This window comes from Poecile atricapillus, chromosome Z (genome assembly GCF_030490865.1).
Source record: "Poecile atricapillus isolate bPoeAtr1 chromosome Z, bPoeAtr1.hap1, whole genome shotgun sequence".
In the NCBI taxonomy this organism is placed as follows: domain Eukaryota; kingdom Metazoa; phylum Chordata; class Aves; order Passeriformes; family Paridae; genus Poecile; species Poecile atricapillus.
The window spans coordinates 89,124,901-89,269,079 of NC_081289.1; the positions used below are offsets into that span (position 1 = coordinate 89,124,901).

Genomic DNA, 144,179 nt, shown 5'->3' on the forward strand with positions numbered 1-144,179 from the left:
AACAAGAAAGGATGTGGTGAAAGATTATCTCATCATTCTCCCAATGCACCAGTGACCTGTATAACTCATGCCAGCCTTTAAAATGAAGCTCTGATTTCATCCTTTTTATTGGGAATTTTTATATTCCTAATTTGCTGGTGCATGTAGGAACTGCTTTCATTAAAGGTTTGGGAAAGAAAATACTTTTTTTCTTGTTTTCTTTATATGCTTATAAAGTGTTTATGCTGTCTTGGAATGTTTCTCCAAAGCATACTTGTTTCCAAAGGATAATGGCACTGGGCCCTTCCCTCAGTGAAGTGGGCAAACTAAACAACATAATTTTTTAAGGAAGAATCATCAACAAAAATAAAAATATAAACATTATGTGGAAACTACCCGATTTCATGTTCAGTCCTCCTGACTAACTGCTCCTTCTGATTTGAATTTATGCCCACCGAGACTTCAGTTCTGCAGTGCTCTGCATGTGTTCAGACACCAACCCACCAGCAAACATCACCACAGCAGAAATTGTAACATCCTTTTTCTCTATATGTGGTATTATTCACCTACATTAATCTGTCACAGCTGAAACTCTTAATTTTCAGTGTATGAATAAAAGGTTTTGTAATTGTGATAATGTATGCATGTTGAAAGCATTCAATAAAACAGATATGGAAAATAATTCACAGAAATAAATTAAGGGTTTTTTCACCTGCACAGTTCCAATACTGCTAGATGAGAATTTACATTACTGCTGTGACCCTCATTTAAGCTACAAAACATATGCAGCTACCTCTACCCCAGCTACTGGCTTCTCCTTGAGTGGCAATGACATTTGCTGTGAACAGAATCAGGCTTACTGTATAAGACAGTAAAACCTGTCCTGCTGCTTTTGTGTACCAAGGTACTGACATGAAATACCTCTAAAGCTGCTAGCTTATAGCAGAAGCCCAAATTCTGGTAGTTCAAAATAATAGTCAGGACTTGATGTCATCACAGCCTGTATGAGCCTAAAATAAAAACAACTCAAAAGAGGGCAAATATATATTGAGTTTTCTTGCAGTAAAACAAACAAACAAAAACACCTTCATACTTGGCATTTAATATTTCAGAGCCTGTTTTGTACTCAAAACCAAATCAAAGCATGCCAAAACTCACACTTGTCAAAAACAATGTGCTTTCATTTTGGAGTACTTTTAAAAAATAATAAAAGAGGAAAAGATATGACAGGCTGGGCAAGCTGACAGCAACCCTTTTTCATGGCAATTCAGTTATGAGAAAATACACCAAGACTTGCCAGTTTCAGATTCAGTCACATTCTGCCTTTGGGGATGTAAACAGTTTCCTATAGCATATTCCAGCCACAATGCAATCCAATACCTGGGAAGTCTGGAAACGGACCTGTGAACTCTTTTTAAGTTTTCCACTTTGTATAATGCACAAAATAGTTCTTGGAAGACACAAGTTCTTCCTCTCAAGAGAATGTCAAAAGCATTCATCAATGCAAAGAGCATCTGCATCCTCTTTGGCAAAAAAATCCATTTCATGCAACATGAATAATCTCTCTTAGAAGCAGAGGAACTTTCTTGTTTTTCTAATCCTTTCTGAAGTGACCCAAAATTCAAATCTGTTTGCAGCCTGAATAGTGTCAAGCTGAACTTGTCAATCATTTCAGGATGAGCTCTATCATATTTGATGGAAAAGGATGGTACTGCTCACTTAATGCCACACCATTTAGATTGTGACACTGTAACCGCTGATGAAATCTTCAAAACTTGGCCTACTAGTCATTAACATCAGCCAGGATGCTGGACGTTCATCAGCAGGATAGCAAACATTGGAAATGGGGAATGAGCAAAAGGTAGAAAAATACTTTGGTTTTTTTTCTTCTGGTTTTGCATGAACTCAGACATAGTTGAAAATGTATGGTTTTCCTTTTTAATTTTTATTATTAATTATACAAATTGTCTAAATAAAGTGTGTGTTAAAAATGTTAAAGTCCAAGTTGTCCCTCATTTCCTGAGTCCAGTGCTTCGGTAGTCTAACATAAGAACTAGAACGTTAGCTTCCCACTTCTTTCTCTCAACACAAAGGAAAATATTTAGGGTCTTGATTCTGCCTTGCCTGCCAGCCATGCCCATTTGGGAGGCTGAATCACGTCATGATTAGTGGGACAGCTGAAAGCCCTGGTGACAGACACAGAGCAGCACAGCACAGAGCTTCTGGGCAAGGGAGGAGCCAGAGCATCAGGAAGAGCTGCACTGAGGATCCTGAGCCCTCATTAAGCTGGTGGGCCCAGGAGCGCCTTTTAGCCTCCCCTCCCTTCCAATTACAGCTGTATCTGACAGAGGCAGAGAAGCCAGAACAAGTCTTGTGGTCTCCCCTACATGGTTTTGGGAGGTTAGGGATCTCAGGGCAAAGAATATCTCAATGTACCAGCAGAATTTGTTGCTGTTGTTGTACATTTCCCATTCCATCTGATACAAAGGATAATTTATGTCGTTATTCCTTAATATTGAGCACTGCACATGCAGTAGAAAAAGACAACTCTTCTGTCCTTGTACAACTTCCAAAATGCAAAAGGATCAATTCTATCCATAGGAAGCAAAGCCTCTGCCATTGACACTTGCCTGCAGCTTCTTTAGATCTGATACATTTGGATCTGACACATCTGTGGAGCCATTAGCAGTGAGTGCCTTTTATGAAACATCGCCTCTGATATTTTTATCATACTCTCCAGACATTATATCATGAGAGCACTGTCAGTGTGGTGCTCTGATACAGTTTGACATGGAGTTTTTCCATAATGTAGCTGAAATTGTCACAAGAAATAGCTTAGCATGGGTGGTATGTGAGGGCATGCAGCTTGTGTGCTGGGGGAGTTGTTTAAAGTAGTGAAAAGCATCATTTTGTAGTAAGAACCAAGGGACTTAGTCTGCATTTCTTTTATTGTTGCCAATGGCCGCTTCTTTTATCCAAAGAGATTAAAATATGCTCTTAAGTGCCTGAAAAGCCCTGGAATGTGTGGTTCACAGCAGTATTAAGAACTGATCTATAATTACAAATAGACGTGGCATTAGGAATTTATTTGGTAAGCTTCTGAAATGCTGACTGTTTCATTCCTTCTTATAGATTGAATTTAGGCTGTACAAAAGCAGGCAAAGCAGGTCATGGTTTCTCCCCCACCTCCCCTTCCCCCAGGAACTCAAACAAAGCATGTTATTTCTGGATGTAGTCTGCATCTGAATGTTTTCTTTCCTTCCGTGGCACCAAAGCATCCACAGCTCTGTCTAACCCAAGCTGAAGCTGGTCACTTGTTTCTTATATGATACTCTTAGTGACAGGGGTTGTCCACTTTATAACAATGGTCTCTGCAGATAAAGCAAGACATCAATAAGGAGTGTTTACAGAAATTAGGAATAGATTATGGACACCACCTTGCTGTACAAACCCTATTGTAGAAAGCCTTGCCGCCTTTGCAAGCATCAGAAAAGTCCAGACACTCATTGCTTTCCTGGTGCCAAGTGAAAAGACTTTGGCAGAGACTAGCTAGCAGAAAATGGACCTTTGTCTTTACAGTTCATTTGATATACTTGTTCTGTCTCTCCTGTAAGACTGAAATGTACCCATCACATATGACCAGAGGACAAGCCCTCAAAATATGGCTTAAAGAGTGAAACTGTGAATTCTATCTTATATAGATGAACTAGTGACTGATTTTGTGGCTATTGTTCTAAGCTCTTCAATTTTTTAAAATAAATCAAATTTTTGGTAGTGTATCAGATATTAAGAAGTAAAATCCATTGTTATTATCATCTTGTATGTTGACCTACTTCCTTCAGCAATGACATATTCCAAACTGGAACATCTGAAATTAAATATTATGATAGAAGAAAACTAAGCTAATAGTGCAGCCCTGTGTCAAGAAAGCATAATTTGAGAATTTCAGGTTTAAGAGTTAAATAAGAATTCTTAATGTCAGTCCTCAATAATGAAGGAGATTATTTCAGGATCCGTATTTTGGAAAGAGGCAGTAATATCTGGATCAGTTGCTTGCTCTCATGCTTTTCTTCCTTCTTTGTGGTCCTCATAATTCATGAAATTACATTAGCTGAAACTCTAACTTCTTCAAAATAATTTTGCTTTTAACATAAAAATTTATCTTTAATGAATGCTATGATAGGAAACATGGTAGTTAAACTGCATGGTATGTTTTAAATAGTGTTTACTTTAAAGTAAACGTTATGATGCTCTATGCTAAAGGTAGCAGCTGGAAACGGAAGAAATTCCTAATGCTCGCTGGAGAGAAAGCTTGGAGTGTGTCTTCCTATACAGGTGCAAGCCCCACTGCCCGTGCCCCAACAGGCAGATGGTGACAGGCCTGTTTCCATCTGGAAGTGATTTCAGTAGCGATAGTCCAGAGCTGTAATTTAGTTGGGCCTGCTGAGAGTTTTGCTGAAGGGAAAATGTGCTACATCAGGCCAAGGCATTGTAGCTTCAGCCAGCCCATAGCAGCCTCTCACACAGGCATGCTCTCAGACTCAGACTCAGAAAGTGAGTTCTAATTTTGCCATGCTTTTGCTATATTCAAAACATTGCAACAAATTCCATCACAGATTTTCCCATGTATGATTTTTAACAGGAAATTAACAAAACAAAAAAAGAGTTCAATTTGATGGTTATTTGTTATAAATAAAGGACAGTATCCAGCAGCAGCAGAAGACAAAATTCATCATCTTTTCGTCATGGATATAAAGGAGGTAGCATGACAATCTTTAGAGGGAAAAAAAAATCACATTAAATTTGCAGTTGTAAATGGGGAAGTAACAAGAGATTCAACTTACAAAGGAATCTTGTTGTCAAAGACTCCTAAAAGGCAAAATATTTTTGTTCTGATATATGGAAGAGCTTTACTCATTCCAGTTACAGGCATGAAAAAAAGAATAAATCTCCATGCCTCAGTTAAGACTTATTCCCCATGCCGAAGGGTAACACCCAAACAGCAATGTGGATATTTTTATCTCCATATTGTCCAACCTTGGTTTGAGTTCTTTTATAATGCATTTCTAATTTGGTATCTTTTCCTTTATTTTGGTGCCCATTTTGCCTGTGACTTGCTTACTTTGGCTTGTTATCTTTTCAGTCTTCTCTACTATCCTGTGCCCAGAGAGTCCCTCTTTTCTAATCTATAATCTAGTGGTTACTGCTTTCTCCATGGATTTCTCACTTTGGATCAATTTTCACGAAGAATATAGTGAAAGATACAATGAGTGCTCTTTTGGATAATGTTGCTGGATATTTATACTTTCAGAAAAGGTGAACACAAGGGACAGGTGAACTTTCCCTGGTATTTTCGTGGTGTTTTTGTTTTCCAGAGACATACCAGTTTGCTGTGATTGTTACAGCTGACCAGATAGCATGAAAATTCTGTGCTTGCAATCCCTTAAAATACACTGAGGCATATGAATGTTTCTGGAGGGAAGCTGGGGGAGCAAGTAAATACATTCCTTTTGCCGTTTCAAGTCATCTCCAGTACCAACATGTGTAATGCACCCAACCATTAGGGTCTTCAAACATTTCAGCTCATCACAGAGTACCGGTGCTTGCATTTGCTCTTCTTATGTAAAAACAAAAATCATTGCAGTAAAGATTGTTCTGATGTATTGTCCTTTATTTACCATGAAAATTCCTTGTTAAAGCAAATTAATGTATTTGCATGTTCAAACATGAGCTGTTACATCTAACTCCTGCCCTACTTTTTGGACTGTTAGTCTCCTTGACTGAAAATCTTACGTGATAAACTTTTCATGAATTAGACTTCAAGGATTATAACTGAGAAAAACACTGACTTTTAAAGGCGTTCTTTCATGCGTAAGGAGAAAGGTTTATCCAGCTTAATTCTCTCTATGAACAGCTCATAGGATTACCAAGCCACGGGTCCCTAATACTTCTGTAGCTAAGAATTGGTCAGCACTTCTCCAACACTCATCTCATTGAACAGCACCCACCTATTCTTTTATGCCTCTTAAATTTCATAAGGATATGTGTTTTAAATAATTTGCTTTGACTAAACAAGGCCCATAGGCATTTATACCTCTAGTTGTGTGGGGTTGTACACTGCTTTATGTAGATTGAAAATATGCCAAAACATCAAAAGCATGAAAAAAATAAAAACAAAACAGAGCCAACCAAAAATCCACCACAAAAACAAAACAAAAAAAACCAGTGCTGATGAACTTATCCTTTGGTTTTTTTTTAATGACACATTCATGAAATAAATAAATGTGTATTCCCATCAACTATCTGCAGTTTTTTGTCTTTCTGCATAATTTCCTCCATAAATCTAAGAAAATAAATTAACCCAGGCTTATTCCATTCAGAAATAAAGCATTGTTTTTAAGACTACCTGGACAGTAGAACCGAGAGACCTGATACTACAGGAGTTAAATGAAATCTAACCCATTGACTACCCATTTATTTTAAACAGTGGGAACAGCCTAATTTTAGAAGTATGAAACTATACCAAATGAAAGTTCTTTTCTTTCTTTCTTTTTTTTTTTTTTTTTTTTTTTAATTTTTTTGCAGGTTTTGCACTCTCTGAATCCCTCAGAAAGAGCTGAACTTTATGGGCTTGTTTCACAGTGCCTTAGGCTGCAGTGTAAGATGTAACCAAAACTATGTATTCTATCACCATCTGTTAAAACCAGGTGTGGCAGTGTTCTTTGTCTCTTCCACCACCCATCCTCTCTCCAGAGGGAAATCTTCTGTTAATGGGCCACTGAGTCTCACTGCATGACTGATAAAATTACATCATCCCATTGTCAGATGCTCCACCCAGGGGAAGGAGCCAAGCATTCCTACCTGGATATAATCTGAGACTTGGAGCCCCACAGGCAGCCTTTCTCCACTGGATTCCCAGAGGAGAGGGACCAGACTGTTCTACATCACCACTGGGCCTTCAGAGGAAACCTACACCCTTCTACAGGATCACTGCTTCACCACAACCACACCTGTCACTGCAGGAGGACTGCAACCACCGTTTAATCAAGCTGCTACCAACACCCAGACCAACAGGGTGTCAGGTTGTATACTGACTCTGTCAGTGTTTTTAGTACTACTGCATTTTATTCCAATTTTAATTATTGAGTTGTAGAGGTTTCTTTTATTTATACATACTAGTAAAAAACTGTTATTCTTATCCTCATGTATTTACCTGGGAGCTCTTTAATTTCAAAATTATAATAATTCAGAAGGAGGAGGTTTACATTTTCCATTCCAAGGGAGGTTCCTGCCTTCCTTAGCAGACACCTGTCTTTTAAACAGAGACACACGGGATATGCAAAAAGCAAGCACAGGTTAAGGGCCAAATGAGTTTATTTATGCAATATGGAAACATGACATCTTTCAAGTAAAATCCTGATCCCAAGTGGAGCCAGTGGAAATTTTGGTTTTTTCTTTTCACTAGAGCCAGAACTACATTCTGTGCAGGATCTTTCAACACTTCAACAAACCAGTTTGAATCCATACATTCTCTTAGAATATATTATATGGGAGAGAGAAGCATGCTGAAAAGGACTAAGTTAGTTAAGCCACTTCTCTTAATCACGGACTTACTGACAGTGTGCTGTGTATTCTGAAGAGCAATGTCAAAACAACAAAACAAAACAAGAATTAGCAACGTAAAATTACTAGTAGGTAGTTCTTGAGACACTGAATTGGTACTATCCATTATAGAAGCTGGAGCTGTTACTGTATGTTTTACCCATTTTAAAAAATATTATTCCATTATCCTAAAGCACAAAAATATTCCAACAAGGTAAACTAAAATTCTCCAATTGGTAGATGGCAGATGAAGAGAACTCAAAGAAGATACCCATTATTTCTGTATAACATTTTCCTTGAAATATTAAAAATATTGAGGTCTCTGTAGCCAACCATAACTTTGACCCACTTAGCTAGTGGGATAGTTTTTCAATGTATCATGATGTTCACAATATATGTAGTACCTTCTGTATTTCTGACCACTTATGTTGGAAATCTAGTTTGACTCTATATATCCAGTGCTTTCTAATGAACATGAATATCTAAGCATATGATGAATTTGTCTTGTCTTTTGTTGATGGAGTATTTTATGGAACAATTGAAGTAGGTTAGAAGTTAAATGAATTCTTCTACAGGATGCTTACCACACACTCTGTGCTTCCCTAGCACATTTAGCCTAAGCTATTCTGCAATCAGAATGAAGTAAAGACTCAGTGGAAGTGAAGTGTAAACTCTAAGTGGCTTGTCTATGTTGTCATTTCTTGCCATAGTGTTGTGATCCTGACCACGAGGGAAAATGCAGGATAAATATAGAGTGAAAGTATGGAAAGGCAGGACTCCATAAATTATACATCAAGATTAAAGGATCTAAAATGGGAGAAGGAGATACAAGATGAGTGATAAATAGATCATGTCAATTAGGGAAATTATCAGGAAATTAGGTGTGGCAAATAAATTTTTGTTTCATTTCAACAGAAATTATCTGTGTAGTTATGTTGGGTCAAATGAGGTTATTTTGCTCATTACCTTTTTCCTGATAATACTCTTTTTGAGTTTGGGGCTTTTTAAAAATTATTTATTCCATACAGGGGAATGACATAAACTAGAAAAAAAAAAAGAAGAAAAAGTAAATAATGGAAACAGAAGGGATACGTCAAGTCAAGGATATTAAATTGAAAATAGCAGCTGGCTGAGAACATTTGGCAAGGAGAAGAACAATGCCAGAGATAGGCATCTCATTGCTGGGTCAGGATTACTTCATATTCAATTGCATGAAATGTTTTACCATTTCCTTTAGGTCAATAAGGCATTGAAAAATCATCTAGCAATGCTGGGACATCTGCTGTTTCTATGCAATGTCACAGCAGACAATTGAGAACAACGTGACACTGTCAACAGTTTTGGATTTCCATGTAGAGAAACAACCAAAGAAATACGTGGAAGACTTCTTCCACCTTAGAGATGTCAGTGTGTTGCCTGCATGAATACTGCTCCCAGTTCTAAGCCGGAAAAGGACAATATTCCATGTCCTGGGGGCATCAGGCACAGCATCACCAGCTGTCCCACTCTGCTCTGAGCTGGGGCAGCCTCACCTCGAGTGCTGGGGGCAGTTTTGGGTGCCACAACACAAAAAAGACATTGAGGTGTTCGGGAGTGTCCAAAGGAGGGCTGTGAGGATGGTGAAGGGCCTTGGGGGGAAGCCGTGTGAGGAGTGGCTGAGGTCACTTGGTCTGTTCAGCCTGGAGAAGAGGAGACTGAGGGGAGACCTCAGTGCAGTGACAGCTTCCTTGGGAGGGGAAGAGGAGGGGCAGGCACTGATCTCTGCTCTGTAGTGACAGTGACAGGACACAAGGGAATGGCATGAAACTGTCAGGGGAGGTTTAGGTTGGGTATCAGGAAAAGGTTTTTCACCCAGAGGGTGACTGGGCACTGGAACAGGCTCCCCAGGGAAGTGGTCACAGCACCAGCGTGACAGAGTTCAGGAAGTGTTTGGACCATGGCACCTGGTGTGGTTTTGGGCATTATCCTGTGCAGGCCTAGCAGCTGGACTTAATGATCCTTATAGATTCTTTTCAACTCAGGATATTCTATAATTCTGTGAATACATTTTGTAATTACTCCATATGGCCTGAAATTCCTTGAAGGAATTTCTCTTGCAGTTAACACTGCTCTGACCTATTTTCTCTCTGAATCTGCTGACTGCGTTCCCAACCCTCTTATATGCTGTAATCAAATTCTCACCCACTCACACTGGACCCAGTAAAATCCTTTTCTTAAATGCTTTGTATTTTTCTAATTGTGCCTTCCTTTTCCAGCTTTCAGGAATCCTTTCACTTTCTTGTTTTAACCTCTGTTTGGAAAAAGTTTGTGAAGTGAGTTTGCAATCTTGACAGGTGTTGAGACTGCAAATTCCACAGCTTTTCTTAAATTGTATGGCTTCAAATGTAGATCCAGGATTTTGGCACACATCAATGTCAAATCATAATTATTCTTGTTTTGTCTATTTTATCCCTGAAGTTCACAAATCCTTTTTAGCTAAGTCACAGTTACCTCCACGATCTCCAGTTCTTGAACTTCCACTTACATTTTATTTTGCTGATACCATCCTTAAGTGAAACAACTAACCTCAGACCCTTAGATCAGGTTCCAAACTTTGCCTTTTCATGCTTCACTACTTAAAATAGACATCCAAAAAGCAATAGCTGGCAAAAGAACACTTTGGGATTTTGGGCTGGCCAGGAGACAGCATGTTTTGGCTAATGGAGGATAACCCATGACCCTGTGAGCCTTCAGGCTTCATAACTGCAGTGTACCATACCTGGCCCAGCATAATCTCCCAAAGAGTGAGGGGTGTGATAGCCTATTCTGTACAAATTTCGATAGTATAGACAGAACATCTGTCTGAGTAAGTTCCTGGGCTAAACTCTAATTTTTAGTGAAGATTATCTGAGATGTTCAATTTGGGCTTGTCAATCACACAAAGGGGTGTGGGGGAAGGAGGGCTGAATAGCTTGGTGATCCAAGGCCAGCTCCCAAACCATTTCAAGTGACCAAAAGGCATTTCTAAACTATACCAGCTGAAAGCAGATCTGGAGGAAACATCTGCCAGGTTTGCATATGCCAGTGCAGTCATGCCAGCTTCCAGTTCTTGGACTGGGAGGAGAAATTGTATATAAGGAAGATGCTAAGATAAGGCTTCCTTGGAAATTAGGAAATTCTGTTCTGGTAGATGATAAGTTTCAAACCCCTTGGTGATCCTCTCATGTTGTTAAGTGTAGAAGTAGGAGATGATATAATTTCACATCTTCATTTTCCAAGCTCTCAAGAGGCTGTGTATTCTGGATTTTTTTTTCATTATGCATGCACACCACAATAACAACCAGTATCTAGAACAATGGAGTTGTAACAAAGTGAAGAGGCTGGTACTTGCATGGTGGCCCATGAGCAGGGAACATGCTGTGAAGACAGATTCAAATTAATATGTTTTCTTCTGGAGAAAAAAAAAAATTGGAACCTGTTTCTTCGCCATTTCAAATAACAATAAATAATATATCAAAGGAAAAGACACAAAAGAAAGAGGAGAAGAAACAGAAACAGCTGGAGAAAAGAGAAAAATAACTCTAGTGTAGAACACAATACTAGCAGGACAAATACAAAGAGAATAGGAATACCATGCAAGATGTGTTATCATTGGCTACTATCATCCTTCTTATGACATACTGGAAGGAAGAAAAAAAAAAAAAGATCAGAGTTGGAATCTTCACGGGTGTTAGATCAACATCATTCTTCTTTGATTGGAAAAGTTATGACAATTTAGAACAGCTGTTATTTGGCCCATATTGTTTTTAGACATTTTTTCTGGTTTTATTTTTGTAAATCACAGCAATGATCACGGGACAGAGGACAGATTGACAATACGAACTGTGAATCCCATGAGACATGATTGCTGTTTTGAGTTTTCAAAGTCTTTTGAATGCTTAATACAATGCTATTTGAATAACTAAGTTTTCTTTGGCAGAAGCCCTATTTGGTATCAGAACAACTAAATGATGACTTCAGATGATAATTACCAAATTGTGTTATTGCTGGTTCATAATTGCATGTGTGAGTGTTGGGAGAGGGAGAAGTTGATTCTGTGTTAAGAATCAACTGTATTATTGGCCATGTGGGGAGAACTGGTATTCCAGGCTCACAGGGTTTCCTGAGTTCAGAGGACTTTAGTTTAAAAGGGCTTCAGTTCAGCTTGTGCTTTGAAAATACGCCCTCTTCCTCATGAAGAGGAATATGTTGTTTCTTAATTAGGTTTTGGTCTATTTTACCCACAGTCCTTATCTTCTTGTTAAGGGTATTTACAAAGAGTGCCACAGTCTAATATGCCTTTATAATTGTGATTCTTTTATGAATTATTTATTGCAGACAAATACTACTTTGTAGCAACAGAAGAATAATACAGAAAAAAAGAACATGAATTGTTTCTTCTTCAGTTCCCAATACTTTAAATAGGTATCTGTTAGATATCAAAGATAGCAAAGAGACAGGTATGACAAGTACAACAGTGGAAGAAAACAACAGTGGAATAGAACACAGGAGAACCAAAGGAAAATGCTGTCTGAAATAAGCTTGTTTGTAACTGTCTCTGTGCAAGGTAAGAAAAGGAGGTTTTCCTGTGGTTCTGCCTTCAGCTCCACTGTGGTGAGACCCCCATGGCATGCTGCATCCAGCTCTGGGGTCTCCAGCACATGGACCTGTTGGAGTGAGGCCACCAGGCTGCTCAGAGGGATGCAGCACCTCTCCCACATGGGAAGGCTGAGAGAATTGTGTTTGTTCAGCCTGAAGGAGAGAAGGCTTCAGGGTGAACTAACTGCAGCCTTCTCTCGCCTGAAGAGAGCATGAGGGGGAGGAATGTTTTCCAAGAGCATGTATTGACAGGAGATGAGGGAACTGTTTCAGATTGAAAGACAGCAGGTCTAGTTTAGGTATTAGGAATAAATTCTTTGCTGTGAGGCCAGTGAGGCACTGGAACAGGTTGCTGAAAACAGCTGTGGATGCCCTATCCCTAGAAATGCTCAAGACCATCAAGGCTGGATGGCCCTCAGCAATGTCGTCTAGTGGGAGATGTCCCTGCCCATGGCAGAAACTAGATGATCTTTGAGGTCCCTTCAGACCTGGTCCATTCTATGATTCTGTGATTGTACAGAAATCAGCCTGAAACCTGATTTCTTAACCTTAAAGCAGTCAGGTTAAGTCAGCATAAAGATTCACAAGACATATTCCCTTTTCCAGTAGGAATGTATAGTAATATGTAAATGCCTTCAATTTTAAATGTTAATTTAAACAGAAGAATTCTCCTGTGTTTTTCTTTGTTCACAGAACTACTTCCAGTCTTACAGATGGAAGCTCAGGCAGACAGGTGGTTTTAGTAAGCTCTGGTAAACATGGATTTGCCAAATAAGAAGTCACATGAATGGGAAATTTTATTCCTTATGTGAATATTAATGTTCAGAAGCATCATGTCAGCAACTGAGAAGGTGGAAACTCTCAATATCTGATCACAGCAATGATCAGATGTTACAGGTGAACTAGCTTTCTTCCAGGACAAAGCAGCACCTTTACTAAAGATGGCTGTAGCCTTGGTTTGATGCTGACACACAAAATGCCCGTACTCAACCTTCTGTGTAAACACCACATTTATTTGCTGTGATCTCTCACCATATATTGAAACTCTGTTACTATTCTTACCCAAAATAGTGCCTTTGATCATGACAGAAGTCTTCTGAGAGGTTGTTTAAGACGGCATTGCAAAGAGAGTGGTCTGTACTGGGAGCAGTGTGGCCACTGTTGGCACCTTTACTTTTATAAGAACCAAAGCAGACCACTATATACTCTCATTTGCTAACCCAGCAAATGAACCCTGTCTTCTAAGTGAACGAAGCAGGATAAAGAACTGATGTTTACTTTCCAAGGAATGATTTCAGGGCTAGTTTTAGCCATCATTGTGTCGAGTTCTTTACATATAGGTAGATATGCAGATAGATGTGCGTGTCTAATGTGCAACTGCATGTCTGCATGTGTTGCCTGAGATTCAGTAAGACAAGAAAACAGGAAGCAGCCACCTCTCTAACTGCTTAGAAACACTTTGTTTTTCTCTGTGTCCCCTGAGTTCCCTCCACAGAGAGTTATTGCAGAACTCGTGAATTCAGCTGAGAAGTAATAGGCCCCAATACACCGGTCAATCCCCAAAACCGAACCTTTTCTGCCCTAACTTTTTAATGCGAATTTGCCTTCCTTTTAGGCTTTTATTACAGTCAGCTGGTTTACAGAGTGTTTTCTCTAGAGTGTATTTTTTAATCATTATTTTAGCAATTAGTTAAAGACTGTTTGAAATGTCCTGCTTTGATCTAATTCAGGAGAGTCTTCTGCCAAGGGATTGACAGTAAGCATGGATTTAAACTTTCTCAAAATAATGTTATTAATTGGGGCATCTTCAAAACAGTCAAATCAGTGGTGGTGTACTGGTTAAAGCTATAAAGTTTTTTATTATTTCACAGTGTTGCTGTGACCGGAATTCACTTCTGGCTCTTACAATAAGTTTATGGTGGTACAGATTTTGCTTGAGGCTCAAGTGAAACATAATATTTGGTCTTAATCCAAGTTAATGTGTTCCCCAGTCAGGATTTCCTCTAATGACTCATTCATACCCCTAATGAATTGAAAAGGATATGTGTAAATTGACATTGAACCTAAACTCCAAGGCTTTTGACTTTTTATCTTATCTCTGATTTGGCACCATGCAACATCTTTATATTCTAATCACATTAAAAAAAAACAACTTTTCTTCCTTGTTTTTCTTGCCTAATAGGGGTCACATCGAGAATGTGTGTCATATATACAGGATGGGAGAAAAGTGTAATTATGTGGAGTGTAATTATGGACAGCCAACCATGTATTCCCAGTATAAAACAGTAGCCAAGTAATCCCGCAAAGCTCTAATGCCGTAAGATAATGCAAAACCCCATCAGGTTCAGCTGCTTTGTGGGATCTGCTTCTGTGCATGCTCTCATCCTCTGAAGAGTGCAAATTCACTTGCCCCTTAAACAGGAGCCTTCCCCAAGCAAGTGATCTGGCTTCAGCATGGGAGGGAGAAGGAGCTACGCCAGGACAGTTATGGAGCAGACATGTAATCCATTGCTTCAAATTCTGCCTTACCTTGTGGCAACTTGCTAATGTGGCCATATTCAAAGGTGGTCTTGGTGCATAAAGCAGAGGAATAATGGATAGAAAAAAAAAGAGGAAGATGTATTATGATCTGTAATTTGTTGTGAGGCTCACACTTGGAAGCTTTCCAATTTGCCAAAATTAATTTTCAGAATGAAAATCTGTGATGTCAAATATTCACAAATTCAAAGTTGTGGGCTTGAATTACTGTTAAAATATCAGGGAAGTTTTAAGAAATCTGTTATAAACTATCAAAAGAACTTTTGGAAGGGGGCTTGAAAACATACTGTAAATATATGGACAGATTCCTATTTACATTGGGCATAGTCAGAATCTCAAAACTCAAACAAACTGAATGAAAAGATGGACAAAGCATACATAATTTAACAGTGAAGCTAATGATATATTACAACAATGTTGTTAGGACTGTAGTAAGCAAGATTAGATCACTTTCTGAAAAACATTCTCTAGTTCAACCAGGAATTGTGGGGCTTTATGCCAGAAATCAGAGTATCTGATTATGGTAATTGTCCCTGACCTTTTGAGGCAGTGGTGCCATGTACTAGCTTTCCAACCATACATACAATGTTCAGTTCTCCTGCACAGCTGTGCCAAATGTGTGAGCAGGACCTTGGATGTCACATTGTGAAATTCTCTGTGTGATTTATCCAGCAGAATAGATTAAATAAATAAGCATTTAATAAAGCCCAGGCTTGAGTCTCCTCTCTGCCCATGATGCTGCCAACTAAATGGCCTCTTAAGATTGTAGAAAATACTTTCTGCCCAACCCCAGAAACAAAGTTATATGCACCGAAAGATGGTTTTGAACTAATTATTTGTATTTTTGTACGTCTCTCTCTTCTTATGGATGAGGAACTGATCTGCATTCTTTTCAAGGCAAACTCTTGCTTTCTGAATTCTGCTGATGTCAGACTGGTCCACTGTGGGCTAACAGATCAGGTTCAGGCATTACAAGCACTGAAAACAATGCAAAAACACAACAGAAAAACAATTGTTTTATTGCAGTCCCAGATATGTAGTCTCAGTTTTCCTTCAGATGTAGCAGCATGAATCTGAGATGGTCGACTTACTCATCAGCATGTATGGTACCATTTGTACCAATCCAAGTGAAACAGTAAGTCATTTCTTATAGCAGTCTATGCAACATTGTCATCACTTTCTCAACCTAACAGAATTGTGCCTATACCATTGTTTTCTAAATTCTTATGTGCTTCTAAGAATTAAAATGGGTTTTTTTCCAAAATGAGGAAAATATTTTATATATTTATTGCAGGGTAGACTGAAGGTGGGAAAATTTAGGAATAACACTTTTCGAAAGTTAGATGTACGGCTGACTTGATCTGTGTCGTTTACCTCCGCTCAGAATCTGAAGGTGAAGACAGGAAAAATTCACCTGGTTTGGACTCACCCTTTTGAAATTAGTACCTAAATTCTGTCATGCCCTAAAAATGGTAGATGCTCTTACTGATTCTCAAAGCTAAATGTGTTTTTAATTTTTTTTTTTTTTTTTTTTGAAGAGATGACTGCCTTGAATGACTGAGTCATCATGGTTCATCATTTGACCAAACTAAAGCTTGTTCTTTGTTGTTTCAGGAGATACCCTTACATTGTAATTGCTAGGTTTTGCTTCATATGATACAGTTGTTGATGTTCTTTGGTGGAGATACTATACATCAGCAGACCTAGATCACCATCTGGACGTTCACAGGCTGCCTGTATGTATTAGTTACATAAAGTCCCTAAGGTTACCAACTGTTAGAGTTACCTGTACAACACTGATTCTCAGCCTTAATGCTCTGGAAAAAAATGGCAATGTACTGGATGTTGCTGGGCTCATCTCTTCCAGGCTTCTGCCCTCTCCTTTCTGTTCCGGTCTACCTTTTCCTTCACAAGGCTGCTGCACATAGCCAGGAATAAGCATAGAGGCACCAGTGTTGGTCCTGTATAGGAATAGAAAATCTCCTGCAGGAAATGTCTCCACGGGCTTTGTGCCTTAAGTATAATGTGGTCACGTCTTCATAAGCAGTGTCATCAAGCATCACACTTTTAAATGTCTCAAACTCATCTCCTAGAAAAATTTCAAAAGGAACAGAAGGTTTTGTGTTGTGCTCATTAAAGTCAATGTATGTGATCACTGGCAGATGCTGTGACTGAGGCTGACAGCCATGGGCCCTTGAGGTGGGCCACAGATCACTCTGTTCTCATGTGCATCCAGCCATACTCTGCAGTTGACACAAATACTGGCTTTGGCTTCACCACGTAGGAATACTGAGGTTCAACAAAGCCACTGAATGATCCCTAGAAAAACAATGGGCAACGCACTTTTGAAACACTTTACTCCATCAGGAATAGGGTTATCAATGACAAGCTTTTCACTATTGTAGCAAATGTTTGTATCAGCATGCACAGCAAGAAGAGAGCTAACATTCTGTGATTTTAATTTAGACAAAAAATAATGATGGGGCCATATAACAGGCAGTAAAAATCCACCCTGAAGTTCTTACAAGAACTGAAGTTGTGTATCGTAATTTAAGGGATTTTTACAGTTACACAGCCTAATCAGCACTTCTTATTTAAACACTATTTTCAGCAATGATTTCAGAAGCATATACACAAGCAGGGTTATCAGTACTAACTGAGACACTATTATATATAACACATACAAAAATGCTTGCCAAGCTTTTATCTTACAAATTGTATTGGCATATGAATGGTATTTATAGACTCTAAATTAAAATAAGACTTTTTGGTTTTGTTTTTTCATCAACACTGTTTGTCAGACAGGTCATGCTCATACATGATATTGTATTCTGGAGCTGACCTGCATTCCTTTTAAACCATTTAATCACACACAGCTGACCAACATTCCTGAATAAAACCATCTAATCAAGTGCATTACAAATACCCCAAATGGTCACTATCTCAAATACATGTACAAGTATGAAACAAGTACGTACAAGTGTGAAACGTGCAGTATCCAAATATCATTTTCCTAAAAGTAAATGACATAAAAGTAGAAGACCTGTCCAAAGTACTCCTTTCTCCACGTTCAGTGTGCACATGTGGTTAAGGTTGCACCACATAGTTGGCCTTGCACATAAACATTAGAAGACATCACTGTAATTCATATTCAAGTTTGTTTTTTACATATCTCAAAAATGTAGTTTAACAAGAAAGAAATATAACAGCTTTTAACTTCTAGGCAAAAGTATTACATAAGCTAAAAATGCATCATGCTGCAGCTCCTAGATAGCTCAAGTAATGAATCATGGGGAACTGTATTTCCTTTCATGTCAAAGTTACTGGGGGCAGATGACAAGTTTATCAAGGTTGTTACTGTCTGATGACCGTGTCCCAGGGGATTTAAATTAATTAAAAGGGGTGGGAACAGGGGAGTTTAGGTACAAGACTGAAGTGTTTTCCCAATTTCCAGAGACTCTTCCAGAGCACTGCTACATGCTGACTGATGTGGGCATGCTTGCAGTACTGCTGAGTGTGCTCTGTGGGCAGTAGTTTTCCAAAATGCCAAACTAGTACAAATTCACTTATATTTCCTACATGCATCTCTCAGGCTTTTGCAGTCCTGACTCATCAGAGTAAATTAAATTTAAGAAGTTCTGTTGTTGAAAGGTGAAAGCACACAAGAGCAGTGGAAGGCGGAAAGGTAAATAAAAGGTAAACTTTAAGAGACAGGATGGAAAACGTGCCTATGAAAAGTAAGGGGGAAACGAAATAGGCTAGATCACAAAGAAGAAAACCCAGCCAAGGGTTCACTTCTCTGCTCTCCTCCTGCTGCCATCAGATGCCTGGGTGGCAGGGCGTTACTCGTGCTAACCTCTTTGGAGGACTCCTTTTTTCGGGCACCCCTGCAGTGTCTGAGGGGCAGCCGGCGGGTTTCTGCCCGGCTCGCCGAGCACCTGCAGCGGCGGGGCGCAGGAGCACCTTTAGCAGCACTGTGCCAGAAAACGCTGGTTTCTTGCCAAGGCAGGTGGGACCAGCTCGATGGGAAGGTGCACAAGGATGCCACTGCCTCTGTCCTCGTTGACCTATGAACCAGAGAAGCTTTCCAGGTTTTATAGTGGACCAAAATAAATTAAAAAAAAAATAAAATAAAAAATCCACCCCCCAACCAAACCCACCGAGTTTTATTTCAAACAGATGTGAGCGGATTGAACTCGGCACTTTCAAGGTTCGAGCTCTGCATTTCCATTATTTTTAGCGCGGCGGGGTGCCACGCGCTTCGCATTGGGCACGCCGGAGCAGTCTTCGGGCGCCGCGGGCAATCGCTCCTCACGATCGCGGGGCCCGCGGGGCGCGGAGACTCGGCGGTGGTGGTGGCGGAGGCAGGATCGGTGGCGGAGGCAGGGTCGGTGGCGGAGGCAGGGTCGGTGCCGCCGGCAGGCTCTGTGGCCGTGGCTCCGGGGGCAGCGGTGCCCCCGCCCCACAGCGGGGTCCCGCGCAGCCTCCGCGCCCCCGCCCCGCGCCGCCGGTCACGTGGCAGCGCCCCCCGCATTGTGACGCAGCAGGGCCGCCCCCTCCCCTCCCTCCTTCCCTCGCTCCCTGCTTCCCTCTCCCTCTCCTCCTCCCGCTCCTGCCGGCCGCTGCCCGGTGGCAGGGCAGGGGCGGAGGGCGGGGCGGCGGGAGCCGGGCCGCTGCCGGATCGCTGCCTGCACCGGCGGGGAGTGGCGGGGGGCGGCAGCCGAGAGGCGGCACCTGGGTCCTTTCCCCGTCTCCATCACTCCCGGCTGCCGTGGTACGGCCGCGGCCGAGCGGAGCGCAGGGGTGAGGTGAGGAGAGGGGAGCGGAGCGGGCGGGGGCTTTGTTGCCGCCGACAGCGCTGCCCCCGGGGCGGCGGGAGAGGGGGCGCGGAGCCGAGCCCGGGGTGCCCGGAGCCGAGCCCGGGGTGCCCGGAGCCGAGCCCGGGGTGCCCGGAGCCGAGCCCGGGGTGCCCGGAGCCGAGCCCGGGGTGCCCGGAGCCGAGCCCGGGGTGCCCGGCGGGGGGTGCGGGTGGTGCTGGAGGCGCTTCCCCCCGCCCAGGCGTCCCCGGGGGCGCCGGAGCGGGGCTGCCGGGCGGCGGGAGACGCGGGCTGCGGGCGGGAGCGGCGGCGGGGGGCGAGCCCTGGCCCCCGCCAGCCCGCCCCGGGGAAGTGCTTTGCGCATGAAATCAGGGCTGAACGCGGGGGGTTTCGCCGGGGCTGAGCACATCCGTGATGTCAGTCGTGCGAAGTGCCGCCGCGAAGCCCTTGTAAGCTCTGTGTAAGCCGCGGACGCTCGCAGCCGCCGCTGAGCTGCCGCTGCTCTGCTCGGAGCCGGGCGTCCGGGCAGGCACCCAGCCTCAGCACCCTCCTGTCCCGCCGGGCAAGCCGAAATCTGGAAGAAAATCAAGCAGGAGTTGCATGTTTGTAGCTGTGGGGAAGCAAATGCCAAGTTGTCTGGTAGGAACATGCTCCAAGGCTTATACTTGGGTCAATCCAAAATCGTGTTTTTGCAGCAGCGGGGATTAAACCTTTTTCATACCTCTATCAATGAGTGTTTTATGTGAGCAGATGTAATTTATATAAAGGAGAGCTCAAGGATCAGGTTTTGATGGTACTGGATACAAACCAGCCGCTCTCAGTCTTCATTGTCAGTGTTATCACCTCAGAGCACTTTCAATGGTTGGCTTAAAGCCACATCTCTTACAGAGATATTAATGAGTCACAACTGTTCCTCTAAAAGTCCCCTCACCCCCAAACCCACTAAAAAACTGCTAGTGCCTGTGTTTTCCATGGAAAATCTTACCATCTTAGCCTTGTTTTATGCCTCAGCATTCCAATAGCAAAAGGTAACTGAAAAAAGTTTTTAAAAAATTATTCTGAAGCAGATCACTTGACTGTTGGACCCTTTTCTGTTATTTGAATGGCTGAAGAAAGATACGCAGTCATAGCATTGGGAAATCAAGACAATTTTATATTTTGTGCAAATAGCACTGATCCTGCAGCCAGAAATTACATTGAATGATGTGCATTTAACCTTGTGCAGCATGCTGTAGCAGACTTTTAATGGTGTCCTGCCCTTACTGAGTTTAGGAGTTATGTGCACTGCATGTGCTTCCAGCAAGCCATAAAAAGCATGACCTGTTGCCTTACTACCACCCATAAACATGAGTTTCTTCACCCTAAAATCGTCTGCAACTAGTTCATGTATGAGCTTATGGTTGGTGGACTTTGTAAGCCACTTCTGTCTTGATACTGCTAAGCCTGAAAATGTGCCTTGTGCAATACTGGAGCCATATTTAGCAGGATTAGATTTAGCAGGTAAGCTGAAAAACTGGTTTCAAGACCAGGTTTGTGAGGGCTGCTCAAGGGCTAGTTCAAACACAGAAGTGCTTTTTGTCTGAATAAAAAAAATTAGAATTTGACCTGCTCAGTTGTCAAAGAGACACCTGCCTCATCGTTGCAGTTACAGTACAAAAATTTTAATTTTTCCTTCAAGTATTCCTTAGTTAGCACAGATAGCCCATGTGTGAAAAGGCCTGTAGTGAAAAGACTCCCTTTGTAAGGTGTGATATGCTTAATTTCTGCATGTTTTCATGTGTCAAAGATGAACTTAGGCACACTCACCATTTTGCTTAATACAGTCGTGTACACTGCCTTAAACTGGCAGTTTACTTCTTTTTCAGGTGTAGTGATTTCTAGTCCTTGTCACTGATCTCAGTGTGCTGCAGAAAGTACGTGTGTGACTTGTAGCTTGTTGAAAAAGTGAGTAAAATAGAACTACATCAGAGTACTGGCCCAGTGTAGAATTACCTCCAAAGTCAAGCAGTGAGTTAAAAAAAACCTCTGTCGTTTTTGAGCAAGCAGTCCAGTGCAGGCTACTCAAAATGCTTTTAAGTATTATTTTGGCATGAGGAGATGGGCAGTCTTTCAGGTAAGGAAGTTCTGTAGAAGATAGTGTCTTACATTAGCTAGAAGCTGCTTGTCTTAATATTTTTTTCTCTAGCGACAGCAACGTGGAAAGTAAGTATGTCATGAGTTCTTTGGGGCCAGCTTCTGAGTTTACAAAGAGCCATATGTAAAATTAGACTGCTTGGACAAGTTGACTGAAGGTACCCTTGAAGATTCAGTCCCTTCATGGAGTATTGTGAGTAAGTGATAAGTCATTTTTTTCATAATTGCAAAACCATGATCCTGAATATTACATATTTTGTAACTGTTTCTTAACTGGGCATCACCAGAGGTTGAAAAGCTATGAACAGTCCCAGTTGTCCAGTTTTCCTGGCAGCTGAAATCTGTTCCCATGTTGACTCTGTAAGTGCAAGAAGTCTTCATCCCACACACTCCTGAGGTGGAATATCACCTGCATTGGCTTTCTTTCTCACAGCTCTCTTTCTCACAGTCCACTTCTGGGATGTCTCAGTGTCTCAGACCTACACCTACTTCCACAGTAGCTCTGTCCTTGGATGCTTATCTGATTAGAAGCAGGAAGGGGAAAGCATGACAGCCCTGCCACAACTGCTATAGCTTCTGCCCTCTGAGGTGGAGACATGCAAGTAGCGCTGCCTCCACAGGTGAGAAGATAGCAACAAGAAAGGGGAGCAAGCAGCCAGAGACAGCCCTGTGAGGTGACTGATCTTTCATAGACAGCGGCACAGAAGTCCTGCTGACAGTGGTGCAGGGATGATGGTACTTGCGACACCTGACATTTGCTGTCGTGGAGCGGTGATGCTGCACCTCAGGAGCACAAAGGCCAGTAGTTCAGCAGCCTTTATGGGAAGCAGCACGTTATCTTCTTCATCTGGTGTTTAAATGTTTTAGCTGACTAGAAGAAGTGGATAGCAAAGCTTTATCTGCACCCTTGTCTGTCTCTGATTGTGTGCATGGAGCTCTAGAGGCAACCCATGAATCATGAACAAGGAGGCAGGGAACAATTCTTTTTTTTTTTTTATTTCAATTTTACTAGAATAAGCCTGCGTCCCCTTTCAGGTGGATGTCAAGAGGAGAATACTCTCATCCTTCCTTATGCAGCCGTAATAATTAAAGTTAATGCCAAGTAAAATAAAGAAAAGTTTATACTTTTCATATGCAAGTCTGTAAGTAATCTCTTTGCCAGTGCCTTACTGTGTGTTGCTAAGCAAGTACAGTGGTTTTTTACAATTGAAATGTATATGTTCCTTGTCAAAATGAAAAATATGTTAGAAAAAGTTGAGAAACATTGGATTTTGGAAGGGTAAATAGTAATTCTTTTCAACTCGTGTCCAAATAGGACTATAACTAAACTAAACTAAAGGAAATGGTGCTTAGATAATTGGCAGGAGGACTTAGAGTAGCGTTGTGTCTGCGCTCCCTCTTTTTCTGGCAGATCTGTTGTTTCTCTAAGGAGGTAGAGAAGATAGGCTTACATGAAGCAGGTGCATAGTAAACACAAGGGAACTGCTTTTTAAATGCAAATGTGGTTCTACAATAGATTGATATGCACAGTGGAACCATTGGAAACAAGAAGATAGAACATATGCATCAGATACTTTATTGATTTAAGTCCCTGAGAAAGTTTTAAACTGAGAGGGGAAAATTATTAATTAATTTTTGTAGTAGAAATATTGTCTGCTATTTACCTAAGGTGGAATGGTGATTTTGTCTTCTACAATAAAGCTCCAAGTTATTGAAAGTTCTGAAGGTCTTAGTCCTGAGTTATCAAAGGAAAGTGCAACTCAGCTATCACAGCTGGGGCAGTCCTTCATTAGATATGTTTTCCTGTATGTTAAGGAGTGTTTTCAAAAGCTTATTTTGAATATGAATATGGTTGATTTGCACTTCATAAAGAGTTACTAAGCAGTGCTTGAAAGTGTTTTTTTTCTGGTTGAAACATAGCATTAGGTTTGTGAGTTTTGCTGTAAGCATTTCCTTTTTGGTGCAATTTCCTCCTCAGTTCTTGTTTGCAGTCAAGCTGTTGGCATTATTTTTGTTTATACCAGATAAAAAGCATTGTCTTACTTATCTTTTGGACTCAATACAGTGTACTACATGACCTCTTCTTATATAAAAATCCTCCCCCTTTTCCCCCCACTTCTGTTTTATTGTTACTGAATCAATCTGGACCTTTCCATTTAAAATTAAATTCTAATCAAGAACTTAGCACTTCCCTTAAAACCCCCCCCCCCCCCCCCGGTTTTAAGCAACTTGTTTACATCTGTGACTAAAAAATCAGACTCTGCTGCATAGCTTTCTTGGAACAGGCTGCCCAGAGAGGCTGGGAAGTCTCCTTCCTGGACCAGCCTGGATATAGTCCTGTACAGCCTGCTCTGGGTGAGCTTCATCAGGGGGACTGGATTTGATGATCTCCAGAGGTCTCTTCCAACCCCAGCCATTCTGTGAATCTCTGATGTGCATCACAGGGGCATGCATGTGATTGTGATTTGGAGCTGTACTTCTCTGTGGGTTATTCATCCATGTCGTTCTTTTGCAGGATCTTGCTATACTGTCTGGCCTCTTTTTTTTTTTAGAATTAGGAAATAACCTTTAACTGCTTCTATGTGCATACCTCATGTTCTCTTTTACTAAAATTAGGATATAAATATTCTGCCTTTTGTATGCTATGCTGTCAGTTCCAGTTGAGTCACAGTAGTAAATTTATGAAGATCCCATAAGCTGATTTTGAATGGGCTCAAGATTTTAAATACTGAAATTGTTAGCCTGTTGAGGCACTTATTTGAATATTTGTAAAAGCTGGCTCCAAGATGCTTTTAAAAGCAAACAAAAAAAGGGCCAAACAAAATGAATCAAAATATATCTGGGAAATAATACTGCGCACAGAAGCAGAAGAGTGCTAGTAAGGTAAATAAGCTGTGTCATATTCCCTGACCCACATTCTACCATGCTAAGTATAAGTGTACTCATTTCTCTTGTTACATGGAAAGAGTCTTAGGGTATGTATCCAAATTATGTTAATGTCTAGGATATTACCATTTTGCAAACTCATATATAGAGCTCTGGATAAAGCACAATATTTGTGCTTGTTGCTAGGACATGGCCAAAAACTTATCTTGAGTTACAGAATGGAATCACCAGCAAAATGAGTTATACTTACATCATTAATTATTTGCTTCTCGTTAGCATTGAAACTCTGACAGGCTTAGTGCTATGACCACTTCCCTGGGTGAAGAGCCTTTTTCTAATAAGCAGTCTAAATTTCCTCTGACATAACTTCAGGCCATTTCCTTGGGTCCTGTCACTGGTTACCACAGAGCAGACATCAGTGCCTGCCCCTCCTCTTCCTCTCACAAGGAGGCTGTCACTGCAGTGACCTCAGTCTCCTCTTCTCCAGGCTGAACAGACCAGGTGACCTCAGCTGCTCTATATAGCTTCCCTTCAAGGTTGTTCACTGTCTTCATTGCTCTTCTTTGGACACTTTCTAACAGCTTTAGATTTTCCTTACATTGTGGCACCCAAAACTGCCCCCAGCAATCAAGGTGAGGCCACCCTAGAGCAGAGCAGGACAATCCCTCCCTTGCCCATCTGGTGATGCTGTGCCTGATGCACCCCAGGATGTGGGGTATTCTTCTTTAGTTAAAAAGAACGGAGAGTAGTGCTTGTGTAGGTATCAAATTGACATTTATAAGGTAGAGGAATTCTTCCATGTGCTTCATGCACCCCAAGATACAGTTGGGCCTTTTGACTGCCAGAGCATACTGTTGACTCATATACAACTTGCTCTTGATCAGAACCATCAGATCCTGTTCCATGGGACCTTTCATTCCTTCTCCAGCCTCTCAGTCTGTCCTTACAGCCAGGACAGCCCTGTCCCAGGTGCATAATATGGCTCTTGCCCTTGTTCAGCTTCATATGGTTGGTGATTGCCCAGCCTTACAATTTGTCAAGGTGTCTGCAGGGCATCTCTTCAATGGAGTCAACAGCTCCTCCCCGTTTAGTGGAATTTTCTGGAATGGTGCTGCCTAGTGACTGGAGGTTTGCCATGTTTGAGTGCTGAGATGCTCAGGTCCAGACAACTAATTGGAGCACAACTATGCATGTGCTCAGGGTTTCCACAAAGAGACAGGCAGCAGCACAGAATGTTTATCCCTGCACCCAAAACTGTATGTATTTCACTAGCTTTCTTCTTCCCATGATAAATTAGCCTGTATGTAATCCCTGCTGCTGTGATCCAATTCCTACCAGATCTCTAACTGTCAGAGTCAACATTAGCTCTTGTGTGTCTTTACACCCTCCTGGTAAGATGGCAAAGTATGCTGAATAACTGCATTCCTTCTTAACTTGTCCTCTGGTTGCGATTTAGCAAAATGCACATAAAATCTCCTCAGAGTGAATTATTCAGAATGCAGTCAGTTTAAGAGCATGTGTGGATTCCTCTGGTCACTTGCTGGACAAATGGTAGTAAGCCATCCTTGAGAAGATGTAGTGTCTGTTGTAGTTTGTAGGGAGTAGAGGCTAGAGCCAGTAGAGCAGTTGTAGTGTTGCTGCCATGCAGCAAACCACTGCTGGAGGAGAGGAGGTCCTGAATTTGAAGAATTTTATCAGCTCTGGGTTTCTGAATCACCATAAATTCTGCCCCTGTTAGCAGCACTAATAAAAGGCATTGGTGTCAATGGCTTTGAATCAGTAGGTAACTAATGTGCCTGCTTGGGTTAGGGGTTCAGAACCCAGTGTTGGTTCTGCATTGGAATGGAAAGGAATGAGTGCTATTTACATGTCACAAGGTTGCGCCCAGCTGCCTGCAGAGTGTACGCTGTTTCTTCATCAGACAATAAAGCTGGGTGAATTGCTGTCCGTGAAGGTTCAGGTTAATCTGGCCTGACTCTGTGAATCTTCACAGGAAAGGCCAACCAACACATGGTTCAGGAGTATAAAGGAAGTCCTCCAGGAGTACACAGGAAGCAGGTTGTGTAAAGGGAAGAATTAGCACAATTCTAGCTAATGGAATTTAGCAAAATGGACACTCTCCAGCATATGTTCCTCATCAGGTCCCATATGCTTTACAGTATGCTTCCTGGCTTTGCTTTTTGCAAATGCAGTTTTTAGATGAACATATCTACAGTAGCACTATTTCTGGATGTGTCTACACTGCAATCGAGTAGTGTGATTGCAGGACATGCAGACAGCTCTGTAATTTCTTTGATCTGTATGTGATGTGAAGACATGCCAGCCTAGACTTACGGGAGGGCTTTCCAAGCCTTCTGGACAGATCATTAAACTGTCCTGAAGTCTGCTTTCATCTGTCTGCACTGCTATTTTTAACTGTCCTCTCTAGATTTGCACTGTCGTGGATATGCCTACACATGCTGACATAAATTCATGACTGCATGCCCACTCCATGCCTCCTGCAGCATTGTTGGTGGATGCTCTGCATCTGGGTGCATATCCCTTATTCTTTGTACTGAGGTAGTCTGTGTTTCCTTGGAGTTTAAGTGACTCTCACTATTTAATTCCCCTCTGTAAGGAATTATTGAAAGGGCAATAAAGTGTCAGAGAGACTTCTGGCAAATTTCCACTCCCAAAATTAGTTTTATAGTCCTTATTCCAAATTTGATTGTTAAGTTCAGCCTTAAAGAACTATCATATCCAGGCCATACATTTTGCAAGTGTTAAATTTCTGATGAGAGACCATATTAAAGGAGCAATGTTAGAAAGTGAGCATTTTAAAATGTTCTGAAGCAAAACATAGAATCAAGAGCACAATTATGGGAAGAAAAAAGTGAAGTTATATGAATGAAAGGAAATATCAGCAAAACCAGTAAGGTCACTATAACAGAAAAAACACAGTCCAACTCTGTTAAAAGGATTTGAAATTATTTTTAAGAGAAGGAATGTGTATGTTTTCTCAGCATCTCAGGGGAGATCCTTGCACTGCTAAGAGTTTATTATTTTGGTTTGTGGGGTCTTTTTTTTTGTTAGTGTATGTAATAAGGGTTATTTTTGGTTCATCAGATTAATTGTTAAGTTACTCCCTATGCTTGAAAATTAAGTCAGTGAACCTTCTTATTAAGGTACAATATTGTATGAGTGAGGTATACACATTATAGGAGTGAGCAGGTATACTCGCACATCAGATTTTAGTAATTTTTTTAATGCAGAAATTGATTTTCTTTCTTCATTTAAAACCAGTCAACCAACCAACCAAAAAGAAAAAACCAAACCTGCAGAGAACAGTAGAACTAGTCTGTATCTAAGGATATAGTCTGAAACCATCTATCAAGTATCTAATTCTTTGTGCATTTTTCATGCTATTTAACAGGGACAAGGGAGAAAACATGGCTTAAAAGTTAGAACATAAAAGGATTAATTAGTGCAATTTTTTTTTCATGCCACAAAAATATTTCACATAAAAGCAGTACTGTCAAAGAGGAATACAAAATAGACTTTCAACAAAACATATGTTACTGTGACATGAGAAATGCTGTAGAGGACTAAGGTGAAGCTGAGCTTTTGGGCCTAGTGGAATGCTACAGCTTATTTGTCTGCCAAGAAAATATTTTGTTTCTAGATAAATGGTTTAACTGAAATAAGTAAAATATTCTCTCATCTGTTATCAAACAATTCTTTAAAAGAAGTGTTTCTTATTCCTGTCCTTGACACCTTTCTGAGGAAAAAGAACAGCCTTAGTTCACTGGATGCTGTACAAGAATGCAAGCTAAGCCTGGTTTTAGCCACGCTTGGTCTTGAATAAATGATCTAATTCTTTTCACCTATAAAATGAGAAGAAAATAGAGGCAAGAACTGCAGATTGACAGTAGCAATATCTTGTATTGTGGTGATCAAACAGTGCCTATTATTTTTGTTATTAAAGGGATTCATTCTTTATCTTGATCAGCTCCAGCACCTTCAAAGTGTGAGGCTCACAGAGTGGGACATCCACCACTTCTCTCTTAACCTGTTCCAATGTCTCACTAGTCCCACAGTAAAGGATTTGTTCCTAGTACCCAAACTAAAATGATTGTTTTTCAGTTTGAAACTCTTGCCCCTGGTTTTATTTGCACAAGTCATGGTATAAAATGTCTCTCCAGCTTTGTTGTAGGCCTTCTTCAGGTACCAAAGGCCACAGTGAGGTCTACTCAGGGCCTCCTCCAAGCTGAATAATCCCAGTTCTCACAGGAGATGTGTTCTATCCCTTTTATCATCCTTATGGCCTGCTTCTGGGCTTGATACAACAGGTCCATGTCCTTCCTTTGCTGGGACCCCAGAGCCGGACATTAAAGTGGGGTGTCACCAGAGCAGAGGGGCACAATCCCCTCCCTCCCCTGCTGCCCACGCTGCTTTGGATGCAGCCCAGGACAGTTTGGCTCTCTGGGCTGTGAGTGCTCATGGCTGGGTCATGTGCAGCCTCTCATCCACCACCACCACCAAGTCCTTCCTGGGGTGCTCTCAAAACCTTCATTCCCAGCCTGGACTGATATTGGGGATTGCCCTGACCCAGGTGCAGCACCTTGCACTTGATTTTGTGGAACCTCATCTTGAGCCTGTCCAGGTCCCTTTGGATGGCATCCCACCCTTCAGGAGTGTCAGCTGCACTATCAGCCTGATGTCATCAGCAGCCTTGCTGAAGAAACAGTTTATTGTGGTGGCCAAGAACTGGCACAGGTTTCTCAGAGGTGGTGGAGTCTCTCTCCATCCTTGGAGATCCTAAGAAGCCACATGGATGCAGTCCTAAGCAGCAGGCTCTAGACGAGGCATGGGCAAGACGTTGGACTAGATGTTCTCCAGAACTCCTTTCCAACCTCTGTTTTGTGATTCTGTGAAACACTGTGAAAAGAAGAAACATGTTATAATTCATACACACAAGGCTACAGGGTCTGTGATGGTAACCTTGCACACAGCTAAGCACAAGCCAAAACATGGCATGGCTATGGCCATGAAGCATGTGCTTTCATGTTTAGGTTGTCTTCATTGAGCCTGTTGGTGTCAGATATATGTGGTAAGTGAACTGCAGTGAGAGCCACCTTCCACTTCTGGCAGTGATCTGTACAGTCTGGACATGCGGACAGATGCACAGGAACACCTGTCTGCTCCCATGCTTCTTGTTCTGGCCCTTCTGGTGTGTTTTTCTGCAGCTTCCTGTAAGCCCCTTTGTTTCCAGCCTCTGGATGGGGATAATAATAATGCTTTCTCATTCTGCAGTCTGTAAGACTGTGAATGAATTGAGGCGTGCTTGTGAAACACTTCGACATTTCTGATGAGCTTCCATGAAAAAACTGCAAGGATATCTTCCACTTTCTATAGGGTTTTGGCAGTTTAAATTTTTAAATAAATTTAAAAATTAGGCTAGTTAAATGCTGCATGGGGAGCACAAGAAATGAAAATGCACACCTGATATTTCTGAGTAGTTTGGGTGTGCTCTGCATAAGACAGACCACCTTTTGCAAAGCGTTGAAGTGGGATCCTTCATTTAGTCCCTGCATCAAAATCAGTACAAGCAAAGAATGTGCATAAATTTTGTAACAGCATGGTTTTTGATGCAGTGAGGTAGTGAGGATCATTTCTTAAATATAGTTTAATTTTTCTTTTTTTTGTGTGAAGGGTTTGAGGAATCTCTGAAGACACTAAAAAATTTCAGCTTAAAATAATGGTACAGCTTCTGTAATTGGCATTTCTCCCACCTCATCCTGCACTGTATTACAGCACTAACAGCTGCACAACTGAATAGTAGTGCTGGTTGTATCTGCTGCCCATAACATTTTAAACAAACAGTGTTGTATGGCAGTGCTCTATATAGGATAGCATTGTATAACTGCAGAGGTGCAGTTGCAATCTGTTTCTCAAATGAGAAAATAATGATGGTTTCAGAAGACAGCATTCTGGTTTCAGGGGCATAGATGTCTCTCAGAAATAATTTAGCTGCTTTTCACTGCATATTTCAGTTTCCACCAAACAGTAACTGAAATAAAAGGTTCGTTTTCAACAATGCTTACATTTACAATAGTTTACACTATTTAACTTTTAAGAATTTTTGCAAACAACATCACAGGCTATGTCTACAGAATAAAGTATGACAAATTGTGATGTTTCTCTACTGTCTTCATTTTAATTTTATCAAAATTAAAATATTTGCATAGATGTTAGTTGCCTAGTGTCATTTCTAAGTCAGAGAAAAGTTAATGTTTGCAGTAGAAATTACAATATTCTCAGTATTTTCAATATTTTTTTGCTTTAAAAGTTAATACCTGTAATATATGCATATATTATTTGTCAAATTTTTTTTATTCATCAGGTAGTCTCAAATGAAAGTGGGGTGGTTTGAATGACCAGGAGCATGAGTTCTGGAGTGAGTTTTTGAGTTCAAGGTTTTTTGAGTTTGAGATTTGGTTCTTTTTGTCCGTGTGCACAGATATATGCTATGTGTGATGTACCCTGCGTGAGGTTGGCTCACGTCCTAAACTGTAGCGTGATGCCGGTTACCCGCTGCTGCCCCCTGATCCTGACTGTTAGTGAAGTTCACCTGTGTCAGTGGAAAATTTGACTTTGAAATTTGGAGTGTCAGAAAATGCTTGAGTATAGCTCTTAGATATTCTAGCCAGTTTCAGGGCACAAAGGATGGGGCAATGGAATTGACAGCCCAAAAATATAAAAAGAGAGAATAAAAAAGGGTGTAGTTGGAAGGCAGAATAGGAGAGTGGTTTGAACTTTCGTGTTCTGAAAACATTGTATATTGTGATCTTTGAAGCAGAGAGTCTACTTACATATGAGTTTTCCCTTGAATTTATAATTTAAGCTCACATGAAGCAAAAAAATCATCATGGGACTGAATGCAGGATTTTGGCAGGGAAATGTAAATAAGGCAAGTTCTAAATTTCTAACTTCAAATACAGTATTTGAATGTTGCAAACTTAAGAGCACTGTGTGGCATTAATTATTTTCCAGGATATTTCTAGAAATAATTGAGCAGGCAGGCCACTATGGGGCTACAAGGTGTTGAAATTCTACTGGACTATTATTGAATCTAGGTTGAGTAATTTTAAATGGGAAAAGCAAAGTTGCAAGGAAGCGTTTGAAGACTTCCTTTTACTCACCCATGTAATAATAATAATAATTTAAAAAACCTCAAACCCTAATATGACCTAACATTGCTTTCAACATTAAAAGTATGTTTAGCACAGATATTTTAATTTTACATTACTTGGTTTTATTGAAACAACACTTAAAATTGTTGGAGTCCATCAGGGTAAAGGGTTGAAAAGAGACTTTGCCCCAGACACTGAGAAGAAGGATCTCCAAGTTGGGGTGAGCAAAATCTCACCCACAATGCCCCCTGAAAAGGTGTATGCTAATGATACTGGAAAGTTCTATAGTTTCTCTATTATTCTTGGTTAGAATTTAGTGCAATGTTTTACATATTCCTAATCTTCACTCTTGGTTGGTACCCTTCCCTCAGACTCTGCCCCTACCTTAGTCTAAATAAGTTATTGTAACCTACTCTGGCCCTCGCCTTTCCAGCACACCACGTACCTTGTTTGCATTCTTGGTTGTTGTTGTGATTTGTTATTTTCTCCTTACTAAAGTTCTTTTGTTTCTCAAAATCACTAGATCGTACCTGCTTCTTACTTCATCTCACTGCCCAAGGAACCTTCACCCTGAAATCCTCAGGTAGCACCTGGTTGTCTAATCCAGGCCCACGCTCCTACAATAAATGAAATGTGTTCTTCAGTGAAAAGAAAATGCATCTTAGAAAGATTTATGGGGATGATATACTGATTAAATGGGTTCTGTGTGTTTTTCTATGATCAGTACCTGCAGAAGATAAGGCGACTAAGGATGCAAAATATTAAGGAGAGAAACTAAAGTCAGGATTTGTATAACAAAACTGCAGTATCAAATAATATAATTTAATTGAAATTATTGTACTGAGTAAAAACTTATGAAGGATTGCTGCCCCAGTGCTACTGCCCCTGGTGCTGCTGCAACTAATTCAGAGAAAGGAGAGAAACCTCAGTTTATGATTTGAAACGAGAATGCAGTGAGTCACATCTGCTGTATTAAAGATGTTGACACAGGATCCTCCACCTCCCCCCAATGCATGATTTGGAAAGGCTGAGCTCTGCTATGCTTGATTTCATCCTAACATAAGTGCTGGAGCTACGTTAGCAGTGGTAGTTACCATAAGCCCTGTGTTGCTCTGTCTTACTTTGGGGCCAAGTATCTGGTTCCTTGTGGATGTGGTTACTAGGGTGTATTATTTTTGGATTTTTACATAAGAGCTAGGCTACCAAAAGAAGGCATATTTTTTATTTCTGTAGTTCATGAACTCACAACAGCCCTGCAGATGTTCGATATTCATTACCTTTGCCAAAAGACCAGAGGTTGTGAGTGCTTTGACAGTACAGTACTTTTCAAATTGTACCTAGAGTAAAAAGTTGTTAAATCAAAATATTATGCATATTTTTATGTATCAACTTCTTCTTGAATTGACTGGGAACCATATCAAGCCATTAATTTCTTGAATGTTCAGCTTAATTATCCAGAAATGCACATCTCTGTAGGTCTGGCTCAAGTAAATATGAGGGCAGTGTACACACACATTTTCTTCTATGATGTTTCTTTACTTTAGTAAAGTTTTGTGCTGCTTTGAAGTGGTTCTAGGTGGGCTCTCATGGGCTTTACACTTTCAGCCACCATATAATAGTTGAATTTTCATTTTTTCCACATATTTCCATACAGAACGTGTAGTGATTGATGTCTCAAGAAGCAGCGTATGGTATTTTACAAAGCCTGATGGGGAATGTAGACATACAAAGCAAGATGTTATTAGTATTCAAATAATTAATTCCTTCTTGTTTGATGATGTTACTGAAAGTTAGTTACACAGCTGTGTTTTCTGCGTGTACATTAGTATTGTACTGGTTGTATAAAATACCTCAGGACTCGGGTCAGCTGATTTCCCAGTCCTTGTTTAGCAGTTGCCTCCTGAATTTAAGGCCGTAAGCACTGGCTTTATTGTGGAATGCACTGTATTTGTCACTAATATTCTTTGAAATAATGAAGAGAACTGCACATAATCTTGACATGAAATAACACAGCATTTTATGTCTCTCAGTATTCCAAGTGACCATGACTTGATCCATGTAAGTCTTTGGTTTGGTCTCAAATCTAGGTTTAATGGAGGATTTGCAGAAATGCTGAACAGCACTTGTACTTTTACATGATTGATGCAGTGTTCTTATATATATTTTACAGTTCTGCATTATAAATTATTTGATGTTTAAGTATAAAAAACAGATGAAAACCCCTAGCTTAAGTATTATGTATGCAGCGAAGATAGATATATACTCACAGATACTCTCTGTACTTGTGATTGTTGAGCCTCTACATATTAAAATGTATTATTCATTTCTGCCAACAGTCATGAGTCAGTGGAAAATAATGGGCGCAATCATTTGAAAAACGCACATTCACAATTTGCTTGTATTCATCTCAAAGTTCAGATTGCAGATGTGTAACCATTCATTTTACTATTCTCAGTGATGCGTGTAAGCCTCCTGAGGATTCACGTTTATGAACTTCCTGCATTGGCATTGGTAGAACAGATAGGTAACATTAAATAAAATTTATTTCTGCCATAGAATTTACTGATATAAGAGGCAGTTATTAAAAAGAATCAACACTCAACCTGATTTTGTTAGTTCAGCTGCTGAATTTCCACTAGTAAAGTAATAAATTCAATTTGCAGTGGACTTTTCCTGGTAATTGCAAACATTGTATGTACATTTTCTCCAGGGAGTCGCACTTTGGAATAGCAGTGGGTTTTTTTCCCCTGAAATTTGCAGGAAGTAGAGAAAAAATATGAATGTCTTTTAAGATTAGTTTGTAAAGAAAGCTTTTCTGGTCAGATTTCACACTTCTAAAATGACTGAAGAACAGATTTGTTAAATTCCTGATGTTCTGCTCAATCATAATTTTCCATGGAAAATTATGTCATACACAATCTCCAGATCTGTATGTGCATGTATTATTTTAACCTGGGTTTGGTGTTAGCATTAAGTTACCAGTACTCAAAACAAATATATTTGAAGATTCTTTGGCTAGTTCTGCTTAAGAAAATATTTTTAAAGCTCAGAGGAAGTACAGTGAACTAGTTACTAGCTGCACAATTTAAGCTTGAGGCTTCGTACATTCAGTGCTACAAAATATATCAATGGCAGGTTTCCCACTGTTGTGCATGTTCTGTTTTATTACTGGTTGTTCCAGATTCTGCTTTTGGTCTAATTTAATGTTATTCATGGCTTGATAGGATATGTATTTTTTTTTTCCTTTGGTTCAGTTACTTTTGTTTTGGTTTAGTCCACTCATTTGTACAATATCCTTTATGGTTTTTTCACCACTTAAAAGCAAAGGAAAATGCCCTTTCAAAGACCCTGACAGAACTGCTTTTTACATGTTGCTGAGATCTTGCAGTTTCAGAGGTTGTGTTGATTATGGGGTAGTACAATGTGATAAATTCAGTCTTGCTAGAGCCTTCATAAGAAAATATTGCACTATCAATTCATTGCTGTAATTTTGGCTGTTGAAAGTTTGGAATCCAAATTAGGAAAAAGAAAAAAGGCAAATTTTTTCTTATTAATATTTTAAAACACGTTGAGGCTCATGGCTGTGATGGGGAAGCAAGAAAAGCCCATGTTTTAATTACAGGTAGAGGGTAATATAATGTTTCCTAAGTGTATTTTAGATCTCCAACTGCAACATGGAAAATACAAGTTTCACTAGGACCAACAGAAATAAATTTTCTTTTCCCAAAAATGGAGTGGTTTAAACTAGTCAAGATGCTTGAAAAATTACAGCACTTGGAAAATATTTTTAAATATTTACAGATAACAATTTTTCTAGACATGGGCCTGCAGAATGGTAACATAATAAACTGCTTTGAGGGAGATGGCTTCCATAAAATTGAGAAAGTGAGAAAATCTCCAATGCTGATATTTACATCACTGTAATTCTGCAGAATGAAGGAAGTCATTCTCTTTCTTTTTTGGTAAACTTAATTTAGTGAACATTTAAAAAGAGGCAGTAATAATAGTTTTGCATTCCTCACTCAAACCCTGTAGCATTTGAGGTGCCCTGTCCTGGGTGATGGAAGTGGTGGTGGTTTGGAGACAGCACAGCTGCTTCTAGAACTTGTACATCATTCACTGGTGAAATGGGAAGGGTAATCAATGCTTACTTTTTTTAAGACTCAAAAGGGAGCTTTTCAAATATCTGAATTGAAAAGTTCATATATGTTACAACTTCAGTTAAGTTTGTTTTTGGAGACTGATATAGCAACTCTGGATTTCAGGTGGGTGGGTGGATATTTTACATTAAGAGCAAATCCTGCCTTCTTCTTCAGTGTAAATATGAATTTTAGGTTCTGTGGTAGATTAGGTAGAGCAAGATACTCTGTAGAATTGCTTATTATATTCAGTCCTGGTTTCTATATATACACAAGTATACAGCAGTGTATTTTCTGTCCTAGTGCGACTGCCAGCTGATTCTGAAAGATCTTACTTTAGACCTGGCTTTCCTTAAGGAAACAGCCACTCTCCTCAGCATTAAAGGATTAAGCATTCCATGCTTAAAAGGCCCTGCTAGGGCTTTAAAGAATTTGTACAAGCATTAAACTTACAGGCTGTGATCTGCTGTGATCTTGCTGGGAAGAATGTAGCTTCCTAAGTATTTTGGTGATGGGCTCTTTGGATCTATCAGTTAAGGGACAGATTAGTGTCTTTATCACTTACAGTTCTACAGATGTGCCTGATCTCTTGTGGAAGCTCTTTCATAAGCTGCTTAGTAGTTTCGTTGTGTGACTCTCCAGCACTTTATGGCTCTGCATGCGTTTCTGTAAATCCTCAAAGAGTGGTACTGCTACAAAACTCAGTTTTGCTGGTCTGCACTTGTGACAGTGCTGGATCTGTGGGTGTTTGAACAGCCAAAGAGGGTGAAATTCTTAATTAATGGTCAGAACTTTGAGAACTTGGCTCTAAGGGCTGGAAATAGTTGGATCTAGGATTTGTTAGATTGGCCTCTGACAGCTGCAGACAATACACTCTTTTCTTTGCCCAGCATGGTTCTGGCTGGAATTGTAAGACATCTTCTTCATCTCCTAAGAGCATTTGTGAGAGTAACAACTGACTTTTGCATAGCAAGACTTTATTTTTTCAAAGATGGATTTGCTAGATAACAAGCAACCTCAGATCATATTCATCAGTTACAGCTAACTGCTTAACTGACATAGCAATGCAAAGTTCCTTTTCAGACTGCATGGCTATGATAAATAAGAGTGAATCATCTGTGTAATTGAAACACCATATGAACATCGTGGACCACATAAGGTTCATAACTTTGTCAGTATTCCAAAATTCAATTTCTGGGATTGGCAATGCTTTCTTCTGTGTAGCAGGATATACAAAGCAGGAAATCCTTGTTCCTCTTTCTCACCAGATGTAATGCCCCTTTACCTTGCAACAAGTGAATGGAAAAGATTGGAGCTTGTTTAAAAGGAATAATCTCTTAAACAGTTGCAACTGGCACTGATTTGCTGTAAGTAGTATTAAAGCTGTCTTCCTTGCTGAAACTGGGAGAGATCGTAACTGGTTGCTTGTTTCAGTGTATATGTGTGTGAAGAAGAGGCAGTAAAAGAAGTACTCCTTTGTTGGAAAAAAATGGGATTAACAGTTTTACAACACTGCCTAGCCAACTGCATTTATTCCCAGTGAAGCATCTACACTTGTACCTTGATCACATACCAAGACTGATGATTTGTTTTATAGATGATGAAAATTATGTTAATAAAACTACAGATTACAGTGCTACTATCCACAAGCACACGCTTTCCTAGGACAGTATTGTTTACTGGAAAATGAAACATTCTAACATTGATTCTAAGTTGCTTGCATAGGTTTTTGAATCAAGTCTAGCCAATCAGTGTTTCTGCTTCTCAGTTGTGGACAACTAAATACTTGTCATGCTAAACCGCTGTCTGCCAAATATTGTCAGTTTTGGGGTTTTTTTTCCTCTATACCCAGTTTTTAATTTTATTCTTTTGCATCCTTCTAGAAGTAAGAATGTTGGTTGCCATAATTTTTGAGTAGAAAACCAAGAGATTGTGATATTTGGCCATACATTCTTTTAAACCCCTGTTAGTAGTTTGTGCTAAATGTAACTGTTCTTGTAGCTGTTCTTGGTAGGCCCAAGATTCATCATTAGAAAAGAGTTTCTGGGTGTAGTTCAGTGGCAATGGAGGAGTTGAGGGCATCTGGAAATGAAGATGATAGCTCAGTAGTGAAAGATCAGCTCTTCTCTTTGTGTGATAAGCAGTTTGGGCATACAGCTTACATATTTTAGATTGCAGTCCTTCTCAGAGGTCATACTAAGCTATATGTTTGTATTGTTCCACTTGTGAAGGCTAGCAGCTGGAAACCAGAATGGGGTATTAGTTAATAGTAACCAGAGATGGAAGTCACCTAGTTTTGGTGTGCTTTTGGCATGCTTTCCTTGTTGCTGTGAACAGAAATGTAGTTGGTGCGGAGCAAAAATGAGGCTACCACAGACTAAAAAGCTTTATTTCAGATCAGTTAATAGGTAAGTGTATCTCTGTTGCTTCTTATTGGTTTACTGTCAGGGCCTATCTGATAATTTTGAGCTATTAAACATCCTAGTTCACTCTGTCTAGCTGACTACATGGTTTGGTAGTTTTGCAAATGACTACAGGTTTAGAGAAGTTTGAGTAGGACATATAAAAGAAAAAAAATGTGTGTTTTAATTGGCATAGACTATGTAAAAAGAAAATAAGATTTGTTTTAACAGTTGTGATAGGCTCATCCTTATCATGTCTTGAGGGGTTTTGGGTACATTTGAAACTCTGTGGTCATTGCCCCAATTTTCTGTTAATTTAAGGCTGAAATTTTGTTCATTCAGCTTAATATGTTTTAAAAGGAGGATCTAATTAAACTGTTTCAGTAAGCTGCAAACATTTCCTGTTATCCAGCTCTGATTTTTCCTACTGTTGTCACCCATGTCCATGTATTCTGAGGTTTTTCCAGACAACAAGGCTGCTTTTTGGCCCCTTCATTTCCTTTCCATGTGCACTTGATTAACAGTGACACCCACAGAAGTAGCTAGAGTCCTTTAGGCAGATCATTTAAAACCTTGAGCTTTAAAAGAGTAACATGTAACACAGAGAAGGGAAATCTGAATAGTTTCTGGAGAGCACAGTCCTGGATGGAAAGTAACAGAAGTACAAATGAAAAGTTTTCCTGTTTATTTTAGTAATTTATAGTGTGGAGTCAAAACCAAGAGATAGATTTAAACTTTCGTGGTAGAACATTTGTGGTCTGGTTTCTAACTGTAGTAGCAAGTAATTGTGGCTAACTAACATCCAAAAAGTTAAAAATACTACTGCAATATTTTTGCATGTGGTAAAGGATAGCACAGTCGTTTAAAAATTAATCTTGCCATCTGTGATACTTCAACGTGGAGGACATTGGTTATAAGTTTCTGTATGTTCATTAAAGGTCTGACTTTCTTCTTTTCCTCTTGCATTTTCTGCAGTTATTCCTACAAATGCAGCACAAGTATGAGCATAATGCTGGTAAATCAGAATAGAGGAGTTCTAAATCCACTTTTTACAGATTTAGTAAATTACACAGGTCAGAAGTGTACCACCCTCGTTCTTATCCATGCTGTCTTTTAAACACTTAATTTCAAGTTGCACAAATGATAAAGGTCAGTTTTGCTCCAGCGAGTAGAAGACAATGAGGCATGGATGTTCATCTGTCTGGTAAAGAATTTTGGAAAAAAACAACAGTTGAAAAAGATGAGGCCGGAGACAACATACACAGTAGTCTTGGCAGACTTCTCATTGCTACTGGTTCTGGTTTTGATAAAAATAGATAATTACAGTAGGTGATACTGGATCACAGAGCTTTTTAGAAAGACTAATTACTAGTTTTCTGATTTGGAATATCAGAGAAACTATATTTAAATTAAAAAGCTCAAGATACCTCTTGAATTTTTCTCTGGTTGCATTGAGAATGTTTCCATATCTATAATGTGGTCTTATTTTCTTTAACTGAATTGTCTTGTTTAATGCAAGAGGGAAAAGCTCAGTTAAGAAGTAGTAAAGAAAAAACAGTTGAGAAAACCATTCTGTCCATTTTAGACTGTGAAGAGTGATCTACATTTTTCAAATGGTGTTTTTAAAAAATTTCATCAAGTTAGTGTTTCACGTCCAGAAATTTGTGACTTTTATATGTCCCTAATGGCTTATAGATATTTAGCCGAATGGCAATTAGTTAGGGAGCTATGTTGATCTGTTTGTGGGTTTTTTTGACATATCAGTAAATAGTAATTTTAAAAAAAGGTGATACCAATTTCAAAGCCTCTTAGCAACCATGTAAAAAATAACTACTGTATTGATTTCTCTGATAGTTGCCCTGGAAGAATGGTAGGAGCTTAGTGGTACAAACATAATGAAATGCATTTATCAATAGACTGTGTGTTGGATAGGCTGCATAGAAGCCTACAGTAAGACGCTCTTGAAAGGGGGTCTAGTTGTAAACATTCACAGCCTCTTTTATGGATGCATGGTAGTGCAGAAATCATTAAAATAGGAGAGCAAACAAATACTACAGAATACCTGTTGCAAGAGGTAGATATTTGGAAGGAAAAGCGAGGGTAATGTCCTCTTCATTAATTTTGCAAGTTCCTTAAAAGGATGTGAAGCAAAGTCTGCTGTACATATGTTGTAGATTTTATGTAAGAGACTTTGTGAGAAATATTTTCAGAGCCTGCTGGGATATAGTCAGGATTATGGCAATTTCCCATAAGAACATGTGTTTACCAGCTACAGCTTCCTTCTGAAACACTATTAAAGAATTGCTTTCATGAAGGGTTGTTTTTTTCTGTTTGAACAGGCAGAACAAACAGGATATCTTGGTCATAATGAGCAGCATAATGAAATAACAAGTACAGTCTAATTGCAGCTTGTTTGTGTCATGATTATGCAAACAATTATTTTGATAGGTATTTCTGTTTCTACATATGCTAAAGAGCCTTGAAACCAGCGTTATCTCTCTTTTGTTCTTATCTCTGCTGAATACTTCAATGTATTAAAAGGACACTAGAATGAAAAAGCATTGAAACCCTGCCAACCTGGAAAAATGCAAAATTAGTCCTCATGTCTGCTTTGGATTTAGTTCTCAGTGTTGGATATCTTAAATTACTAGCATTATGATATCCTGTGTTTGAAATATAAATTTCCTATTACTGAGTTTGACACACATTTACAAACTAGCAAAATAATAGAAAATGAATGCTTAGAGGAAGAAGTCATTGTTAGTATAAAAACCACCAATACCGGTCCATATAACTTCAGAGACCTGCTTGAAAGAATCCCATGGGTACAGCCCTGGAAATAAGAGTCAGAAAGCACTTCTTGATCACAGAATCATAGAAAGGCCTCGGTTGGGAGGGACCTTAAAGATCATGGGTTGTGGTGGGATACACCCCAGAATAATGAGGGAACTGGCAAAAGAACTTGCCAAACTGCTCTCAGTCATTTAACAGCAGTCCTGTTTTAGTGGAGAAGTTCTAGCTGACTGGAAATTAGCAAATATAGTGCCCATTTACAAGCTTGGAAGGATAATCCAGAGAACTATAGGCTTGTCAGCCTGTCAGGTGGGAGTGGGAGCTTCAGACAAAATTTATTGGAGAAGCTGTCCCATTGAGTCATGACGTGCAGAAAGAACCTCCTTGCTTTCTAAACTCCTCATAAGAAGAGCCTGGGTGCAGCTGAATCCAATCTTAGCCCCAGATTTTGTCAAGAGTTTAAATAACTTTGTCTCACAGAATTAAAGGTGGCACATCAGATGTATATATATAAAATGTATTATTTATGATGACAAATGATCAGACAAAATATTGTTATCAGAATCTCTTAACTACTCAGTGTAAAAACTAAAACTACTAGTAGTATATAGTACAAGATAGGATAGTGCACTATATCACAGGAATTATATTAAAGTTAGCAAAAAGTAACAATTACTAAATAGTGATAGATGTAACTCACCATACCAGTGCTTGTGGGCAGATGTCTTTCTCTCAGCCTCAAGGAGTATCCTTGAAGGAGAATTCCCATTCTAGAGGAGGAAACTTCATACACACTGCAAGAAGGAATATGTTAGATGAACCTAACCACTTAAGAGTGGGCTGGACTTTTATAGTATAAAGTGATTAATTGCCAGTCACATCTGCAGTTGCCTCAGTAATCAGGACGTTAATTCGGGTTTAGTGAACCAGACTGTTTTTAGCGTAATTCAACATCAAAAGCAGCACATAGCTTCCCCTCTCAATCCACTGCTGATAGCCTTGCAAATTGGATATTGTCCAGTGGGTGAACCACATTCCAGAGCAGAGCATCCTGCTAAACATCCTAGTCTTGGTCTTGGGCAAAGTTATGGAAGAGATCATCCTGAGTGCCATTGTATGGCACATGCAGGAGAACCGGGGAATCAAGCCCATCCAGCATGGAGTTATGAAACAAAGCTCCTGCTTGGCCAGCCTGATTCACTGTGGATGACAGTGACCTGTTAGAAGTTGAAGGGAAAGCTGTGGACATCATCTATCTAGACTTCAGTAAAGCATTTGTAACCATCTCGCACAATATCCTAGAAAAACTGCCTGCTCGTGGCTTGGATGGGTGTATTCTTCAGTGGATAAAAAACAGGCTGGATGACTGGGCCCAGAGAGCTGTGGTGAATGGAGCAAATCCAGTTGTTACTTGGTCTCTAGCAGTGTTCCCCAGGGCTCAGTTTTGGGGCCAGTCCTGTTTAGCATCTTTATTGATGATCTGTACGTGGGGATTGAGGGTAGCCTCAGTGAATTTGCAGTTGGCGCCAAGTTGTGTGGGCATGTTGATCTGCTGGAGGCTAGGAAGGCTCTGCAGAGCGACCTGAACAGACTTGGTCAGTGGGCTGAGGATATTGTAGAATGTTCAGCTGCAACCCCAATGCCAGACTGTGTCCTGGGATTGCAGTAATCCCCTGCAGAGCTACAAGCTTGGGCACAGGAGGCTTGAAAGCTGCTCAGCAGTGAGGGACCTTGGGTGCTGGTTAACAGCTGGCTGAATATGAGCCCAGTGTGTTCTCATCCCGTGTACTCGGCAGTGTTGAGGCCACACCTGGAGTTCAGTTCTGGGCCCCTCACTTTAAAAAGGACATGGAGCCGCTGGAGCACATCCAGTGACAGGCAACAAGGATATTGTAAAGTCTAGGGAACGTGTCTTATGAGAAACTCCTGAGAGAGATGGGTTTGTTTAGTCTGGAGAAAAGGTTAAGAGAGGGGACCTCATGGGTCTCTACAACTCTCTGGTAGGAGTTTATGGTGAGGTAGGGCTGGTGCCTTCTGCCATGCACTGCAGTGAGAGGACCAGAGGAAATGGCCTGAGACCGAGAGGAGATTTAGCTTAAATATTAGAAGTCTGTTTCCCTGCTAGCATGGTCAGGCATTGGGATAAGTTGCCCAGGGAGGTAGTGCAGTCATCATCTCTGGAGTTGTTTAAAAGGGATTGGATCAGGTGCTGGATCATGCGGTTTAGAGTTTAGGAATTACAGTTGCAGTGCTGGGTTGATGGTTGTACTTAATGATCTTAAAGGTCTCTTCCCACCTTGGTGGTTCTGTGCCGCTGGTGATGGGGAGGGACAACCTTCACTACCTCGGGTTCCTACCATCCAACAAGGTCTTGAATAGTTCAGGGATGGGGCATCCACCACTTCTTTTCACAATCTGTTCTAATGCCTCACCAGCCTCACACTGAGTAATTTCTTCATGATATCTAATCTAAGCTTACCCTCTTTCAGTTTTAATTCATTGCTCTTCTACTGTCACTAACTTATTAATAGATCCTCTCCATCATTCTTGTAGGCTTCCTTCAGGAGCTAGAAGGCCGCAATAAGGTAATCCCTCTCTTTTCCACGTTGAGATAGAGTGAAGAACAGTGAGGCTCTTCTCCATGAAGACTTCTCCTGTGCACACTGACAGAAAAAGAGGCCATTGGCACAAAGTAAAACACATGAAATTCCATGTAAACACAAGGAAATGCTTTTTGGCTGTGAGGCTGGTCAAACACTGGCCCGGGTTGCCCAGGAACATTTTGGAGTGTCCATTCTTAGAGATATTCAGGAACCAGCTGGGTGCAGTCCTGGATTGAAACTGCTCTACCTGACCTTGGGTGAGCAGAGGGGTTGAATTAAGTGAACTCAGGCAGACCCTTTCAGCCTACGGCATTCTGTGCTTTAACTTCACCCACTCTGTGCTGCTATTTTGGGTGATAATGTTGATCTATTTGCTTGTTATTTTTGAGGATATATAAAGCTATTAAAAATGTCTTTGCTTATTTTTAATTTTTTTTTCTTTAAGAAAATGAATTTTCTCTTTTTTAAAAATTGATTTTTGTTCATGGAAAGTAGTCTTTTAATTAAGTTTTTGCTGTTACAGTTTCTTCTTGCAAATGCAGTGTTTACCTCTAGTGTCCTTTTTGAAATGATAGGAGTATTTCATTTGAGAAAATAAATTACATATCATGGAGATGGTGCTGGCCTTTTTTGTGGGAAGTGGTCATTTCATACATGTGTGGTAAGAATTTCACACTTTAAGTAGATTGCCATATTTGCAACTATTTCTTATGCCTCTGGGTGAAATGTTTCTAAATTTACAAGTAGGTTATTTCAATGAAAGTTATTATTTCTCTTGTACTAGAGATTTGAGAATTGCTATTCTCTGCACTGAGCAGAAGCACTTTATTTTAGAGTCATGCTGTCACAAAAATGTTTAATGGGAAGCCTGAACGAATCCATTTTGAGAACAAATAGTAACTGAAGATAACATGACAATAAATATGTATTCACAGCGCAGTATAAAGGTAGAAGCAGAAGCTCATTACCATTTAAATACCATTTTTAAACGAGTGAAGGGAGCAGCCCTCATGCCCAAGTAGGGTCAGTGGCTGGCAGGAAGTAGTACTCCACTGCTTAGGTAAGTGTCTTAAATGTCATGAAAGCAGCAGTAGAAATAAGTAGAACTACAGGCTGTTTTCCATGCTTGACTAGTTTGAAGGCCATTAACAAAAAAATGGCTAAGAATGAATAGTACATTGTTTTATTTAATCTTCCCTCTCAGGTAGAGCCTCTTTTTTAATATGGAAAATTACTAAATAAGGAATGAGCTTATAGACATTAATGGTTAAAGTTACTCTGTGTTCCCTATGTGCAAATACAATAGCATGTCACAGGGAAGAGGAGAGGATGCTGCTGCAGTGCAGTCAACAGAAGCTGTACCTCTGTGTGTGGTACCTCAATAAAGCAATGCTTTTCTTACTGGCCTGAGTTGACAATGGTAAGTGGCGAAGCCAGACCCAATTCCACTTCTAGTGAAAAAGTTAAGGTGTTAGAAGTTGAAGTAAATTCCACCACCTGATTTTCTTAGAGTTTGTCTGGGACTACATCCAAGGCAGAAGCTGTGTGTTTCACTCCAAACACAGTGTCCAGTGCTGCTACCATCCCACTCTGGCCTCTGTTGTCAGTAGATCACTACCAACAGCAGTATTGTAGAAACAAGTTGTGATAATGGAGTAGTGTTTATTCTTGCTCTGTCTTCTAGTGATGTTTTTGCCCAGGCTTTCCCTGCTTTCGCACCGCTATGTACAGACATTATTTACAAAGGGAGGTTGTTTGACCTGGTTTTGATCTGCATGTCAGTAAGTCCTGAAGCGTAAGAAAGAGTTAACTGGTCTGAAATAACTGAAACAGTTGCCGTATAAGCAAGATTTCAATGAGATAAGCATATTAATTTTGCTTGACTGTGGGATATTTTATAGTGAGAACAAATAACCATGTCATACTTCAAAGGGAGTAAAACCATAAATTAATCAAATACAGCCAATTAAACATTCTTGAACAGATCAGTTGACCTGTTATTTTTTTGATCCTTTCATCAAAGCTAAGCAGACAGTGTATTAGCGTATTTTCTACAGTGCTTGAATCATATGCTGCGGCAGTTTTGAAATAACAGGTATTAATTCCCAACTCCTACAGTTTCTTTTTCAAGGCTAATTGAAACAAACAGCTTTATTTTTCTAGGCCACTTCAAAATGCTCAAGTGCATATTTCTGGGTGAATGCTTGGAGTCCACGTTTCTTTATGCTTGAATATTGAAGGAATATAAAACTATTGGGTGGAAAAAATGTGGTTTTTTGTAAGAAATATGAGGTGGTTTGCAGTGAGCAGATGCCTTTCCAGTTGGCTTACAGTAAAAACAACTCTTCAGTTAGTCAGATCACCCACTAGCCTGAACATTATTTTCTTCTTGTTAGGTTGCTGTGTAATTTTGAAATGAAGGAGTAGAATCACCCTCTTTTAATATAAAGTGTAATGGTTGTTCATGAGACAACTAAATGGACCAGAATTTTAAAAAATCAAGAAGGAAATGCTTCCAACTGCCAAATAGACACTCCTTGCCCTAAGGTGGGTAGCATCTTAGTGACACAGATCAATGGCAAAGCTTGTTTGTATGTTACTGCAGCTCAGATGTCATCCTTAGGGTAACACTTGCAGGAAGTTATCTGAAGCATTATTCAGTGTGCTAAAAAATCCCAAAAAACCAAGGAGCTGCATCTTAATAAGCATGCTTTATTTTCATGCTGTGTATGCTGACACACATCTTACAGACTACATGTGTCAGTCTTTGTAGAAGTTGAATATATTTGATGTTAAGATGCCTGAGGTTGTGATGAATTTTCCATTAATTTCATGGAAGTAGAAGAGTAGGTGAACCATATACTATTACCTCCTTCCACATGACTTCTTCAAAATCATAGAATCATAGGGATTTTGAAAGGCCATCTAGTCTAAATCCCTTGCAATGAGCAGGGACATCTTCAGCTAGATCAGGTTGCTCAGAGCCCAGTCCAACCTGCCCTTGAATGTTGTCAGGGATAGCTGGCATATGACGAATTGTCAGCTTGTTCCAGTGTTTTACCGCCCACATTGCAAAAGAAGTATTCCTTATGCCTAGTTTGAACTATTATGTTTTGTTCTATCACTATAGTCTCTAATAAAAATCTGTCCCTGTCCCTGTCTTTCTTGTAAGCCCCCTCTGAAATTGAAAAGCTGCAGAAATGTCTCCTTGGACCCTTCTCTTCAGATTGAACATCCCTGACTCTCTTAACCTTTCCTCTCCCTCTAAATTATTTTCATGGCCCTCCTGTAGACCCCCTCTAAAAGGTCCTTTCCTGTGCTGAGGACCCCAGAACTGGTCACACAATTTGAGCTGAAATCTCAAGAGAACAGAGTAGAGGGGCAGAATCCCCACCCTTGACCTGATGGTCACACTGCTTTTGATTTGGACATGTTTGGCTTTCTGGGCTGTTCATTGTGCATCTCTCTTAAGACTCCATGTGATTCAATAATAGAATCATAGAAGTGTAGAAAATCCCAAGTCAGTAGATAAGCACAAGGATCATCAAAGTCCAGCTCCAAGCCCTGCACAGGACACTCCCAGGAATCACAACGTGTATCTGAGAGCATTTTCCAAATACTTCTTGAGCTCTGTCAGGCTGGTGCTTTGACCATTTCCCTGGGGAGCCTGTTCCAGTGCCCAACCACTGGAAAAACCTTTTCATGATACCGAACCTAAACCTCCCCTGACAGAGTTTCATGCCATTCTCCTGAATCCTGTCACTGGTCACCACAGAAAAGAGATGAGTGTCTGCCTCTCTGCTTCCTGTCATGAGGGAACTACAGAACTGGAATGAGGTCTCCCCTCAGTCTCTTCCAGGCTGAAGAGGCCAAGCAACCTCAGCTGCACCTCCTATGGCTTCCTCTCAAGACCCTTCACCATATTGATGTTCACTCTTTGTTCACTTTCTAATAGGTCCTTATATTGTAGTGCCCAAAACTGCACACAGGCCTCAAGGTGAGGTCCCAGTGCAGAGCAGGGCAGGGCAGTCCTGCCAATGACTGTCAATATGGATGAACATGCATTCTCAGGGTCTGGGTATATAACCAGCAGAAGTTCAACTACGTTTGGCCAGGAACAAATACATTTGTTCTTATCTTAAAGCAGTCCTCTATGTACACTGGTTTCATTAGGAACAGAACTGAGCTCAATATTTAGGACTGTTCAGGGCTATAGCTGGATTGTTTCTGTGCGTCTGGAATGCAGAGATTTTCTGAAGTAAAATTTTACAAACAACATATTGTGGTCTTGGAAAATCGTGCTTTGCTGAGTTCAGTCTTCCTGTCCTATCAGTGTAGCTTGTGCACTGATAGTACTTGAGTGGTGATTATAAGCAGTGCTTTTATTTCTACTTGCCATAGAAGTATCGTACTATTATGAATTGCTGTTGTGAACTTTTAAACTCCAGAGTATTCCTGAATAAATGCAATAAGGGATTAGGTAATCCTGATTGCAGAATATATTCCTTTACTGAAATAAATCACATAATTTTTCAGCTTCACTATGACAGCTTTTTTTTTCTTCAATAAATTGTTACTTAAAATTCATCTTAACTCTTTAATATCTCGTACCACTCCTATTGAGCCTTCCTCTTACATTTTTGTGTTTAAAATCTGACTTAATAGGTAATTTCTATGACAAGTTGTTGGAAAAATGTTGCATCACACAATTAGAAAAAATACTTTGGGAGATCTAGAGGGTAACAAAAGTTGGTTGCACAGTGCAGTTCAGAGTACATTATATTAATCACAAACTCATATACGACTTAAAAATATCAACACAGTCTAGCCATGTATCATGTTGCCAATTTATTTGAATGAAAGAAGTTAAAGCAGTACACTTGCTAAGGAAATGAGCCTCAATTTGAGCTTCAGTGACGCTCTTGGTATTCCTGAAATCACATTGCTTAAAAATGTATTGATTATATCCAAGTAATTTTCACTTTAAGAGATGGTGAAGATAATAGAAATATGAGTTAGAAGCTGGGGTCTTCTAAGACTGCATATATATATAGTGTTAAATTTAAACAGTTGCTTGTACTTAGATGATCATGGTAGGTCCCTTCCAACTCAACTGTTCTTTTATATTCTAATGAAACTGTATGCTTCCTATGTCCTTGATGCTTTCTACGTCTTTGATGCTTTCTCCTTGACTTCTGCATTTGTCACCTGCAGAGGCACCATCTGTATTTAATGAATAAAGATGTTGTCTTGGGGAATCTTCTGCAAAGGTTCAAATGTGTTCTCGTCCAGGCCCCACTCATGAAACAGCTGTAGACAACTGTAGAGTGACCATGCAATCCCTTTCTGGAATAACATGTAATCTTTAGTAGGAGACAGCACACAGCCAAGTACCAGGGAACATACGAAGGGATGGGATAGCTAGAGAGGTGGTAGTGTTAGCCCAGAGTAGCTCTGCTAGGATCCAGCAACTAAGCTTTCTTGCCTTCATTCAGCAGCCGAGTTCTCACATCCCCCAGTTATGGCAATGCTCTCGGATGTACAGTCCTTCTTTCAACACATTGTGTATTAAATAGAGGTGGAAGGCCAAATAAATTTTTGATACAACTTAGGTGTTACAGTAGAATATGAGGATGGAGGAACTGAATTCAGTTTTAGGCATTTCCTAGTGCTGATGTCCCTTCCTCAACAGTAGATTTTAATTGTGTGCTTGGCTTTTCATTGCATGCTGAATAGATTTAACATAATGTAATGGTACATTGTTCTATTTGTTTGAAAGTGAAGAAATGTGGGGTTATGATCTTGGTATTTCTTAATGGTAGGGATTAAAAGTCAGATGCCTACCAGATTTCAAGCAGTAGTTGAAACACATACTGTGTGCTTAAATTAAAGATGTAAAGTCTTTCATTTCTGCCCACAGATCTTGTCATTTTGAGCTAGTATAGCTCCTGATGCTTAGGAAAGGAGCATATGTTTATTTTGTTATCTTAGACCTATAATTGAAAAATGTAACCTTATCCCCTAATTAAAAAGCAACTGTCATGGCATTCTGGCATTTAAAGCCTAAATCTTTAATATTAACTGCGCTAAAAGAAGTATTTTACATCTGATTCACTTTATATTTGATTGAAAGTTTAAGTAAATCCTCAAATATATTGTTAAAGTAGTTCTGACATGTGGAAAATGAAATCCCATGTGGCATTTAGGAGGATTTCTTTGAGTTACGACTGAAATAAAGATTTAATTGACAGCAGATCTTTTATTGTTATTTGTTCTTGGTTTTTATGGATCCATAAATAATTAAAATTATGCATTTTCAATTACTTGTTTTATTTTGGCTCAGTAAAGGACATTTTCCATGTGCTCCCTCTTGGATTTAGCCTTTCACATGCTATGCTGACACTGCTTTTGTCTGAGATACTGGATCAGTTTGCTTTTGAAGCTACTGAATTCACTACAGCCTTGTGGCAAAGGCATCACTACAAATTAGGTATGCTGTTTTGTTCCACAGTTTTGCATTGAGCGGTCAGAACAAGAACCTGAACCTGGTGTTTGCACACATTCTGCCTCCTATATCAGTCTCCTCATTCACTCAGTTAATTGCCTGACAGCAAGTGCTCACCACAGGGCCTTGTTCTGCCCTATGAGCACTAGTATGGGTTATGTGATAGAGCTGATCTGACTCTTAAAGCATTCCTGCCATTCTTACATCAAGGCTACTTCATCCTCAAAAGGCACACCAGCCCCTAGGGATTGCTGGTGGTGTGGCTGTTTGTTTGAGAGTGTATGGAGAGGAAAATCCAGTGCTTGATCTACCTTAGAAACTAAATCTGTGAACAGTTGTAAGCATTACATCTGTTGGTAATATGTGCCATCAATCCAGAGTGTTTTTTTAGTGTTTGCAGAAGTTGATGAATTTGTTCCCTGCATCTAATACTTCATTGGTACTATTATTACTAATATTAGTATTATACGGGAAGTTGCTCTTTTTGTCCCTTTTTTCCCCTCATTCATCTGATTATATTGGTTATTAGCAGCAGTATTTGAGCTCAGGTGTCTAGTTTTAGCTGAGAAGGAAAGCAGCAGAGGAAATCTGTTTTGAAAAGAAAACAGTGATTGTTGCTTGTGTTTGAAAAGTAGAAGGATGAGTTTGGTTCCAAGTACTACTATCTGTTGAAATGCAACATACACAATATGTTATTGTACCAATAATGCTAGTATTACCCCATTTCTGTGTAGTAGTTTTTAGCTTGATTTCTCCTTGTGAGCTGGTTCACAAAATTGTAACAAGCCACTTTTTTCCGTGAGTATATATGGGTGATGTTTATGTGGTTTTCTTCTCTTAGTTGTGAATTCTGAGAGCCAACCAGATTTCTTTAACCTGTATAAAACATATATGTGTGTGCATATGTCTCTCTGCAAGCCAAATTGCCAGACAGGAAATGCCCTTTTGGAGGTTAAAATTTAGTGGAATATTAAATTACTGGCTTCTGATATATGGTTAGGAACATTTATAGGTTAAATGTCAGACATTTCTGCTGACAAGCTGGAGACAGTCATCTGTATTGCTTTGATGTTGATACTGGAAACACATTATTAATCTCATGTCAGCTGTTGCTGGCAGTTGCGATTTTGGTTGCAATTATTTCTACCTTGAATTTGGCCAGTTGTGCTTATGATCCTCCTCTGAATCCTATTCAGATTGGTTTTGCTTCTGTTTGTGTGCTGGATTCAGCCATCACAAAGCTCTCAAAATAGTCACAGCTCTGAGTACCATCCTTATCACATGGTTTGGATTATGCATGGTGGAGTTCTACTGTGAAGAATCATGTCCAAAAAGTACACCTTTTGCATAAAACTCCAAATATAGTAATGAGAAATCTTATTTAATCATTATAATGGAATTGAGGTGCTGCTCAATTTTACTTTGTTAAGAAAAAAATTAAAATCTTGTAGTGAAGTGAATACTTTAGTCTCTTGCCCCTTCTTTTCATATAACTGAGCACTATTTTCAGAAAGCTTTCCATAGAGAAAATGACTGTTTTGGTTATTGACTTCCTCTTCAGCCTTTTTGTGTTTCGTAGTCTTTGAGTTTTGAAAAGACAGAAGGTAACATTTTGGGGAAGTAATGATGCAGGACTGTGGACTGACTTCATGGGTTTTATACATCACTATGTGGAATGAAGTCCTTTTGTCAGCTATGCATGGATACAGCAGATTTCTTTTGCTTCAATGGCTTCTTCCAATTTGGAGTGAAAAAATAAATTTGAAAGATTGAGATCTTTCTGTTTGAAATATTGAGATATATGGTAACCAGGAATAATAGTTACTAAATAGTTTACTAAAGCTATGGAGTTTTTTTTAACTAGAGTTTTTATAAGCTGAATAATTTTTGAAGTGACTAATTTAATTTACTTTTAAAAAATTATTTCAAAATTTTGTTTTTTAAAAAAATTATAAATTAATTTTAACTGAATAACTTCAGTTTTTGTTGAAAATTAAAACTGTGGGTCACTTTTTGATTCTTCCTTACATGACGTGTTTCAAGTAGCTGTATTTGTCTCTTCTGTTGACTTTTAAATATAGTGGTTGGGCAGCTTTAAAGCCATTTAATTCCAGTGAAAAACAGAAACTCATTGAAGCTTTGATTTGTTTTCAGAATATTTCTATGTTATATGGTCCATATATGTTTTTAAACTTATATTTTAATGCTCATTCGTACTTCATACATTTATCTCCTTATGTAGTAACACAGTCCTTTAATTTGTGTAGGACAGTGCATGCAGAATCATACAATCATACAAAAATATTCTGAGTTGGAATGGGACCACGAGGATAATAGAATCCAGCTTTCTACACAGAAAGCCTCAGGAGGCACACCATGTGTCTGAGTGCATTGTCCAGATAAACCTCCAAGTTTGTCAGGCTTGGTGCTGTGACCACTTCCCTGGACCTGCTCCAGTGCCCAGCCACTCTCTGGTAGCTGGCATATGCAGTCAGAATTTGTCAAATACATTTGGCACAGGCAGTCAGCTTTTGTCTTATGGCAAAAACTGATTATAATTTGGTTTGAGCTGATGTTCATAGTCACAGTGATAGGCTCCTGCTTCTCTGGAGAGAGGTTGCAAGTCTTGCCTACAAACTGCTTCTGCATGGTCTCCATCCTCCACATGCTCACAGGTCCTGCAAAGACCCTGTTCCAGCATGGACTGTCCATGGGATCACAGCATCCTTCGGGCTTCCAGCTGCTCTGACTTGGGATCCTCCACAGGCTCCTCCATGGGCTGCAGGGGCACAGCTGCCCTATCGTGGCCTTTCCAGCTCTGGCAACTGAACCCCCTTGTCCCAGTCCTTCACTGAACTTGGTGTCTGCAGGGGTGTTGCTTTCATATTCTCTCTCCTCTCTCCTGACTGCTGTTACTATCACAGTAACTTGTTTCCTTTTCCTAAATCTGTTATCCCAGAGGTGCTGCCACCATCACTGGGGGACTCAACTCTCATCAGCAGTGGGTCTGTTTTGGAACTGTCGGGAACTAGCTCCATCAGACACAACAGAAACTTCTAGCATCTTCTTTCAAAAGCCAACCCTGTAAATCTCCCACTACCAGAATCTTGCTTTGGCAATCACTGCACTTTTCCGCAATTAAGCTGTAATGTCTACCAAATACATAAATCTTTCAAAAATATAGTGACATTATATGTTTTTTGCTAAGGCAAATCTGCAGTGCAGAAGTTTGTAGAGTTGAACGTGTAATGCATTTTCAAAATAGCTATTTCCTTTTATTGTCAGGCTTTTGTCTGATTTTAGTGGGTCCCTCTGAGAATAAACTTAGCATTTGTGAATGTGCAAAATAAAAAGCTTCTGATGAGTTTCACAATAGAGACACTTACGGTTTTACCTTTCTGTAGTCTTGTCTTTTCCTACTGCTTCACTCAAGTCTAACAGTCACAATGAGAGAAAATTGTAGGTAGCTGAGGTTGTTCTTGCATGTCCTCCACAGTGTCACCACACAATTGCTTGGATAGTAGAAGTGAGAAAATCTTTGGGTTGAGATCCAAGACAGTTTAGTAGGAAAGGCAAAAGCTTTTTATGCATGCAAGCATAGCAAAGTAAGGGATTAATTCACCATTTCACATAGGTAGGCAGGTGTTTGGGCATCTCCAGGAGAGCATGGCCCCGTCATGCATAACACTGAGCTGGGAAGATGCAAATTCCATCACTCCTTTTCCTTTCCTCCAGCTTTCTATGCAGATCATGATGTCATCTGCTGTGGAATATCTCATTGAGTCAGTTGGGATCATCTGTCCTGGCGGTCCCAGCTCCTTTTGCACTCCCCCACAGATTGGGAGGGGTAAGGAGCAGAAATCTTTGGCTCTGTGTATGTCTTGCTCAGCAGTAATGAAAGCATCCCTGAATTATCAACTCTGTTTCCCGCACAAATCCTAATCCCAGCCCTGTATTATCTACTGTAAAAAAAGAATTAAGTCCACCCCTGCCCAAACTGGAACATTCACATAATGAGGAAATGATGCTGATAGTGCTTTGGTAACATGGTGAGAAACAAAAATATGCTTTCCATCTATTTCAACATAGTACTGCAGTTTTGCTTACTGGTTCTCTTTCTCATAGCTTCTCAAGAACAGGTGTATTAAGATCAGCTTTGTGCTTGGATAGTGTGTTGTTAGGGAGATTAATTACTAGGATTTTGTCTGACACTCACAGAAAGGCATTTTTTTACAGACCCCATATCCTAGGACATTTTTAAATGCATATGAAAGTTTCACACAGTGATTCCATTTAGGTCTGCACAGCTGATTTCATTATTCATAAACATATTTCTTGGTAGTTGTCATATGAATAAATTGGTTTTTTTTTCCTTAAGTTGATTCCTTTGTTATGTGCAAGTACTGGAGAATTTAATTTTCTTCTATAATAATACTTAATCCTTATGTACTGACTCACGATACTTAAAAATGCACTGTGCTTTTGTTTTTCAGCTTCCTTTAAAATACCTTCCTTTTCTACTTCTGTTTCACTCATCTGTACTGATAACACACACCTTCATTGTAGTTAGGATTGACAGTGAGGGGTTTATTGTCTTTGATCTTCTGATTGTTGAACCTTCAATTTATTCAGATCTAATAATGACTTTTCCAGCCAAATTTCTTGCTTTGCAAGAGAATTTGCTCTTCTTTTCTTCTTGCTGTAAGAAAATGGTTAATGCCCCTGATAATTAGTGCACGTGATATAATTCTGGTGTTGAATTCTTTGCCATTCTGGGGGATGTGCACTCAGAGCCTGAGGGATGGTAAACCATTAATCTGTAAAGCACTGGCTGCATTGTGTCTTAGTCTGCTTGTAAGCAGAGATAAGATGTGATAGGATTTTGTTGTCTGTGCACAGCAGAATCTCAATTCTTTGCTGCCATCTTGGGCAGAGGAAAAGTACGGTAACAGGAGTTGCTGTGAGTAAATGTGTCATCCTTATGAGAAGGCACATCATTAACACAGCTATAGTTGCAAGGGCATGAGTGTGTTCAACACCTTAGGTCTTTATACCTTTATGGAACTTCTGGAGGGACTAACTGATGCTGAACCAAGTATTTTTTCCTTCTATTTCAAGTAGCACTTAGCTATTCTCCCAAAAAATTGAAATGTCTGCTACACAATATGCACAGCAGAGATGGCAAATTGTATTTATCTTCCAAAATTGTTATGCAACACTTTACTAGTTGAATGTTTCAGTAATGTAACAACTATATGAAAACTCTGCTGTGTGATTTTAGCTCTCTAAAGACAACACATTTCTCTTTTCTTAATTAGGTTTTTACTAATGTGCTGACTCACCCAAAATGTCCATAAGAGAATAATGGAAGCCCCTGAATACCTTGATTTGGATGAAATAGATTTTAGTGATGATATATCGGTAAGTACAAGTCTTATTTTATTTGTTCAAGTTGAGACAACCTTACATACCTGTTGTGATGTAAAAAGCAACACTGTTTTTAAAATCCACGCTTCTTTTTACTTCATATAAAGGAATATTTAGATAGTTGAATCTAGAATAAAAGTCAGATATTTTGTAAAGGAAGGCTCTCTAAAAAGCTTGGAATGAGAACTTGATTCCTCTCCATCAGGTCGTAAAAGTTACTTGTAGACATAATTGATAAATTAGTTTCATTTCTGGGTTGCTTCTCTCCTGTATTGTCCTGAATGAGGTATACGTGCTGCTGTGCTAGTTTTAGACACCAAAATTGTAAGCTGTTTTTTTTTAATCAAGTGTATTTCAGCTGTAAAAAAACTGCTTCTCTCACCTTTGCCCTTTCCACCAGTAGCTATTTCCTAGTACAGCTTGATTTTATCAACAGGTGATGTGGTAGTGTACAGAAAGAGATAGAAAGACTTCAAGGGATTCATAGGCAGCAGTGATCCTTAGTGTCAGAAATAAAAGCCCTAACTGCAAGCAAAAGTACTGTGTTACTGCCAGTGTTTCTGCTTTTTGTGCAGTAGAGTTGTTCATATGTTCAGTGTTTGATAAAAAATAGACTTGAATACATAAATTAAATCTCCTACAAGAGAATTTATTAATTCAGTTTTCAGATGAAAGTATGCCACAATCTCCTTCCACATGTTTCATAGTTTTAAAGTAATTTTTTTTTTATTTTTTTGTACAAAGGGCCTGGTTTTCCCGTTAGCATTTGTGACTCTTGATTTATTTTAAAACATTCCAGATGCTTTATTCACTGACAAATTCCTTTTGAAGAGAATTTTTTTTTCTACCTATTGTACTGTTGAATTTTTATTAAAGCGGAATGTGGCAAATGCCCAAAATATTACAAGACAATGGGCCAATATTGAGTAAATACCTTATTATGGGCAACTTTCTTTATATTACTATTATATGCCAGATTATGTCCTGGTATTTGTTTCTATACTCAGTTTAGTAAAACTGTAAAACATAATAGATGTAACCTTTCCCTGTCCCTCCCATTGTGGCTGTTGCTGCATACTGGTGGGTTAGGTTACTCACTTTTCTGCTGAACAGCTCAGGCTTCCTACTTTAATAGGCTGTTCTTTCAGTGGATGCTGAACATTAAATAAAAAATCATCACAAATAATTGAGGTAGCAGTGCTGCTCCCTGCTTAAGCAGGTAAGAGGACAAAGGATTTGTTGCCAGTACCCAGATCAACAAGCGAATTCATGTTTACTTTAGTGCTGTAATCATATCTCATCATACACAGTTTAGAAATACCTGACCTTCACATTATCATTAGCCTGCTCTGTAAGAGCAGCTGCATAGCATCTGTATTGGCAAATTATATTATTCATGTTAGCCCTCTGGTTCTAATCCAGTGCAGAAAAGTGACTAATAGTAATGCAACAAGAAGGCTGTTAAAATTATGCACTTACAAATGTACCTCATTTAGAAAGCCACTGTTTGTAGTCCAGACACTTGTCATCCATTTCAGCAAAGCTGACCGAAGTGTGATAATAAAAAAGATAGACAGAAGGAAAGGAGTTTCTTTTAAAAGGCAAGTATTTATGTAAGTAAGGGAAACTGGGGGGAGTTTGTTTGGCTTTTGTTTTATTTTCCTTTGTGGGGTTTTTGGTTGGTTGGTTGCTTGGTGTTTTTTTGGGGTTTTTTGGTTGGTTGGTTGCTGTCGTTACATTTGTACATGAGAAGAGGAAACTATATTTCTCCAATATCCTGGAATCCTAGAATGGTTTTGGTAGGAAGAGACCTTCAAAGGTCATTCAGTTCCTATCTCCCTGTCCCTTAGGCAGGGAGACCTTCCACTAGATAAGGTTGCTCTAAGTCTCCTTGTGATGGGTTGACACTGATTGGTCGCCAGGTTCCCACCTGTCACTCCTACTCCATAAGGAAGATTGTTCTTTAAGGAGAGAGACACCACTCACCCATTAGTGCCATGGGGAAAAAAAACCAACAACTTTGGCAATACTAATTTTTTGCTAATCAAATAGCACAGCATGATGAGAAACAAGGACAAATCTAAAGGCATGTTTTCCCCACCTCTTCCCTCTTTGTAGTCTCAGCTTCACTCCTGAGTGCTTTGCCTTGCCACCTTGATAAGCACAGGGGGATGGGAATGGATGGAGTTTGCATTCAAGTTATGTACCAGTTTGAAAGCAAACCAGTGGGAGATCCCAAGTCAGAAATACAATTTAATAGGAAAATTAAAATAAATTCAATAATACAGAAACACTGACAGAATCAGAATACAACCAGACACCCTTTTGGTCTGGGTGTTGGTAGCAGTGTGATTAAATGGTGGCTGCAGTCCTCCTGGAGTGACAGATGTGGTTGTGTTGAAGCAGTGATCCTGTAGAAGGGCTTGATCTTCCTCTGAAGATCCAGTGGTGGTTATGGAGCTCTTGTCCTCTGGGAATTCAGTGAATAAGGCTGCCTGTTGTGTTTCAAACCTCAGATTATATCCAGGTGGGAATGTTTGGTTCCTCCCACTGGATGGAGCAGAGGTGATGTATTTTTATCAGTCATACAGTAAGACTCGATGGCCCATTAAGAGAAGATATCCCCCTGGAGTTATCTGGGAGGAGTCATGAATAATAAGATAAGAAACACTGCCCAACCTGGTTTTAACAGCTTATGACGATCATGATAGAATATGTACTTTTGGGTGCATCTTACATTGCAACCTAGAACAGGTTATCAGAGTGTCTCTGCTGTTCCCTCCTCATCCTCTTCATGCCTGCACCAGCATGGGGTCCCATCACATACTGAAGATAGTTCTCTGTGAACTTCTCCAGTGTTAATTCTTCACAAGGACCACAGTTTTTCAGGGACTGCATCAGGATACAACCCTTCAGGAACAGAGTACTCCAGCATGAGTCTCACACAAGGGTCACAGTTCCTGCCAGGAAACCTGCTCCTATGTGGTCTCCTGTCCACAAAAATTAGTTCCTGTCAGGAGCCTGCTCCAGCAGTGTCTTTCCACAGGCTGCAGGTTTCTTCAGGTCACATCCACATACTCCAGTGTGAGGTCCTCTATGGGCTGAAGGCTGGATATCTGCTATACCATGGCATTCTCCTGTGACTGCAGGGGAATCTCTGCTGCAGTACCTGTCTTCCCCTGCTTCTTCACTGACCTTGGTGTCTCATATTTTATTGTTCCTATCCCAGCTGATCTAACTTCAGTGGTTTTTACCCTTTCTTAAATCTGTTATCCCAGAGGCGCTACCAACATCTCTGATGGTCTCAGCCTTTACCAGTGGCCAGTCCTACATGGAGGCAGCCTCTGCTCTTAGTTTTCCACCCAAACCAAACACAGTTCTGTGTGGTGGGCATCCACAACTTCTCTGGGCAATCTGTTACAGTGTCTCACTACCCCCATTGTAAGAATGTACTTGTTGTATTCAATCTAAATTGATGTTCTTTCATTTGCCCCTTGACCTGCAACTACAGTCCCTGGAAAACAGTCTTTCTATATTTTTCTCATAAGCCTCCTTCTTATGGAAGGCCATAAGAAAGTCTCCCTGGAGCCTCCTGTTCTCCAGGATGAAGAATCCAAGCTCTCAGCCTTACTTCACAGAAGAAATGGTCCAGCCCCCTGGCTGTTTTCATGATCTTATTCTGGATGCACTGAGCAAATCCATGTCTTTTTTGTCCCAGTGACCGCTGAGCCGAAGGCAGTACTCCAGGTGGATTCTCCCAAGAATGAAATCCGTGGGAGGAGCACGTCCCTTACTCTGCTGGCCAGACTTTTTGTGTAGCCCAGGATATGACTGACTTTCTGGTCTGCAAGTGAGCATTTCCAGTTTATGTCAAATTGTTCATCCTTCAGTATGCCAAGTCCTTCTCTGCAGGGCTGCTCTCAATATCCAAGTGTGTGTGGATACTGGGCATTGCTCTGACACATGGACACAGGGACATGGGATCTTGACCTTGTTGAACTTAATGAACTTCACACCACAACCCATCCCAAGTTCCGTCTGGATGGCATTCCATTCCTCCAGTAAATCAAGCACTCAGCTTGGTGTCGTGTGAAAACTTGCTGAGAGTGCACCGAAGCTTATCATTTATGTCCTTTACAAAGGTATTAAATGCTATTGGTTGCAGTATGCATCCTTGAGGGACACCACTCATTGCTGAGTTTCCCTTGGAGATCGAGCTGTTGATTGTAACTCATTGGATGTGGCCAATTCCTTGTCCATCTGTCAAACCCATATCTCCCCAAATTAGAGGCAAGGAGGTTGTACTTTGATACAGTATGCCAAAGGCATGACAGAAGCTGAGGCAGATGACATCTGTAGCTCTCTCACTCCATTGTAGGATGCCACTATCTTAGTCAAGCACAATTTTCCCTTTGTGAAGCCATGCTGGCTATCTCTAATCACCTCTCTGCTATCCCTGTGTTTCAGCATAACTTCTAAGAGGATCTGTTCCATGATCTTACTGGGCACTGAGGCATGGCTGACCTACTAGTAGTTCCTGGGGCCCTTTTTTTCATCCTTATTAAAAGAGAATATGATATTCACTTTTTCCCAGTCATTGGAGACTGACTGCTTTGACTGTTAAAATATTATTGAGAGTGGCTTAACAGTTATGTCTACCATCTCCATCAGGGTTCTGGAATGCAAATATGATGCTTATTTTATAAACTAAGATGGTTCCATTCTTGATCTAAATGATATATTATATTTTACTGTAGTTCAGAGAGCAGAATAGGTTTCTGGGGCTCTTGTTTACGTTAAGGAAAAGTAATAGTCTGTCTACAGTGATGTTAAACAACCCAGCTGAATATTTTCATTTATTTCTTCATTAATAACTGCTCACAGAAAAGAAGGGGAAGAAAAGACCTTTAGGTTGCATTAAATAGATACATTATCAAATATATGTTTTATGCTTTCACCTTTTTCCTGTATCTCCTGATTTTGGCAATAAATTTATTTCTGCTCTTAAGTTTTATGCTGTTGGTATGGTTACCTGAACGTTTCCTAACCCTTTGATTGAAATGCAGGATTTTTATTGCACTGGCAAATTGAGAAAATTTAAACTATCTTATTTCTTGGTTTATGGAAATAATACAAGATAACCTCATCATAACCAGAGTTGCTTGTGCTAAGATACATGTAAACTGTTAGAGATAGAATGTATAGATAATTGCTTTGATCATTCTCTTAGCTCTGTATGAGTGAAAGCCAGGCTCAGTGGTGCCAATGTGAGACTGTGCCTGATTTAAAGGTCTGTGAAATGCAGGTGCAGTAATTGAGTTCAAATCTAAGTAAACAGCTGTTGAGTCATCAGGAATTTTGGAACAGCTTTAAAAACTTCTTGTGAATCCTTGCCTGGCAGGGAAGACATAGACTATTCATGGTCAGGAGTATGCCCAAGCTGCTAGCCTCCCATTTGCTCACACACAGCCAGACTTTGCCTGCCCAGCCACCAGTCCTGCTGGGCACAGCATGCGGGGTCCAGCATTGCTGTACAAGCACAATCATTAGCTGCAGCAGATTGATTTATTTACCATCCATCTTACATATCCCATTTCAGAATGAAGCAAAATGCAGATGTCCACTAAACTGTTCATAGGAAGTGTTAGTTTCAGACAGACATTTTATACCCCTAACAGTGTTAGTCCCCTTTGAAGCTAAAGGGAAGAAAAACATATCAAGCATCTATATAAGACACACAACATGTAGCACAAATAACCTAACCAGTGCTGCAAAAATACTCAGCACAGCTGTAAGAAAGACATTTAGTCCTGGGAGGTGATTATTTCCCACATGCATCATACCATAATCTCTTTCCTTCTCTGTTTTTTGTTTGGAAGCTGCTTAATTTGACACTACTGTTGAGAAAAATCTTCCTGCAACATCAGGCCAAGTATTGTTCCTTTACTTTTTCTCAATATATCTTGCTATTCTCAAATAAATGTCTCAGAAATACACTGGCATTGTACAGTTAATAAATTATTAAGAAAATGCATTGTAAAGTTACTAATTTAATAGGTTTTTATATAAATGAAGCATTTTGTTTTCCACTATCACAAATAAACTGAAATGTGACTGTTTACTTAGAAACACTTGGAAAAAAATTAGCTGTAATGGAGGAAGGTGCCTGTTTTCAGTATCAAAATGAAAACAAAGAGCTGTGCATTTAGGATCAGGACAGAGTCATTGGTGTCTTTATCCAGTCCAGATCATTGATGGTGGTAAATTATTTGAGTTCTGATACTGCAAACAGTTGGACGTGGTCCCTAATGCTTTTGGGGGTGTCATGGTTGTGATAATGTGGTCTGAGAGTTGTACTATGTATACAGCTTGCATTTTGACTCCATTTAGGATACAAGAGAATGTTAAAAAATAACTTTTTTTTGTTCTCAATTTATTTATTAAATCTTTATTTAATTTTTTATTCTTAATTTAATTTATTTGGGTTTTTTACTGTTTTGTATAATATTTCTCTGCTACTACTCATCAGTTATTTTGGATGCTTCTAGAACACAAGTGCATCTGCAAGTGGTGGACAAGTGGCACAGAGCAGAACAGCCCTATTAAAGATATTTTTTCTCATGTGTTTTGTTTAAAATTCATTGCATTGAAATTTGAAACCATGTGAAATTTAAAAGGTTAGTATTAGCATTAATTGAGATTCTATGGTGCAGTGTTACATAATGAACAAATAGAGGTCCCATTTGTCCCAAATGAACATTATAAGGGAGGTCCCATTTTCTCTGAATTAGCAGTGTCTGGTGGAAGAAGCTGGGAGTATCTTCTATTTGCATGGAATGCTTGATACTGCTTCTTGTCTCATTTGCTGTTGATACTGCTCTTCAATCTTAAAAAATTCTTTAGGGACTTACTAGAATTCACTGTTTCAGGTTGGACATAAGCACACCTTAACTGCAGAAAAGGAACCCGGATCTCAAACAGTAATCTAGAATTCCGTTACATGTATTAGATTAGGAACAAGCTCTTAGTTTGTTACTGAATGTCACTATCAACCACAACAGACTTTAATTAAATACCAAAGGTCACAGTAAGCATTGACTAATGAAGTAACATGATGTGCTCATCTCTTACATTTTCAGTTACACCCTCAGTTATGGCCCTCAGCTCTTGCTGACGTGGTTATTCAAATGGTGAAATGTGAGAAGTGGAGTTTAATTTTGTATGCAAAAAAAAATTTGAAATTATTGAATGAAGAGTTGGAAGTAATTAATTTTAAATGCTGTTGAAGAAGAATTAAGTCTTAAATTCTGTTCCAAGGAAGGGTTGCAATCTCAATTTCATTTGATGTCCTGTGTTACCTTGAAATTTACAGTTGAAGAAAAGCTAGAAAACATTAATGATGATTAGAACTGGAACTAGAAATGTGAGAAATCAGTTCTAGGGGGAAGAGCTGGGAATGAATTGTTTTTATGGTTGGGAAAGTTCCACTTGAAAAAGTAATTTTAGTTGCTTCCTGGACCAAAAGCTGGTTCTTTACATTTTAGCCACAAAATACAGAAGGCAGAAATATAAATTTGCTGAAGTCTTTTTGAGGACAGAGGTAAGTGGGAGGAAGTCTGTTAATGAAATTAAACAAATATTATTAAAATGCATAACATTTATAAACATTCAGTAGATTTTTGGTGGTGGGACGACTAACTGAATACATTTTAGAGCAATGTTGAAACAAAAAAATCTGATTTTCCAAGAAAGCGGGAAAAAGACAAAAAGACAGCTTTCTGTTTTTGAAGTTCACTGACAAAACACGTATCAATAGAGTACAAAAGGCCTCTTTCTAACTGAATTACAAACTGTGTAATAGTTTAAACTGCAACAGCTGGTCTTATGAAGCTACCATATTCCTTGGAGACATGCTCCTTGGATTCCTTTAAGAATATTACTAGACCAGTTCAATATTGCATTCTAAGTCTTTGTGCTGAAATAGCAAGATGTATAGCTTAACATCTCAGGCTTTATTAAACAATGACTAAAGTGAAGCACAGCACATGGTATTTGTCCATGTCTGTGTTTAAATTGTATTAATTTGTCTTTAGTAGCATCCTTCTCCCTTTCTCAGCTCTGTTCTTTTTTGCTTTAGGCTGTCACTTCCTGAAGCAGTCACAGCCTTATAGAAAACCCCTTGTTTAATGGGGATTGGAATCACTGGGTAGTTCTGGAGTGCTGCTACCCATTTTAATTAATAAGTTCAGTGTTGATCCTGGGGATACTTATGAGAGTTTCTTCTTGTGGTTGAGGTTGCTCAATATATCCCTGAATTAGGTTGGCAAAGGGAAAAAGTCGGGCCTTGGAGGTTTTCTAGGCTTAATGAAGTAAATACAGTCATTTGAGTAACAGAAAAGTACATTACTCTGCAAGTGGTCACATGAGTTTAAATTCAGATTATTTTGAAGGAGATTGCCAGCTGTGCTTTAGAAACATGTCAAACACTGAATGACAAACTGTCAGCAAAACCCAAGACAATGTATCACCATTTCTTTTTTGTATGGAAAGTTCATATGGTTTTATATGTAGTTGTTTTGCTTCATTGGTCAACAGCACACCAGCTAAAAATATCTGTTTCTTTGAAAACATGTGGTATGTGTGTATTCTTCAGTTTCAGTTGTGCTAATCCTAAATACTTTTTTTTCTATTTAAGTTTAAAAAAAAAAATGTTTTTAATAAGGAAATTCTTTTGTATAAGCAAAGTAATTGATGTTTGTTTCATAGATACAATGATTTTCATTTGTTTAAGTAGAGATTCCTGTATCATTTAAGCATTTTATTAAGGAAGACTTGCTATAAAGCAACTGCATATCAGAATGTATGGTTTTATAGCATAGGATCCTGTATCTTTCCAAATGTATTCTATAAGTGAATAAACTAAAAAATTCTGTTTAGTAAACTACCTATGGCACCTCTGGGTTTTTTTTTTTCCATTTTTGAATGGTTAATGCATAGAATAACGTGCTGATTCATATTGGATTTGTTTTGTCACATCAAAATAATAATACAAGTTTGCTTTAATAAAGCCAAGGTTAGAGAAATGAGCCTATTGCCTGATATGTGTGGGTACACACACCCCTCTCTTAAATCAGATCTCTACAGCACAGATATTCTGAATCCCTTTTACATACTGGTTTGTGACAGCTTGAATTCTAATTTTTAAGCGTGGTCATTGTTGCAGTGCAACACCATAATAGGTGCATAGGTGGGCAAAGTGAGACCCTTGAAGTTTATGATGAAGCCTGAATGTGGCCTGACCTCTGATGTACCTCACATTGTGTTGCGTTGTATTTGTGCCTTGAATAATAGTGACCTGTAGGAAGGAGAAATCTGAGGTGAGAAGGTACTTTGCTCTAGCTTTGAAAGTCTGTTTCATATGTCTCAAGGTGGGAAACAAAAGTAGGTGCCATCTGCTGTTCTCATTCAACCTAAGAAGGCCATCAGACTGCCAGAAGCAGCCTTGGTTTGTAGATTTAGTTAGTGTCCATGACACTTGAACCTCTTGAAAATCTTACTTTTATCTTTTTTAATTATTACTTCTATACATTTTTTCTCCTTTTTTACAGTATTCTGTAACTTCTCTCAAGACCATCCCAGAATTATGTAGAAGGTGTGATTCACAAAATGAAGACAGATCAGGTATGACGCCCATTTCTGTCCACCCATAATACTCTAGGCTTTTTTTTTTAATCATGTACAATTTGGCAACAATAGCTTATTGGCAGTGTCTTGTTGTTTTGTTTTTTCTCATTTATGTACAGTGTTCTGGAAACATGAGTTTCTTTTTTTTCAACAGATGTTAGTTCATTAGAAGAAAAGAAAGTTCCAAAAAAGGATTTGGCTGTATACAGATAAATGTAGGGCTTCATCTCAGCAGCTCCAAACCACAGTATGTGCAACAATTTACTTGAAAACCCGAGAAACCATTGGTGACAAGACGTAATAATGTAGGCGCCAATGAAAAAATGTTGGATACATTTACTACCCGTATGGCCATGACCAGTCTGAGGGATGATGTTTTGCCAGAGTCTGAAACTTTGTATCAAGGATGCTACATGATAGAATCTACTCTAAGGCATACTGTAATAGTTAAGATTAAAGCTGAGTTTTTTAGTTTAATAGTGTAAACTAAATGAAGAATCATGGCATATAGATGAGAACCAGCTGGAGACCTTCCCCCTGCCCCCTGACAAAAAGTTCATTCAGTGTTGTTTTTCACTCTGTAAATCAGATTAATCCGCTTTTATTTTTCTCTTCCTGATGGAGGAGAAATTAATTGGTAAGAGAAGCATTTTTGTTGAGCTATGAAAAGTTTATTGTGCTTTTTGATCTTTTAATTGAACTTCTGTTAATGTTGTTTCATCAAGTACTTTTATAACAGAAACAGGAGATTGTAATTCACGGGATGATACATGGAAGGATTTAAGAAGTATGCTATACTTCAGCAAGTTTTATTTCTATGTTTCCTTTCAGACTTTTTAAAATTTCTACTGTGTTTAACTTAAGTGGAAACTCTATTCTAACAGAGTTGGTAAAGGCCAGGTTACCACATGCCGCTGTCCTTGCCAATAAAAGAGAAGCAAAGCTCTCCTTAAAATACTTGCTTGCAGATTACTGCCCACACAGGACACAGCAGTGATTGCACACACATTATTACTTGTTGCAAGCAAGAACAGGGAAGAAATGTAAAGGGTGAAGACTCCTAATCCACCCCCTTCAAACTGCCCTATCTCATTCTACCTTAGTCTTCCCCCATCCTCCCCTATCCTCTCCTCCATCCTCCCCTCCATATTCCCCTTTTTCTTTCGGTCCTGCCCCATTTCACCCTTCTATCCTTCCCATGCCTCATCCCTACCCCTTTTCTTCTTTCTTCTTTCCTCTTGCTGGTTCTTCCCCCTTCCTCATCCTTTGCATCCTTCCATCTTCCACCTTTGTCCCATTCCATTCCTCCTTTCTTCCTGTCTCCTTCCCTTCTTACACATTCCTACTTCCACTCTCCCTGTTCTCTCTCTGTTCTATTGTCACACCATTGCTCCACACTTTTCTTCTCCTATTCTTCTCTCATTCCTCCTGCCTCCTTCTCTCCTCTCCTCTTTTTCACCCACTTCTTCCCCTTTCTGCTTCTCCTTCTTCCCTGCCATTCTCCATAGCATTCAATCCCTTGTTGCTTCCCACATGCTCCCACCATTCTCTCCCATATTTCTCCTCCCATTCTTCTTTCTCCTTTTAAAATTCAGGTATTAGTCATAAAGTAAAATGCAGTCCAATAGTAAGGAAGAACTACTGGTTATGGCCTCTTCCTTCAGAGTGTGGGGTGCTGACAATTTACTATATATCTCTCTTGTTCCATAGTTTCCTCTGCAGACGGACATTTTTTGATTGTGATTTTAATTACATCAGTGAAAAGTGGTTGACAGAAGCAAATACAGGGATTGGTGGAAGACAGCAGTAGCTCTGGGGTGTCTGCCAATGGAAGTTAATTGCAGATTGGTTAAAAGTCTTGAATAAAAAAGAGATCTGTTGCATTGATAGTAGTATTGACAAAGTGGAAATAGTACTGAAAGCTGGATTTTGTTGCTACTTACTACTTATTTTGGTGAATAGGAGATAGTACTGAGATACTTCAGCTTTTACTCTGCTTAATCACTGAGTAATAATATAATGCTGAACAGAGGTTTATCACTTTACATATCTGAACAGACTTCAGTATCTCAAGTATCTTGAAATATCAATAGAGCTGGATTAGTCAACATTGTGTAAGGCCCCATTTGATAACTTTTCATAGTTGATTTTGACACAGTCTTTTGCCTTCCCTATACTGTGGATCATTAAAATAATGTTTCCAAAGTACTGATGATATGTGCTATTTTTTATGAAAATAGATTATATAATAAATCTTTCATACTATAGCATGAAGCATTCATACTATTTTATATCTGCATTCCACTGTTAATTCAAGTAGTTACAAATAGAAGAACTCAGAGGTCTTACAGAGAGCTGATCCAGCTTTCTACCTCATACTGCTTAGTTAGAGGTTGCATTTCTCCTTTAAAACAGAGAGGGCTATGAAAGTAGAACTACCCAAGAACTATTTTTTTAGAAGAACTACAAGTTAAGCAAATATTGATCACAGGCAAGACATGTCACAGTCTAAAAGCAGTTGTCTGTCATCTTTGTCTCAGGAAAATAGTTCACTAAGACAGTTAAGACAAAATTATAGAGAAGGTAAGATTCAATTTTATACTTGAAAAAATATTTATATATATATATATATATATATGCATATACATATATACATATATGTATATATATAGGCAACTATTTTCACCAGCAGGATTGTTAGAACAGATGTAAACCAGACCAGTTCCTCATTATGGAATTACATTTCTTAACTATATGGCTAATAATGTGGAAGTGTTACTATTGTTTGCAGATAAGTTTGGTAAATAGCCCTGTCATTTCTGTTTTCTTTTCTTCCTTTCACGCAAATATTCAATAATAAGTTAGTAACATATGAAAGTATTTGGTTACATTGTTTTCAAATTACTCCAAGCACTTTTAATCCTAGGCAAATACTGGTGTTTAGATGTCAGTGTGTCTTCTCAAGCATTTCACTTCAGCAGGCTTTTTGGGTTTTTTTTAACTATTTCTGACTGCCTGTAACTTTTGCTCAGATTACTTGTTCTTTTGGAAGGGGAGGTATTAGAAAGTCTGACAAATGTTTTCCCAATGTGTAGTTTTTCCTCCTTGAAATGCCACCATCACCTCCCTTTACTGGACAGCACTGGCTGGTGGTGTGCATTGTTGGGAAGGTCCTGTTCCTTTCCTCACTCTTTTCTAAGATGTGCATGACAGTCACGCAGCAACATAGTCTCAGTCCTGACTCAGAATCAAAGAATCACAGAATATTCTGAGTTGGAAGGTTCCCACCATGATCATCAAAGTCTGATTCCTGGCCTGCATAGGACACCCCAAGAGTCAGACTGTATGCCCAAGAGCATTGTCCAAACACTTCCTGAGCTCTGTCAGGCTGGTGCTGTGACCACTTCCCTGGGGAGCCTGTTCCAGTGCAGAGCCCCGCTCTGGGTGAAAAACCTTTTCCTGATATCAAACGTAAACCTCCCCTGACACAACTTCAGGCCATTCCTTCACATCCTGTCACTGTCACCACAGAGCAGAGATCAGTGCGTGCCCCTCCTCTTCCCCTCCCAAGGAAGCTGTCACTGCACTGAGGTCTCCCCTCAGTCTCCTCTTCTCCAGGCTGAACAGACCAAGTGACCTCAGCCACTCCTCACACGGCTTCCCCCCAAGGCCCTTCACCATCCTCATGGCCCTCCTTTGGACACTCCCAAACACCTCAATGTCTTTTTTGTGTTGTGGCACCCAAAACTGCCCCCAGCACTCGAGGTGAGGCTGCCCCAGCTCAGAGCAGAGCAGGACAATCCTCTCCCTTGCCCGGCTGTGATGCTGGGCCTGATGCACCCCAGGGCACCGGGGCCCTCCTGGCTGCCAGGGCACTGCTGGCTCATGTTTAACTTGTCATTGACCAGGAACCCCAGGGCCCTTTCCATGGCACTGCTCTCCAGCTTCTCCTTTCCCAGTCTGTCTGTAAAGCCAGGGTTACCTCATCCCAGGTGCAGAATGCGTCACTTTCCCTTCTTAAGCATCTGTCTTGGTTCTAGAAGACAGGTGTCTGCTAGGGAGAGCAGGAGCCTCCCTTGCGATGAAAGAATGTAGACCCCCTCCCTCCGAATTATTATAATTTTGAAATCAAAGGGTTTTCAGGCAGCGATCTGGGGATAGGAATAACAGTTCTTTACTAGTATAACCAGGTAAACAAACAAACAATAACTACAGCAATAACAAGAAAACAGAACCAGGGACCCCGGGACAGCTTTCTCGGCTGAGACGGGATGGAGGAGAGGCTTGGTTTTCACAAACCCCTCGGGCAGTCAGTCCTGGTGCTCCTGCAGGGCTCCGAGGAAACAGTCAGCTGGGACAGCAGGGATGAGCTGAGATCCTGGGCTGGTGGATGAGGTGTATCAGCAGCTCCACGGCGATGCCTGGCAGGACAGGGGGTGCGAGGCCACCAACCAAAGAGGGGAGAAGGAGAGGCAGCAGCTCCGTGACCCAGCGCACGAACGTCCTTCTTCCCCGAAGCCGAGGAAAAAAAAAAGCCAGCCAAAAACTGTCCCCACCCTCCTTTTCTGCCCCCTTCCCCGCCACCCTGGGCCCGGCTACTCTTTGTCTTTCGTGAGCACCCTTAAGTACCGGTAGTTAGGCTTCCCAGCACATAATGGGTAAAAATTCCCACCTAACCCTCAACACCATCCACCCCGAATTTTTTCCCATACCAAAATGTTACATCAAATATTAAACCTTTAAATTATACACTAACACATACTACTTTAACTATATACATATGTACATGCAGATACAGATACAAGCACAGTGTCATGGGTAGTTCACCCTAAAACCAGGTCCCCTTGGGGTATGCACCGGGTCTCTCCATCTTTTTGCATCACCCACCAAGTGCAACCCGGTCCTTGAGCAAAGACAACCCCACGGATTGGATTGTCTTTGCTGGAGGCAGAATTAACCCAAACAGTTTTTCCCAGCATACTTCTCATATGTACCACTGGAACCTTATCTCCATCTGTCGTTCTAAAGGGCTCAGATTGGGCAGGGCCTGCTCGGTTAGTGGAACCTCGGGTGTTCACTAACCATGTGGCTTTTGCTAAATTAATCTCCCAGTTCTTGAAAGTTCCCCCACTCAGCGCCTTCAAGCTGGTTTTAAGCAGGCCATTGCACCGTTCAACTTTTCCAGCAGCGGGTGCATGGTAGGGGATATGATACACCCACTCAATGCCATGTTCCCTAGCCCAGCTGTTTATAAGGCTGTTCTTGAAATGAGTCCCATTGTCTGACTCAATCCTCTCAGGGGTGCCATGCCTCCAAAGGACCTGCTTTTCAAGTCCCAGGATGGTGTTCCGGGCAGTGGCATGAGGCACAGGGTAGGTTTCCAGCCATCCAGTGGTGGCTTCTACCATGGTGAGCACGTAGCGCTTTCCTTGGCGGGTTTGGGGCAGTGTGATGTAGTCAATCTGCCAGGCCTCCCCATACTTGTATCTGGACTACCGCCCACTGTACCAGAGGGGCTTCAACCGCTTGGCCTGCTTGATCGTGGCACACGTCTCACAGTCATGGATAACCTGAGAAATACTGTCCATGGTTAGATCCACCCCTCGGTCTCGTGCCCACTTACAGGTGGCATCTCTACCCTGATGACCTGAGGCATCATGGGCCCATCGAGCTAGGAACAACTCTCCCTTGTGTTGCCAATCTAAGTCTGTCTTTGACACCTCTATCTTTGCAGCCTGATTCACCTGCTCATTGTTTCGGTGCTCTTCATTAGCCCTACTCTTGGGGACATGGGCATCTACATGACGGACCCTCACAGACAGTTTCTCTACCCTGGTGGCGATGTCTTTCCACTCATCAGCAGCCCAGATTGGCTTTCCTCTGCGTTGCTAGTTGGCCTTTTTCCACCTTTCCAACTATTCCCACAGAGCATTGGCTGCCATCCATGAATCAGTGTAGAGGTAGAGCTTTGGCCACCTCTCTCTTTCAGCAATGTCCAGGGCCAGTTGAACAGCTTTGAGTTCAGCAAGTTGGCTTGATCCACCTTCTCCTTCAGTGGCTTCTGCGGCCTGTCATGTGGGGCTCCATACGGCTGCTTTCCACTTCCGGTTCATCCCTACGATGCGACAGGAACCATCAGTGAACAGAGCGTAGCGTGTTTCTTCTGCTGGCAGCTGGTTATACGGTGGAGCTTCTTCAGCTCGTGTCACTTGTTCCTGCTCCTCTTCATCAGTGAGACCAAAGTTTTCACCTTCAGGCCAGTTTGTAATTATCTCCAAAATCTCAGGGCGATTTGGGTTTCTAATACGGGCGCGCTGCATGATGAGGGCGATCCACTTGCTCCATGTAGCATCGGTGGCGTGGTGAGTAGCAGGAACTTTTCTTTTGAACATCCACCCCAGCACTGGCAGTCGGGGTGCCAGGAGGAGTTGTGCTTCTGTGCCAATCACTTCTGAGGCGGCTTGGACTCCTTCATAGGCAGCTAAGATTTCCTTCTCTGTGGGAGTGTAGTTGGCTTCGGACCCTCTGTAGCTTCGGCTCCAGAATCCCAGTGGTCGGCCTCGAGTCTCCCCAGGCACTTTCTGCCAAAGGCTCCAGGACAAACCATTGTTCCCGGCTGCAGAGTAGAGCACGTTCTTCACATCTGGTCCTGTCCTGACTGGGCCAAGGGCTACTGCATGAGCGATCTCCTGCTTGATCTGAGCAAAGGCTTGCTGCTGTTCAGGGCCCCAGTGGAAATCATTCTTTTTTCGGGTAACCAGGTAGAGAGGGCTCACGATCTGGCTGTACTCAGGAATGTGCATCCTCCAAAAACCTATGGCACTTAGGAAAGCTTGTGTTTCCTTCTTGTTGGCTGGTGGAGACATTGCAGTGATCTTATTGACGACCTCAGTGGGAATCTGACGCCGCCCATCTTGCCACTTTACTCCCAGGAACTGGATCTCTCGAGCAGGTCCTTTGACTTTGTTCTTCTTGATGGCAAAGCCGGCTTCTAGCAGAATCTGGATGATCTTTTCTCCTTTCTCAAATACTTCCACTGCTGTGTTCCCCCACACAATGATGTCATCAATGTACTGCAGATGTTCTGGAGCCTCACCCTTTTCCAGGGCAGCCTGGATTAGTCCATGGCAGATGGTGGGGCTGTGCTTCCACCCCTGGGGCAGTCGGTTCCAGGTGTACTGCACTCCCCTCCACGTGAAGGCAAACTGAGGCCTGCATTCTGCTGCCAAGGGAATGGAGAAAAATGCATTAGCAATGTCAATAGTGGCGTACCACTTCGCTGCTTTGGACTCCAGCTCGTACTGGAGCTCCAGCATGTCCGGCACGGCAGCGCTCAGCGGTGGAGTCACTTCATTCAATGCACGATAGTCCACAGTCAATCTCCATTCTCTGTCAGACTTGCGCACAGGCCAGATGGGGCTATTGAAGGGTGAGTGGGTTTTGCTGACCACCCCTTGGCTCTCCAGCTCTCTGATCATCTTGTGGATGGGGATCACAGCATCTCGATTTGTCCTATACTGTCGGCGGTGCACTGTCGAGGTGGCAATTGGCACTCGCTGTTCTTCCACCTTCAGGAATCCTACTGCAGATGGGTTCTCTGATAGTCCAGGCAAGGTGTTCAATTGCTTAATGTCCTCTGCCTCCACAGCAGCTATTCCAAAAGCCCACCTGAGTCCCTTTGGGTCTTTGTAATAGCCATTTCGAAGGAAGTCCATGCCCAGAATACATGGGGCCTCTGGGCCAGTCACAATGGGATGTTTCTGCCACTCCTTCCCAGTCAGGCTCACCTCAGCTTCTAACAGAGTCAACTGCTGCGATCCCCCCGTCACCCCAGCAATGGAAACAGGTTCTGCCCCCACATGTCCTGATGGCATTAGGGTACACTGTGCACCAGTATCAACTAAAGCTTCGTATTTTTGTGGCTCTGATGTGCCAGGCCATCGGATCCACACCGTCCAAAAGACCCGGTTTTCCCGTGCCTCTTCCTGGCTAGAGGCAGGGCCCCTCTAGCACTGGTCATCCTCTCCTCCCTGGGCATACATGTTAGAGGTTCCTTCAAGGGGATCATCCTCTTTTCTGTAATATCTGGCAGTTTCATCACGGGAGGTTGAGGCTACCTTCACTTTAGTGGAACTTTTCTGGTTACTGGTTCCCTGCCTGAGTTGACGCACTCGTGCTGCCAGGGCAGAAGTGGGTTTCCCATCCCACTTTCCCATGTCTTCCCCATGGTCACGTAGAAAGAACCACAGCTCAGTTCGTGAGGTGTACCTTCTCTCTCTAGCTGGGGGACGTGGGGCTTGGAGTTTTGGGCTTGTGACCCGCACTGGTGCCATATGGGAACTGCTCTTCCTCATCTCTTCCCTCATTTCCCTCATCTCCTCTTTGAGTTCCTTAATCACAGCAGAAATCTTAGCCTGATGTGGGCCATGGACCATACTGTCATAATTTCTAAGCCTGGTGGCAACAGAACCCACCGTCTCTCGGCCGTTATCGGCATTAATCGTTGCAATATAGGTGGTGTAGTCACGTGGCCCTAGATTTGCCAGACTCCACAACATCTGCCCAGTGCACCTGACTTTGTCGGGGTCATTATCATGCTGTCCACCCCTTCCAAAAAGGACCTCTAATATTGCCACTTCTCTCAGCTGTTGGATCCCTTCCTCAATGGTTTTCCATTCCCTTCTATGATAGTGCTCCTCCATTCTCTCTCTATGGACAAACCTTTCTCTTACACTCATCAAAAGCCGCTCCCAGAGGGAAAGGGGCCCTTGCTCCCTGACGAATATCTGATTCACACCTGAGTCCTGCGTCAAGGGTCCCACATTCCTCGCTTCACCACCATCCAGCTGCACGCCTGTACCCATAAGGTCCCAGACCCGAAGTAACCAGGTGGTATAAGGCTCACGCCCTCGCCTCACAATGTCTTTTTGTAACTTACGGAGACTGTCATATGTCAGAGACTCAGTAATGATTTCAACTTCTGGCTCCCCTGTGGGTTGTGAGGACCCTCCTTTCTTATCCTTATCAGCAGGGTGCTGTGATTTCATCTTAGACTTCCTTGTTTCCACAGGGGCAACAGCTGCTGGCTGTGACTGCCCTTGTGGTTCATCTGGAACCTGGATGGTTGTAACATCTGTGGGTTCCACTGCTGCACCATCAGACTCTCCCTCTTTGGGGCAGGGGGAGGGTTTCCCAGCAGCTGAGGAAATGCACTCTATCTTCTGGCTCATCTCACGTATCTCCTTCACCAGCTCCCCCACCCACCCTGGGTGGTTCATTTCTGAGGTGGGCTGTGGGGCAGGGGCAGGCTCTGGAGCAGCACTCCCTGGGGCAGGGGCAGGCTCTGGAGCAGCACTCCCTGTCTCTGGGGCAGGGGCAGGCTCTGGAGCAGCACCCCTAGTCTCTGGGGCAGGGGCAGGCTCTGGAGCACCACTCCCTGTCTCTGGGGCAGGGGCAGGCTCTGGAGCAGCACTCCCTGTCTCTGGGGCAGGGGCAGGCTCTGGAGCACCACTCCCTGTATCTGGGGCAGGGGCAGGCTCTGGGGCAGCACCTCCGGTCTCTTTCCCTTTGTCTCTGAAGGCTAGGTAGAACAGGCCTATCAGCAACACCAGCCACTGTATGATGTCATTAGCATCCAGAGAAGATTTTAGCCCTTTGAAAACTGGCGGGGTAGGCCCAAGGAACTGGGTGAAAGGTTGGGAGAAAATTTCTCCAGCTGTCTTTTTCTCCCAGTAGGTACCATTATTAAAGTAACCTGAAAACCATCCAGTTAGTGTGTGACAGCTCTGAATCCATGAGCCCGCCGTCCAGAGGACGTTAAACATCCATGAATTCCTCACCTTATCAACCCACAAAACAAGCTGGATAATAGCCACAGTAGCCTTAGTTATAGGACCCATATTTAGGTAAGGTGCAGCAAATGGGAGAAATATAGCTGTGACCACATGGCCCACGAACCTGGGTAAGCTAAACAACATGGTTCTACCTAACAAGGTTTCTAAATCCAGCACACAAAAGTTAGGTTATTTAAGAACTGTTATTCCTTTTTTGCCCTTTTTCTCTCAGTGCCCCACGTTGGGCGGCCAAAATCTGTCTTGGTTCTAGAAGACAGGTGTCTGCTAGGGAGAGCAGGAGCCTCCCTTGCGATGAAAGAATGTAGACCCCCTCCCTCCGAATTATTATAATTTTGAAATCAAAGGGTTTTCAGGCAGCGATCTGGGGATAGGAATAACAGTTCTTTACTAGTATAACCAGGTAAACAAACAAACAATAACTACAGCAATAACAAGAAAACAGAACCAGGGACCCCGGGACAGCTTTCTCGGCTGAGACGGGATGGAGGAGAGGCTTGGTTTTCACAAACCCCTCGGGCAGTCAGTCCCGGTGCTCCTGCAGGGCTCCGAGGAAACAGTCAGCTGGGACAGCAGGGACGAGCTGCGATCCTGGGCTGGTGGATGAGGTGGATCAGCAGCTCCACGGCGATGCCTGGCAGGACAGGGGGTGCGAGGCCACCAACCAAAGAGGGGAGAAGGAGAGGCAGCAGCTCCGTGACCCAGCGCACGAACGTCCTTCTTCCCCGAAGCCGAGGAAAAAAAAAAGCCAGCCAAAAACTGTCCCCACCCTCCTTTTCTGCCCCCTTCCCCGCCACCCTGGGCCCGGCTACTCTTTGTCCTTCGTGAGCACCCTTAAGTACCGGTAGTTAGGCTTCCCAGCACATAATGGGTAAAAATTCCCACCTAACCCTCAACAGCATCATACATTTGGTGATTTCCCAGGCCTCTTATTTGTCAAGGTCTCTCTGCAGGGCCTCTCTGTCTTCAGAGGGAATAACCAGCTCCTCCTAATTTTGTATCATCTGCAAACTTGCTATTCCTTCAAGTCCTGCATCCAAGTCCCTTATGACTTCTCTGAGTCCTTCTTGGATTTAGGGAATTCTGACTCGGGAAAATTCCAAGGGATCCTTGGAGCCAAAATATATGCGCCAGTAGCCCTAGATTACAAGGGGAAAGATACTTGGTATTGGCAAAAAATTGTAGGGAAAATCATGGTTTCTCCACAATAAAATGTGATAAAGGGTAATTATTTTTTCTACAATCACGCATCAAGATAATGATCTTTTAGGTAGCATAATAACCACTACGGTGGACATTACCTCAGCTGTTTAGAGCAAACTGCTAATTAGCTCCAAGACTGTGGGTTTAAGCCCTGTACAGGCCATTCACTTAAGAGCTGGACTCAATGATCCTTGTGGATCCCTTCCAACTCAGAATATTCTGTGATTCTGTATTTTTTTTAATCTTCAAAGATGGAAAATTAAAGAGTGTGGTTTAGAAATGGACCTAGCCAGCACATTCTTCCTGCAATGAAGTGTTAGCCAGAGTGCCTGTTGATTTCCAGCATTGTTTAATATAGACTGAGGAACTGAAACAGAAATCAGTCCTTTATGCTTTTGTTACTAAGCATGAAATTGATTGCATTTATTTCTGGGCAGATTTTCTAAGGACACTTGAACAAATAGCTCAAGACAACTGTGTTCAACAAGCTTCACTGAACCATGTCATTGCTGAAGTATATTCTGTCATCTGTGATGACTCTCAGTTGTCATTAAATGGATGTTTCAAATGAAAGGCAATATACTACTCTAGATCTTTATTCACAGATTGGTAAATACAAATTCACTTTTAATGTCCATCAGTTATCCTTCTGCACTACTTTGTTCATTCCCAAAGAAGCTACCATTTGAAAAATTATTCAAAATACTAGTTTCCTAACTGAGAAAAATAAATCAATGAACATAAAGTTACAGAAAATTTCTGTCTCAAGCTTTTGGCAGTTTTTAGTTGTAAGAGAAAATAAAGAAAAATTTGATTCAGAAGCAGTGTTAAAAGGCATCAGTTTCACAGATTAGTTCTCCAGATATCTCCAAGATAAATATGTCTGAAACAATACAATACTGGTTGATTCCTTGGTAGAATACTGAAGAATTTTCTTAGTAAAAAACCAGTTGTGCTAGTTACATATCAGTTCTTTTCGTACCTAATTTTTGCATCCTCCCTCTTCCTTTTTCACTCATTTTGTGCCAGAATGACCTCTTCTAATTTTTCATTAGAACTTTACTTTCTACCTTCTTTTTAAATCTGCAGATCAGTCTATACAAGAGTAAACCAAATTTATTAATTTCAAATTTTTTTTGGCCTTTCCTATATTCTCTACTTGAGAATGACAGCTTTTGTATTATTCTTCCTCAAGCCAATATAAGAAAAAAATATTCATTCACTGAGACACAAAATGTTTGAATTACCTGGATAAGATGTCCTGCTATTTAAAAGCATTAATTATTATTTACCCTATTTACTCCTTCTTTCTTCTTTAGAGTGACCTGAAATTCTACAAACCCTTTCCTTCTTACCTGTGCAGGGTTGTTCCTTAATTCAGGTTCTCATGCTATAGAGCTTATGTTAAAGAACTCTAATGTGTATTCCTGGTACAAGTTATTGATATATTAAAACTGTAAAACAGTGCCACCTTCAGTCAAAATGAATTCAGTTAAATATGAATTTTGTGGTATTAATAAAGGAGTAAATAGATATTTGGATCTGGCTCTGATTTTCTATTTATTTGTAAGAGACACCTCTTCCTCTATCACATGGAGCCCACATACTTCTGTAAATGTCAGAGATACATTGGTGATAACAACCATGAATTTTTGGAAAGTTTCCCTATTGTAGTCAACACTTCAACTCCTGTATACAAAGTCAGAATCACAGTGTTTCAAATGGACCTGGAATTAATGCAGGTCTTAACTGATTCAAGTCTCTGCTGAAGGCATATCTCAAGGAAGAAGCTCAGGGATTTCTTTCAGATGACAGTAAACTATGAAGCTTTATGTAGATTTGCTGCAGGTCCCTTGCCAGTATTACATGAGCAATATGTTGAAATACTGCATTTAAAAAAAATATGGGCAGTTATCAATGCTGTTCAAAGGCTTTCTTAAAATAAAACATGATACTGATATTTTCATTATACTCAGGACAATTTAGAGGCATTTTGATGTTTGGCATTAGACCGTAAATACCACAGAAACTGCCTGTCACAAGTGTAACATGTCGTCTGTGCATGAAGTTATCTTGATGATTGGAGAAAACTCAGTTACCCTGTAGTTCCACAGATGCTTGTATATCAGATAAAACTCCACCTGTCACCATGCTCTAGACACAGAGATGATTGAAAAATACTCTGAAGTCAACAGATGCTTCCAACTGGAAACATGTTATGTAAGGATCAATTTTGATTCCTGAAAATAGATTCAGATGGGGATTAAATTGAAAGAGAAGTTGCTTCCTAATTGTCCCTCTGTTCTGCATATTTGCCCCCAGTAGTTCTAGGGCATCTGTAAGTAAACAAGTAGATAATAAAACCTATAAGTAAGCCTGCAGGCCTCTGGACTCACTTGAGTTTTGTCTTTCTCAAAAAAAACCAAAACATAGAGCACAATATATGGTGAAGAACTACATTTGCAAATTTTACCAAAGAAATAAATTCGACACCTCAGGTCTAACAGATGCTTCTTTACTGATGTGAATGAGGTCTGCAGTTTTTGTGTTCCTCACACTTTTTGCCTCAGTAATACAATAGTATTATTATCCAAGTCTTTTATATTAATGAATAAAAGTTTGGGAAATAATTTTGACACATAGTTGGGAAAAAAATTTCATCACCTTTTAGTACACCAGAATTATTTGTCAGATTCTGGAATCAAACTAGCTGCTCCACATTCTAGCCCCCTGTCTTAAACTCAGACCATCTTTTACTGTTGTTTATAAAATAATCCAACAGTATTTATTTGACCCAGACTTTTAATGGCCCCTGTCTGAGTTCATAAGTATGGAGAGATGAGCAAGAGGCTTTTCCTCTGGAACAGCTGTTTAAGACTACTCAATGTAACTCCTGCTGTGCTGGTGCTTTGGAGGCTATAGACAACACTTGCTTTTGCTTCTTTGGGGAGCAAGCATCTGAAAACAGAAGGAAAGAGATTCAAGCTGTGTTCTCATCCACTCCAGGCTATGGCTTCAGTGTCATGTAGAGGGAAACCTTGCTGTAACTGCCGAAGGACTGATGCAGCTCTCCAGGAGTAAATGGCACAAAGAAATACTGTGTCTGCTAGTCTGACATGCTTTCATCCCTTCAGCTATATGGTTAAATGCCATGTTCTAATTCTTTATTAAAAGCAGTGGAAATTCATCATCTCAGTTAAGTGAAGATGATATTTTTAAGTCAGTAAAAATATTGCTAACTGGTTTTGGTGTTCCAGTCTGGCTTTTTCCCCCTGGAAAAACAGTGTTTGTAGAGATGTTGGGAAAAAAAACAATGAAAAATGGAAGTACCTTACTCTGCTCTAACTTTAATGAAAGAAGGGAAAAATACATGACTTCACAATTATCTGAGGCAGATTTGTAACAAATATCATTGCCTTTTCTCAGTGCCTGATTTTACAGTTTGGTCAGCAGAGTTTTATGTAAATTCATGTTATTAAAGTTAAAATGTGGAGAAAGTGAAGCAACAAAATAAATGTAAGCTTAAATAAAGTGACGACAAACAAAATATTGATGCCTTTTCCTCTGTCTAGACCCCTGTGTTGAAAGCAGTGTTTTCATAAAACTCAGACAGAATTCATTTCCATACTGAGTGCTTAATAGTTCCTGTCAGAACAAAACAGCTGGGAAGCATATGGTATCCATTTCCCTGTATCACTTGGAAAAAATTTCACATGTAAATAAAACCAACATAAAAGTGTAGGCCTTTGAACCTAGAATCTTATACAATACATAAATAAATCAGTACAGTGCGTTCTTTGTATTGGCCCACTAAGTTACATGCCTTTTGATTATTATTATTTTTATTTCTTCTTCAGAAATGTTTTCTTAAGCACTTCCAAAAGTATTAATGTAATTTTCAGACATCCATAACTACTAAGCCATACTAATCTTTTCCTTCAGATATTAATGTTGCACTGAAAGTGCATATATCTGTTTCCTTAGGAAGGTGTTCGTGGCAAATTGTGTGTTTTGACCACAAATTAGATCCCACTGATACGCTGTTAGCACATGTTATAAATCTGCTTTGTTTAAACAGTATTCGTGACTTTTAGATTGTATTAACTCTTAGTGTACATTGAAAGGGACATAGTAATCGCCTAAATGGTTTTGTGGTTTTAGTGCCCCAACTGAAAATAACAAAAGAAAGAAAACTCTGCCAGAATTCCACTTGCTATGAAGATCATCAATATTACTAGCTGGGACTATGAAAGAGCACAAATTCAGTAGGATTAAGAGGTAGAATTAAGAGTTTGGTTGAGTTGAGCTCCTTTCCTTCTCTCAAGTCAGATTGACTATACTGCAGTGCATTAATTGTCTAGAAGGTCCAGAGCTATAGGTGTGAATGGGGGTGTGGGTGTATACAGGTTATCCATATAAGGGATGAAGAGTTTGGCAGAGGAGCCCAACATAGAGAGGAGAAGTTTAGTAGCATCTTCACACCTCAATAAGTAGGCTTAAATTTTAGATCAGAGAATCACTAAATTGTTTAGGTTAGCAGTGTCCACTTAAGATCATCTAGTTCAGTGACTGTGCTTAAGCAGGGGCAGCTAGAGCAGGTTAAGCCAGATCTGTGCCCAATTGAATTCTCAGTATCTCTAACAATGGAGATTTCAAAAAGTCTGGGCAACTATGCCAGTGTTTGACCAGCCACACAATTAAAGAAGTGTTTCCTTGTGTTCAGATATAATTTCTTAGATTTTACTTTGTGCTGGTTGCTTCTTGTCCTGTCATGGAAAACAGCCTTGTTGTCTCTTCTTAATGATGAGATGCCTCCTGACTCTTTCCTTCCCCAGGCTGACCAGTCCCAGCTCTCAGTTGATGTTCATAAATTTCCAGTTCTTATAAGAAAAATACATCTTCCAGAGGAAACAGGTCTTAAAAATTGAGTTGTTGTTACTGGTGTTAAAACAAATCCACTAAAATGTTTTGACTAACTCTTGTTGCCCTCCCAGAAAATCATCCTACTCTTATGATGCCTCTCAATGCAGAGTACAAGCTAACATCGTTGGACAGGACCCCTGTAAATGCCCCTAGGCTGTTATTCAGAGAATGGGTCAGGTTGGCAGGGACCACAGTGGGTTATGTGGTCCAATCTCCCTGCTCAAGCAGGGCCATCGCAGAGCACATGGCACAGGATTGTGTCCAGGTTGTTCTTGATACCTACAGTGAGGGAGATTCCACAGCCTGTTCAGGCAATCTCTTCCAGTGCTCAGTCACCTGCACAGTAAAGGAGCTCTTCCTTTTATTCGGGTGGAACTTCTTGTGCATCGGTTTCTGTCCATTGCCTCTCCTGCTAGTGCTGGGCATTGCTGAGCCCAGCCTGGTCCATCCTCATGACACCCTCTGTTCACATACTCATGGACATTGGTGAGGTCTTGCCTCAGTTGTGTCTTCTCAAGGCTGAGCAGGCCCAACTCCCTCAGCCTTTCCTGGTAAGAGAGATGCTCCTGTCCTTTAATAGTAGCAGCCCTCTGCTGGACCCACTCCAGTAGCCCCGTGTCTGTCTTTACTGAGGAGCCCCGAACTGGACACAGCACTTCAGACGTGGCCTCATCTGGGCCAAGTAAAGGGTGAGGATTACCTCTAGATTATTGCTGGCACCTCAGGGTACCATTGGCCTTCTTGGGCACAAGTATACATTGTTGGCTCATGGACAACTTGAATTCTTGGTTAGAACTTAATTAGAGCTAATTATTTGTAATTATTACATCATACATCCTCAAAGAAAGTTTCTTTTAGGAATGTAAAATTCTTCAGTTTTGATAGAGATGCCATTAAATCTGTTTAGATATGAATCTGGCATGTTACCATATAATTCTTGGTTCTTGTGTTTGGCCAGGTATACCTTTAAAGCATGCTATCACGTCACATGTAGCACTCACTGCTAAATCTTCTATTTCTCTAGTTTCCAGCAGCAGCTGGAACTGTGGGGTCTCAACTCTTCTCGGAAATGCACAGAAACCAACAGGAATTGCAGATGTATGCAATAAATTCAGACCAGTGAAGAGGGTTTCTCCATTAAAGCACCAGCCAGAATGCTCTGAGAACAATGAAAGTGATGACCAGAAGAACCAGAAGGGGGAATACCAGAAAGGCAGTGATTCTCAGTCTGCACCTCCAAACGATGACCAGAGTCCAGGAGAAGGAGAGAGCCTTAAAAGCAAAAGCACCGAGCCTACTGTTCTGCTTGGGGAGCTGGAGCACTATGACCTGGATATGGATGAAATTTTGGACGTGCCTTATATTAAATCAAGTCAGCAACCTGTTCCTTTTACAAAAGTAGCTCCTGAGAAAAAACTTTTAAGTGTGTGTTCAGCCGTGAATGGTCTAAGTGTCAAGACCTGTCCTGCAGGGATCACAGAGAGCTCGCCTGCTGGCGGGACGCAGTTCTGTGTGCTGTCTCCTGTGAAAGGCACTCAGCTAAGAAAAACACAGCCCATTGTCCTTGATCAGCACAAGCATTCAGCAGAGGAATTTACAGAGCTTTCCCAGCCTTTAGTTAAGTGTAGCTCAGCCCATGAATCTGAAGCCCAAGGCAAGGGCTTCCTCAGCAGGACACTTGCTGATCCTCTTGCTCAGAAAGCTGAGAGGACTATGCCAAACTGCCACCGGAGGACTTTCCACCTGCAGACAGCAGTGGCAGAAAGCAAGCAGCTAGAGGAACTGGGTATGAACTGGAGCAGTGCAGGGGGGCCAGAAGAGAGGAGTGAAGAGGTTAAAAAAATTAAGAGCATCTTAAACATTGTAAAGGAAGGCCAAATATCTTTACTGGTAAGTATCATCTTTTTCGTAAGAAACATAGAATAAAAGTGATCTATGATCTGGTTTATTAAACCAGCTAAGCTGATGAAGTTCATATTTTTTACCACTGCCTTTTTTATCTTGTAGACTCCTTAGAAATTAAGCATATGGGATTGCAAATGGAAAGTATTAATATTTAAATAAAGTATGCAGCAAAACCAAGATACTAGTTTTATGTATACATGGCCAAGATTGCTGTTTTATGCAGTAATTATAAAGAAGGCAGGCATTTTAACTAATAGGACCAAATTAAGTATCAAATTTAAGTCCCAGCTGAGTTTTTCCTTTCACATTTGTGGGTCACTTTGCTCAATTATTGCTGGTTTACCACCGTTGTTATGTAGAGGTTGATGATGGGAACAGAGAGGCTTCTGTTGTATTCTGATTATTATTCAGGAGTGTTTATACTGTCTTGTTGCAGCAGCATTCTCAGGCAGGAGCTTTCTGTAAAGCCTCGCTGGCCTCTGACCCATATGAAGGTTTTTTCAGTAAATTCTAGCACTGTGATCTGGCACTGTCAGTGATGGTTTCCAGAGTAATTGGTTGCAAGTTAGCACAATGATGCAGAGCATGTGATCTCCACACGGAACAGCTGGTGAAGACACAGTGTATGTATAAAAACTGTTTTTGTTAGATTTTTGTTTAGCTTCTCTGTTTAGCAGTCTAGCTCAAGCACAAAGGCATGCCATTAACATAGACGCAAAAACAAAGGAAGATATTCAAAACTAGACAGAGGCAGAAGAGAATATTAGATTACTCATTAAGAAATAAAAGCAAGTTAAATTCATCCTGAAATAGGAATTGGGGGGGGGGAAAAAGAGAATGTTATAGGTAAGAAAAGACATATTTTTTTCCAAACTAGTTGAAACCTCTTCATGAAGTACAGTCATGGAACAATACTCTGGCAAGACTGCATAACTCTAGGAACTTTGTTATTGCTACTCCTTGACTCTGTCTTCAATCTTCTGTTTTTCTTTTGGAGTTTCTCAATCCAGCTGTTTTGTCTTTAAATTAGAATTGGGCAGAAATAATGTATTACGTCATGGTGGTGTAGAACTTTTGAGTAAATGTCCCAACAAGTATTTTCGTGGAAACAAACTATCACGTAAAAGTCTTCTGTCACATGCTTTAACTATATTTTAAACAGTGTTTATTGTAGGCTACCTCTTTTTTGGTAAGTAAAATTAATCAGGAATCTCTTTCAGAAGTCATGAATGTTTTCTCATCAATTACTCATCAATATAATGCCAAAAAATAAAAAAGGAGAGAAAACTAAAAGTAGACAGAAATTATTAAAATGTGGGCATTTTTGCAGCTGCTTTGTTGATCAGACATGTGCAAAGACTTAAAGACACATAAGATCTTGCACTGTTGCATGACAATTGCATGAGAAGAAGAGAAGCTTAACAATGAATCAAGCCAATGAACATCCAACTTCAATCCTTATGCTAATGGTACCCAGGTTATATACAGTGTAGTGAAAAGGTCTGGATTTTGACTTGTAAAAGAACATGCCTATTGAGAAGCCTCTTTGTGTTGGCTTGTGTTTTGGGCTGTGAGGATAAATGTATCTTTTTATCCTTAGTTGTAACTAACATACGGCTTTTTTTTTTAACAGCCACATTTAGCAGCAGATAATCTGGATAAAATCCATGATGAATGTGACAACAATCTGTTGCATGTAGCAGCATCAAAGGGGCATGCAGAATGCCTACAACATCTCACTTCTTTGATGGGTGAAGACTGTTTGAATGAACGAAACATTGAGCAGCTAACTCCAGCTGGATTAGCCATAAAGGTAACGGGCCCTTTCCATACTGTAACATAACATACAGGTCATTTAGTTTCCTTCTGTGATGGCAGTAAGAAACACATCCAGCAGGATGTTATTTTTCAAGCTTTATAAGTGAGGAAAAAACCTGTTGGCTGGTACTACATAAGCAAAGTAAAATGGATTACTATACAAGATGTTATATCCACTGTATAACAATGACAATTTTTACATTGTTGGCAATGCATATGCATGAATTTTTAAATCAGTCTACTGCATTTAAAGACTATCTGTTATATTTCAATCAGTTTTCATTTAACTTGGATTCAGTTGTTTCTTTAGGGAGCATAACAGTTTCTTGGTTTTTTACAAGTACTGGTATAATCTTGTAAGACAAGTGTGAGGACAAGTTTACAAAGCATAAAAGCACTTCATTATGAAAATTCTCAGTTGTCTAAAGCAGTTGCACCAAAGTTAAAATGTAAATGTTGCAGAACAACCTGTTAAAATAAAAAAAAAAAAAAAATTAATGTCCAAGTTTACAGGAAAACTTACTATGTAGGAAGATAGGAAAATTCATGGCGTGATTACACTAAAAAAAATAGATAGGGCAGGAAAGCTGATGATTAAACCATAGTGGTTCTGGTTCTTTAGTGAGGGTGAATGGTTCAATGTCATTCCTTTGATCTTCTGAATACCCTAAAGGTATTTAAGAATCTTCTTCCCAAAGTAGGGAGGGAGTGAAACGTAATACAAGAATTTCTGTTTCTTTGGTGGGGGGAGGTTGTTGTTAGTTACTTCCTGGGAAAAGTAACTGAGTAACTGAGAGGTTGTTGTTAGTAACTTCCTGGGAAAAGTAACTTTGGAAACTGAGATCAGTGGATTCCAGCCTGCAGTTTTGCTTAATTGAGGCATCATTTCAATGACCTAGGGCCCTAGTGCCACCCTAGTGGCAGGGGTTTTTTTTTTTATTATTTTTCTGGGCCAAGACATATGATTAGAAAATTTAACTGATACCTAGTTGCACTAATGAAATGCTCTGAAATATTGGCCCATGTCAAAGTGTGTAGTTGCAGCCTGCCATTTTAAAGACTAACAAAATTTTAGCAATTTTTCTTTCTTGTTTTCTCAAGGTAGATATATAATGTGTAAGTCAGTAAATTCTGACACTTATCACTTCTGTGGAAAATAGGTGCACACTCAATGTAGTACAATATTATGGGAGTTACAGAGGTATAAAGGAAGAGCAAGAAAAAAAATATCATTGTATCAGTGCTGAAAACCACTCGGGAAGTAAGGCCAAAGAGCCACAAGATTTAGTTAAGCCAGAACACTTAAAAGTTCTTACAGAACTTTGCAATGACCCAGGAAAATGTAGGTCATCATTAGAAATACTTGTGCTGGGGAACCTTCACTTACAGGAAGAACTGCAGCACATTTACACTCTCTTCTCCGAATGACAGAGTATGCTCGAGTATTACTGGAAGGAACCCATTGTTAAATAAGCCAGACTTTCTGCAGAAAAAGACAAAAGGTGTTATTGGCTTATTCTTTAATTTCTTAATCAAACTGGAAATTTTAATAATTCTGACAAGATTTTTGGTCTTCAGTAGATGTGTTTAGAATGGAAGCAGCTGGAATTTAGACATTTTTTTTGCTTGTTTAGAATGGTCAGCTGGAGTGTGTTCGGTGGATGGTGAGCGAAACAGAAGCTATTGCAGAACTCAGTTGCTCAAAAGACCACCCAAGCCTTATTCATTATGCAGGTTGCTATGGGCAGGTATGACTTTCTTTTACTTTTTCAAATAGATTACTTAGATACACAAGAATTTAAATTGAAGTACATATGTAATTTTGTGGCTTTTAATTACAGGTGTTGTTAATTAGTTGAAGTATAGCAAAACCTTTCCCAACTTAATCTGTATAATTTTTTCAGCATTTTCCCTCTAAAGTTGTTTGTTTGATTGTTTTCTTTTTGGTTGGTTAGGTTTTGTTTTATAAGATTTGAAGAGTAGCAAGGAGAAGATCAGCTGGCCTATTAGGCTAACCAATAAATCCCAAGAATGTCTACAGAGAGTAGCTGTCATCTAGAGGAGTCTGTAAACTCAGCACAGAGGATAGAGAGATGTGAGCCAGATCAGAGAAAAAGTACTTGCTACTAGGAAGAAAACGTTTGGAAGAGAAAGTTGCATGTGAACTTAAATTCATATCTTCACTTGATTAACCTAATTTTGTCCTCATCTCTAAAGATATTTATATAAACCAAAGCCAATGGGGTTTTTTCAGTGAGCTATGCTATCTACTGCCAGAAACAGATCTGGCACAATTTCTCTAGATTCTTTTCAAAGCAGAACGGAAGCTCTACCACTTAAGAAACACCAGCTACAATCAGCCATCCATGAAATTTGAAAAGGTGATATATAAATTGCTGCCAAATTTTCTTTGTTAGCTGAATGCCAAAGAAAGTTCATATGTAATGCCAATTGTCTTTTTTTTTTTAATAATCTATAAACAACCTTAAAACATGAGGAAATATTGAGGCTGAAGGGGTGCCAAACTACCTTACCCAAGTGTGCTAAGCAAAAAAAAAAACTTTGAGAAATTTAAATGCTTACTTGGCGCTGTCCTGGAAGCCTTAATTTATTTTACCATTACTTACACAAGAGATAATCCATGTAAACACTGGTCTTGGCAGAATTACAAGAGTAATATTTTTACAAGGAAGACCTGTTATTGAATCTTTCTCTAGGAGAGTCAGTCCATCCATTGTTTCCCAAGGCATTAGATATGCACGCCATATTTTTCATGAAGAATTATAATTTAGAATAGGCAGCAGAAGGGAGTTCATAGCAAACTTTCTACATTAAAGGTCATCAAGCTACGGCCATGGTGGCCTGCCTCCAAGGACACATCAGCAACATTTTATTTTTCCAGTGGGAGAGGGGACCGCATAAGTTAATCTGATTGAAAAGAACAAAAGCTCAAAGTCAGCCTGTAGCCTGGCCAGCATAGCTCCTAACAAAGGTTTCTTAAAGCATGAGATTATGCAAGGGAAATCACGATAGTTGGCAGGCCTTTTCACACTGGGCGTAAGTCATGAGTACAGGGCATGCCAGCTGTGTCTGGCTGAGTCATCACGTCACAGGAAGGTGGTGATGCAGTCCTAGGTGCATATCGCCCTAGTCCTGACTTAGAGCTTCATGGGGATGGAAAATCTTTCCATCAGGGATGTTGTGGTACTATGGACTACACTGGTAAGAGGCAGAGGGTAGGGAATGCCAAGAGTTTCTGGTTTCTGAATTCCAGAGAATCTAGGGAGACTTTGGCTACCACCCTAAAGCATGGCTCAGGATCTAGAAGGGATCCTGTGCACACCTTCATGGTGATAAAGTTTTGGAGAGAACACGGGGAAGGACTGTATTACATTCAGATATTCAGATACCTAACAAAACACCTTTGTTTTATACCTCAGGATATTTGCTTTCCTGTCTAATGTCATTTTTACAAAGTCGGTGTGTTCTTTTCACTCACTCCTACTCCTCTATTGCAAAGGGATACTGGAAAGAACAGTTTATTTAATTAATATCAAGTGATGGGGCTAGGATTAGCTGTAGAATCAGTACTCTTCAACATGTTAACCCTTCCTTTTCTAGGCCATGTATTAATTTAAATGGTCCATGTTAGTTGTACTTTCTTCTCCAGAAGTCATCTGATAGTACTGAAGTCAGCAGCCTGTCCCAAATTTTTCTGAAATCTTTTTTCAGAGAGAGAGATTTGAATTATTGTAGGTCTAGAATATGCCAGAGGGGTGTTAATAACTGCTAGAGCATAAGTATTGTAGGTCTTAAAAGCAACAGATATAAGTAACTGAATAATTTATCAGTATTTATCAGTTCCTATTACTTAACAAAAACGTGATTATTTTTCATGGTCTTCATCTGATCTATTCTTACAATCTTTCATTTTGTCTGAACAAATTAAAGACTATAAATCTATTCCTGAAAATGTTTTTCCTGCAAATACATAATATGAGTTAATAAAGTGAAATGTGACATACTTTGATATATGATGGCTTTGTTTTTCTTAGTTTTAAGTGAAAAAAAATATTTTTTTCCTGGGTTTTTTTTGGTCAAGGATAAATTTGTTGAAACACAAACTGAATAGAACCATGACCTAATGCCCATGATCACTTAGTGCACAGGTAGTCCTAAGTACAAATGATTGAATAGAGCCACCCATCCACTTGATTTCCTTGTTGATAAGATAAATGACTAGAAAACATCATGTACTCCATGCTGGTTGTGATCATATAATTACTGAACATGCTTAACATTCTGGTCCCTAATACATTCCAAAGAAGTATATTATTTCAAAGCTATAGTTGTCTTCCAATTCTGCAGATAAGTTTTGTTAAAATATTTTTTCTTGTAATTATTAAAACATAGGGCCAATTCATAGGAGTAGTATGATTCTTCTTCCTTGTTGGCCATCACCACTGGTATATTGAGAAATTGCTCAGAAGTATTTTTAAAGGGATATGTGATCTGTAGTCATCTCTCCATGCTGGCTGTCAGCTGTGTTGGGCATTTAACCAAGAAGTCAAAATACCTGTGCCTTCACCCTGTAAAAAGAACAAAATTGCTGCTAAAGTGAAGATATGAAGAAGATAAATATCAGATATCGTAGCCCTCTGAAGTAATAAGCAGAGAACTCAGATGCTTGAATGGGCAGAATTCCCCTGGAGTAGCTCTAGAAGAGTCTGACAATTCCTTTCCTTTCCATTGAGATTAAAATTTCTGTGGTACTTTTACACAAAAAAATGCAGGTTTATATCCAACCTTTATAGAGCTTTCTTCATTTTCTTCTTTCTCTTTTTTTTTTTTTATTACTGCTCGGATCCTATATGTGCTTTCAGTACTGTTTTATTTACGTCTGTTTCAGTTTTCCACTTTTCTAGTTTTGGGTGATTATGTACTTACATGTCACTGAAGCTACTGAGGTGCTGCAGGTTAAGTCTGTGTATCAGCATTTGCCTCAGCAACACTAGAATCCACAAAGCCTCTTTGAGCTGGAGCTCTGAGTCAGTATAACAGGTATCAATACAAGATATTAAAAAATACATGTTTAAATAAAAAAGTTTTATGCTATGAAGTAATTTAGTCTTTTCACCTTTTCAGATAGAAAAACTGGGAAAGCAGCTGTAGGCAGTTTTAATGAACCCCACTTTTCAATGTAATCTATAGATTTATTCTAGATTTTCAATAGGTATTGTATTCATTATGGCAAAATGAAATTTAATCTGGAGTCGCGTGGCATGTTCCTAGAGAGAATAATTTTTTTCCAAATAAACTCTCAGAAAAAAATAAGAAATCAAAAAAGCTTAGTGCACATATATAACTCTCCGCTGTTAGAAGAGAATACCCAAATAAATGTGTATTACACAAACATACACAAGTAAGAGGTGGTATTATAAAAAAAAGTTTCTACCTCAATTTTGGCTTCCAGACTTGCAGTGACAAGTTTTTGCAGTCCAGATCTCCCCATTCTTCCCAATGTGCAGGACATACAAATGGTTCATGAGTCAATACATTGATTTCTTAGTGTAGCTTTATTTTCTGGTTTTAGTTGTATTTTTTCTTCTTTAGCACAACCAGACAGAGGTGGGGAATGATTATAGATTTGAAGAATCTAACTGCTCAGCTCTGTGATCTGAGCATAATCCTGATTTCATTTTCCAGAGAGGCTTTTAAAGTCTGACCAGATCTCACAACCTGATTTTCAGATTGATACATGGGTTATTCTTCCTCAGGTTTCATCACCAGCACAGAGGCACGCACAATCTTTATATACAATTTCTCAAAATGTGTTACAGTACTCATATTTTTCCTATTATGTCTTTATATAAAATAAGGTATTTCAGCTTTTTTTCCTTGGGGGGGGAAAAAGAAACCCAAAACCCCCAAAAAGACAAACCAGAGTCATATGATACACTAAGACTAAAAAGTTAAGACAGACTGAAAACAAGGAATTATTGGATAGTGTTAGTAATAGATGACAGCACCAGTATTCCTCTAGTATATTTAGCTTTCCAGTATTTCTTATCTTTTGTGACATTTCTTTGCTCTTAGGAGAAAATCCTTCTGTGGCTTCTTCAGTTTATGCAAGAACAAGGGATTTCACTGGATGAAGTTGACCAGGATGGAAATACTGCTGTTCACATAGCTGCTCAACATGGCTATCTAGGATGCATACAGGTAGAGTGAGTGATACCTATCGCAAAATTCTCAAATTCAAGCTTGAATGACAAAAAAAATATTACTGGAAATCTAAGTGGGAACAATTATTGATACATTAAAATATATCAGTAAGAACTTTAAACCAGTAGGAGTCAGACTGAAATACTGAAAAGCTGTGTGGTTTTGATTCTATACTCAAGCATGATGTTGTAAGCCTAAACTAACTTGTATTGCAAGACAAAAGCATGATTATATTGTTTACATATAAGCACCTAGTGTGTATGTTTCTGTGTTACAAAAGGGCAGCCAGTGCAGATATGCATATTTTTCTTATTACTCTGATATATTCCTCCTGTTTCTTTTTCCATTGCGTATTTGTAGATCTACAGCTCTGGGGAAGTATAAAAGATAGGTTTGTTGAATGATTTACACTTTGAGTAAACCATCCTTTACAGACTTACCATCCTGGAATGAATCTGTGCTATACAATAAAGAGTGATGCTGATTTCTAACTAATTTTCAGTGAATCATCTTGGCCACTGAAACCAATATAGTTTTCTTTACAGAGGTGCTAAAAATGGTAATTTGTCCAGATGAGAAGGCTTACACATCTACAATATTTACAGGAGCTGGAATAAACCAGTTTGGATACATCTGTCCAAGTGTCTTCAAATGCCATATGTACACTGGTTTTTTTGTCCACTTCCAGAGACAATGACTCTACCACTTCAATGGTCAGTCTGTTCCAGCGCTTAACAACCCTTTCTGTAATTTTTATTTCCTAATAGCTGATCTAAACCTCCCCTGGCACAACTTGAGTCCAATTCCTCTCGTCCTTGTTACCTGGGAGAGGAGGCCAATCCCTACCTGACTACAATCTTTTATCAGGCAATCGTAGTGAGCAATGTCCTCCCTCAGTAGAGAGCAATGTGCCCCCTCGGTGTCCTTTTCTCCAGGCTAAACAACCCCGGCTGCCTCAACGTCTTTCTTGTTATGAGGCGCCCAGAGCTGGTCACAGGGCTTAAGGTGTGGCCTCACCAGTACAGGGGGATGGTCACTGCCCTGGTCCTACTGGTCACACTATTGTAGACACAGGCCAGGATGCCCTTGGCCACCTGGGCACAGCTGGCTCATGTTGCTGTCAACCAACACCTCTAGGTCATTTTCTGCAGGCAGCTTTTCCAGCCACTCTGCTCCAAGCCTGTAGTACTGCTTGGGGTGGTCCAAGTGCAGGTGAATCTCATGTAGCTGGCCTCAACCCTGCAATCCAGTCTCTGCAGATCCCTCTGGAGAGCTTTCCTGCCCTCCAGCAGATCAGCACTCCGGCCCAACTTGGCATAATCTGTGAATTTACTGACAATGCACTTGATCCCCTTGTCCATGTTGATGATTACAATAAACAGCACTGGCCCCAACCCTGAGCCCTGGGGAACACCACCACTGACCAGCCACAGTCTGGATTTAAATACACTCACCACTGCCCTCACAGCTCTGCCATCCAGCCAATTTTTCACTCAGTGAGCAGTACATCCACACCATAGGCAGCCAGATTCTCCACAAGAATACTGTGGGGAACCATATTTACTAACTGGCTTTACTAAAATCTAGTAAAACACGTCCACAGCCTTTTCCTCATCCACTAGGCAGGTCACTTTGTCACAGAATGAGATCAGGTTGATCACGCATCTGCCTTTCATAAACCCATCCCATGGGTGAGATGCCCTGGTTGTCCTGTACGTTTTGAATGAGGATAGCCAAGATGATCTGGTCTATGAACTTGCCTAGCACTGAAATCAGGTTGACAGGCCTGTTCTTTCCTGGATCTTTCTTCAAACCCTTGTTATACATGGGTGCCAAGTTTGGCAACTTCCAGTCACTGAAACCTCCCTGGCTGATCAGTGCTTCTGGTAAATTATGAAGGTGAAGCAACTTCACTTTGTGTTAATTGCAGATATATCCTTTGTCCATCAAATTTTCTAGAACCATTAGTCACTGGAGTACATTTCAGTGTTTGTGTTGTCGGCACTTTGAGCAAAAGCTGTTTGGAGAAGAAATAATAATAAAATTATTCCAGGAAATTGCAGAGAGGTATTTGGTAAACAAACCAGTCATTGGAGAAGAACAGCTAAAAGAATAAATAACCTCTTGGCAGAAAAGCAAGAAATAAAAATTAAAGTGATTAAGTCAAGTTAGGGAGGAAAACATGTCTAAGAAGGAGCAGTAATTCTCAAAGGACTCAGATATGTATCAGTAAACATGTTTTTCCTGTTACCACACATGAACCAATCCACATCATCCTTCAGGCCACTGCAAATACAGAACATTTGTATTATATTTGTATTGTCCAACCTTAAAAGAAATACAGAGAGTGAATTTTCATTATCTAACCTCTTCAGAGAGCAAAGAATATTTGTGCACACTGTTAAGCTGGATCTACAGGTGCAGAGCTTTTATATATGTTGTACTAGTAGTAGTAGTAGTAGTAGTAGTAGTAGTAGTAGTAGTAGTAGTAGTAGTAGTAGTAGTAGTAGTATTGTCTATTTATATATTTGGTCACCAAGAGGACATAACTCTGTAAAAGCCAGTTTGAGAGTATGATATAATAAAAAAGAAAAACAGGTTGAGCTGAATGAATAGACTTGAAGACATCAGACAGATTTGGAGAACATTACCATCTCTGCATTTTCTTACTGAGAGGACATGTCTTTTTTCGTAAAGGTGAGGAATGGATCCTGTAGAAACTCATATGAGAATAAAGTAAACAAACCATCACATCCGTGCTGAATCTAGTGGATTTATTTTTGTATTGTAGCCAATTGCTATGATCAGTTGGAAAAAAATGGATAGAGGAAATGTTTATGATTCAGTAGTGGGGGGCACTGTTTTGGTAGAGGATATGCCTAGGGTTGCTATGGAGTGTGTGTTTAGGTTTGCTATCTCAACTGTGCCTCATCAAGATGTGCAGTGCATTTGAAGGAGAAGTGTAGATTATTTTGAACAGAGTGTTGACATCTGCAGGCTGTCTTCATAGATAAAACTAAACAAAGAGACTAGCCCTGCTTTCCCTGTGAAGAACAAACCTTAATAAATGGCTTAGAATTCTAAAGATTATTTTATTTTAGGTAAATACACAATTCAACAAGTTTAAGTTTAAGTTTAAGTGATGCTATGAGAAATAACGCATGAAAATATCTAGTGGTGATAAAAATACACATCATCAGTAATATCACTTCAATAGCACCTCACAGTCTTAAATGTAGTTGATATTTTGTTTTCCTGTGAAACAAAATAAGCCCTGTGCCCAGTAAGCTTACAGCCTTATTTAAAATAATGTACAGTGAATAAACTGGTAAGAAGAAAGAAGTGATAAAGGTAACAGGGAAACTATAGGCAGCAGCATAAAAACTGAAGAATCACAGGCTATCAGTGATTCCCTGTCCCACTTACTCACTGTGTTTGTGAGTATGACACTCCTATCATGTTTCAAACTATATGATTACTTCCTGCAAGGTCATAACTATCCTTTGGTTTCTTTCTTGACAGATTATTCCCAATATATTGATATGAGATGCAGTGCAAGGGTTCATAACTTTCCTTTCTGTATGGTTTTAGCAGACCAGACAGACCACCCATTCCACTTCTCTGTCATCAGATGTAGAGATCTCTTTGTCTGCCGTTTGTGGTCAGCCAAGTCACTCCAACCCTCAGTGGTTTACCAGCTCTGCTTGGATACGTCAAGCAAGAGCTCAGCCATGCAATTTGTCTTCTGCAGGTGTATGCATAAAGTTAATGACGCTGTAATTTCTGGCTGTATAGGATCACAAGTTTTCCTAGGGGTTGGTATCAGTGTGTATCAAAGAATTGCTGAGAATATTTAGGTCCTATTTTACCTACTCCAGCAATGCAAATAGCTCCTAAATGATCATCACAAACAGATTATAAAGAGGGAAGGCTTGGTCTCAAATCTTGCTTCAGTCATTGGATGGCTTGAGGTCAGCCAGACATTCTTATGCACATAGAATGCTCTTTATTCTAGTCTCAGAACAACTCAAATGTCATGCTTACAACCTGGATGGTTCTCCAGCAGCAAGCTAGGGTTCTCTGCTGGTACAGTGAGTAATACAGGGATATACATCAGGGTATAAGATTTTATTTTTCTTGAAGACTAAAAGCTGACACATATTTCAGTATTTGTTCAAAAGAAAATAGTGACTAACCAAGCAAGTCCAAAGGAATGAGACTTCTGTCAGCATTAAAAAGCCACACCCCCCCCCGCCCCCCCCAAAATTCCAACTAGATTGATAAAACCCATTGTACAGTTCTTTATCTGCAATAAGAAATTTCTGCCTATCTGACCTAAAGTGTCTGCCCTATCTTTTATGTCTAAGCATTACTCAGTTAAGGAGTCAGGACACTGAGACTTCCCTATTGAGTGTTTTAAACATAGGGATTCTGCTGTGGTAGAAAATGGAGAGCTAACCAACAAAAGGAGTCAGCAATTACTGTAGCAAAGACATTACTAAAATGAGATTCTAAGGTTGTGTTTCAATGCCTTGCAGTGTGAAGATCCTAAGAACAGAGCCTTTACAGCTCATCACCATCCACTATAAACTGACTAGCAATGTGTTCATGCTGCTCTGGACCTGGATGCAATATAGAGCAGGTGTTCTGTGTCTTCTTTTCTAGGCCTGCCATGTGTAAACTTATCACAATGTTCTGTAATGCATAGATAGGTGCACCTGCAAAAGTTTATTACTGTGGTACAGGAGAGAATCAATAGGTGGCCAAATTAAAGTCCTCTGAAGTCCTCTGTTTTCATTTGGTAGTCCCACTTACTGTATGAATGCTCCAAGTGATGCTATGCTGTACAAATGAATGAACAGAAAACAAATTAATTTAGTAGAATTTCAAGGGGAGAGGAAGGAATAATATATAAAATATAGTCTCTTTATAGCTCTTCTGAATTGCAGCTCATAGTAACTATGTTACTACTGCACCTGAGTGGTAGATTTTAGTGGTACCTGGTTTGAATTCAAGCTGCAAACAGATTTGTCAGAGACTGAATTTTAAAAATTACTGTCTTAGAGTAATGTTTTTCAAGCATTTATTCAGGAGTTCTTGTCCAGTCATTCTTGTGCTGATCAGAAGTCACAGCAGAGATTTGCTTACAAATGTCACTGTTCCCTTTTATGTTTTCACAGACATTGGTTGAATATGGAGCAAATGTGACCATGCAGAACCACATGGGAGAGAAACCTTCACAAAGTGCTGAGCGGCACGGGCACACCATGTGTTCCCGCTACTTAGTAGTTGTGGAGACATGTATGTCACTGGCCTCTCAGGTTGTCAAGCTGACTAAGCAGCTGAAGGAGTAAGTGTTTCGTTGTTAGCAAGAGGGATTGATCTTAAAATAATAACCTAATTCATCTTCGGTTTGTTAGCAGTGTCTATCTTCTCCTTCTTATGTATGACATTTTAAAGTCATATTTCTACCTTGTTTCTGCACTCTTTCCTGCTCTCAAGTATTTGTCCCTTCACCTTTAGCAGCTGTTTTTCAGCTGTTCTTTTTTGTGGCAGTGTGCTGTGTACATACAGCACACAGTGGCAGCTGAAAAGGGTATGTACGAAGAAAGCCAGTCCCTTTTCCCTTTGCATATCTTGCAATCACATCATTACAGATCACAATTTCTCTTCATATAGCATGCTTTTATGTACAGGTTACAGTGCTGCATGCTGATGTTGGGAGGAATAGTGGAAATAATAGTTGGAAGGATTTTTTTTTTTGGTCTTGGAAAGTCACCAAAACCTACAATGTCTACTCAGGAAATACCTTATATTCTGTATTTCTTAATAGGAACTGGTTTTAATATTTTGGTATGTTTTTATTATGCATTCTGTAAAGAGCCTATTATTTTGAAACAAAAATTATTTTAATTGCTTGTTTTAATTGTAGATGCAGTTACTGTGGCTTAACATGTCACTATCCTCATAAGACTCTTAGAAACCATCACCACTGACCTGACATTGTTCCAGCACAGACATATGATCAAAATGTCAGCTATCACACTTCATGAAAATAACTTCCGATGACCCCATGTTTCAAGGAGACCATATCATTTTGTGGTGATAAATGTGTAGCTAATTGTATTGGGTATAAATTACAGTACTCTACTAGCAGGGGAGCTGCAGAGTGGCCTCAGTGAGAACAATTGAGGGGTTTTCCTTTGCTAACAGAACTCTCTGCAATAGACCTACTGCAGGACACAGCTAAGCCCCACCAGTCATTCTTGCGGCACCTCTGTGAACACTGACATAAAGGAAAAATACAAACAAAAACACATAGGGCATTTCCCTAGAAGACAGCATTAGCATCTGACTCATATGAATATATAATGAAATATATTTTCCCCATAATTCAGCAGAAAAAAAACCCAAACCACACATACACACCAGGAAGCAGAGGTGGCAGCCACAGGATACCCATGCTTCAGTTCTTTTCTATTCTCATCCAGTATTTGATAAAAGCTTTACCTCTCATATGGAAAAAATGGAGTTATTATGTGAGTCAGCAGGCTGCTTACTCCCACAGAAATAGTCAAGTTGTGACTTTCATGACAAAAGCATTAACACTTCTCCAAGTATCCCCATTGTCTCACAGACTGCGTCCATAGGAAGTCATTGAAATTATTCTTGTCTGGCTCCTGATTCATTTATTTGCTTGTTTCAGCTGGAGTTTAATCTGCTTCCCTTCAGCAGCCTATTTTTCAGGCTTCAGATTAGTTTCAGTAAGTGCAGCAGTAGCCTTTTCTCCCTCTTCTACAAACATTTGTCTCTTGCTCAACCCTGTTGCAGTTTACTGAGGCAGTGAAATAATCTGTTTTCTGCTTGAAGGAGCAGCTTCTGCATGGCTATTTGGGCTGCAGGCCTCAGGCCACAAGTGGTTTTGATAGATGCAGTGGACCATGTTCAGAGGCTCATGCTCAGGAGCCAGAAGGGATAATGGAGGAAGACTCTTGCCCTGCTTTGCAGTCCTCATCCTTCTGAAAAATCCAAGGATGGTACAAAGTACATCTGTTGAACAGCTTGTCAAGGGGACCCTTAGCACAGGAGAATTCACTGGCTGCAGCATCTCTGAAAATCCTGAAAGCAATTCTGAAGATCTTGCAGACATTAGATGGCAGCAGATGGAAGTCAAGTTGGCTATTTAATTCTTTCAAATGTATGTAACATAGCTGTTACATAGGAATAACTGCAACCTGGGCTGGCTTTCCTGGATTTTCACCAACTACTTCTCCCAGGGTTAATGAACACTGTTCTAGACATGGAAGAGGTATGATTGTATCATGATGGATTACCTGAACAGTCAGTATCAACACTGAGGGCTCTTATGTGCTTCCCAGGCTTCCTTCAGTTTCCATAAGCATGAGCTGATTATGCAGTCCTCTTTAATTTGAGTGCCTTATTGACGAAATAAAAGAGCCTCATCTGGTAACACTATTTCCCCAGCCACAGGAAGACTGGAATGGTTGATATTCTGCATGAAGAAAAGCAGTGCAGAAACTATAAGGACCTGTGTCGTCAAAGGTTTTAACCCAAAGAAGGATGTCTCATCTTCCACTCTCTTTTTATAGTTCTTCCAGTCATCAAGCAGCACAGAGGAGCTAGAGGGAAGTTATTCCAAGCTCTCATACTGTTTGCAGCCATTCCTTAAGAGAAGGCACAGAATTAAAACAGTAACATCACATTTTTCCAGTCTTCACATCTTTCAGCTCTTTGAACCAAAGTAGCTCAGATGACAAATACAGAGGAGTATAGAAAAATTTTCTGAGCTGACACCAAGTCTCCATTCAGGGGAAAAAGCCTTTATATTTAGAATAGGGAAATAAGGGGAAATTACAAATGTTCCTTCAAATCTTCACAAGGGGATTAACTGTGAGTTCCCCCCAAAAGGGAAAAAAACAAACAATTCTTTCCATAGGTAGAAAGGAAAATGGCCCTCAAAGACATGCTGTTACTGGCTACAAAATACAAGCTTTGCTTTAAATCTCTTGCTAATTACAGAAGATTTTTTCAATCCAGTATGACTTTCTGAGCTAAAAAAAATTACTTACAACAGTCACAAAAGTTTCCCATAGAGACGATACAAATTTGTTTTCATTTTACTTCCTGAGGTCTTCACAAGTCTTACAATCTTAGTTATTCTCTCACTGATGTCACCTGCCCAAAAAACCCCATAGTTGCCAGTGTAGAAAATTCCTACATGCAGTATAACTTGTTTTATTTGGGCTTTCCTGGTCCAAAGAAACCATGTCATAATTAATGACATGAAGTGAGTGCCTCCATAGACTTCTTTTTGCAATGCTGACTGACAATGGACCTGCATTTCCAGTTTGTACTGTCCTACATTTATGGACTTGGATGGGCAAATCAACTACAGAGTGAGACATTCACTGATTCTTTTGGTATGGTATCCAGCCAAAATGTCCATCAAGGCAAAGATCAAAACAAACCATGAGTCAAAAATTGAGAAAATAATCTAGTATTCTCTGTTGTAGGCACTTCTCTGTGTTGTATGAAAGAAATCCATTATTTTCCTGGAACATCACAGGAGTAGCTGTAAAAATAATCGAATAAAAAAATCTCTGCAGTGGTATGGTAAAGTCTGTTCAAGTTGTTCAGGCTTTTGGTTGGGTGGAGTTTTTTGGGGCTAGAATATGTTATATAGACATACAGTAAGAAACCTGGTATAAATTTTGGAATGTTCCTCTCTTTTTTACTTAGTTAAGCCATTTTATGTTCTGCTTTGTAGCATAGTCATTCTTGTGTTATTTGAATAAAAAAAAAAGGAGTAAAATAAAACATGCTGAGAGGTACTCCTACAGAGCCCAGTGCTTCAGCCTATTCCCTCTGCAGTTACTGAGCTCCCTGATTTCATAAGGAGGTATTTGGGATCCCCAGATGTCTAACTAGACACCAAGGGGTCCTTACATATTACTCACTGGGAGCACTGGCTAAGATCCCCAGAATTTGGTCATCAGTTATGATAAAACAAGTATACCCTCTTACCCCTGAAGCTACACAGATCTTATCTTCTAAATCCATCTGGCTTTTATACTTTACAGTATTGCTATTCCAAGAAGCTGTGATCCCCTGTTTCCAGTGTTATCTTGGAAGATAGAGATATAGATATACATATATAGATACAGATATAGAGATAGAGATATAGATGATATAGATATAGGTATAGATAGATAGGTAGATAGGTAGATAGATAGATAGATAGATAGATAGATAGATAGATAGATAGATAGATACATAGATACATAGATACATAGATACATAGATACATAGATACGTAGATACGTAGATACATAGATACATAGATAGATATAGATGCATGTTATTTATATTTTAGGGATAGTGCTAGCAAGATGTGTGGGTGTCTGTGACTTCTGTACTAACTAGATAAACTGTGAAAATGGACTAAGCTTCAACTCTTTTAGCACAATAAATTAAGTGGAATGAGAACATTACCTCAAGAGGAAGACATGTTGGAGATCGCCACTGAAGCTAAAAACATGAAAAACTGTTAGCTGCATTATTTAGAAAAAGAAATTGAAGAAATGATAAAAGGAAAAGAAAACAGATTAATTGCATCACAACCTAAAAAGAATTTCACTGGCTCTTATAGGAGAGTATCTGGGGAGCTACAATATAAGCTAATGTTGACAGATGGTAGGAGTAATTTTTAAATAGTCTAAGGAAGTATGTAGGCCAGAGGAAGGAAGATGGAAAATTTAAGGAAGAAAGGATCTACATAAAGCATGGCTGTGTTGTAAAATGCAAGGCAGTATGGCCAGAATCACACCTTTATTTCTATGGCACTTTTCAAACTCACTTTGATGCATTAAAACATTTAGTTTTCTGCCAGGCCTGCAAGTACAACCTGTAGTCTAAAAAGTGATCTGGATTCTTTCTGGCATTGATATTGCCATTTATAAGGACTACATCTGGAACACAACTAAACCTTTTGCTGATGGCATGTGAGCTAGGAAAGTGTTCAGCTCGCTGGTAGAGAACTGCCTTAGTTCTGCATATCCAACAAGAATAAAAGTACTAAAAACATATTTCCTAGGCAGCAACAGAAGCAGAGTCCGGGGAAAGCAGATAAAAAGTGATTTACCCATGGTCATTTGGTTAGGACCAGGGAATAAAAACCTCTAAATCTAATTTTCTAGAACTTTTCTAATAATTCTATCTGTGCAGATGCACTGGAAATTACAGATCACTAAATAGACATTATCTGTGGTGGTCAACAAAAAGGGGTGTTTTGATGTTTGGAATGTCTGAATAGTATGGAAGCAGGGAAAGGATGACCTTTTTGTGGCAAGTTGATCTGCCATTCTTGTAAAAGTACTTGAGGCTTTGCAGGTTATTATGCTCAACTGAGACCTTCCTAGGGAAATAGGTATGTTGCAGGACAACAGTTGTGATTACAGGTGATAAATGGAGAATGGAGTTCGTACTGTGGCTATCACTCTCATATTACTAACAATTTTTAGGTACTATTGCAATTTTTTAAGTGCTGGTTTCTAAAGTTATTTGAAAAACAGTGTAGATCACATCACCACACTGAAAGTGATAGACTTGGGTAGGTACAGCACAGGGATAAGGTGGATGCAGAGCCCAGGGGGACCTTTGGAAAGGTTGTACAACAAGCTGGTGTGGTACAGACATCAAACACCTAACTCCATCCCACAGCTGTAGCTTGGACCAATCCTTTCCAGTGGGCAGAAGCTTTGAGTTCATTTGCAAATAGAAAGGGAGATAGAAGTTCCCTGAGCTGTTGCTCAGATGATGAAGGCCATCCACTGAACCTAGGAAGTGACTCCTTAATCTGTGTGCTTTCTATTCTTTTCCATAAACAAGTAAGAAACAAATGACCCTAAGCTGGCAATTCACTGACAATTCAATTCACTGTTGCTTATGATCACACACTTGTCCTTATATGAAGTATAATAAATAATCTGACAAGTAGGTTTTTCTCAGTTGTTCTTGTACAGTGATTACAAAATGTCAGCAGAGATTCAGACAGAAGTACAAACTCTCTGTTCTTATTGTAAGTTCTCTTTTCAGTACATAAAGTACAGGTGAGAAGGACTTCTTTCTTTAATACAAAGTTGAAAGGGTAGTATCAGTTTTCCTGTAACTTGCTTCTGCAGTAAGTTTTACAATTTGAGGTAAACAGTCTTATATTTTCTTGCAGGCAGACTGTGGAACATGTGACGTTACAGAACCAGCTCCAGCAGCTTTTAGAAGCCCAGCGGTCAGAGGGCAAGTCACTGCCCACATCCCCAAGGTAAGGTGATTGGAACTGTACTTGCAGCCTGTATTTGCACATCTTCATAATATATCAGTTGTCAGGAGAAGCTGTCATCTGGCTAAATAGTAGATGTGTTCTGTAAAGAAGATGTGGGGGTTTTACCCCATGGACTCAGAGCTGAGCTTCTGGAATTTGACAGCGGGTAATGCTGATAAATATTGGAAATTTTTGAGTATAATAGTTCCTGCTTCCCAATAGAGTGAAAGCAAATTTTACAGTGGAGTGTAGTATATTTTGAACTAGATGAACAGCAGAAAATCCTAGAAATCCTAGGAAAGATGTAAATTTTGGTGTTTCGTTGGTCTATCATACATTACTTTCAACAGTAAATTATAAAAAGTTACCAAAAAAACCTGCTTTCATATTATAAAGCTCCTTATAGTCATTAAATCTTTTACCTGCTGTAGCTTGTATAAAAAGTTAAAACTCTGGAAACTTTATGTATTGTTTACCTATCCTGTTAGAAGTCACAGAGAGAAACACAAGTTTCAGACATAAAAGAGGAAGACAGAGGACTGGATCTCTCTGAGAGTGAGAAATCGGCATGGAAGCAGATGAAGCAAGCATGACTTCACTCTCACAGCAATCTGAAGATGATTTTGAAAGAAATAAAGTAACTCACATGCAAATAGAGCTCAGTTTATCCTTGTTTTTAATATATTTTTCCCTCTGGAAGCCATATACAGTGCTTCTCCCTGTTTCATAGTTGTTAGAGAGCTACATGCGTGTGAAACTGTAAAGCTGGTGTGAAAGTTCTGCAGCCATTGACAATCTGAGCTTTGGTTCATCAAGTAGGAACTTTCAGGGTCAGTGACTGTTCTTTTTCAATTCTCACAGAATCATGAGCATTTTTCTGTACAAGTGCTCTGTGGCCCAGAATTAAATATATACTGTTTCAGACAAATGCAAACAGTTGCAGTAGTTGATAACAAAGACATTGCAATTGGAGACACATTTGTGTAAAGGAACTTCATCTAGGAAAGGGCTGTGAACTCCAAAGTCCTGCTGAAGTAGAAAACCACACTGGAAAAAGGGCTTTTTGCCTGTTGTAAGGAATCTTAGTCTTCCCTGTGTGCCAGCTCAACAGGGAGAATGGGGCCAAAAACTGTTTTCCAGCTCATTTGGTTTTTGTGATTTCTGATGCCTCATCTTTCCAAGTGGTCTCGTATCTAAGTTCTGGTGTGCACCAGGACTGTTTTATTTTCAGTATCAGATAAGATCAGGTGAAAGCAGATCCCTCATCATTCATTATTCCTGTAAAAGGGTAGGCTTCAACATCATTTTAGTTAAGTCAGCAAGTCTGAAAATTACACTCTATTGTATTTCATACTTGGCTGCTACTCTTCCTTCTAGTTGGAGCTCACTTGGAGATATTTTCATCATCCAAGGAGGCAGTAGCAGATCTAAGAGAACATATCCCTTTTATTAGGAATGTGCACTGTAGATAAATGCATGTTCTTCAGAGTGTTTAGGTTTGCCTCAGGAAAAAAAAAGCATTGAATTAATTAAAAATAAGGTGTCTAGTAGAGGCATGTGAACTTTTTACACTGTGAGAACTATGGACTCATCAGAGCAGAAAGAGCTTTACAAGAACCTAATTTTTTTCTTGCTTAGAGGAAAAGTGGTTTAAAGTAAGAATGTGAAGTGTTACGAGCTCTAGCATATGCCACAGGAAAAGAAAATGTCTCTGCAATTTATATTCTTCACAAATCAGGCATTGTTGAAATTGCTGTTCCCTTCTGTAAAACAGTTGGAGTTCTAAATTTAATTTATTATTCTATTTGTATTGAAATACATACATGTCACCTTTCTCTTGCTTTTCAGTATTTCATGTATGGAAAGGTTTTGAGTGCAAATTGCCCTGACTTTTTATGAGGTCTTATATGGTTGTTATTATTAATACCAGCTGCAGTTTAGATTTATGAAATCATTGCTATGCAGAGAGGTGGTACTTTCATAGGACTTAGAGTAAGCCACTTTTGTATTATCATGTGATTTGGATAGTAGGCATTTGGCCTTCTGGCAGTTTTTTGCATGTCAGCTCACACAAATAGGAGTGGTTTCTCTCGAGTTTTCCTCATAAAATAGGAAAACTTGAATAGCCATTCTAAGCCTTGATTTTAAGGAGTTTTTAATTTGTAAGAGAAGGTGAAGATACTCATTCTACATAGGAGTGGAAACAGTATTGCATCCTTCTCTATGTAGTCTTTGCTGTGGCATCACAGTAATGAAGTCCATGTGAGCAGGGATGAAAAGGACAAGTAACAATAAACTGAGACAGACACATACATTGAAAATGCTGGTTTCACATTTTGGTATGCCTTCATTTGCTGTGACATTTCCTCTTTTTTTCTTTAAGCTTGCCATCATCTCCTGCTTCTAGCAAACCCCAGTGGAAACCATCTGAAGCAGATGAATTGTCTCCACCAAAAAGTAAACTGAACACCCAAGATGGGATTCAGATTCTTGGCAGCTTGGGAACGAGTACATCTAGTCGTGCTCGAGCAAAGATAAAAGATGAGGACTCAGATAAAATCCTGCGCCAGTTGTTGGGGAAGGAAATATCTGAAAATGTCTGTATGCAGGAAAAGCTGACTTTGGAATTTCAGGATGCTCATGCGTCCTCCAAGAACGTGAAGAAGATTTTGCCAGAGAAAAGGGAGTTGAAGTTAGCCCGACTGAGGCAACTGATGCAGCGGTCTCTCAGCGAGTCTGATACAGATTCAGCTAATTCTGAGGACCACAAGAACACCCCTGTGAAAAGAACTGACAAACCAAGACCTCAGCCTATAGTGGAGAGTGTTGAGAGCACAGAGAGTTTGAACATGATGCTTAAGAAGCACACTTCCACAGCAGGACGGCGCTTCCCTTTTGGAATCAGGGTCTCTAAGTCTGTGGACGGCCACAGTCCTTCCCCTACTTCGGAGAGCAGCGATCCAGATAATGAAGCCCCATATCAGTCTGGTACAGTACCTCAGAACCAGTTTTGTGGAGACAACTCTCCATCCAGCACGGATAGTGCCACTGCTCAGAAGGTTGCCACCAGCCCTAAGAGTGCTCTCAAGTCTCCATCTTCAAAGCGAAGAACCTCTCAGAATTTGAAACTGCGAGTAACTTTTGAGGAGCCTGTGGTGCAGGTGGAACTAGCAGAGTCAGAATTAAATGAGGAAAAGGATAAAGACCGGAGCAAAGGACTCATGCGGGCTCCAGCCAGCTCTGGGGAGCATACAGGGGATCAGCTGAAAAGGCCTTTTGGAGCCTTTAGGTCCATAATGGAGACACTGAGTGGCAACCAAAATAACAACAACAACTGTCAAACAGCAAACCTCATCAAAACCTCCTCAACGTTGCCTTTTACCTCACTAGGAAGGAAGACAACAGAAAGCAAGGGAAATCCAGCAGTTGTCTCAAAAGGAAGAAACAAGCCAGTGAGTACATGGAAAGAAGGAGGGGCCTTTATTTTCTTGTCTCGTTAAGTAATGCATAAGTTTGACAGCTTCTTCCTTCTGCCTTTGTTTTGCAAAATGATACAGACAAATACTTTATTGTATTTGACCTACAGAAAGCCCATCTTTTTAGTTCTGGAACTTTTTAGTTCTGGAAGAATTTTCCAAGGAGCGGTATTGCTTATGTATAGAGTCTGTGCTCTTAGGGCACATGATTCACATATTCTGTGTTGAAAGTTTTCCACAGAGATTTGATTCACATGGAAATGATGTTTGCTGTTGCAGCGAGCGACAAAACATGCAATGAGAATGCCAGTCTTGAAACCTTGGGTTTTCTGAGGAGTAAATAACTGAAGAACTAGCCCTGTCCTGTCCTATAAAAACTGATGAGGCCAAAAGAATAAGAAAAATAACAATGAAAAATTGAAGAAATGCTCCTTCCTGCTTCTGTGGGAGCTACAGCCAACCCTAGGTTTTGAAGCTGTCATTGGCAAGTCTTCTTTGACCACCTTCTGTGCTATCCTCATAGCATAGAATCTTCTTGTATCAGAGTATATGGTTGGCCTGCCATAAAACATACTGGATTCAGATCTTCCCATCTCTCTGCAGTGAACAGAGTGCCTTTTCTGGAAACCCAAGGGAAAGAGGGGTGTGCACAGTTAAAAGGCTGGTGGTCTTCTTGTTTAAAAAAAAGGAGAAAATACTTGGAACAACTGCATCTTTCAAGGTTTTAGGTCAGCCTAGGTCATAGGTTGGACTTGATGATCTCAAAGGTCTTTTCCAACCTGGTTAATTCTGTGATTCTGTGATTTTGTACTGAATAAAACAGACAGATGTAGGAAATACTGTGGGTGCAGTATGTTTGTGAAGTGGAGAGAAGTGTAAGCATCTGGAGATACAATAGAGGTGAGTGAGAGGGAATGGTAGATGATTTAATCCTCTGTGGAGGACAGGGAGGGAGGGAAGCAGTAGATGGAAAGAAATGAAGATTTCAAGATGAAAAAAACACCATAAAGCAGGCCAATAGGAAAGGCAGCAGCAGTGGTGAATTATATACTGTAAAAAGTATGACAAGGTAATGGGAGAAAAATACAGGAAAATCTTAGGCAAAGAGGAGGCAAAAGAAACAGTGGAAAGAGAGAACTGGGAAATAGTGAATGGTTCACATTAGTGGGTACTGTTAGACCAGTAGTGCTATAGCACACTGAAATTAAATTAAACTGAATGAAAAATTCAACCTAAAGGGCTAAATTGAAGTGGGACTGCATTTCTTAAGGTTTACTCAGGATTAAAATATGAACTACTGATTTGAGTAATTAAAGATGTGCACCATCTAGTTGAACACCCAATTTGACTAAGTATTTTTATAACACACTGGCGATTTTTTTTTTATAAATGGGTGAATCAGATTTCATAGTGGCAGAGGAAAAGACAGTCTGTCTTCAAAGATTTTCTGATAAATTGCAAGGCCATGAGTCATTTTTGTAATTCCATAAGAAATTTGAAGGATTATATCAGGTAATTCTAACAGTATTGATGCTTGCAACATAAAATGCTTGTTCTGTGAAAAGGCCATGTTTGCATGTATTGCTGCCAGCATCAGAACTGTGGAAAGAAGAAATGGTCATACCAACTGACTGGACCACAGCATGTATTTCAAAGAGGTAACAGATTCAGGCACAAAAAGAAATCTGTTAAAATGTTACTGTGGCTATCTGGCTGCATGTTTTAGTGGATTTCCATGTTATGCATGTGCGAAGCTCTGTGCATGCTCTTAATTGATATGCTGTTGTACTTCCTTAGGATCCTTACTTCAGCTACACCAGTCTTTCTTCTAGCACCTTGAATGAAGAACTGTGTAACTTTGCTTGGTATGTGCTTATGCATGGTAATGTTTAGCATCTCTGTTGCCTTCTTTTCTCAAATTGTATGTGTCTGTTAACATTGTAACTGAAACACTGGAATCAACTGATTCACGAGAGGGAAAGTAGATGAACATCTGAATTCCTAGAAAAGCAGAAATTTATGATGGATTTCTGCTGATGTCACCATTGAACTCGCTACAGGGTTTCAGTTCCAAGCAAGTACAGAAAGTATTCAGGCTCATAAATCCACCAGGGTGTATAGCAGACTTTGGCTGAGTATTCTGCCTCTGTTGAATAAAAGTCAAGTACCAGATGAGAATGGAAATTAAATTTCCTCTCATGAGAAGAACAAAAAGACCACAGTTCATCTCTAAATAGAGAATATAGAGAACATGAAGCAGAATGCTGTACTTTAAGTCTAAGTGCTCTTCTATTTTCACACATTTTTCTTACTCTCCCTTAGACTTTGACGTTAAATTTGGTTTTTAAGTCTGATTAATTCTGCCTGTATTCGAACTCCTTAATTTAGTCCTGTTCCATCAGGATTATTCAGGCAGATAGAGACCAGTCCCTCAATTCCATAAAGATATGTTAGAAAAAACACCACTTGATAAAATATTTGTTTATTTTATAAGCAAATGGTCTCTAAAAATGACCTGTCATTTTCACCTAACTCTTAACACTAACAAATTCCTTTTTTCTATTTCTGTTAAACTGAAATGTAAGTAGTTTGATACTAGTTATTCTGCAGTTCAAAACCCTAAGTCACTTTCAAGTTAGTGTTTTCTAAATATCTAATACATGGAGGAAGGGAGGTCCATTCACCAGTTCTCTATTACCAGAACCTTCCCATACCTAAAAACTCAATTTCTGTAATGGAAATGAGAGTCTTGTCCAGAAGCCATTGGCAGTGGTGTATGTGAAACCAGAAACGGTAAGATTTCCAAGAGGTTTCATTCTCTCCTGAAAAAAAAGAGGGAAACTTCTCTGGAGAAGGCTGAATAGCAGCAGTTTGAGGGGAGCATCAGTGGGCAGCTTCCAGTCAAAACATCCAGCTGCCTGTCCAGATTATAGATTAATGCAAAATGATTAATCTCATCCTTATGTTAGAGCCATCTCCCCGATGTTGGCAGTTGTTGTAATTTGTCACTTGCCTTGTGTAACTTCTCTTGTGTAAGAAATCCCTGGCAATGTGGCATTTTCCCAGAAGTGAGAGACAGGGAAAGTCTGGCTGCCACTGCAGGTCTGTGCAGTCATTTGCTGGGAGGGTGATGGCTAGGCATGAACTCCTGGCTATCCCTCCAGGCACTGCGGGTCTAGGCACCATGTCCTAAAGCTGCCCCCATTACCATGGACACATGGAGAACCAGAATAGGAAACAAGGAGCAGAGTGCACGAAGGGCACAGCTTGAGGAGGCTGTTACAGTACCCAAAAATTAGGAAGTAGGAAAACTATGTGTCAAAGTCTGTGGCATGAGATTTCCAAATACCACGTAAGAATAGAAGATGTATTTTGGTTTTCAGAAATCGGGACACAGACCTGAAGGTTCTCAGAGCTTCTAAGCTAGCCTTTGCAGTGACCTTTAGCATATGTTGTGATTTTTGAATAGCAAAATGTGTGCCTGACATTTGTCAACTACATGATGCCCAGTAGTTGTGACATTTAAATCTTAAAAGAACATCACCATTGTGTGCACTACAAGCTCCTGGACACTGTTTGAATTTTCCCTGGATAGCCTGGGGAGACTACGTAATTGCCATTTCAGAACTATTTCAGAAAAAGAAAACAAAAAAAAATATTTTTTGGAGAGCAGGATGGTCTTTGGTGGTTAAAGCCTTCACAGATTTTTATATTGGGCAGTTATATTTCTGAACGCTGTCCCAAGCCCATTTTGACGCTACACCCTTATATAGGGGATTTAGTTAGCATTTTCTGAAATCTGAAGTCATTATAAAAGATCTTCTTTCAGTGAAATGACATTCCAGTTGATTAGTTTCCAGCACCTTTTTTCTTCAGCTTCTGTTCTTTTCGTTTGTTTTTTTGTTGTCCGTAGAAATGCCCCAAAGTACATTAAGGCTTTGTAGTTTACTTTTTCAAGCTGGTCACAGCTTAATAGTAGACAACTGTGCTGAAATTATAGTGGCCTTTTAATTTTTAATTTTATTTTTTTTTTAAGCCTTGGAGGAAATTTTGGATGTGTAATACAGTTTTGGATACTTTTTCCTTTTTTAGAAGGATTATCTAGTTTTTGCAAATTACAACTCCAAGCAAATACTTGTAGTAGTTTTTCCATCTTACATGTATGCCAATGAACAGTTCTTTCCCACACTTCAAATCATCTGAGATCTGCATTACATTAAAATAAGCAATAACTCACCATATCAGTATAAAACCCTGTATTAGGTACAGCTATAAGCAGCAAAAATTGCCTCCTACATGGGAGCACTCAGCAGAATCCATCATTAGATGTCTGTCAGATAGTAAAATAGGCATGCTTCTAAAAGAGCAAATGGATCTAACCTAATACATATCCCACTGCTAGGCCTAATACTGGATAAATTACAACTTCAAATATATCCTCCAGTAAAAGAATGCTTATCTGTATGTCTGACAAAATAGTTACCATACCATTCGTATCAGTAGAGTATAACATGAACGTGAAAGTAACCTTGTCACAGAAGATTTATATTAGTTCTCTGGTGAACTGTTGTGATCATGCATCACTGCTTGTTGCCTGAGAGGATGTATTAGTGGTGATACAGGCACTGGAAGATGTTAGAAATTTCATTAGATATTTGGTTACCAATTTGAAATATTGGTAATACATTTTCACATACATTTTATGTATGTGAAATGTATGTAATACATTTTCATGAGGCACAGTAGAGACACACCTAGAGACATCTGTATTAGCTAGAAGTTTCCTCTTTGAGGTCACATTGCAACTGTATAGCTGCCAAAGGAGGTCTTTGGTGAGCCTCTCTACATGGGGAACCCACCCACAGGCTCTTTCAACGCTGCAAGCCCAAGCCAATGCAGCAGGTAAATCTTAGCCTTAGAAGGCCTCCTTTAGTAAAGATACATGGTTAACACTATGATAACAGCAATGCCTATTAAAATGCCAACATGTAGGTATGGCAAAGAGTTAAGCTCCTCTTTTACCTCCTCAGACTCAGTCCTGCAAAGTTGGTCTCACCTGGCTCAATTCTGTGCCTTTTGCTCTTGCTTTGGGTAGGTGACAACTGCAATTTAGATGTATAAAGTGGGGTTTAAAATATAATGATCACACATGTGCTTCTTATTAGGACCCAAAACTATGGTCCCTGAGGTCAGCTTCTGTTAAACCCTGAAGCAACCACCAGGTTATCTAATCATCCTAAGTATAAGTTTCTTGGGAATATTTGGTTCTGTGTGAGGGTTGTAGACTGAAATAAAGCTGTTCTGGCTTCCAAGAGTCAAGCTCACCGATACGTGAGTTAAAGGCAGGCTTCTTCATGCACACTCTTGCTCTCACTCTAGTGTCTGTCCTTTGCAGCATCAAACCAGCTAATCATGATTGTATTGTAGCACTTGCTTTTCAGTAGTAATAACTTAAAGTGAGGCTCTTAATGGGTTCGACAATTGCTGTGGACTGGATGCTTCATCAGCAATTAGTTGGAAGGTTAATTGAAGAGAATGGGAATATAGTGGGAATTCAGAACAAGAACATATGAAAGAAAATTAAGAAAATGAGTGCTTCAAATATGTTGTGCCTAATTTTTCTACTCTAATTGGCAAGCTGTCATTCAAGTCTCTTACATTATAGATAGATAGGTTCATTTCTCCCTGATAATTATTAATGAGGACAAGATAATTCTATTACAGGCAGAGTCAGAAACCAATAGGATATGTCTAATGTTGATTGTAGTGGATCTTTCTGTCACTGTGATATTTTTCTCTAAAGTACGAGGAATTTTTTGATACCCTGTGCATTGTTACCAGAACTTGTCAATAGCACACGAATTAATGCTGACACTTGAAAAGCTCTTCATCAGCCCATTGGTTTTCAGGTTTGATTTCAGAATGGAGGTTTTAACTCAGAAAAAAATCCAGAATATTAAAAAGTATTTTGCACAGCATACATATGTCTAGAAAAATAAGCCCAGAGAGAAAGCTGAATTCAGATTTCAGTACATAGAAATGGAACAAAGCAGAGTAAATAAACCCATTGCCAACCCCTTTATATTTTTAGCATTACCACTGAGTAATTTTCTCCTTTTTTTTCTCCAGGCATGATGACATCAACTGGAAAATCCAGAAATCTGACACTCAAAAGAGTACTGAAGAGCCAGAGCTGCAAGAATTCTTCCTCTAAACCGTGTCGTGATGTCTCACTTAGTTTGAAATATCTGAAATATAGCCTTTTGAAACACTAATATGAGACATACCCTTCACCAGCAAAACAGCAGCTGTTAGGATGCCTTAATTTGTATCAGTTAGATCATTTACAAATCTTTTTTATGATATATGTGTATATGTAACTTGTTTGTAAGCTGTGCTGTGTAAAGGCATGGGTGAGCAGAAGTAACAATTTGAAAATTGTTATGACACTTGCAACCTCCAAAATGTTTGTTAGACCACAGAACACGTTTTGTACTTTGTGTCTTGCATGGATATATTGTCATATATCTTTATTTCCCTTTGTCAACAGCATATACTGTCAAAGTTTCATCCAGGACTCTGCCTGTGCAGCTCCTCAGTGAGATCAAGGCAAAAGCATTGATTTTTTTTTTTTTTTCAGTATGTTTTGTCTATTGTTATTTCTATTTTTTGTAAAAAGGAAATAAAGAAGGTGTTAATAGGACACACTAAGTCCAGATACTTCCTATTATTAATTTCCTTTTTCAAGCTTTAATTTTTTATTCTTCTTTTTGACGTTCCTTTGATAATTAGACGACGTCCAGTTTCTGGATTTCAGTCAATTAGTTGTGTCAAGCGTTGCTTTAAGTAGTTTTTAAGTTTAAGAGTCGCTTTTTAGTAGTTCTTTATCAGCTTTAAAACATGTAGAAATAAGAAGTATAAATGCAATTTTAAGTAACCAGTTACTGCTACTTGCACTGTCCTGGCAGTATGTTCAGTTTTGTTGAAGTTACTGCATAATCTGCTGAAACTCTAATCCACCTTCTCTCAAAGCTGTCATGATCCCTTTTTTGAGAGTTCTTTTAACTTTTCACAAGAAAAAAAAAAAAATATTCGCCTTGTTTCTGGTAAACTATGGGTACATTCTTCAAATGTGTCCTACAGCACAACATCCAAAAGCAAACTACTAGGCAATCCTTACTTGTCACATTTATTTATAGCAAATATATGTGTATATATTTGCCTTCTTTTGATTACGTTGATTTATTTCCATTTGAAGAGTGCTACAGTTTGCTGAGAAAGATCCAAATTCATGAGGATTTATTTTGCTGACTGATCTAATAGAATACATGGAAGTCAAATAAAGTTTGCCAGGGAAATTTTTTATGTGTCATAAAGGCAGGCATAGAATCATGAAGTGGTTTGGGCTGGACAGGACCTTTATAGATCATTTAGTTCCAACCTCCCAGTAGTGGGCAGGGACATAAAAATTATGATATTGTGATAATTAAATTCCTGCAAAGGCAGAACGAGTAACTAAAAAAATGTGGGCACATGAGGATTTTGATTAAGTACAATGGAGTTGCTTTCTGTGCAGTTTCTTTTGCCTTTTCTTTGTGTTTATCTTGACTGTTGGGTTTCATTTATGGTCAGTGAGGAGAGAGAAACTTCCTGAATATGACTCATTCTGCCTATTAGATATCTCTTATTTGCCAGGAGAACCAGCTAGTCCCTTCCTACTTACTACAGGGAGCTGAGATAGTGAAGCTATTGGAATAGTTACTTACTTCTTGGATGACTTTAATTAAGTGTCGTAAATGTCTTTCTTTGTGTCAGGCTTGAGAGTGATGTCACATTTGGCCACACATCCTGCAGGGACCAGGATGGCTGAATGCCCCAGGCACCCTGTTTGTAGGCTTTGGATAATCACAGTGTCCCAGTGGATAACACAGGGCCAACTGAGACATGAGAAAAACAAACAAACAAACAACCCAAACAGAAAAATGAAATAAAAACAAACAAAAAATCCAATACACACAAAAACCCCACTCCAAATCCCACACAATATTAAAAAATAAAAGCCTGTACTTGCAGAAATGAAATTCAGAAATTCTTTCCACAGTTCTTATCTGTCACTTGGCAGCACTCTGATTTTCTAGCTAAAGTGATAAACCTAGCACTCTAGCTGACCTGTTTAAAGAAACAACCAAACCTCCAAAAATATCTGTGAGCCAGGAACAGCAATACCTCTAACTGGGCCTCCTGTCATCTGTGTGCATATGAAAAATCTGAAAGCAAAATGAGAAGAGACACATGTGCTGCAATTGCCAGAGTGGTGAAAGAGAGCTAAAAGGGAGAGATTCTGTGTCTGGCAGAGGGGCTTAGAACAAACTGGCAATTTGCATTTTTGAGAATGTGAAGAGAGTTGACTGTGTTCATGTGACTGGCAGAAGCAGCAGTCCTGCTGAGTGATCTTGACTGACTGGAGATGTGTAAAATCTGCCACAGTGTGCAGTACCTAGCTGAAGCAGGGGATGAAACTGAATTTCCGTGAAAGGATTTGAAGCAGACCAAGATGTAAATATTGTCAAACCCAGGAAGTAAGAAACTGCCTACTCTGGAGACTACTCTGGGATTTAAAAGTTACCTGCTCTCTGTAATGTAGCAATTTCCAAGGATGTTAGAATATAAGAATATACAGCATGTGAAGAATCAAATTATGCAAATATCCTAGGGCAGTGCAAGTTACTACATGAGATAATATGATGCCAGGAGATGTTTGGGGTCTGTGGTTTACGATATCCATGGCTCTTGAGCACATTGCAACAGAAGAATATTTTGGGACAAGCTAGTTCAGAAAAGAGGCCAGCTTGATGTAAGCATGAAAAGTAGTGTCTGGAAGGCTTAAGGTGAACTCATGTTGTATAAACTGCTGATTTTGTTGTTCCTAATTTGTAGTCTCTTTCCTCCCCAGGGCCCCAAAGCCTGCACTTGGTACACTGTGATGTCATGCCTATTAGAGAAATGCTGATTCTGTGATCTTCAGCTGGCTGATGCCTGTGTGCTTCACATATTTGTATCCTCAGTAGCTATAAAATCCAGGTGTCGTTACTCCTTCTGTTCAGTTTCTAATCCTCCAAGTATATCCGTTCTGGCATGAGTCTAAGTCAGGCTTCTGTCAGCAAAGCATAAGCATTTCCCAGAGGCAGAAGAGATGATCAGGAAATTTCCACTAAAACATCTTCAGAAAATATTACTTACCGAAAGCTTTTAGCAGGAACATAAACCCCTTATGATTACAGCTCTTGCATAAAAGATGATCCTCCAGCCACTCAGAAATTTTTGATCAAAGAAGTCAGTGATTTGCTAGTGAACCAGTGTGTGTCCTAGTAAAACTGTACCTGTGGACACCACAGATACAAGGAATAACTTTTCATGATCTGTCACCCAGAATATGTCAGAATAAGCCTCCTGGTGTTTATCCTGCAGTTCTGTACCAAGGGTGATGAACAGAGTGCCAGACAGCAGTAATGAATTCCCAGTTTCATGTAATCTCTTACTCCTATTTGGAAACATGAAAATCATTTGTTAAGAGCCTTGTGATTTTTTTCATGCTTGACTGATTTATTTGGTTCTGGTATTTGAGACAAGCAGCATATGGATACAAATGCAGCATCAAAGTTTCAAGAATGGTTCTTTAATTTCATCAGCAGAATGGTGGGCTGTGCTTTGTCCTGCATTAGTAGAGCAGCATTTTCATAATATTCCATTTATTTCCCTTTCAGTGTCCAAGTTAGAGGTCAAATGCTTTAGTTTAGTAAGGTATTAATAAATAAAAGAACTATAGTCAGCATAGTTGTATGAAGCGGATGGAAGAGACTAGTTAGACAGTTTAGATTTAATATTCATTTCACTGTAACTGTCATTCAGAAACCTTTTTGTAACATCAAGCTGGCATAAGATCAATGGCATAACAAAGTATGACTGACAGTCTAACAGTAAAAAAAAAAAAAGCATCCACTTATTTATAACAAAATGGTAACTGTCTCAGAAAGATGCTGAGAGCTGATTTATTGCATGTTTCATCACCTACCATCACAAGAAGCATCAGAATATGATTGTGCAACACAGTCAAAACAAAAGTAAAAATGTCTGCACATCATATGCCAGGTATGAATTAATGGATTAGTGAACATGTCTCAAGGGAGACAACTTTGCATGTAGACTAAGATTCACCTCTTCATATGCTTGAAATATTTCTTAGCCTTTTAAAAACCTACTCGATGAAAAATCAACAGGTTAGTTTAAAATGTAGTCCCTGCATTTGTCGTGTCAAACTGCAAGGCTTAATTGTCTGTCATCAAATGGTTTTTCAATGATGTGGTAGGAGTAATTTTTCAAAATATATTTCATTTCTTATTGCAAGTTCTGAAATATCTTTCCAACGGTACATCATCTGTGCCCAAGTATGGGCTGTTACTTAGTTGATTTTTGTATAACTGTTTTTCTCTGCATTTTGAGGTTGGAAGTAAGCAAACAGTTGTGCAAGAGAAATACAGTACATGCCCTGCAACCAAAATATCCTTCAGACACAACTATGGTGAGCACTGTATGCCCAAGTGTAAAAGCCCAGGGAGGGCTTTTTGTACCTGCAGTTCATGCTCTGGCTCTGTAGAATATTACTGCCCTGTCACCTTCTTGCATACACCAGACAAACTATTCACTATTTGTACCCATCTTTTCTTCCTTATAGTGGCCACTGAAATATGTAACTTTGATCCAACTATCAGAGACTTCAGACAGGAAAGATCAGATAGGTTCTTAATATGCCACACAATCTCTTCCAATTGAAGAAGGGTGCTACATACATAGCACCAACCACCCACCCTCTTAGCACATATTTGGTAATGCATCATCACTTTTCCAGATACTCCAGGTTTTGTCGTGCGGACGGCTTTAGTCTAACATATGTGGTCAGCTGTAAATAATAGCTCTAGCCATCTGTTTCCTGGAGAACATTTCTTTGACAGCTGCAGAGTCACTTCCTTTCCCACTCTAACAGTTAAGTGTTTTGCCAGTGTGCTTACTGGCAAGCAGTGGACAGGAAGAAGGAAAATAATTACTCAGGGTATATTTGGGAAACTGATAAGAAATCCTGATACTGTTAGAACACAGAGCTAGCTTTTATGTTTGTTTTAAGAAGGCAATACTTCTCCAAGAAAAGAAAATCATGGGTCTGGAAATGAAGGGAAAAGGCCCAAAAGGAGTTTTGTCCTCTTTCCTGTTCAGACATGAACATGGCCTTACATTTAGATAGGGTATGGAAAAACTCCAGCTTAGGGACAAATTCGGGGGCTTTGCAGTTCAAAAGGCTGTGGCCTGGCCATATATCTATGTGTTTGCATATGCATGCAGATGTTAAGACAACAGTTTTCTAGTACACAGCTAAAAAGGAGGGTAGAAATAATGCCCCTCCCTGTTGGTCTGCATAGTCTCCTAGGGGCAGAACTAGAAACAGTAAATACAGAACTGGAGCAAAGGATATGAAGGTCATGTGTTAGCAAAACTTCCCACAAGTAATGATAGCACTGGAAACAATATCCAGGAGGAAGATGGGAGAGAATGGTAACTAGAGGATTTTAAGTACAGATGGGAGAAAGAACTGTCAGAAATGACATGCCAGCAACAACCATCAGAAATGCCATGGGGCAGGCAGCTGGATTTGGATGACCTCCTAATATCCCTTTCAGGCAGTTCTCCTTTAATGTGTCTGTGATTCTGTAACAGAATCAAAAGGGAAAACTGAGGTTTTTCATACCTTGTGACTTTCATAGCACTGTCAAGACAACCAACAATTCTGCCAGTGCTCCATGATACGGCATTTATTTTCTAAGAGCAGTGGTCAGATGAAATTCATCTACAGCTTTGCTAAGGAATCAAATGACAACTTTAGGCTTTCCTGAAAATGTCTGCCCAAATGCAACAGCTTCTAAAATATTCTTCTGGTCTTTTACGGTAACATCCTTTTGTTCAGTGCAATGCCCAGTTTTCACTGGGCACCAGGAGCTAAAAGTGAAAGTTTGTTTACAGGATTCTCAGGTTTCACTCTATATGCAGTAGTGGCACAGGAGAAAATAGAGCCAATGTGTCCAAGAAGGCAAATGGAATCCTGCATTCAGAAGAGCATTGCTGGCAGGTCAAGGGAGGCAATCCCACCTCTCTGCTTGGCCCTGGTGAGGCCTCCCTCACCTGGAGTGCTGTGTCAAGTTCTGGGATCAGCACAAGAGAGACCTGGAGCTCCTGGAGCGGGTCCAGCAGAGGGCTGCAGAAGGGAAGCCCCTCTCATATGAGGAAAGGCTGAGGAAGTTGTTTAGCCAGGAGAAGACACCACTGAGGGGTTCTTATCAGTGTCTGTGGGTATCTAAAGGCATGATGTCTAGAGGATAGACCAGGCTCTTCTCAGTGGTGCCAAGCAGTAGGACAAGGGACACTGGGCAGGAACTGAAGCACAGGAAGTTCCACCTGAACAATGTGGAAAGCTTTACTGTGAGGATGAACAGTCTGCTCAGAGAGGTTCAAAATATGTCTGAACAGAACATGTCTGAGTAATGTGCTCTAGGGACCCCTGCTTGAGCAGGGAGCTTGGACTAGCTGACCTTTAGTGACGCTTTCCAGATCTAAACATTCTCTGATTCTGTGATTGCTTACAGAGGGTAATTGAACAGTCCAGTTTTACTTAAAGAGAAGAATCTTGAGCAGCAACTGAAAGTACACATTTTGGTGAAGGGAAGTTCCCACTGCCTAAGTGAATTAGCAGAGCAAGTGTGGAATGAAAGAATGGAGATCCTGGAACTGATCCTGTCCTAATTATATAGACACCCTTTTTTTCAAACATGAATTCTGTCATAGAAGTGCCCTTCTATCAGCACAGGAAAACATTTTGCCATTCCAGTGATTGAGTCAGTTCTTTGGCATTAAAAGGACACATTGGTGTAGGGCTCTTTAAAGCCAGAGTTGTTGCTGATAATGGCATGTTCTGGGAGGAAAAGAGGATGGAAGAGTTACATCATCAGCATTAGGTGCTTCATAAGGCTCACTGGGCAAATTCACTGATTTGCACTCCCCTAACATCTGCAAAGTGGCAGGAGTGCTGGTGCCCTACAAACTGTCTGCTTTACAAGCAATGGGAGCAAGGACTGTGCAGAAAAGAGCTGCACTGTAAAAGCACATCTGTAAAACAGGCAGTTTTTTCTTGTTTTTCAGAGGTAATTGTAATATGCCACTGGGTGAATTTGCTACAGGTACTACTGACTTTCTTGGGTGCCTCATTCTGTGCACTCACATGCTGCAGGGCTCACTGTTTCCTGCTGGTTTCAGGGGATGATTCACTGATGTTGCTCAAGAAGAACTCACTTGGCAATACACAATAGGATGCTGATTAGATCTGTGTTGCTCTAGGTCCTTTATTTACCAAGTAAAAAAGTAAATAAATCAGCCAATTCTTTTATTTCCTGGAGCATGACATCTGACAGTTCACCTAGAAGAGACAATAAACTTCCTCTTACCATGAAGATTTAAATCCCAAAAACATGTCTGAGGCAGCTGCATTTGTGTGAACTACTTTCTGAGACACTTGATAATGAGAAAATCCTTTGTGTACCCCTTACAGACGATGTTACAGATCGCAATTGTCTTTGGATTTCCGAAAATCTTAACAGAAGAAAGAAATGTCCTCAAAATCTATAGCCTATAATTTCTGGATCCACTGGGAATGCATTTGCAAGAAGTAATTTTACATTGCTTTTAAGGTAACACAAACAGCACTGTGGGCAAAGTGTGGACTGGTCTCACCTAAAAGTCACTTGGATGCCTCAGTGTCTTGAATGTGTTTGCCTGATATGTTCCTGGGCACACTCTCCTAAGTGGCTTTTCTGAAGCTGTTTTCCCTCTACAGTATGGAGTACAAAACAGTCAAATGTATTCATGAGCAACTGTAATTCTGTGGTAGAAAACTGCCATCCAGTGACATCCGGTGTCAGCACTGAGGATAATTTTTGCCAGTTTTTAGTAGAATAGCAATATGTCTTCATAAACCTCATGGCACTAAAGGTAAGTGCTTTAAAGCGTGCTTTAAAGCGTACTTCAAAGCATTCAAAGAAATTAAAAACAAAGATTACTACAAAGAGATCCTATTGCAGATATTCACATTGAAAGCCTTTGCTGTCTTTGTATGAACAGGCTTAGCATATGCTGAAACAGACCACAGAAAAGAAACAGGGAGGAAATCCTTTTTATGCTCTAGCAATTAAAAACCCCAAGCATTCTCCTAGTTTGCTTTTTATTATACTTTTAAAAAAACAAACAAACATTAAAAGGCTACATATTTCATTAGGCAGTGTTAAATAGACAAAAATATTCATCTGGACATCAAAATCACATACATGTTTTAATTTAATTTGAGGTAGTGTTTGTGAAAGTCCTCTACTGGAAAAGTAGTGAACTTGCTCTTTCGGAATTTCTGGGGTTTTTGGGTAAGGAAATTTGCCACGTATAGTGGGCATCTATAGGGAGCTGTTTCAGTGCCTATTTTAACTTCCTCCTGAAAGACAGGGGAGACTTGCACTTCCACATGAAATTTTTAGGCCAGAGTCTGTGTGTTTAACATGTCTGTTATCTGTTCTGAACAGCCTTTAAAACAAAGACTGGACCATAACCAGCAAAGGCTAAGGAATAGAGAGTTTAGGGTTGATTAAAACCAAAGCGGCTAAGCCATGTGGAAACTTCCATTGCTGTCTCTTAGATAAGTGCTTGGCAGTCAAGAGCCCCCTCATTCTTCTCCAGAAACTGCACCTTTTGAAGCACTTGGAAGCCACCATCTTTAGGACTATTAAGTAAGGTAGGGGAAGAGAATGAATTTGTTCTGAAAGTAAACAGAGTACAGAATTCCAGGAGAAATCCATTTCTACAGAGATTGATTTTTCATTTCTACCCTTGTCCTCTGTGGGTGGGTGTGGATAGATATATACCATTTTATATGTATATTTATATGTAAATGTATTGATACACATCAGAATATTTTAACATGTCACACAGGTATAACTCAAAATGTAACTTGGCAGCTACTGTAAAACTATCAGGTTTTCTCTGGCATTTTATGTTCTTCATCTAGATTTATGGAGCAGAACATATGTCAGTCAAACACCGCCTACTCAAAATAAGAGTAACTTCAAAGCACTGAAAGTATGTTGCGCAATGCAATAGGGAGCTATGCAAGAAATATTTCACATAAAAGTCTCTTTAGGAGGCACAATTCTCCTAAATGATGTATTTAGAACTTGCTTCAACATGGCTTGGAAAGATTTTACATACAAACATTTTAGAAGACAAGTTCAAACCATTTGTCTTGGAATTCTACTTGAAACTCAGTAACTGCAAAATCATATGCCAGTAGTATGATTATCCAATTAGTAACTATCCTCAGAGTATTATTTTCTGTATTCCAGATGCTTTTTTTATGCAACACTGAGTGCAGCATGCTCCAGGTTTTAAAGCATAAGCATCTAAAATTTTGTCTAGCTTCAGGCACTAAAGTATTACAGGAACATTTTTCAGCAGACTGTTGAGAAAACACAGAGACTAAGCTGTTAAAATATACGGTGTGTGGGTAAGAATGCAGATATTATTTGCATGCAATCGTTTGGATTTTGAGTGGCAAATGAACAGTGTCATGTGTGTAAACACATATTGGGATGCTGGCTGCCCTGTGGCCTCCCTCATCACCAGAGGGAGACAGAGCGTGTAACATTTTAGGATAGTGCTGAAAGTGGCAAGCAGTGCTCAAGGTAAAGGTAGCATGAGATTATTCAAGTTTCCAAAACAGTGACCAATATGAATAATAATGATATTTCACTGCTCTGTGCTCTGTTTTCTTTTGGGTGGACATGCATTTGACAGGCACAGATGAGTAACATTCTACCAGCATAGGACAAAATATTTCTGAAGACAGGCAGACTTACTAGTAATAATTTTGTTTTATTCTAAGTTAATGAAATACATATGTAAGCACAAAATCAGCACAGAAACATGTGTATATGTTCTTTTTGGGGTGCTTCCTTGTTGAGAGAGAATGAAAGATGAAAATGTGCACTAGAGAGAACCTCTTGTTGTTAAAAAGGATATTTATCATATATATCATGTTAAAAATGATATTTAATTCTTTCAAAACTTCTTAATATGATGTAAATTTTGATGGTGAGAATACTGAGAAGTACTTTCTCTTTTATAGCCACAGTTCTTGAAATTAACCTGTGTTACAACAAGGCTGAAAAGACAGCAGATATGATCTCTGCCTGACACCTACAGAGCAGTGAGATCATCCTGTGGATGATGAACTCAAGCCTTTACTGCTTCATCAGCCAAAATAATGATTTAGAAGTCTACAGTGGCTGTAGCAATGACTGTTGGAAAAAAATTTAGCAGCCAAAAATCATGGTACTGCTCCAGGCAATAGACCAGCAGGTCTCAGAGGCCTCATAATTACCTGGATGAGATGGCTTCTCACAGGTCCCATAGCTAATCAACATCCTCTGCTCTCAAGAACTTGCATTTGCTAACTGCCTATGTGGCTAAATTACTTCATTCTGCTTTCTATCTTACTTTATTGATAGGAAAAGAAAAACTGGCAACTTAATGATTTGCAAGTAGTTGGGCTGTCAGACAGTTTTTCCCTGAAAGCCCATTCAGTGTCATTTCCCTGACATGTATTGGAGCAAAACCATTCTGTAATGGTCAGGATAACATGGACTCTCAAGTATTCTGTATTTCAAAACACACACAGAAAATCTATCATTTCTTCTGTGTACAACCCATGATTACAGGAGGAATGGACTCCTTACACAGCATTCATTTTAAGTTGCCAGGTACAAACAGCTTTTATCTGTTCAAACACAGTGGTATGAAAAGTTACTTAAAGTTTAGGGTAGAAGAAGGAAAGACACTGAAACTTCAAGGCAAAAAATAAAAGCATAGCAAGACAAATAATATTTTTTAAAATCAGATAACTTGTTTTTTCTGATCAAAATAGCACCTTCATATATGGCTGTGGCCTTGGCTCATTTTGGCTATTGCTATTTTAAATTTAGTGTGGAAAAAGTGTCCCACATGCCAATTCTGTGAACTATTTCTTTTGTTGCACTGAAATAATGCTATTTCTTGATCAGTCAGGCCAACAGGATTACCTGGTTGTCAATTATTTGGGTTTGGCTTTACAGAAAGTTTTTCACATTTGAAAATAAACTGAAATAGATAAGCAGACACATACTGTTCTCTTGTTCTATTTCCTCTCAGATATGTCAAGTTTGTGCTGGTTCTCACTGGCAGAATAAATTCTATATAGTGGCCAGAGAAAAGAAGCCATATATATTTCTACAGATAGGACATGCACTAACATGAGTATTACCTGAACTGAGATTAACTCTGCTAGAGCATGGTTTTCTTTTGGAAATCTCTGTGTTAGTGCAAACAGAAACTCAGAACAGGAAAAAGACTTTTTCAAGAAAGCAAAAGCCTAGGATTACATCTATTTTGAGCGCCCATTTTAAGATCACTTTAGAAAATATATACTACTATTGTTTTTATTTCAACATGTCTTTTCCTCCTTTATTTAGCCATCTACGCAGTATCCATCATGATAAAATTTAACCATCTGTACCATGTCACATGAGCCAAATATTCCTTCTAATGAAGTTCCTTGGGAATATTGTCATTAACTTCCAGCTATACTGGGAATTTTTCCCAGTGTTTAAAATTAAGTAATGTCTTTCATCTCCAGAGCTCTTCAGAGTTTCTCACATGCTAAGGACCTGCCCCTAGTCATACTTAATTCTTCAAAGCATTTGGCTCCAGTGATGTGATTTAGGTTTTAGTTCAGCACATGCAGTGTTGGGTGTGTATATATAGCGTTTTTACACCAAAAAAAACACATGTTTTGTGTGAGTGCTTGAGCCTGTACACTCACAAAGGGAGGTTGTGTGTTTTAAAGAGCCATTGTTTCATTTACTGGCAGAGCATGACACAGGAGAGGCTGATGGGAGGCAACGGAAATATTAACTATTTTGGCACCAGAGTCAGGAGATAGCTGAGATCCAAAGAAGCAATTTGATGCTTTTTCACCATCTGCAAAAGGATTTTTCTCAGCTGGTTGGTACAGGCAGCTACAGACCACGAGTGAGCTCATGCCTGTGTCTGTCTCACAGAGCTTCCTGCTGCAGTTGCTGGAAAGCCCATTTTCTCTCTCTGCAGTTTCAGACAACTTTGCTAAGGAAGGACCATGACAGCGTGAAAGTGGAACATGTAAGAGCTTCCTGTGAGAGACCAACTTCCAAGAACTGGTTTTATTCCTTTTATTTGGTCCTTTGACTTAGAAAATAAGTTACAATTCAATTGTAATAGGAAACTACTAATAAACTTTCTTCAATATCCATGATTCTTGTTGGAATCTAAACCTCACCAGACACTAATAGCTGCTGAGATTGTACTTGCCTTTCATCTGTATTCTTTCTCCATTCTTCTTCTGGAGAGAAGGAAGGGTTAAGTCCACGTCCTCACAGAGGAGTAATAGTTCTGCCCAAAAGACAAGTCAAAACCAAACTATTTAATTGTAAACGTCTCACTGAAGAATTGGTACACGAATGAGACATGACTTCATCCTTTAACCTACATGCTTCACTGGTCTAGGGAACCCTGGTGGGTTTGGCCCATTTTAGTCATAGTTGTCATGGGAGATCCTTAATGACTTAGTAAAGTAGCTTAAAAAAATCTCCATACAGAATCCAGCATATGGTATATTTATTGGCAAATGTTAATCCCCCTAGGAACAAGTTCTGTAGTAACAAATGATGAATTATGTGGCTTCATAAGCACTCATGTCATCAAATGCACCACTGACCTTTTTACATTTTCTGGGGGATTTTCTGCTGTGTGCAGTTTCTCTGGTTTGGAAGTGAAGCAGTTTAACACTGTGTCCTGAAGGAAACAGGTAATCAATAATTTCAGTTTTGGTTACTGCAAAAGGTAAATGAGGCCTGTGTATTCGCTGGGCAAGTAAGCAATACAGGATTTAACAAAGCTTAAGCAGGGCCTAAGAGAGGACTTAAATACTCAAAGTGCAAGGACACAAAGTAGACTTCCTTTACAGGAAAAAAGAATTTAAGAATAGGCCAAAAAGGCCAATGTTAAAACACACTGAACACACTGTGTTTAACACAAACAGTGACAGAATTAAAAAAAAAAAAAAAAAAAAAAAAAAAAAAAAAAAAAGATAATCTCAAGTATGTTTTCTGAGGGCAAGAAGCTAAACTAGGAGAATATTTCATTCCACTGGACAAGTCTGTTACGAATTTTAACAGGAGATTGCCACATAGTAGCCTGCAGCTGGCAACCAGCAACCAGGAGGATGAACTCCCATTGCAGTTAATCTGAGGGATTTTCTGAATCTGTTGCCTGGATCCTGTGATTATCATTTTGGTCTTGGGCTTGTTTGGAGGTGAAAACTCTAGGAGCTGTACTGAGAACGGAGAAGGCCTGCCTGAAACTGCCAGATTGAGAAAGGGAGCTGAAGATCAGGATGCAGTCATAACTGGCTGTTCCCATAACTTGATACTAATCTGCCCACAAGAACAGTGTCTGAACCACCAATTCAGCAAAGTAAGATTGCAGCTGAAACCAGGGCATCTTTTCCAGCAGAATGGTTTTCCAAAACTAACATTTTAGGATCTGATAGAAAGAAGCAGCTGTTACCAGAGTATGTAACACACCCAGCTCAGTGTATACAGTGTATGGTCAATGCTGCATACAGGTACCCACTGGCTGCAGTACACACAGAGCTTTGACAATGAATGCTTTCTTTCTCTTATTGGCCATAGACCATGTTAAATTCAAAACTAAACTCTTTGTTGAGCCAGCTGATGAATTTGAGTTCTTCTGTTCTTGACTTAATCACTACTACACTTGCTTTACCCAGCAAGAGCTGATATCAGGCAAAGCATCCCTCATGGGAGAAATTGAACCTATATTTGGCAAGGTGCATCAGCTGCCAAGTGAAATAAAGGAATCCATAGCTGCAGTGGTAAGGTAGTTGGTTTTGGTCCTGACTTCTCCCTGTTGCTCTGCCCTACAGCTGAGATGAACTAACAGAACACTGTGTTGCAATGCATGCATCCAGCTGTGGACAGACAGGTAGCTGTCGGAAACATGGTTTATCCCTGTGGCTGCATCTGTAGAAGGCATGTTAGTAAATATATCTTTAAATTAGCTTGATTGTAAGTCACTGGTGTAGTAGATGCCAGCACAGTTCTGAGGAATGGCTAACATTAGTTTACCATGTGTTGTGCTACATGCCATTAAGATCAGTGTTTCAGTCAGAGGGAAAGAGTGAATTGCTGTCTGGACCACCACCACTGTTTTTTTTTGTTTTAATGTAAATCCTATGGGGCTTTTCTCCATGGCTTGTCTGGGCTGCACCGTGCTTTGCTGTAGAAGCTGAACAGATTGCAAGTGGAGCCGAGCTAGAAGTGCCACCTTCTCCATTTTGCGAAGATTGACCATAACCACAGAAAGCTGTCCAGAAAGCTGTGCACTCCTGCAGCTCCTTTCCTATCTTATCCTGAGGATGCCCATACACATCCACAGGGAATGTTCACCAGAGGTCTGTCAACCACCTTTCTTATCCCTGTTGCTCACCCTCAGGCCCCAAGGTAAGTACATTTGTCATGCTTTGTCAGCACCACAGAAACAATCCTGGAGGCACCACTAACCTAAGAAGCATGAGGCAAGCAAAGTAGACCAGCACAGGCACTGTGGAAAACACAGTAATTTAAGCAGACTGAATTTCTTGGGGCTGGGGTTGCCAAGAGAATTTTTGGGCCATGAGAACATTTATACATGCTGGGCCTGGGCTGCCTTCTCCATCCCATCATGACTTCCAGCCCTAATTGATTGGAACTGCCAAGCCTGGCTGCCAAGCAGAATATTTTTACAATCCTGGTTCTATTTATGCACTGACAAATACAAAACTTCATGTCAGAAAAGAAACTGTGAAGCAGAACTGCAGAAAAAGAAAGGAATTGGCAGAGAGGACTATGAAATTATGAACAAGGCACTGAGGGGTGGTGCCACATGTTCCTACTATGCCTGGTGCAAGTGAGTGCTGAGAGCACTTATAGAAACATGCCTATACAGGTCTCTGAAACACCCTTTGGCAAGATGTTTTATTTTGAAATGTGTACTGGCCTCTGCTGGAGATGAACTTGCTTTTCTACTTTCAGTCTGGTTCAGAGACAAATGACACCCTAATTTGTCACCTTTATCACAGCGTTTTAAAGCATGGAACCAAACACATTACAATATGAAAACCAACAAGGATCTCTGTAGAATCAGATTGTTTTTATTGTCTATGACAGAAAAGGAAATACGTTTTAGAAAAAAACCCTCTTCTTGCTCAGGCAGCAAGACAGCCTTTTTAGCCATGGAGGAAAAGGTAGTGTGCTGGTTTGACTTCTTCTGCTAGCCAGACGAACTTCTGCACATCCACTAAGTTATAGAGGAATCAGCTTGGATGACCACAATTTCCTTAAGGTTGTTTTTACATCAGTCCCTCACAACTCAGGTATTTATTAGAGCTGACCCAATCTAAAACATCTTTCCTCTTTCATTGCTACTTAAAAAAGACACAAGAATAGTAACAACTCCTCTCACAACAGCTTCTCAGCTCTGTTTCTATTTATGCAGTGGTCATAAGCCTTCACGAGCTTGTTTGTCGTGCTTTTATTCAGATGGAGCTGTCTCCCCAGTTACACTTGCTGTACTTTTATGAATGCACCAGGCTTAAATAGCACACTTGGTGAAACCCAGAGAGTATCTTGAGTATAGAGAGGTGAGGGTATTCTGAAATGTGATGGTTTTTCTTTATCTGTCTTTGGATTTTCTCTGCTTTCGCTCTTTTGTAATTTGGTATGATGAGCTTTGAATTCCTGTCAGTCTCTGAGCTTCCTACAGCACTGACTCTCTGCAGCTGCAGAGTGGGTGCATTTCCATTATTTGGCAGGGCCTTATCTGAACCCTTTCTGTGGGTTTCCTGACTGTAGCCATGAGCAATGAGATGTCCACGCAGAGAAGCAGAAAAAACTTATCAAAGAACAGTAAGAAAACAAGGAGGTTCAATAAGAAGCTATGTTACTCCTCGAGTAAATACAGCTGCCATCACTATACTGGAGGAGGCAGACTGGCCCGGAATTGGTTTGGTGTATGAGATCAGTGTCCCTTCTCATACATTAAGTAGGTGACCTGATCTTTTACATGATCCACCAGGAGTGTTTTATAAGCAGAACTGCCATATAGTCATTTGTCACTGCAGGACTGGGAAGATGACTGCTGAGTTCTGCCCTTCTGTCTGCCTCCAGTTATGAAAATTGATTGCGTATTGATTGTATGGTATATTGACTTACTGCTAACATCATAAATAAGGACTGTAAAACTGCCTACTTTTTCATAGCTAAGATGAGGGGCTGCCTAAACGTGAAGGGTGCCCTATCGTTCTCACACCCAGGCTTTTGTAGCAGCAATTACGAAGGCGGATCAAAAATGCCCAGCCACCTCACCTGGCAGAGCATCAGACTGAGGCACGGCCAGGTAGGTAGCTGCGGGCACAGGAGGTGAGAATACCCTGTGAGGCCGCCTCACCACCTCTTTCTTCCCATTCATTTCCGCGCTGGAAAGAGGAGACGCCAAGGCTTCCTTCGGGCCTGGCCCCAGCAGGTGAGACGCGAGGCCGCAGTCCCCACACAGCCCCCGGCCGTGCTCAGCAGCACGATTCCCGGGAAGCCAGCTGGTTTCCTCAAGGGAAGCAGCAGAGGGGGCCCTCGCCCCGCCGAGAGGCCAGGCGGCGGCGGCCGGGGTGTCCCGGTCCCGGGAGGGGCCGGCAGCTCCGGGAGGCTGAGGCCGGCCCTTCCCGCTTCTCTTGCCGCCTGCCCCGGGGAGCGAGCGGAGCGGGGAAATGGCATTTCCGAGCTCCGTCCCCGAGTTAAAGGGTGCGCTGGAGCGCTTCTGCCGCCGGAGGTAGCGTGCTTGCTCTCTGCAGAAGCAAAATCAAGCTCAGCAGGCCGGGAGACGCGTTGCTGTGAGCAGCTGTGTTTCTCCGGGTCTCCCTGGAGCCCGGCTCCTTGCAGCAGGAAATCTGAGGAACCGTGCGCACCTGTGCGAGCACGTCTGGTGCTTCCACCACGTTCACCACGCCACACCCGGGTCCTGCATGATTTAGGAATGGGCAGGCCTCAAAGAGAAAATAAGATAAATTTAATTTAATGTAATTGAGATTTAACTGCCTCCAGTGTATCCAGGAACACTGTCCTCAAAGGGTGTAGTTTTCTCAGCCTCGTCTGCTTTTCCAGGAAAGTAATTTGTTTGCAACCATAATAAATCGAGAGTTTGAAATTAGGACTCTCCAGAAAATTTGTCCTTTGTTTATCAAGTATATTGAATGAAAATGGTAAAAAAGATATAGAAAGAGCTTTCTCTAACAAGGCGGCATGTTTTTAATCATACATAGAATCAAAGAAAGGGCAGTGAAGAATTGATTTATCACTCATCACTAGAATTCATTTTATCTCCGAGTCTGATTCCACAGCACAGCATTAATGCCAACACGATAGTGCACAAAAGCCTTCGAGAGGAAACCACTGTAATACCTCATCTTAAAATAAGGTCATGATTACAGCCATCACTGCAGAACTGTTCATTTTAGTAATTATAATTTCTGGAGATTTCATGTTCTCTACAGGAATAGAGTGAAGAGTTGTTATGTATAGCTCAAACTTGTTCCATTTGTATTTAATAAGCAAGTACTATGTACCTGGTGATAAAATAAAACCGATTAATTATGCAACAGCCCCACTATTCAGAGACAAGACAGACGCAGAAAGGGAAGGAAGAATGAATGGCCAGCCCCCCTAATTTTAATTACTTGTGGTGTTTAACATTTCCCTGTCTTTCTACCTTGTGCAACCACCTCGCTTTTGGGGGCTCTCTTCAGGTGCAATGTATTATATTTGATTCCTCAAAAGTTTCATGATGACCTGGAAAAGAATTTGTGTGGAAATTGCTTAAACTGCTTCCTTGTTACATTTTTTTAAAGTAATAAATAGAGTAATAAATAGACTGCAAGAAAAAAAAGATATAAAAGTACCATATATAATATGGTATACTGTATATATATACTATATATATAATATATATATATAACATATATAATCCTATTCCAATAATAATAACTTTTATGCACAAAGGAACTATATTGGTTTTGTGAGTCTTGAAGTAGTCACTGTATTATTTAAAAACTATGTATAGTGTACCTTTCTGGAGAATTTTTTCTCTATAGGAAAATGTACAAGAAATGTCAACATTAGTACACAGCCAATCTTTATGGAGTACGACTTTTTAAGTATAAGGGAAATATCTGTATATTTTTTAAATATTTTTTGTGTGTGTGAATAATTTTGTCATCTTTCTGCTTTGGGGGTTATAAAAGTTTGGTTTCTTTGCCAAACACAGGGAGAACACAGAGAATGATGCTGACTTTCTTCTAATGATTCAAATGGAGTCCTTAAACTGTCACAATTGTTGTTTTGCCAGCACAACCTGCTTTGGACAGCTGGAAGATGTCTTCTAAGGGGGTAAAAAGGAGGAAAAATACAAGTCAGGAATTTGAGATCAAAGTTACCTACCTTCTTCTTTGCTTCTGTGAAGCAAATCCATCTCTGGGAAAACATGAGAAGGTATCACCAAGTTGAACTTGCTTACGACCAGCTGGGGCATCAGTCTGCTGCATGCCACAGCACAGCATGGATATACCAATGTGCCCCTACAACATAAACTCCACAGAGGCTGGGATCTAAAACTGGGTTTGTGGCTCTTTGCAGCACAGGAGCCTCTGCAAGCCCCTTATTTTCGCATGGTCCCCTACCTACTCTCCTCAACCCCTTCTGTAAGCATGTTTGTTCACCTTCCTCTCCTTAGGCAGAGAGTGTCTGAGCAGTCGTGGAGTCGGGAGGAGACAGATCAGCCAGGGAGGTGGGAATGGACTACTTTTGGAAAAGCCATACAGAAGCAGACTCTGAACATGGAAAGGTTCTCTCTCTGGCTGGAAAGACAGCAGGTATAAGTAAGGAAAAGTCAGAAACCTAGGGCTGCAATCTTTGGGTGACATCATGTCACCCATCTGTCAGCCTGGAGCCATGAAGCCATTTGATGTGCCCACGTGTCAATGGATAGCCAAAAAGCACAAGGAGGCTGCAACTAGGCTGGCAGTTATCACCCAGTGATGCTGAACAGTGAACAAGTTTCTAGTGACCTTCATGCTCAAACTGAACCATGAAACTGGTCTCTCTGAAGCCAGTCAATGTATCTAATATTTCTCTAAACTGGGTAAAGAAGCAAAGCTCTGCTGCTCTGAGTTTTCTGATAAAAGCACAGTGGCAGAGAAGCTACGTGACTCTGACAGCCCTGAAACATCACATCATCAATGTTCCTCCTCCCAGGTCTGTGCTCAGTGCTGTACCAGGATGTGACCACTTCTGTGACCACTTCCCATGGGCTGAACACTACAGATGCTATGGCCCTCTAAAAATGCATAGCTACTTGCTAAAGCTAAACCTTCTTTGGTATTTTATGTGTCATCCATGCAATCATACTTTAGAATTTTTACTTTTCAGTTGGTCCTGTTTTTTCAATAAGCCCTGTGTGGGGAGGGAAAAGGTTGGAATAATAAATAAGCATGAATAGGGTGCTTGAATAATGACCTGAGATCTGGTCTTTCACAGCATTCAGGGAAGCCATCCTTTTCTGGCTTGCATTATGCTGCTGAGATGCTGCTGCTAACCTGATACTATTTCTTGTCCATCTTGACTAAAAAGGTAGCATTTGATTTGGAAATAGTACATTTTTTATTTTAAATGGAATAGAAAAAAATTGATTTTAAGCCCTAATTGCATACATGTCAAATAACATGTCACATTTAAAGGCTGTTGTGGGAGCCAACTGGTGTAATTGTATATGGACAGTGTTATCTAATTTACCCTGCTTTGTATGATTTACTGGTATGTTTTGCTGTGGGTTGCATTATTTAGTTGTTTGATAATCTCTTTTCTTTCTGTTGTGATTTATGACATGGCATTTCTGCTTGTTTTATACCAGTGTGTTATTTTGTCAATCAAAATCTCTTTGTGCAACAGCAATATACAAAAAAGATAGTGGAGCACAGCCCATATAGTGTATCTAATGTTTACTTTAAACAGATTATTTATGGAAAAATATATCAGAGGAACCAATTTGCAAAGCAATGGTTGGTTATATGTAAAGAGCAAATGCTGCAATCAGCACTCTATGGGTTTGCTTGTGTATGTTTTGTGGACCTGTACAGTTGTCTAAATGATTAATGGGTGCAAAATGAAAACTCTTTTTTTCCCTTTTGAGCTTTTGTACTTTTCCCTTCTTTTCCCAGATGGTGGAGTCGTATCCTCTGTCTTTGCTGCATTACATCTCCTCATCTTTCTAGCCTTCTCTGGGACAGAAGGAGCACATTCAGGGCCTGGCCATTTCCCTGCTGGAGGCTGGGGAGGTGCAGAGGGTTTTGTCTGGTTTGGTGGCTGAGTGTCTCTAAGGCACAGAAGATGAGCAAAAAGAGGATGAAATGCATACTAAAGGTTTGAGGCTGTGTGCTCAAGAGCCTGTGTGAACAAGCCAAAGGCAAGATGTAGAATACGTTAACTAAGGCCTTTAATATCCTAGTGGGATGAGAATGCCAGTGGTCCGCTTAATTGCTTTCTACACAATTATCAAACCTTGAAGTTCATAATACGTAATTTTACAAGCTCTTTACTGATCACTTACCGTGTTCTTTACTTTTGAGAAAGAAATGCAAGAATTTACTGAAATGAAATGAAATGCACTTTAGACTTGTGAAACACATGGCTTACTATGAACTCTCCACAGTTGCACTCCATGGCAGTGGAGTGACAGCAGTACTAATACTATCATACAAAATAGAAAGAGACATCGGTAAGATAATGCTTAGAAGAAATTTTCAATTATAGTGTTTTCCATTTTATTAGAACCAATTCTACTAAGACAGGCATTCAGACTTGAGTACTAAGCAGCTGAATGATGATGCACATGCAAGCAGCCTTCTTAGATAGCTGCAGAGGGCATAAACTGTTAAACTGTGCTGCTCAGGTTTCTGCCTGTATGAATTCATGACACTGTTCCCAGCAAAAGCAAAAAACAAATTGGCTTCTGAAGACTCAAATTCACCCATGATGTTAATTTACCAGCTTAAATAGATCTTTTACCAGCTTAAATAGATCTTTGACTATGGCCTCAGTTATTTACATATGATTTACACGTCAGCATGGCATAGTCAGGACTTTAGATAGTTACAAAGAAAACAGAAATAAATTGTATTTCATGAGAGGGAGCAAACATGCCTGAAGGAGCTTAGGAAGGTGGAGCCTTTTTGTTGAATTCAGAGGGAATACAAGAGAGTGCAAGGTTGCATGAAGTGCACTTATATCATCTTTAATAGCTCTCACATGTTTGTCATGGGGAAAAAGAGGATCTGTTTTTAGAAAGAAACCTTGTCAGAAAAAAAGAAAAAAAAAAAAAAAAAGGAGCATGAGAAAGTGCAGTTCCCACCCCAGCTGCGAATTGGTATTTCCGGGTTAAGTGACCAGAAGGCTTTATGGCCCTTCTCAGAATTACAGGTTTACATGCTTTCTTTCTCTGTCTTTATCTCTGCATTCACAGGCTCAGTGGATGCTAGGTATTTAACGAAAAGATGACAATTTATTCACTTGAAACAAGAAAACTTGACAGATCCAGATGACTTTAAAATTTACAACACAAACAAGAGCAAGACAGAAAATAAATAAATAGTTCACATCAAAGCTGCTGCTGAGAGTATCCTTATTTTTATAAAATATTTAGAAAGGGCATTTTTTAGGGAAATGAGAAGATAAGAGGTGCTAGTTTAGATGGAGGAAATAAACATTTACTCTGTTTTGTTATCTTTCCAACAAAATGCAAAAATTCTAAAAATTAACTGTGGAGGCAGTGTTCAGAGTGTATATAAATCAAAGGCTTTCCTTTAATCCTTTACTAATCCCTTACTTATCTTGCCTACTGTACAGGCATTGTTAAAAAAGATAGAAACAGAGCAAAGACACACAGACATGCTAAGGGAGTTAAATTCCAGTATTTCAAATACAAAAGGCAGAATGCCCACCACTGAAAAAGCCTTTGAACGGACCCAGGCATAGTTAATTTTAAGATTAATAAAACATTCTCACAGTAGTTAGCAGCTCATGTATTTAGGAATTATTGAGTCACGTCTTCTTCTTTTAATTATGATAAATACAAAAGATTTATAAAAAATAATGTAATGATCACCTTTGGATTATACCAATGTACTAGATTCTCATTATAATTTAGGAATAAATAACAGAAATGTAATTCAAATGCTTTGTTTTTTTGTGTATTTTATGGGAGGAATTCAGCTAATATATTTATCTTTTGCTAGAAAAATACTTCTAATAGAAGAACAGAAGCTGGTCCCTAAGTAATATTTCAGTGCTTTTTTGAAATTTAGTTCAAGATTAATGTTGTTGAAAATAATATAAATTATTGGCAGTGACACTTCTTATATCTGAAGAACAGACTATTCTTGGTGATAATGAATTTGACATGTGAGTGTTCCAGAGACCTGCAGTATTTTCTTAAAGAACACAATGCAACTGGAATTTTCAATCTGCTGTGTTTCAGACAGTTCAAAAGAGATACGACTACAGAATTGAAGCACAACTTTGTTTAGCTTAACCTTGTGTTTCGTTTTGTAAATTACTCCAATCATCTTGATTTTAAAATTGAAGAGGAAAATGTTTCTAGGTATGACTTTTATAATCAAATGTTGATTCCATATCCTCTAGTGCATATTTTAATGGATAATGTGAAGGATTATCAAGTCATCAAGTACAGAGTCACAGTGTCTGTCACTGTGTTATTTAATCCTAGACATTTTTCTGAAAACTCTACACCCTTGTTCATTGTGTGTATGATGGTGTTGGTGGAGGAGGTATGAAGCACAGTTATGAACAAAATAAACTGAAAAAAAACCCAACCAAACAACCAAAAACCCCAACCAAAAGATCCACAACTCTTTAGAGACTGGATAAATAGTAAGAAGCATGTTTAATACAACTAATTTATAGATGAATGTGGTGCCAAGCTAGAATACATTAACAAGGTAAGGCTGCAGGGCCTCTAGGTAAGATAATATATTGCTTTCATTAAAAAGCAATCTGCATGGACCATATCCACTAACACTGGAAACTCTGCAGCTGTCACCTTTATCAGGGGAACAAGAGCAAGCCACTACATTTTAATCACTGGAGTTTGTCAGGAACGAAAAACAGCCAGCTTCCCACAAATCAACAGACATGTATCCTGATAAGGAGAGTGAATTGGAAAAGGACAGCTACACCCCACACTACACCACCTATTCTGGAGTGATCAAAGCACTGTAATTGCAGCAGATAAATCTACAGAATTAGGCTCTGGGATGAAACACCCGTCTTTTCAGAAAACAAACGCAGGTCTGCTTGAGTCATATGCGACATTTAATTTTTTAGTTTCAGTATTCCCAATACTTGCCACAATGGTAACAAGAAAGAAAAATATGATGCCTGTATCCAAAATCTAGTGGCATTTTTTCCAAAATCTCTTTCCTGGTCATTACACAGTAATTAATATCAGAACTCCTGTTCCTGGGGTATTCTTTTGCATAGCTCTGACAATAAAATGAAACATGGTTATTTATTAATACTTGCAGCTTTTGAATTTGTCATATCTGATATGCATGAGAGAAGATACTGTTTTTCTATGGTAGATTAATTATTCTTCAGAGAGAAGACACTATGGAGTTGAAAGGGACAATGCTTGGGACAAGAAGAACTTGAAAATTCTTCTAGAAGACATATTAAGAGAATCAAATTTTAACCTCAAGTGCAATCATAGTTATATGACAGTTTTATTTTAGGCACTGATAGCAGATGTGACCCCTGTAATGGATAATACAACAAGGATTTCCTGTAACAAAAGAGGTATTAAATAAAGACTTTCATGGAAAATGTTTTTGTCCAAAGGAAATTAGAAAATCTGTTGTTTGTGGAGGGAAGACTGTAAGTTTTTAAGGCAAGGAGGGACTGATAGACAATTTTTTTTTTTTTTTTTTTTTTTAATATGAACAAACAGTGAAAGGAAGTGACTTTTTTTAGGGAGAATTATTTTGATTTCCAAGAACTTGGGAGGACTGATTAAGATCAGTTTCATGGACAGAGAGATCTTTTAAAAAGGAGTTATTCTTCTACTGTGCATGCAAGGCTTAGAGGGAATGAGATATATTAATTTCATAGGACTTCCAGTTCTGAAATCCCCACCATGTATTAAATTTGGTAGAATTGCCCTGTTCTTTGGGTTGTTATGATCCTTCCTGGCAGTCCAGATGAGAGGGCTTAGCTAAACAGCTTATTAGCATTCCTACCTAAGTCTGAGATCTTAATCAGCAGTGAGAGGGTAATAAAATAAATTCTGTCTCAGTAGTAAGGTACCAGTATAGGTACTAGTCTCAAAAAGTACAATGCACCAAGGATCATGACTGTGATCTGTTATTTGCTGCTCGTGGTACATGTCTTCTTACTTTTAGTATTTTAAAGCTTTCCAGCTTATATTCCAAGTAAATCAATTAATTTTGTGTTATTGGAAGCCTCCAAGGCAGTTTCATAAATGAGATCCATGTTCTTGTTGTGTATTTACCTGCAGTTAGCAATCGCCAAATGTCAAAGCTACAGATCTCAGAAATTAAACTGAGTTCATAACTGGGAAAATTATTGTAAGGCTGTCCTAAGAGCTAAGTTTCAGAGGGACCATCCTGTGGTGTATTCTTCACAGAATGTGAGGACGTGCATCTCATCCGTGGGAATTTAGGAGGCATGTGGATGCAGGCACCAGCAACTACGGATGGGTCACCACAGAGACTCTGGGAAGTGCCTGATCATTTGAGGGATATGCATCCAAGCCTCCATCAGAAGCCTTGGATATGGGCAGTGTGACTTGCACAGGCTCTCTGACAAGGGATGAGGGCTGTGGTTTGCTGCTCCCCATGCCCCAGCACGATGCGGCCACGCCGGTGCAATAAACCAGATTTCACAGGCCTGTCGGCCGTATCTCGGTGCTGCTTGTAGGCCTGGCTGGCTATCCATGAGAACAGCGAGGGGTGATTACAGCACTCACTGCCGAGCAGGTAGCTAGGAAAAACAGCCCCTATCACTTTCTCCCTGTTTTTGTTCATGCTGGAAGTTGTGGCATCCAGGCATCGCCCCCAGCACTCGTATGTATAGAAAGAGCTGCGCATATGGACACCTTTTCCTGAATGTTCTGATGCCCTGCGGAAACAATTCAAACAAACACATAGTTTTCTCTCAGGTTTCGCTGAGAGATTTAATTAGTTAGTTGATTTCCATACCACAGTGGTTGTATGCATCTTACTGTTACAGAGATGGGGACATGAGAAGCTGTTGCTATGGGTGTACAAAGCTCACAAGGCAGCAAAGATGCACCTACCCCTGTTTTCAGGCAGTTTAATTCTATAACTGATCTCAAAGTATAAGTGAATGGTGTTGATAAGCACTTCCAGAAAATAATAGGGAATTGTGTTTGCATTTTCTAAATTCTCCATGCTTATGTATGAGAGAGAAACAAAAAAATCCATGCTGGATTTTTTTTAATACACTTGAAACCTGTTGGTTAGTTGAAAACCAGAAAACAAAACATGAAATCAGTTTATTCTGATGTTTCACCTCTCAAAGTCAATTATTTTTATCTCCTCTGCATTTCAACAGCCCTTCTAGATATAAAATAATATCCAGAATGGAAAGAAAATAAAGGGTTTCTTTTTGGCTATCATCTGCTTCTGGAATAAAAATTTGGGTCATCCATCATCTGGAGAGCTACTGAAATAAAATCACCAATATTCTGTCAACTTTATGAAGGAAGTCCCATTGTCTTTCTGTTTTCTTGTACTTTACAAGAGAAGATCTGAGTATTTCATGTTGATTGCTTGATTGGCTGCACTGGGACTCTTTAAAAATACTAAAAAAATCAACAGTCTGGTACAAATCAAACAGAGCCTTCTATCAATCATGAGCCTGGGGTATTATCTGAGGTTTTTACCCAGAAACATGTCATTAAAAGTTGCAGAAATTAATTGGTGCCATTGGCTGTAATGGCTTTCCTGACACAGTTTCTCAAATGTAAAGAAAAATTATGGATAAGGCAAATTCCTCATGGGATTTTTATAGATGTCTGCTTTGTTCTGTTATTGTTTATTGCAAATGTTATTACTGTGATCTATTGCCCCATCATGCTTTGTCTATACTGCTTATACCATTTTGCAGCCCGCAACACAACTGAGGGCTTCTGTCACTGACCAAGACAGCATTTATTTTTAAATTCTATGTTTTATATATTCCAATAGTGATCTCTAGGCGTTAATTCTGTGTGTTTAAAATTTCATACTTAAACAGATCTTGTTCTGATTGAATAAATGTTGCCAATGATCTGCCTAGAAGAATTGTGAATCTTGTCTCAGTGTGAGCATCTGCTGCAGTTAGTTGGTAGCTGTACAAAGCTGTAGGAATTACACATTTATTTCAATTGTTCTGATTTGCATATCTACAAAGCATGTCTGTTTGATGACAGATTTCACTCCCTTTCTTTTTAATTTATTACTTATAGGAACACCTTCTTGATTACAAGTTATTTTACCCTGTGACCTAGCCTTCCAGAAAGGTAAATATTTTAGGAGCAGAAAATTAAGAAATGCAGTGTGTGGCTTGCAGCAGTGCAAAAATAATAGTAAGTTAATTCCCCCGAAATTAGATTTGAGATTCATAAAAGATTTCAAGCTTAATACCAGCAGGTCATCTTAATACCATCACTGAAGACTATACAATTACATGCATTTCCAATTATGCAATTATATTGCATTTTCTGTTCTGGAGCTTGAATGATCTGCTTATAGGCATTTGGGACTGTTAGTCTCTCTTTAAAAAAGAAAAAAAAAAACAACAAATAAACTACCAAACTGTTGTGAATTAAACTTTAAAGTATATTTTTCTTCATTAAACCCTCTCAGAATATTCTGTGTATAACTTATTGAACCTTTAGGTTAACATGTTCAGTGTTTTCTGTAAAATGCTAATAGGTTGTATGTGATACACTCTCTCAATGCAACCAAAATCCAACAAACATGGGCAAAAAGGAAAACTTATTGCTATGTTACAATCTCAGCAATGTAGGGGTGTTTCTTTTCCCCCCTAGGGCTCAGGCCTGTTATATGCATGCGGGAAGTGGTGTAAAAGAATCGTCATCCTTTACCATCTGCACAAACTTCAGTCTGTAGAACAGTGATGTTTAGCCTGTCATCTTTCATTTTTAATCTCTTTCTGCTGCGCACATTAGTAGCCTATCTCCTGCCCATACATTTTGATTCTGCCTGGTGATGCAAGGCCACTACACTCTCTAGTTCTGGTAATGTCAGTGTGCTGCTTCCAGACACACGCTTTATCTCTTTGTCACTGTCAGTTTGGTTTTGATTGGATAGTTTCAGAGTGGTGCTTTCAGTGTATTTGAATTGATTATCCTGTGCTAAAGTTGTAAATCCTTGCGGAGCCCAGCAACAGTTCAGTGAAAACAGAAACAATGGGCTGTGTGGTCTCATGGGATCAGTAACAGAAACACAGATTTTCCTTCATAAGGCTTTTTTGCTGTATGCCTTCTCTTGCCCCTGATAGTGTTATTCTAGACGATCAAAGTTTATGCAGTGATATGTACCAAAGGGTAGTTTTTTGGTGACCTTTTTTACATGTCATTATAGTGGCATCCTCATTGTCATAGTCAGTTGTCCCTACAGCAAGAGTATGACCATTTTTATTTGGATTTTTGCTATCATTCTCAGAAAAATAAGGCTGAATTTTAATAGCTCTAGAGGTTATGGCCTTTCTTACAAAGGTTGTTCCTGCAGGGCAGCATTGTTAGGCTGGAGACATTGACAAGTTCCATTCTGTGGTTCTCAGATCAAGGGGAAAAGCTTTCTCTACCCTTTTGTGTTTTCCTAGGCTACTACTCTACCTTCTTTTTTTCTTCATGTCTATTGTTCTGTCCTCATCTCCCCATTATGGGTTCTACTTCCCATATCATTTAATGAGGGATTTAACTGGGGAACTGACTAGAACAGTATTTGGTGTCATGCCATGTCTTCAGAAGATCACATCAAAGGGGTCTAAGCTGGACCTCCCAGTGACACTGTTCCATTCCAAAATTATTTCTTTTAGGACCACAAACACCACCATCTCTTTAGCTAGGCACTTGTGGCACAACATCTTTAAAAATAAAACAGCCAGGGTGTATGTGTTTTTGCAGTGGCTGGAAGTTAAAGCAGTGTTTAAGTCAAGAGGTCCTGCCTGTTCTTGTCTGATCACCTTCCTTGTGATGTTTTAGGTGCTCATTATGAGTATGATGCTGAAGCCATTCAGTAAAGGTGTCACACAGCATGTCAAATGATATGACATTTACAGCAAAAGCTGCAAGTGGGCAACATGTATTTTTATTTTAAATCAACTAAATTAACTATTCATCACAAAATTGAGACTACTTATTATTTTGCAAAATTGTAATCTACCCTTAAGCATCTCACAGAAAGGGTACATTTGTTAGATTGTTTACAAGACTCAGTTCAATTCTCTGTAATCCACACCTAGAAATCTAAAGTGATGTCTGAGGTCTCATAATCACTGTGTGTCTTTGTACCAAAACCAGAAATGAGCAGCATGTCAAGTGCCTTACTCCTTTTTGTTTAATTTTATTGTAAGAAGGATGCTTGGACAGTATTCTGCTTCTTCTTACTCATTCAGATAAACTTGTAGCAAGGTACTCAGCAGCATTGTATCAGAAAGTTTCTGAGTGCTCCTGAGAACTGCCCGGACCTAGCACAATCCCCTGGCTGGCAGCTCCCAAGTTGAGACCCTGAGGAGATGTGAGGAGTAATCCAGAGAGGGTGGGCAGTTGTCTGCTTCAGTCAATTCTACCATTCCACATAAGGGGGCAGGATGCCCTTACTCAGCTGCCACTTCCCGCAGCAGCCGATCAAAGGATATATGGCATGGATACAAGTATACCAGCTTGCTGAAGCTCAGCCTTTTCCTCTGCTTCCCACCAGCCTCCAGCAGTAGTAACCAAGAGGTCTCAGATCAGCCTTTCCTAATTATACCCTGTGCACTGGTCTCCTGACAGTCATCCCTACAAAGAACAGCTATAAAAATCAGCTTGTCAACGTGCTCTGGGAGTGGAGTTAGGTTTTCCTAGAGAATATGGTTCTGATTTATTGAACCTGCTGATCACTTGACAAAGTTAACAGAGAGAAACTTTCATTTTTATCTGGCTATCTATGTAGCCAGGCTACGAGGCTCTGGGAGAAGGCCCTGCAGCACACATGGAAAAGGGCTGTGGTGGTTCCATGCACAGTAGTATTGAGGTGACTGGAGAGGACCTGCTCCCACATTCTCACTGGTGTAGTTGTGCTGTTCCCACAGCGTAGTTAGGTTCTCTTAAAGACCTAGAACAACAGGATCCAGACCTCACCATTTTTCAGAAATGATCATGGGTTTGATCCTTAGCTTGTATAAACTGACACAGCTGCAACTTGCTTTTGTAGGGAATGTAGTGGCAATTTAAAACATTTGAGAGGCTGCCTTAGCAAGGAAAGCAATGAAAAAAAGGACATAGACCTAATGGTTTATGTTGATAATAGAGTTTTATATATATTCTGCAGTCTTGTCTTTAATCTCTGAAATTTACATAATTTCCTATCTCTGAGACTGAACATAAAGTGTTTTTGATATATTTTCAAAGGTCAGGCACAAAGTCATGCTCCTTTAGAGGCCTTATGGCTGTTTGTGCTTTTTTGATGTTTGTACCATCGTGCAGACCTGATAAGTAGATGAATGACCATGATAAATGTGCATAATGAGAAAGTGATAAGAATTGCAGCATCTGACATGAGTTATGTCTCTGTTGTCCAGAAATGGAGATGCTCTACTTTTATCTTTGCTCTCTAATTTCTTAATTAGGAAGAAAGCATATTTTCCACCCAGTGCATATGTATTTGGCAAGGATGCTGTGTAATAACAAGATGTCAGCCAATGACCCTATTATAGATACTGCTGGACTCTTTTTGCTTAAAAATGTCTCTTCTCCTTGTAGAGCAGGAGATGCAGGATCAAGGTTTATGCAGTGATATATATATATATATATACCAAAAATCTATAGATATTAAAAAAAAAATATTATTAGGGCCCAATCCAGCAAGTATTTGAAAATACATGCTCATTTTCTCACATATAAGGTCTGATTCAAGTTGCTGGGATTAGTTTTATGAGTAATGACACACAGATGTATTTTGAAAAACCTAGCTATTGAGATCAGATTCTAATCTGAGTTGCCCAGAAGGTCTGGATCCTGAACGCCTTATTAGGGCAAAATTCCCTTTAATGAGATTTCTCCAATTGATAGGCCTCTTTGGAAAAACAACCAAAATGTAGCCATTGAAACAGTCTTCTACAACTGAGCCACTGCATGCTGTTGCAGAATTTGACCTGTGCATTTTTTAAGTGCATTCCTCTGCATTCAAGGACCTTAACTTTTCAGAAATGCATAGAGTGGTCTGAATTAATTTATTCCCGGGACACTTTCGAGCCAGCGATTATACATTGTCTTATGTCTCTACTCTGCAAAGATTCACACATTTGCATGTGTTTTCATGCCAAGAACTTCCACATTTCTGGAAGCAGAGCTTAATGGATTGAACCTACTTCTCTCAAAGTGAGTGGCAAAACTGTTCTCTTGAGTGAGAGCAAGATAAGATTAACAGCAATAAAGCTATACCAAGCTAAGAAATTCTGCGTGCTGTGAGCTGCAAAAATGTATTGATCTCAAAACCATAGAAAGGGAAATTAAAATTAATCTCTTCTGATTATATACTGCACATTTGTTGTAATATAGTATTTCATTCTGCCATTTAATTATTTACATTATTTTTCTGTAATAATATGAAATTACTCGTGCTTAAAAGCAATCACAAATATTTGAAAGCAACTATCTGATGTAACAGCAAAAGCACATAGTGCATAGTTTTTTTTGTTTTGCTTGCATCAAAAGCCAAAGTTTATAAAATATCAGCAGTACTGCATTTAACAAAGAGGAGAGAAACATTTTGTGGAGGGTGTTTATTTAGATTTCTTGGTTTCCTTTCAAGCCAAGATTTGTTTACTAGAGGCATTACAATTTAGTGAGACAAATTAGGCTAAACTTTTTATCTCTGGTGGTTTGCACATGCACTGATTAAACTAGTATTTCTTCTAAAGATTGCCTAGGAAGATAAATGAACAAGAGGAGCAATTAGAGTAAGGAAAAACTAAAGATTGGCTGACATGATTTAAGTTTACCTCTAAGGCAGTTTGTCATTTTGTCTCTATAATCTCTATCAGAATTGACTAAAAGCGTAAACATAAATCATTATACTAATTTATTTCACCACACTGTGGTCTGGGAGAAGAAGATTTCATTTTTTTCAACAGACTTTTGGGGATTCAAACATTTTCAGAACTTTTTTAATGTAGTATAAAAACAAGCTAGCCTAAAGCATCATTGATTAGTATTTCAGCTTCTGAAAATCTGATTTTTTTGGTGTTAAGGCAAGAAATGTTCCTGTTACTATTGGTAAAATATCTGTTAAGAATTCAGAATACACGGGCATGGATTTGATTTTTTAAGTGACTGGATAAAGCTTAATGCATGACAAAACGTGGTGTAAGGCCATCAGTTAATACTTCACACTAGACAAGTTAATAAGCTGCCTTCTCTCCTGAGATGCATCAGAACAAAGTCTGTAGGACCATGGAATACCTTTGTGGGAGGGAAACCAGTAGATGCCTGAGGACATCCTGCA

At 39.8% G+C, this 144,179-nt stretch overlaps 1 protein-coding gene across 3 annotated transcripts; it reads left to right on the plus strand.

Annotated features, from left to right (window-relative positions):
* The first annotated feature begins 19,445 nt into the window (after positions 1–19,445).
* SNCAIP (synuclein alpha interacting protein) lies at positions 19,446–112,739 on the plus strand. 3 transcript variants are annotated; one of them, XM_058827858.1, is made up of 12 exons: positions 19,446–19,544; positions 55,505–55,607; positions 65,222–65,294; positions 82,299–83,164; positions 84,813–84,992; positions 86,632–86,745; positions 91,094–91,219; positions 96,403–96,572; positions 102,468–102,560; positions 104,944–106,012; positions 107,834–107,901; positions 112,166–112,739. In XM_058827858.1, exons 2-12 carry the CDS (start codon positions 55,551–55,553, stop codon positions 112,248–112,250), a joined length of 2,901 nt encoding a protein of 966 aa, XP_058683841.1. In that variant the 5' UTR covers positions 19,446–19,544; positions 55,505–55,550; the 3' UTR covers positions 112,251–112,739. The 3 variants fall into 3 exon arrangements, with proteins under 3 accessions (XP_058683841.1, XP_058683843.1, XP_058683842.1); XM_058827859.1 differs by having other exon boundaries at positions 19,448–19,539; XM_058827860.1 differs by lacking the exon at positions 107,834–107,901.
* Positions 112,740–144,179: the final 31,440 nt, after the last annotated feature.

Coding starts and splice junctions, on each gene's coding strand:
- SNCAIP (XM_058827858.1), top strand. CDS start 55,551: ATGGAAGCCCCTGAATACCTTGATTTGGATGAAATAGATTTTAGTGAT. Junction 55,608..65,221: donor ATTTTAGTGATGATATATCG/GTAAGTACAAGT, acceptor CCTTTTTTACAG/TATTCTGTAACTTCTCTCAA. Junction 65,295..82,298: donor ACAAAATGAAGACAGATCAG/GTATGACGCCCA, acceptor CTATTTCTCTAG/TTTCCAGCAGCAGCTGGAAC.